Below are 134,720 nucleotides of genomic sequence, written 5' to 3' on the forward strand. Positions count from 1 at the left end.
TCAGACATTTTATGCTGCAACAATCCCAAAAAACTAATCCTACAAAATCCTGAAGGGGCTGATTCTCTCAATATTTTAGAGACAAATCATGTTTTCAGTGTAGCTCAAGTCTTATTCATGGCTCCCCTGTAGTTTTACACCCTGTGTATACACACTTATGAATCTGCTTTTCTGCAAGCTGATTTTGTTTTCCTAGGATGGCAAAGACATGACGTAGTTGTATAGATTTTAATGAGCGTATGGAGGAAGGAAATCTTCACTTAAACTGTCTAATGATGTTGTTTTCTCGTTGGATTGACCTGTTACGAGGCACCGAGGGCATAATTAATTGATAAATTGAATTAATTTTACATGTTAATCAAAAACGAATGCGTTAAAATTTGACAGCTGCAGCAGGGATTGATCTGTGAGCTATAAACTACAGTTTTAATCATTATTTTAAATAAATATATTTTCAAATCCAACTTTTACTTCCATAAAAGCTATAACAATAATAAATACAACATAAGATCGCAGCACTTACTCAAAAAGGAAAACAAAACATTCAAAACAAGAATGTTCTTCCTGTTTTAACAAATATTAATCTATTCATCATTTAATATATTAATTGCAATACATCCAAAATAACAAATATTTCTACACATCCTGAATTTAATTAATGATGGCACTTTCAAAAACACGCTGTTTAGCTTTTAATATCCAAGTTATTCTCTCTAATAACATTTGTTTTATCATTTATAAATTATTAATGGTTTATGTGACGTGGTTGTCTTTTATTAGTTATTTATAAATGATCTCCAGTGTTTAGCCAGTAAAAAGTTGATATCTTTAAACATTTGCTGTTAGTCTGGGAGTTTAAAAAATAAATGTCATGCTAACTGGTGCGAGCATTTAAATAATTCAAAAGAGCTGCAGAGGTATCAGACGGTTGTCTTACACACAGAGAGGAGACACACTGGTGACACATGGAGTCAATATGGAGTCCAACACAAGAAAACACGTCAATAAATTCAATATATTTTCAATAATCAGTGAGCTCACTCTATATATTAACTGTCCAAAGGAATATATAATTATATTTATCCTTCCGCAGAGTATATTAAACTCCAATAAGTTATTTTAACTGCCACTTAAAATTGCTAAAGCTACTTGATCAAGGATGTTTTTTAACTTATAAGTTAGTTTGACTTAAAATCTTCTTTGTCAACAGTCTCAACACTTTTTTCTTTCAGTTCAATGAATGTATCTGGCTTTTAACAGAATGTAATCTCTGGTAAATAAATCATGTAATCTTGTTTTTCTTGGATGCTGCAGTACATTTATTTATGTGTAATGTCGTATACAATGAACGTCTTTCAGAGAGATTAATCACAAGGTGTGTACGACACACCCCACCTATTATCCTTCCCTCTGCCACTCCACACTGTCTTTCAGAGGCTGCAGCCGGCTGTTTTAATCCTACATGACCTAACACATCCATTGGTACCAAGCATATCGTGCTAGCATGTCGGGAAGGAGGTTAAATAACACTCCAAAGTTAGGCTAAATGTTGGCGATGGAAAAACATGGCATGTCCAAAAAGGGATCCCTTGACCTTTGACCTCAAGATATCTGAATGAAAATGGGCTCTATGGGAACCCAGGAGTCTCCCCTTTACAGACATGCCCACTTTATGTTAATCTCATGCAGTTTTAATGTTAAAATGTTATTTTCATGTAGTGTATTTGAATATTTCTGCATACTGGGGTCCATAAACAGTGTTGGAATTACATAAATTGGGATTAACTGGAAACCTGAGACACATACTGCATAAATCAGTGCCCCCCTCCCCCCGTCAAAAATACATTTATAAAATAAAAGCTCAGTTTATTATTGTTACAGGTGATATTTTATATAAAAAAAGGTATCTGTACCTGTTTTTAGTCAGGCATTACATCCCAGAAACTGCACACAGACACGCAGACAAATAAAATGAGAATGCAGTCATTTGTTTTATTAAAAATGAAGATTATTAGTACAACCACACATGGTGGGTTGTACCCAGAAACACGGGTAGTATAAATACTGTGGGATTACACAGTAGGAAGGGACACGTTGTACTGTGAGTATTTAGTCTCCAGGTTGCCCTTCGAACTCTCCTCACAGCAGCACTGACCTGTTAGTGAGCAGTGTTATCAGAACATTACAGCTCCATTCAAACACAATGTTGGTTCATATACAGTTATTCACATTAAATATGTACATTTGGAAAGAAAATACAGTCAATGCACAAAAAAACATTCATGAATTTAACATTAGAGTCCTCATTCATGACTGCACTGAAAGCTGGAAATACAAGACGTTTTACTTAAGACTCAAATAAAACCAGAGTAAAGAGACAATAAAACAAGATCTAAAATGAAACGCCTGAGGCCAATTACAGCATTATTGTAATTCTGTAGATTAAATATGATTGTTATGATCTGCTTCAAATGTTTACATGTTTAAGTTATCACACTGAGTAATCCAACTCTGTGACATCATGTTTTATGGTCGGTGTGGACATTTTTATGTGCTGTATCCTTTAAGATACACAAGTAAAACTGAGAACTGTGTCACATAGCGACAGCTCTCTTCCCAACAGCAGCAACTTTAAGTACAAGACTATAAAATAATACCAAGTACGCCACATATTTTCATATAAAAGAAAATCAAGAATCCTGTCGGTGTATTCCTTCGATCTGTAAAAGTCTTTTTCCAAACAAATTAGGACAAAAATGAGTAATACAATGAGGTAATCTTCCATATTTAACCTCACAGATACCAACATTTGGTAAACTCTCATCCGTTTGTTCCCAGAACAAAAACCACTTCAGAGATCCGTCTGACGTCCATCCCGAGCTGCAGTCGCTCTGTTGGCTCAGGAGGACTCCTGCTCTCCGTCTCTCTTCCACACTATCACCATGTTCTTGTCACTGAGGGCCACCAGGAAGTGGAGCTCCGGGTCCATTGCTACACTGTTGATGGAGGGGCCCTCTACCTGCCCGAGGCCCTTCCTCTCCGGTGTCGGCCACTCCAACACCTGCCCAAACAAAGACAACAAAAACATATGAGGAGGGGCTTCAGTCGACGGCTTTAAAAGGTTAGTCCCTCAGAATGAGTCCTTAAGGGACCCTTTTTCTGTCATTGAGTAAATTAACTGACATATTTTATGGACATTTCATATTATACTCAATCAAAACAATAAAAGTACAGAGCAACTGATAAAACGAACGATTTGGTGGAATTTTGAACTGATCATTTCCTGATATGTCAGTATGTGTGTCATGTGCTGCTGTCAGGATATAGAGAAAGTTACAGTAGACTGTACTTAGATCTACATCTGTAAACTGTGACAGATGTTTACAACAGAGAGTTTGGGTAGTAATCTTCCTCTTCCAAATCAACAGAACAAAACATTCAACCCTTCATTTTCCTGTACGATATTGTATGAAAGCACAGTTGTACAGGAACAGCTCATTACCTCAGTGGGCTGTATGGGTTTCCCAGTCTGAAGGCTGTTCTTCTGCAGGCTGCTGATGTGGTACGTCCACAGCCGGCCTTTGTCGTCTCCACACACTATGTAGGCTCGGCCTAAAGAGAGAGGGATGAACACACAGAGTTCAGCATCAACCTGAGTGTGAAAGTGGGGGCTCTCCTCAATAAATAACATATTTTGGTGAGTTTTCTAATTGAAAATATGTAAACACAAGGATGTAAAGCCATCTTTCTCTCTTTTATACAGATGGTTTGATGTTTCCAGAACTTGCTGTTATTACTAACCGACAGTGTACGCTGCCCAAACCTTTGTTTATGCCACAAGGATGTTTTATTTTAGTTTAATTTATGAAATAAAACTAACTATGCATGAATGTTTGCAGAAAATATTCTGTTTTATTTCATACCCCTGATTTTTTCCAATTAAACAAAACAGCAGAATGTATTATGTTATGTGAAGGGGTGCAAACTTTAAATACTGTCCGTGGTTCAGACGGGCCCTGAGTATACAGTATACTGGGCTCCAGCCTCAAACTGAGGCACTGGAAGAGCAAATAAACTGGAGCTTGAACTCCCTCTAGTGACAGCTTATGGCAGCATTTACAGACAATTTTTGAGTAATACACACTTTATCTGGAGCAAAACTCAGAGTAAACACTTTCCAATAAATTAAATTTGCCTTCCCAACAAGAAGTTACAGTATATAACGTTGATAAAAATGAAAACACAATCAAATGCACCATGGTAAAAACAAAAGTGGCAGGTTCTCAGGTTTGATGGAAGATCATTGGATAACAATAAATACAGCTCTACTGATTAGATTAGAAGACTTGGACTAACCGGGACAGGTGTTGAGAGCCAGGTAAGGAATCTCTGTGTTGGTCCACTGCAGCTCAGCCAGAACCACAGCACACACTTCCCTGTTCTTCTTGTCGGGCCGCTGAGCCTTGGTCCTGCTCCAGCTCCACAGGTAAATGGCCCCGTGCATGTAGCTCTTGGAGGCTAGAGGGCCACAATGACACATTAGTGCAAAAGCTAAATTAGAGACACGTTTAATTTAAATTAAAAGGACCTTAAAGCGTCTTGAATTTAGTTTAATGTCAATTTTACATTGAAATGAAGCAAACCCAGCTGGAAGAACTTCACTAATTCTGACTGAATAGACCTAAAATGTAATGTAATGAAACATCACCATGGTTAGACACACTAATGTACAGACAGGGACTCACATTAAACTCCATTATATCGCCATCAAGTGGCCTGTTAAGGCGACTACATTTATACTGAGGACTCAATTTACATATTTAGTGTTAGATTAAACACAACAGGCTCACTTATGTTCTCAGCTTCCCATAAACTGGATTATTGTTGATTTAAACACTACCCACACAATAACAGCTGTTCAGCAGCACTTTGATTGGATTATTGACAACAAAGTGCCATCTGTGATCATTATTGTACCATTATATATTCATCCTCTGAGCGCCGTGGACAGCTGTACCAAATTTCATGGCAATCCATTTAATAGTTGTTGAGACATTTAATCCATTTTAAAACAAATATGGTGGCACTAGAGGAGTGACCAGTCTGGAGCTCAGGGCGGGGTATTGTTCTACTGGTATTACTGTAAGAGCTTCACTTACCCACTATGTCATCTGTCAGAAAACTCAGCCCATCAATGGTGTGGTAGTCGTGGTCTTTGTCCTCTTTCTTATATATGGGGAAAGTTATCTCCATTTCCTTTGACCTGCGGAGAGAAAAACACAACAAATGCTACTGGCTGGTCCACATGTAGGATTTTATACACAACGTTTTCTGATTAACACTCCAAAATATATGCAGAGTGTCAATGAAACACCAGATTATGTTGAAAATAAAGCATCTTTCTAGGAATATACTGGAATTAAAGCATATTCCGAACCCTTGAAAACATGAAAAACTGACACATGCACACACGCTGCGGTCTCCTTTACCTCTTTGTGGTGGTGTTGGTGCCGAGTTGTGTGTTGAAGCAGTGCAGGCCGTCCTCACAGGCGGTCAGTAGGTGTGAGTTGGGGGAAGTGGGGGGGAGGCAGATGTGCAGAGGGGTGGCGCTGATCTCCAACACCAGCAGCTGACTGGAGGGACAGAAAGAGGGCAGAAATATTCTCAACATCTGCTGGACTACGTCACATACGGTCTCATGATGCTGTAACAAAATACTAAAGACCAAGTTATGTTAAAAGGAGACAATGCTCAATGTGTGTCTCAGAAGAGGTTTTCTAAAGACTGTTTCGAGGTATAAAAAGCAGAAATACTCACACGACTTTGTAGTTGTACTGGCTGTCCACTCCGCCGATGTCCCACATCACGATCTTGTTATCGTAAGAGCCCGCTGCAAGAGAAAAGCTGAACTGGTGAGAAACTAAACACTGAAGAGAATCAGGTTTTTAACATGACGTGTCTAAAATCCTCAACGTGTGAGGTTATCATACAGCAGTGGTTGCAAAAAAACATGACAATAAAGACAGTCTGGGGAGTTGTATTTTGATTCTGTCGAGTTTGAATGAAGTGTGTTTTAAGATCGCTTAACAAGGTCTTACTTTGGTATAAGAGAGAAACTTTAATTTAGAAGGTGTACCTTCCTTTCTTCCTTCCTCACATTTGGTTTATTGTCTTTATTAAAGCTCTTAGAGCTTGTTGCACTGATCACACATCTCCCAGCTCAAACTACTGGGCCGGTGAACTTCCAAATAAGTTGAAGCTAAAAACTGTAGCTCACTTACAACCTAACTGATCTCTTGTATCTTGAAATGGGAGGCTGTCAAACAATCAGAACTCATAACGTTCGGTAGTTTATCTGTAAGAAGTAACCAGGACTCACTGAAGAGGAAGTTGCCCCGGTGGTGGTTGAAGCGGAGGACAGACAGCGACTTGCGGCTGGCTCTGAACTCCCCGTAGGCCACGTTGTTTCTGGGGTGGATGAGTTTGACCAACCCTCTCTTCCCGCCAGCTGCCAGGATGCTGCAGTGTTGAGCCGAGGCATTGCCCCCCCTGGACATCAGCACCGTGGACCAGGCCAGGGAGAAGAACTCCTGTTGGGAGGAACAGAAACATTAAACACCATCTTTAATCTTTATATTGGAGTGTGCTAATGTCTGCAGAATTCATACTAACTGCTGTCAGCATTAAATATACAAACATTTATATATATTATACATACGTTTCCTTGTAATTATACATTCTTTAATGTTGACATTTTGTAATTTTTTTTGTCCTTCCTCTCTGGTAAATATAAGTCGTTTCCATAGCAGCAGCGTTAAGATTGTGTAAACACAAGCACAGGAAGGAAATAAAATGAAATCTATAGCAATGTTTTCTGTGTATGTAAATACAAAAGTCAGAGAATAAATGGAGCGAACCTCTCCGGGAACTTTGTACTTCTTCATCACAATCCCAGTTTCACAGTCAATCACACAGAGCGAGTCTCCGCCACACGTAGCAACCAAACGGCTTCCTCCACCAGCGCCTGTCAATGCAGGAAAAGAGAGTTTATTTCTATTTGTCTCTGATAAACACAGATATAAGGAAGCTTTTAAAATACAAATACAAATGTATGCCCTGATACAGTTGAGAGAAGTGTATTTCTAAGTGTGTTGAGTAGTACCAGTGGAGTCGGGCATTGGCTGGAAAGCACAGGCCCACAGCTGGGTGGAGAAGTCCTCCGAGCTGTCCTGTTTGCTGTGGCACTGGAGGACGTGGAGGGGCTTCAGATGCACCGGCTGCTGGAGGGAGGGGACGTTAGCAAGTGTAATGTTTCAACATGTTCAACATCTTCCTTAGCATGCTATTATTAGCCACCAGGTAGAGTATTTAATATCTGTATTTCTGTTACCTGTGTCTGGCTGCAGATCTTTAATGTGGGCAGCGTGTCTGCATCCCTCTGCAGCTCCTTTCTGCTCACACCTTCCTTCTGTTTAATCTGAGCCCCATCCTCTTTGGTTTGTCTCACTTTAGAGCCTCTCTTGGGCGTCTCTGCCCTCGTCTGGGCTCTGGTGGGGGTAGAGGGAGGCTGAGCGGCCTTGCGGGGGCTCATCCTGATGCTCTGCATTAGCGGCTGAGGTTTGAAGCGGAGGCTGGCCTTGCGGGGACTGTCTCCGACTGGGGACGCTGGGAGATCTGCGCACAACTTCTTGCGAGGCGTCAGGTTTATGCTGGAGTCCGTTACCGGTGTCGTTTGTTTCCTCTTGGTCGGCGTTGAGACTTCCTGAAGAAAGCAAACGCACAGAATGAGGTTTAAAAAGGGCAATGTAAGATAGTGATAATGTGAAGAGGTAACAATGACAGTGTCTGTGTACAGCATCCTTCAAACACTTACACAGTTGTCTTTAGTGTCAGTCGGCTCCTCGCTCTGTGGTTCTTCCTTTGGCTCTGTCAGAGAGCGCAGATACTCCTTAGCCATAATCTCCACCTGAGAAGGAGACACAGTTACTGAAACTGACAGGAGGGGAAACAAAACGAAGAAAGAGCTCAAGTTGTCCCGAACATCCAGAACTCACCTTCCATTTGGTGAAGTCGCTGACCGACGCGGGTCCAAATTTAACCTGTTGACGGGTAGCGTTGACAAAGTCTGTCTTCAAGGTGGAGAGTTTCTCCGGCGTGATTGGATCCGGGAGACTGAAGCTCTTCTCCCAAACTGCAATTATCTAAAATAACCAACAGACAGTTTGTAAACAGCTTTAATAATAAAACGGCTCCGTAATGCCACCAAATATTCCACTTTCAAACAATACAGACACTGCAGACATCATTCTTAGCATATGACATGACTTAAAATCACAAAATAAAGCAAAGTAAGTCCTCAGTTTCATACCCTGGTCCTCAGGTTCTCAGTGTAGACGTAGCGCAGGTGGTTGGCAGTAGTAGTGATATCTTTACCGTTGTAAATCCTCAGGTTGGGCAACAGCGTCATCAGTTTATAATTATCACTCACCTGAGGAAGAAAAGCAACGTTACAATCCAGTCTGGGACCCAGTGAGGCGTCCTTTTATTCTGAAAGGATCAGATCCTGGATTTTGACCATTCTAGTCCTAACCCGGCCTAAAATGCTGCAGTATTCTTTTACATGACTCTAAAAAGCAACTCTCTGCTAATAATAATAAAATACATATGAATGCAAAAGAGGTACTTTGAGTTCTTAAGAGCAAGAATTAAGTCAGACCCCCCCCAAGTGAAGCTTTGCTGACCCCCCCAGGTTGGGAACCACTGGTCTACACCCACTTATCTTGTGCTAGAGGTCTGGGGCTGAAACCTACCCCAGTTCACATGAGGTGAAAGGTGGTGGAAACTCCCTGGACAGTCGATCACAGAGCTTACAATAGACAACCATTCACACTCGCATTCACACCTACAAGCGTCCAGCTCACATAATCTGCATGTCCTCGAACTGAAACCCACACAGACACAGTGAGAATGTCCTCACATAGAAAAGGCCTACAGGAACTGGTTGCTGTGAGGCCACATTGCTGAACACAAACCAGAATGAATGTACCAAAAATAAACACAAAGCCACAAGCCGTGTCCTCACAGTGATATAAAGGTTGTCCTCTATCTTGAGCTCCTCCAGACCTCCCAGGGACTCCAGAGTGGTAACATCCTCCATCTGGTTGTCGCTGAGGTCCAGGTAGCGAAGCGCAGGCAGCTCCAGGTTCTTGGGCAACTCCTGCAGTCTGTTCCCAGACAGATCCCACCTCTCCAGGGACTGGAGACGGGACAGCAGCCTGGCCGGCAAGTCCTGAACCTTCAGCGCCAGCTTAGACAGACTGAATATCAGAGAGTAAGAAGTGAGTGTTTGCACAAAGGAGCAACGCAACAAACACATAAACACAATGGTAAGGAGAATAGAGGCAGACTTACTTTAGGGTCTTGATTTGCTCCAGTTTGTTGGTTTTTGGAGAACCTTTCTCCAGTAAGAGTTTCTCTGTTATTTTCTCCATTGTTTACCTGAAGAAAGGACCACAAAAAAAGAAATAAGATACCAGAGAATCAACTGTAGAGCATGAATGGAGTTTATAGAGTTAACTATTTCTGTCCCCTCTCTGTTCAAAGATTTAAGTGTTGGGGTGTGCTCAGCTGCACCAGTAATACCGGGTTGATACTGACCACACCCTGAATACTCTTCACACCTTTTATAACTGCTACAGTAACTGAGATGTATTTGACCCCCAGTGGCCCTCTGCAGTACCCGTCTGAGAAACAGCAGCACATGAGGTGTGACAATACACATTGTTGTCAGCGGATTGTTAGCTTGCAAACTGCAGATTTCGAAATATTTACGAGTAAATTGTCTCTTAAACTGTTTTACATGCATTGAAAAGCATTAAACACAATTGTGTAGCCCCAAAAAAATACTCATAATGTGATAGTACACTGCAGCAGATGTTATTTAAACAGTGGATCTAGGTTTAGGTTTGGTCTCTTTGTTCCAGTGGATTCAGTTTGCAGTCACCCTACCAGCACATGGAGATGCCTTTGACTCTTATTTGTTCTCTCACACTCAATCACAACAGTTACAGGCTGGAGTCCAACGGAAAACTGTATTACAGGATAGTGTAATATTCTGACAATAACTCCTTTTCTAACGCTGAACTTAACTCAGGTTGGTACGGCCCACTATCCTGTGGGATCTGTCTATTGTTAGTGGTAGTTTGTAGGTCACTGTAACAATAAATACAGCCACACAAAGATCTGCAATCCTATTTAAGAGCCATCTAATCACACATATTTGGATAAAATCATAATTTCTACCTTTTCAAATGAACTGAGAGTGAGTTTTCCACAAGCACCTTCCTGGTTTATATATTGTTATTGTTGTATTATGGCCTTTCCTTCCAATCTCCTACTTCTATAAAGATATAACGGGTATAATAAAGTGGCACTTTGCATGAGAGCCTCTGCTTTGTCGTTCTTTGTTGTGTGAACTTTTATTTTACTGTTTAAGACACATTCACAGCGACTGTATATCAGAAAGTTACACAGAGAAGAGACAATAACGAAGGTTTCTGTAGCTTTAATACCTCTTATATAACATTAGCTCTCAGAAACAGTGTCTAACCTTTAAAATCTGTTGTTTATGTTACATTATGATATATTTATTGAGGGATTTAATCTTTTCTCGACATGTTTTTATTAACAACAACAAGAGGTTAGCTCGCCACGTTGGAGGCAGTTCTCAGTATCTGTTTGTTATTAACGTTAACAGACAGTAAAATACTTATTCTTAACCTTTAACCGCACACTACAATCCTTTATCTTCCATAATAAAACGTTACCTTTGTGGTTATTTGTGGTTATTTGTGGTTATTTGTGGATAAAGTTACTCACCGACGCTTCAGCAGCTTCTCAACAAACCGAGCTTTCCCGGGGAAAACGCTGCGTACATCCGGTGGGCGTGGTTTAGAGCTTCTTCTGGTGAACCAGCGCTTGTAGTTGCATTAGCGCCACCTGCTGGACTGGAGGGGTGCAGCGGTACTGCAGGGGAAAGTAAACAAAGAAAATAACTTAATTATCTCCTTTATATTTATTTATTCATGTTATTTTTAAATAATTAATTAAAAGATAATTTACTTTCCAAATAGATTCTCCAATGTAATATTGTGTCCCTCATCACATGTTCATATTGATCCTTTCTTGATCATATCTGCTGCAGTCTGTTAATACATGTTTTTATTATTGTTTATAATAACTATCATTATCACAATGAGTCTATTAGTGAATGATTTAATCCTGTATGTCCTATTCTCAGACAGACTGTCTCTTCCTTTGGGTTCCCGCCCTGTAATCCACCAATATCTACATGTTTTTTATTCGCTGAAAGTCCCAGTATTCCTGCGTATATGATCCTTTATAATAGTTTTAACTTCTGCTTATATATACTGTCTATGGGCTTTACTTAATGGTACTTGTATGTCAATTTCAAGAGGTTTTTTTTAAGCCTGCAAGGTAAAATGTAAAAATCTCTAGTGAGGGGAATATGCCAAAATATACCACCAAACATATATTTTCTGATGTTTAATACAGTGATATAAAATGTGGCGTTTCATATCGAATAAAGTATTAAAGCAGCATTGTGAAAATAGTTAAACTGTATACAACAAAATGAGGGCATTCATCCATTTCTTGTATATTTTACTGGCTACAGATACTTTGTTTATACCAGGTTAATACCAGCAGTGGAACAAGTATTCAGATCATTACTTAAGTTAAAGTAGCAGTGGGAAAATATTCTGTCCTGAATTCAAAATTTAAAAAGTCAAAGAAATGGTGTAATATATATATATATACATACATACAACAGTATTAGATTAGTGGAAATATAGTCATAGACATTTCGCTTTTAATATACAGTAAAGGTCTAACATCAATAATTTTATTTTATTTAAACATAAATATAGTGGTGTTGAAATATTTGGTGTTGGTTAATAATAATGTTTTGTTTGTTAATAACAAACATTTTTGTGGTTAAAAGGTTAAACAGACATAAAATAAACAATCAATAATTTGTTTATTTTATGTCTGTTAAATTGTTGATTGTTTATTTCATGTCTTGTTGATTGTTTATTTCATGTCTGTTAAATTGTTGATTGTTTATTTTATGTCTTAAATTGTTGATTGTTTATTTTATGTCTGTTAAATTGTTGATTGTTTATTTCATGTCTGTTAAATTGTTGATTGTTTATTTTATGTCTGTTAAATTGTTGATTGTTTATTTTATGTCTGTTAAATTGTTGATTGTTTATTTCATGTCTGTTAAATTGTTGATTGTTTATTTTATGCCTTGTTGATTATTATATCTTTTATATCGCTTATTGGATATGTCTGTGTGTTGTTACTGTGTGTAATGCTGCTGCCACACTGCGATTTCCCAGCTTGGGATCAATAAAGAATGTCTATCGATCTATATGGTTCCTCCAGTGTTCCGGTAGGTGGCGCTGTTGATCTGCTCTAACAGGTAAACCTACAACACATAAAGAAGAAGAAGAAGAAGAAGAAGGAGCCAGAATGGCGCCCGGTGTTTCTCCCTGCGCCTGTAAAGGCGTCCGGCGGTGTCTCGTATGTGAGAAGTTAAAGAGGAAAGAACATTTGGAGGCGAATGAACCGAAGGTAACACATATATGTATATTAATATTAATATATATTAAAAAAACTGCACTTTAAATCGCTTTTAATGGCTAATAGCGCCGTTAATAAACAGCTACGGGTGCCCTCACAGGACAATCCATCCTCTGTCAGACAGTATTTTATGTTTTTACGGTGTAATATCTTTTATATTGATACACGATACATTGCTGTGCTGTCTGATATTAAAGGAACATTTCTATTATTGAGTAAACTGACAAAGGAGCGTATTTTATAGATATTATAATCAATACAGCAGCCAATAAAGTGTACAGTGAAGATCAATAGTGCAGGAAGGGTGTGTAATCATTATTATTTCCTGTGAATGTTGTCTTTATCATGTATTATTTCTAACAATCATACATACAACAGGCTTCTTATCTGACAAATTCACTGTTTTCTTCTGCGTACTTTTCTAATGTAACTGTAGTTTCTTTAAATCTAAACTTTGAAAATAACATTTTTATTTAGTTTTCCTCACAGGAATGAAAGAAATGCTGACATATAGACCTGCTGTGTATGTTTATTAGATTGTCTTACACCCATTAAATTAAACACCCTAAAAACACCCTCTTGGATGTAATTTTTGGTAGATAAAACATTAGAAAGTCCCTTTCCACTGGATAAAACGTAGTGAAATGTCCTTTAGGGGTGCTAATCCGAACCCCGACTGAGCAGACCACCACAGTACCCAGCTGAAGTCCACATGTGGGAGAATATGTGTCCACTAGAGAGGATCTGTGTTTGTGTATGTCTGTATTCTGAACACTAATCTCTGTTTGATATTGAACTTCAGAAAATGACAATATCATGACTGCCATTGTCCCCGTATTATTATTATTATTATTATTATTATTATTGTCTTTTCTGTGCGTGCAGATTGTGCATCGTTTCCTCTACGACCCTGAGACGGGGCTCGCCGTTTGCAAAGATGCCGCCGCTGCATCCTTCCCCTCTTTCCCCTTTCCTGGTGTCTTCCTGCGGGACGACTTCGTATCAGAAGAGGAGGAGGAAATGCTGATAAGCGCGATGGACCAGGATGTGTGGAACGAGTCCCAGTCTGGTCGAAGGAAACAGGTGATGAGGAACACGTGGCGTTTGCTCTGTATTACAAATTCCAGGCTGACACTTTTCTTCCCACTTAGAAGAGAACATGAGAACAAGGTTCCAATAGTACCTGTGCTCACTAGCTGCCAGATGGAAGCAAAACAACATTTGATTTCAGTGCAACTTGTTGAGCAAGATTGTCTGCAATCTGTGTGTTGGATCTGTTATTAGTTTCTCTGATGATTAAGATAAACTAATGATCAGTATCTGTATCGACCCTGAAGAAAACTACGACGGAGTATTAGGGCCGTGCTAAGAGAACATTTTTTATTTTCTTGGAAATTACGAGAATAAAGTCATAATGTTACGAGAATAACGTATTGATAATTTCGTCGTTAAACAGTTTTGCTGGCTGAGCCAACAGGCTGACAGTTCTCATAAAATTACTACTTTATTCCCGTAATGTTACCATTTGTTTTTTTCATAATCCTTGCTTTATAGTTTAGAGTAGTTTGATGCTACTTGCTGCACTTTATCTTTCTTATATTTCTGATGAAATAAAACAAAAGTCTTTCCTCGTGTTGTTGCAGGACTTTGGCCCAAAAGTTAACTTCAAGAAAAGGAAGGTGCGTGTCGGCGGGTTCAGTGGGCTTCCCGCTTTGAGCCGTGAACTGGTGCTCCGAATGCAGCGAGAGCCGAGTCTATCGGGCTTTCAGCCCGTGGAGCAGTGCAACCTGGACTACCACCCTCAGCGAGGCTCCGCCATCGATCCGCACCTAGACGACTCCTGGCTGTGGGGGGAACGCCTGGTCACCGTCAACATGTTATCCAGCACCACGCTCACCATGTCCCTCGAACAGGGCCTGCCAGAGCTGGGACTGGCAGAGGAGGTCCACGTGGCTGTGCGTCTTCCTCGCAGGTCTTTAGTCGTGTTGTACGGCGAGGCGCGGCACAGGTGGAAGCACGCCATTCGTAGGGAGGATGTTCAGGAGCGCAGGGTTTGCAGCACCTACAGAGAGCTGTCTGCGGAGTTCCTCCCCGGAGGGCAGCAGGCGGAGCTGGGAGCTCAGCTGGTGAACATTGCTTTGAGCTTCCAGGGAACGCCGATATAAGCTGATATGACGATGCAGAGGAAGGCTGCGCTGCCAGAGGACCTTTACAGTTTGGCTAAGAGGAAGAAGGCCACAATTCTTTGGCTGCACATGGCGTAGCCTTTGAAATAAAACAGCCTTGGTGTCCTTTAGTGACGGATCTTAAATAATGGACTCACCTTTGGTCCTGTGGCTGTTAAAGGACCTGCAAGCTTTGTTGTGAATAATGTGAGGAGACTCAGTGCAGTTGTACAACAGATTGGTAAAATATGTTGGAAAATAAATATATTTTTTAATATATTAAACTCCAGATCTATGTTTTTATATGTATTTTGTTGAGTTACATCATCCCAAATCTTTCCAGCAACGTTGAAACCCGGAGAAACCTTTTATTTTATTCAGGTCAATGATGAGTTTTCCTACTTGCCTCAAGTTACCAGGTGAACACGCAGTGCCAGTACCCTGATTCAGCACAACCCTAACACACAGAGACGCAGTTACACAGGCCTCTCCAGTGTTTCTGTATGCAGTCCAAAAACTGAGCTTTCTAGGGGGGCTTCTGGCTTTTTATTGTATCCCCCTCCAAGAAAATACTGAAGTCCATACCTTGATTAACTCAGTGGTAGGTACACCCATGCTCAACAGAAGTCACATTGTTTCTCCAGTAGCTTGTTTACTTATTACAAACCTGTTGTACTGGCTTTGGCCCATAATACCTGTACATTTATGTTGCACCCTCTCCAGGTTTCCTCCCAGGGTCACAATTTTCCCATTTTCCTTTTGATAATCACAACCTGTTTCTGGCACTGTGCTGTAAAAGTCTGACAACAAAAGTACAACTACACCAAATGTCACATTCTGGCATGAACGCAATGCAGAAGAAAGTTAAAAGAAAGAAATACTCCAGCAAATTTCAGGCAAAAGGTTGGCATCCTAACTTCCACACAAGCGGTAAACACTGAGGCCCATACGTTGGTGACCTCAGTCGTGGTACCCAATAAGAAAAAAGAGAAAATCAAAAGTTTATTTTATTTCAGGCGCTGTGAACTGAAGGAGGAGGTTGGTGAATATAACTGAACTTTAATATTACTGCTTCCATGAACATGATGGAATCAGCAATGGTTGTTGTTGAACAAGGATTTATTATATAGGATAGAGAGAGGAGACGACCAGCAGTAAAGGGCCGGACTCGAACTCCCATGATCCTATGCTACTTTACAACTTCATCTTTTGTTATTGTTTTGATGTGAGCGACTCCCCTAGTGGCAGAAATTCCATACTGTGTTTAAATTGCTGTTTAATTGTGTCGTTCATGATACTGTCACTAGGTGGCGCCAACTTAACCTTCAAATCTTAAACTGCAAGGCTCCTACTACATCCTCTACAAACACATAATGAGATGACAGAAACAAATAAATTATATCAATTATAATTATGTAGAGTATATAAAAACTGAAAATCCAGGATTGTTTTTGAATGTCTTAACTGGTTTTATTTCATTATTAACGGTTGCTCGCCCGTCTGAAGCCTCATTTGTCGAGTGCCTCAGATACAGGGGCAAGAAGGAGGCCCGAAGACTCAAGACCAGCTGTCTTTAGAAGCTGTATTTTTCCCGCCATCTTGTTATAAAAAATAAAAATATTTTCCGCTTCACACACTTTGCCTCATGTGCATTTCCTGCAGTTGTTTTTAGAGCTGGGGTGATTTTATTCCACCGTGCTCGGCTGTAACGTGAAGACACGGCCACAGATGAGCACTGCTGGCTTCCAGCTGATCTGAGGGAAGCATCATTGTAAGGAAGCAGCTGTTAATGTTAAAGGTCATCGTCCTCCCGCTGTGCTGCTGCAGCTCACACACTGTCACACACTGTCACACACACACCTTTAAAGGACCATAACAGTGTGTTTTTGTTCCATTATTTAGCTCTTTTATCATGAATAATGTATATTTTCAGCTCTCAATTATGTGATTTTTAAAGTGGTGTTTCAGATCTGTGTCCCTACCTCCCGGGCTGCCATTGCTTTTCATTCACCACACTGTTCAAACACAACCATATTCATACCTACAGGCTGGTTTATGCAGCCCACAAAAAAAATATGTGCTCAGATGAACCAACTGTCAACAGGATTCATTTTCAGCTGAGTTGAACTCCTTGTATTCAGATCCTTAGAAATATTACACACTAGACCTTTAAAGTATAAAAAGTTCCCTAAACAGTGAAGAAATGTAAACTACATTTTTAAGTAAATTGTCTAATAGAACAATGGCCAAGCATCAAGGACAAAAAAACACCGAATTTGTGCCAAAAGAAGCCTGTTAAGTTTGTATTAGTGCTTAAAATTATTACAAAATCCATAATACAGACAGGAAATTGTTTAAAAAGTTCCCTGAACAGGAAATAATCTGCTCAAAATCCATCCAAATCTCTGGTTTTACACAAACGTCTTGCAGTTACTGAGTTCACTGTTTGGGAGTATTGTACAGTTTTAAATATAATATGAAACATCCATAAAATGTGGAGACAATCAGGAGTTGTCAGTTCATTAAATGATAGAAAAAGGGCCCCTGTAGGAACCCACAACCTGGGGGTCGCCAAAGCTTCACAAGGGGGTTGTGAGACCTTCTTTATTTTAAGGAGTTGTAAGAAGCATTTTTGTTAATTTCTTGAAGAACACTAAACTAAATTGTTTGCTTAAAATACATTTAATTGTATAAAAAAGTGCATTTTTCTGATCAATATTTTACAGGAAATCATTTAATTGCTCATTTTGCACAAACAATAAAATTAATTGTAGTATAGTTTAGTTTTTAGTTAAGGAATTATTATTTTTTATATATATATAAATATATATATTACTGGACCTTTATTTTGAAGGCTGCAACCGGATATCCGTGTGTCCTCTCGCTGGTGCACAACCTGTCTGTTGATCGCTCGTTTGCGGCTCATTAACAGCCAGAGTTACATTATGAGCCGGGTTTGATTCCTCAGGAGGACGTTGTGGGGCTGTCGTGTTGTATTTATTTAATTTTTTAAACTTGCCACGCAGAGATACAGCTGTGTTTCTGCCTCCGACACAACGACAATGTCCTGAGCGACGGAATTAAAACCCGAGAAGAAGAAGAAGAAGAAGAAGGCTTTTCCAAATGTAGCTTGTTAGCTCCGTTAGCTCCCCCCAGCTCCTGAACGGGCTCTGCATGGCGAACTAGCGCCGGTGTGTGAGTACAGAGAGGGCTACAGCGAAAACAACCGCTTCTTGTTGTTGTTGGCGGGCGGCGAAACGTGTGGAGATTAATCCCCCGGTTGTCAACCTCAGCTCCGGGGCTAACCCCCCGGTCGCCGACCGAATTTATGGCCGGAAATCCGAGGAGGGGCGCCGGGCTCATCGGCTTGTGGAAGGACGCCTTTCAGCCGAGCCAGCAGCCTCCGCAGCCTCACCAACCTGCTGTGGTCGATAAGAAAATGGTGGAGAAGTGCTGGAAACTCATGGATAAGGTATTTGTTTGTGTGTTTTTTAACAGCTTTAAAGACAATAAAAAGGAACTGAAAATATGCCACTTATGTCCGTTTATCACTGGTTTCACATCACAAAGCATACTCACTGCCACTTCCCTCTTTTTTCCCTTTATGGTTGTATATTACATAAAGTTTTTATATGAAGTTATACTCCAAAGCTGAGAAATTAACTTCTCCAAATGTACCACACACTGACATATTTGTTATAAACCAACAACTTGTGTGTGTGTGTGTGTGTGTGTGTGGCGATACGACACATATCACGATATCAGGATATCGCGATACTGTCAGCCGGGCGATATATTGCAATTTAATGAAAACAAGTCACATTTTTAGGAGCTAACTTATAAAGAACACATAAAATCTGAGTTTAAAGTAGTTTAACGTGCAACATCACAGCCCTCAGGTTACGTTTATAACGCGGTAGGGCGTTTAAAAACAAGTGTTATTGAGAATCAACACAATATCACAACATAAAATATGATTTTCTTACACCTCTACTTTATATTAAATCATTAGTTTGCGTCTACAAGCTACCAGCCTGATCTACCTGATAACCCACCCTGTTATATACACACACACACGTGAAACTGGTTTCCTCTCATTGAATAAATATTAGTTCTACTAAACCCAGTAGGATTATATTTAATCTCAGAGATCCATGCAGAAAATCGCTGTTGAGTTGTGGCGCTGTCGTCGGTGTCTGCGTGAGAAAAACTGACCTCCCAAAAGCTCTCTGGTGCATCATCTAATTAGGACAATTTAAAAAGCAAATCAGGTCGCAGTGAAGGTAATCTGTTGTTGGAAACACCTCAAGAGGCCGATGGATGTCCCCGGGATTATGTTTGGTATTAGATCAAAAGAAATGTGTGTGTGTGTTGTATGGAAACAGGCTTTTATATATATATATATATATATATATATATATATAGATTGATTGCTGGCTGTCGCTCTACTTTATCTTAACCGAGGTAGATGAAAGAGAGGAATGAAGAGACAAAGAGTTCAGAAGAGATGAATTCATGAAGGGCTGGAGTGAAAGTAGCAACAGATATCAGATAAGACAGAGTTTAATGTAGCGGTGCGTGCTTGTGCAGCGTGCTGTGCAAACTTGTTTACACCTGCAGTTTGATGTGTCTTTATGTGACTGATCTGCTTTGTTGTTGCAGGTTTTTAAAACTTTAAACCCAGGTGACACTTTATGGCCCTGCAATGTATTTTTATTGGTTATACTGAAAGCAAAAAAGTAAGAAAATGTGTTATTTTGGTAGATTTTTGTTAGGAATTTGGTCTTAACAGTTTAATTACTGTAAGTTTTGCATACCTTTACTAAATTGTTGCACATTTGTATCAGAAGTAGTCTCATTATTATCCTTCCTGCCATATCTTCCAGCTCGGTAGTGCACAATACATTTGTTATAAAGTGTCCTGTTGTAAAGCACAGCAAACATTAACAAGGACAACTTGTTGCTCTCACAGTTTATGTATTACCACCTACTGAACATTTCTGTAAACACCACTCACTTTCATCCTTCCTGTTTTTTGCCCGCCGAAACAAATTCCCCCCCCAAAAATAGTTTTCAAAGAAGCAGCCAAAGTCGGTGTTTGCACTCTTCATTCAACGGAACCACGCATGTTAAGTTGTTGGTGTTTGCAGACTTCTCTTACTCCGACTACTGAAGCTTCATTAACTTCAGATCAACTTTGGAAAGAGGGGCGCATTAGGAGGGGGTCTCGTAACAAGCCATTTATGGGCAGCAGGAATGTTTCCAGCAAGCAAACACTCAGGGCTTTAAATCACAGGCTTAAAATATATTTATTGAATAGCAAATAGTCAAATAAAAGTTACTAAAAATATCAGGAAAACGTCTCTCTGGTGTTCTCAAATCGTCTAAATCTCTGGTTGAAGGGTGAAAATATACAACTGTGATTAAACAGTGACATTAATCTCGAGTAAGAGTTTGCAAGCGCACACAGCCAGAAGATGAACCCTGACAGTGACTACGTTTACACGCACAAAGTATTCCAGACTGTGCTCGACAATATTCCTACTCAGCAGTTTACCTGACAAATGGCTGTCCTGTTTATATGCTGCTCTGCATACTCTGATAAACCTAACTGTTAATGACGTACTGTCAGTTTAAAACTGCCGTCGTGTTGCTCCCGTGGTAAAAGTTTTGCCTCTTTGTGTCAAAAGAAAAGGGATTTTTTTTTTCAAAGTTTGACAGTGCCTCCCTCTTTTATTTGTTCCTGAAAAGGTCGATTTAGCAATATTTGCACATATCCAAAAACCTGTTGATGTCCAAGTCTTTCTTAATGTTTAAAAGCAGTTACATTTCTCCTTTTCACCACAAATGTGAGCTAATCTTTCGTGCGTGTGTCTCCACTCCGGCCCTTGCAAACTGTTGGCTGGTTGGTTTGTTTGCAACGCACAGAGCTGAACGTAAAACAGGCAATCTGCTGTAAAAGCCCAAATGAGATGCATATTCGTCCAAAGAAGGCTCCTAAAACCTGGAAAATATCAACGTATCCCACATCTCTTGATCAGAAAATGTTAGATTAGGAATATCCAAACTGAATATGCCGTTTACGTGACCCTTATCAAATGTCACTGACTTCTGAAATGTTATTGTAGCAGCTCGTTTTTGTTTGGACAGCCAGCATTTACTTGTATTTTGGGATGATGGTGACAAATCTCTCATATGTTTCCCCTATGCAGGTGGTGCGTTTGTGCCAGAACCCCAAGGTGGCATTGAAGAACAGTCCTCCCTACATCCTGGACCTGCTGCCGGACACCTACCAGCACCTGCGCACCATCCTGTCCCGATACGAGGGCAAGATAGAGATCCTTGGGGAGAACGAGTATTTTCGCGTGGTCATGGAGAACCTGACCAACAAGACCAAGCAGACCATGAGCCTCTTTAAGGAGGCCAAGGAGAGGATGTACGAGGAGAACTCCCAGCCCAGGTAGGCTTATACCCTATTGTCTCATAATTCCTCATGGTGGAAGGAGACTAGAAGAGCATCAGAAAGGAGTTGAGAAGCAGGGAAGGTGTTTGGGTAACTGAAGATCAGGCTTATCATTGTTTGAGTTGGCTCCACAGCCACGAAAAAGGAGCCCTGAAGATCACGATTGTGTTAAGCGACCTAATTGGCACGAGCTGCTGCAGACAGAAGCTACCTCTGTGTTATAAGCAGCACGGTCTCAAAGTTAATTCACTACGGATTACGTGGCTTTACGGTACAGGATCGCGCTTAGTATTGGTTGGTTTAGAAAAGGTGCTGTCATCTAAAAGTGGAAAGCTTTGTACACATCAGGGTGAATTTTTAAGGCTTTAAAAACAGGCTTTTTATCAATTGATTGGATTAACGAGGTTAATGTTACTTTAGTAAAGTCGCATTCAGTCTCACTTTTAAATGTGTTTTTGGGAAAAATGTGTATAGATTATAAAACATTAGTTATTTCTTTATTTATTTTCCAGAGACAATGCAACAAGAAGTACATTACAAGAGTGACAGAGATTTGTAAAAACAGTGAGATTATATAAAGGCAGGGCCAGAGGTGACGTGGTAAGATTAGCCATGTTTTTAGGTTTATTTTAGGTAATTAGTGCACTCTCTTAAGTTCAGTAATGAGTGGCTCCAACTGAGAACACTTGCTACGTCTGTATTGTACCACACAGTCCCCCTCTGGGAGCTGCGCTTGTTGCCCTATCCTTCTGCTTTATGAACCAGCTCAGTGGGGGAGGGACAAGGCCACGTAACACTTTTTGTTGCCACGTATGGGCGTTAAATAGCATTCTTAAAACATCTTAAACTGGATCTTAAACTGTTGAAACCTGCAGAAACCCTCACACACACACACACAGTCTGTTGTATTTATGAGGAAGAAGCACAAACTGAATTAGATATAAAGTGAGTCCTCCGTCCTTTTTTGCTTTGTCTTATTTCTATAAGACTGTCAGAAACAGAACTTAAAAACATCTAAAAGTAGCTCGTTATATTGCAGTAGCCTCATTTTTGAACAGCTATTATTCCACTCTGTCAACATTAAGCTGGCAGTGACCTATTGACATAATTACAGTGCGTGTACGGGCTTTAAACAGGTCGGCTAACCTCTATCTAAAGAAAGACACTGCTGCTGCTCTGTCTTAGCAACCTGGTACGGACGTGCAGTGTTGTAGAAAGACTTTCCGTCACTGTGATGAAATGCAATCTGTGACATTTGGTGAACGTAGGACAGCTCTCCGAACTGAAGTCAAATCACCCGAATGATAGAGGCGTGATTAAACTGTCACATTAACTTCCTCTTTCTCAGAAAACCCCTTACTAAGCAAAAGCTCCTTCCTCTGATTCTATCAAGCATTTCCTCACAGCTCCTCTGCATCAACAACTGTTGTGAGCGACATTCAATGTATCAGTCACCAGGGCTTTACTAAGCTTCAGTCTGAACCATCGAAGTTGCATTCATAGTCAGACCTCAGGGTGTTTCTGTAAAGCTCATTGTACCATGTTTCCTCTGCATGCTTATGAGTTTAATGATGATTAAAAGTATTGTAGTTTATAGTTAAGATTTTTAAAAACTGGCTTTGGTAAAGGACTTACGGTATTTTCAAACTAGAAAACAGTGGGGAACCTTAGCTGGAAAACAGGGGTTCAATCAGCATGTAAGGGAATGTAGAAGTCTTAAATCAACCAGCTACAAACGTTGTGTCCAACCAACAGCCCCAAACCCAAACATACCCAGTTTACACTGCTATAGTCTGATAATATCCCTCACTAACTGACCTGTGTTTGTATCGTTTCTCTCTCCTCTTTTCGCTTACTTAGGCGAAACCTCACCAAGCTGTCGCTGATCTTCAGTCACATGCTAGCAGAGCTAAAAGCCATCTTCCCAAATGGCTTATTTCAGGGCGACAACTTCAGGATCACCAAAGCTGACGCTGCCGAATTTTGGAGAAGGTCATTTGGGGACAAGTGAGTTTTTACTTAATCAAATATTGAAAAAAGAAATCTATTTAAATTCAGGCATTGGCTCTCTAAACTTGCAAATGTTGAAGTTTACTTAGAACTTGTTTTGCAAGTTTTTACATTCAGCTGCACATTTGTTTGATTTTACCCTATTTTTTTGCCTCAGTTTTAGCCTTTCTTTCACACTCATTCTGTCTGGTAGTTGCAGTCTGAGCTTTAGATTTTGAGCACAATGTGTGGTTTTCAAACTGTGATAAATGTTTCCTCTTAAACCTTTAACTCCCCCCCCCCCTGTACTGTAGGACCATAGTGCCATGGAGGACGTTTCGTCAGGCTCTCCACGAGTTTCACCCCATCAGCTCGGGCTTGGAGGCCATGGCCCTCAAGTCCACCATCGACCTCACCTGCAACGACTACATCTCTGTCTTTGAGTTTGACATCTTCACTCGGCTCTTCCAGGTAACAGCAGAGCACTCTGGGCGATGTCGCGGTATCCACTGATCCACGTAGCGTTTTAGTGACGGGCAGTAACATTTAGAAGCTTTCAGTCAGCGAGTTCACAGGATCAAACATTATGCTGTATGGAGGGGAAAAACATTTTCAATTTTAGCTGAGTGCACAGCTGGCATGTTTCAGCCTCGGTCACCACTTTCTGAGTGAGTCTGCAGTGTCGATGCAGAAGTAGACAAGACGGACTCTAAATGGAAACTGGAACTGACGAAATTCTGGACTTCAGGTTTTAAGGCTGCTGTACTGTAGACATTTGGTCTCTTGTTGATTATCTCATCGCTACTAAATATGGGCCCTCTTATGATATATAACTAATGGGCCCTCTTCCTCAGTTTCATTCCTCTCTCCAGCTAATAGGACTGCTAACCAGTAAGTGAGTTTTCACAAAAAGCAGGTGAGCCGCTGGTGGACGAGGCTTGTTGTTAAAGACGTAGACTATCAAAAAGATCGAAACCAACATGACGTTAGCACCACTGCTGTTCACTCTTGCTTTACCCGGTCAGTCCTTGCAAAATATCCACCGTGTAGTGTACACGTCAGAGAAAGTCTCTCTCTCTCCGTGTTTCTCTGCAGAACATGTGAGATTGTCCACTGGGCCGTACAGGAGGGGTAGAGCGAAGCAAGGTTGTCCACTAGTCTATCGATTGCAGATATTTTGCAGACTGACTGTGAGTGAGAGAGGCTTTGCTGAAGCAACGGAAAAACAAAAAAAAAGAAAAGGTTTAAAAATATTTTAGGTTCAGTGTGAAACTGTGGCGTAATGGGAAATGTGGTGAATCGCATCCTGTCTGCATATCCTACAATCAGATGTAGGAAATAAGGCTCAAAGCCAAAAACAATTTATATCTGTAGCTTGAACACTAATTTGTTGTATGTGTGTGTGTGTGTGTGTGTGTGTGTGTGTGTGTGTGTGTGTGTGTGTGTGTGTGTGTGTGTGTGTGTGTGTGTGTGTGTGTGGTGTAGCCATGGTCGTCTCTTTTAAGGAACTGGAACAGTCTGGCGGTCACACACCCCGGTTACATGGCCTTCCTAACCTACGACGAGGTCAAGGCTCGGCTGCACAGGTTCATCCACAAACCCGGCAGGTGAGACACAGACGAGCTCTTCTCATGCTGCGTTGAACGTACTGCTGCAGTCCAACGCTTTTACAAGCGAGTCCGGTTGGTTGACATTGTCGTCTTCCTCACAGCTACATCTTCAGGCTGAGCTGCACTCGGCTGGGCCAGTGGGCAATCGGCTACGTGACGGCCGATGGGAACATCCTGCAGACCATCCCACATAACAAACCACTCTTCCAAGCCCTCATTGATGGATACAGAGAGGGATTGTGAGTCCAACACAGTGTCAATGCTCCAATTTATACATCTTAAGGGACATTATGTCGTAGTTTATGCATAAACTAACATATCACTGCCTGTGTGGCTCTACAGCTTCACCCCACTGTAATCTCCACTATACCAAAGATCAGAACACACTCTTAAAATGATAAATTCACTTGATGAACTAGATGTTGCACCAGATTAAAACAATGGGTGCTGCCAGTGACTTTACCTAGCAGATAATCATAAAACACACTTCAAACTGGACTGAAACAAGATAAAACTCAAACCAAACCATCTTTCTAACAATCACTAATGCTGCTTTGGTTGAAATAAACCCTTAATTGACCGAGCTAGTTGAGAAAATAACCACAAAATGGCCTGTTGTGGCTGCCATGGGACAGGAGGAGAAAATATGTCTACTAGATGTTGTTGTTTCTGCAACTGACAGGCTCATATTGTTATTCAAGTGTTTGACAGCATTATGGAAAGGATCCCAACTGAGACAGACCTTCAGTTTAACCAAAAACAGCTGAAATATTTCTATCCACCAGACTCCAGAGACAAAAACGGTAATTTTACCTTGCATATCATCGTAACTTCATTCAAAGTGGACAGAAACAAAATAAAACTCACCAAAACTGTCCATGTTAGTCTTTCCAACAATCAACATTGGTTTGAGGGAATTAAACCCTTAATTTACCGACATAGCTGGAAAAAAAAAGCTAAAGGCTTTGGTGCATTCTGTAGAGTCGCATACATCACTGGTGTGTATTTTAACAAGTCAGCACATAGTGCTTGAATGAGTAAAATAACATTTCTTGTATGTGTTGCAGCATGCAAGGAATATCTTTTAAAGTATCAAACATTCCTCCACTGTGGCCCTGAAAAAGCCAAAAAGACTGTCGTAATCTTCTGAGCAGAAGGTTATATTTGATCACTTCATTATTTGGAACTCTGTCACCATTCCAGCAATAAATTACTAAATATACAGTATTGTGACATAAAAATAAGGAACATGAGAGGAACTACAGCTTAAATAAACATCATCATTCAGCTGAGGCTGTAAAGCTGCTGGAGTCTATGTTCAGAAAAAATGATTACAAACTCTGCAATTTCCTTCAAGTCTACGAAGCATTTAAGTATCTTTTAACTCATTGTTTAGGTTTTATTGTAGTTAATTCACTTTCTATAATACTGACTGACCTGTGTGTGTGTGTGTGTGTGTGTGTTTCTGTGTGTGTGTGTGTTTATGTATGCGGCGGTCCTCTAGCTATCTGTTCCCAGATGGACGCACACAGAATCCAGACTTAACAGGGCTGTGTGAACCTTCCCCACAGGACCACATCAAAGTCACTCAGGTTTGTTATCCATCTGCAAACCAGTCGACCCTCTTCTACTAACAATATAGACCACTGTAGTGGTTGATCGATGGTAGACACAGATGCATATTAGACCTTTATTACAAGATAATGAACGAATCTGTGTCTCCTCTTCCTCCTTTACCCCTGCAGGAGCAGTACGAGCTGTACTGTGAGATGGGCTCCACTTTCCAGCTTTGCAAGATCTGTGCGGAGAACGACAAGGATGTGAAGATCGAGCCTTGCAGGCACCTGATGTGCACTTCCTGTCTGACTGCCTGGCAGGTGAGGCACACTATAAAGTTTTATTATGTTGTTTTTGAGCAGGACTGTAAATCCTGACAGGTCAGAAGGGAAGTGCATCTTTATTTTGCCTACTGCTGTGCATTTAAAACAAGCTTGTGGATTCAGTGTTACTGTTAAATTTCAGACTAAAATACTCCCTTTTGATGACCATTCATTCTCAAATAGAGTGACGTGTTATAATTCCTCATATTTTAGTTGGAGGTTTAAATTTGTTGATCTGATCTTATTGAAATTTGCTGTTGAAACTTTACCGATTTTCAATCAGCTTTGTATCATAGTGGACAATGTGGGTAGTGAATGCACATGAACAATGTTTACCTTCCCTTCATGCTGCCTGCACCCAGAGCTCCCGGCTCACTTACTGGCAAAGGCCCGACAGACGTCACGAAACACGTCGCATCTACCGGACTGTTGCCTCTCTCGATCTCTGAAGGCAGCATATAAAAAAAAATTGCAGAAGTGGTTAGAACAACAGATTTCATTGACCCAATAATTCATATCAGTACATCAGTGTGACTCTTGATACGTGGTTCCTTGAAAGTTTGTGAATTTGAGGGGAAACATCAAGGTCTAGTTTTTGTCTGGGCTGTGTTAGAGAAGGCCTGAGACAACATAGTGGCGTGAACACAATTCAAGCCCCTCTCTTTTTTAGTTGTTGTCTGTGAGCTTCTGTAAAGCCTGGGGGTTTACAAGACACCAAACATACAGTAGCATTACAGATTATAGATTAATTATTCTGCCGGCTCTCCCAAGTTTGGCACAAAAGGTTTTCTACAAGAAAAGATCACTTCTTGAAGCACAATTCAAGTTTTTCATAAATGATCCACCAAAAGAAATCACCATAAATGGAGGACATGTTGCCAAAAAGTACATCCCAATGTCCTCGTAGACAGGACAGCAAAACAAAAAGTGAGCCTCACTCTGTTTCACCTCGATCACACAACAAATAAAGCCTGTCGTCCTCTGAAGGGACAATAAACCTGCCGCTCTCTAGGGCTCATGGTTCCTGAACAGGATCTGAACAAGTTGCTAATTTTGGTTTACACCATATATCAACATCATCATATTCCCAGTAATTAACCTTGAGCTGCGTTGGGTCCTTGAGTTTGAGGGAATTGGGCGTGTAAAAGTCCTTCAAATGAATTAGATGTTTAAGAAGAAGCTGTAGTAATCCTCTGAGCTCTGAATTTCACAGACACAAAGTTTTCTCACTTACTGAGTCATTAAAAAAAAATGTACGTCACCATTTTTAAGCTCAGCTTCAACGTAAATCTGCTGTTAATGAAATTCAGTGGTCAGTATTCCCATCAGTTCTCAACTACATTACCATTTTTTAGACTTGGATTATGGATTTTGCCTTTGAACAAAATCAATTTAGGTATGAAAAATATGGAAGAAGTTCAGGAATGTAAAGATTCTTCACTTGCTTTCATCATTGCCTCAGCCCGTCTAGCTGATTCTTACTGCTGGTTTGCAAGTTCCCCGTGTCATCCTTTGAGTCCTCCCTCTGTTAGGGAGACAAGAGTGTCTCATATCTGACGATGGCCTTCAAACTTTAAACTTTGCTTCCTGTGTGCGTCAGGAGTCGGAGGGTCAGGGCTGCCCGTTCTGCCGCTGTGAGATTAAAGGCACAGAGCCCATCGTAGTGGACCCCTTCCACCCGAAGGCCGGCGGGGCTTCCTTTGCCGGTTTCCAGGGTGCCAGCAGAGCGGAAGCTGCCGGCAATGACGAGGAAGAGGATGATCGCCTGGAGGACCAGCACCTTGTCATGAGCAGGCTGGCCTGCTCCAAGGTAATAACATTAAATAATAATGAAAGGACTGTTGTAGAACTTTATCCATTGTGTTAGTTTAGTGCCATTAAACAATGTGTGTGTGTGTTTGTGTGTAGGTTGAGCGCCCACCATCTCCAGTGTCTCAGCTGCCTCCGGTGCCCCCCCGACTGGACCTCCTGCAGCAGAGACCCTCCAGCTCCCACAGTGCACAGGGACAGGGAGCCACAGCCAAGGTGTGTGTGTGTGTGTGTGTGTGTGTGTGTGTGTGTGTGTGTGTGTGTGTGTGTGTGTGTGTGTGTGTGTGTGTGTGTGTGTGTGTGTGTGTGTGTGTGTGTGTGTGTGTGTGTGTGTGTGTGTGTGTGTGTGTGTGTACGCAGACCCCCTGGTTGTGTATTAGAATTACGTAGAAGATAAATTCACATTTATTCAAGTATGTCTTAAAATTGTACATGCATTTCAGGAGTTATTGGTCTGTATAATGGATGTAAAAACGAGATTCCAGTGGAAGAAAATCCCGTCCTCATTCTGTGCAACAGCGATTTAAAGTTCAAATGAAGCGAATATAAGTCATGAGCTTCAGCTGTCTGAATTTAACAAGCAACAGTCTTCTTATTGTAGTTTTAATGCCTCTGCACTGGTGACAGATGTGACTGAAGGCATTATGTTTTCATGTTGTCTGTCCATCTGTGCTAACCCTCTGAAATATCTCAAGAATGCCTCGAGGGAATTTCTTTAAAGTTTTTGGACTCAAGGATGAACTGATTTGATTATTTGGCAGTTTGGTAAACATTTTTGACTCTAACTCAAGAATTCATACCCTAATGATGACAACATTTCCCATAAATGTCTAAATAGGATAACATTACTTTACATCCAAAAGGGCAACTTCACGATCAGGATTTTGGCTTCCCACGATTAAATAAACGTGATCGTCTACAATTTTGATGTTTTAAAATAGGTGCTTGGCTCATAGTAAATATCAAATTTTGCGCTGCTGACACACCCTGAATACTTAAATTCCTGGAAGTCCCTGCTAACAGAAACCAAACATTTCCTAGTGCCGCAGCTTCACATTAAAAGCATTTCACTGGTAAAAACCACAAGTTGACCTTTATCTTCAAGTAAGCTCGTCACAGGAAGTGCAAAGTATTTGTCAGTTGGCTTGAAACTGGCCACTATCGCAATCGTGATCATCATTTTGGACGTAGTGCGGCATTAATAGACACACAGCAGTAGCTGGTTTTGCTTACATTGAGCTTCAAGTGCTCTCTAAAAATAGCCTCTAAAAGACAGCATGTTTCTCTGGGAATGGAATAAAAAAAGACGGATGAAAAAGAACTTAATACCTTTTTTATTAAATTCCTTCAAAGTATTCCCTACATATATTAGTCTGGACCGGCGTGGATGTAAACCGGAACCGTGAGACGGTAATTCTAGTTTTAGTGGAAAATTCCCTCTTTGTGTTCCCCTCTGCTGCAGCTCATCAAGGAAACACTGCCCAGGGAAAAAAAGGGGGGATTTGGTTTTTAAAAAGATTCACCATTTCCTACTAGCCTTAAAGCTATCACACACTATTTGAAATATTAATTTGACTGTCAGACAACTCATGCAAGCACGCATTACTTTGGAAGTCAGGTTCCTGCCAACCGTATGAATGCCTGACTGTTCACAGTGATAATTTGTGTGCATGCAGCAGAGACAGTTAGGGTCAAACGCACTCAGCAAACCGCTAATCGTCTTCAGATCTCTGCTGGTTCATAACACCACCATCTCCTCCCGCCTCCTTCCCCCCAGACTCACAGAGACAAGCCTCTACCTCTGCCTCCAGCCCTGCGAGAGCTGCCCCCTCCTCCCCCTCCAGATCGCCCCTCCCTGGTCGTCCAGGACTCCAGACTCCAGAGGAGACCCCTGCCCTCCACCCCCGACCAGCCCGCCTGGGCTTCCAACTACATGGTCCCGCGTCCGGTCTCCAAAGCCTTGACATCCGTGTCCTCCTGCCCTCAGAGCAACGGAACCAGCGGAGAGGGAAGCAAACCCACGGCAGCTACTAACGCCGTTTACTGCCTGGCTGCGAGGTACGGACACACCGTGAGAATTCAAGTTATCATTACTAGGGTTGGTCCAAGGTCCAAACTTCTCTCACTGCCACTTACATATTGTAAATTGTATGTCATTCACAAATCTTCACAGGCATACTAATCTAATAATAAGTGTCCCCCTAAAGCTGTTATCACCGCGATAACACCCTGTTATCTCCAGCAACAACTTGTCCAACTAGATAATTCATTACCTGAAGTAGTTGATGCTTGACTCAATGTTTCGTTTTACACGGAAGGTTTAACTTCAGTGCTGGCTGCAGGGACTTTGTTTTCAGGCTATTACACGTGGTAATGTGACAGTCTTCAGCTTTTAGAGATGTTTTGTATTTGACCAGGTGATAGACGTGTTGCCCTGGACAGTTTTGTGATTTCTCTCTATACTATACTGTACTCTCTCACCCACATGTGTTCTCAGGTACTGAAATGTGGCACCGACTTATTTGAGTTTGGTACCCAACTCTAGTCATAACAGAATCTAGACTTTGGTTTATAGATGTCGGGCAATATAATTTAGAGAGGGAGGTTGAGCTGGATGGCTTAAACCAGATTGAATTTAGAGATTGGGTCAAGCACATTCTTGTTTTCCAATCCCTCCATACTTTATTCAGTATCTATCTATCTTGTGGAATATCTTGTATTACACCAAAGAAAAGTCGTGTACTTTATTCTTGGCAGATGAACCTTGAGATTTTTTTTTTGTCCCACTCCACAAAGACTTCAGACTTTGATACCATTACAACAGAGAGGTAAAATGAACATAACTCATTCTCTACGATTCACACTGCGCTTCGACTAGCTCTGGGTTAAATGTTTGTTTACTTTAGCCCTCTATCACACTGGCAGGATAAAACCCACAAAGTCCCAAGCAAACCCTGGGCTGAAGTCGGGGTCAGATTGTGCCAATGTGAAAGCTTTCTTATCCTGATAAAGTTCTTAGACCACTTTTATCCCCCCAGTGCAGTAAAAAAGTTCTATAGAGATTAAAGAAAAATATAATATTACTTTGGGAACAGTTGAGTAAGTACAATATATGTATTCCTGAGGTCAAGAATGAACCTCCACACTCAAATTTACTGCATGTTTTTATCATTTTAGAGAACCTCATTTATAAACCACAAAAGGACAACATTGAGACAATCCCATCATGCTTTGTGTTTTGTTTTTTTGTATGTGGTCAGATCTCTGCCACCGCCCGCGGTGCCGAGCGGGGAGAGGCCGTCGTCTGACGGTGAGGAGAACGAGTACATGAGTCCCACCTCTCTTCCAGCCTCTGGTGCCCCCTGGGTCATAACGGGCTCCTTGGTGCCCCCACCACCAGTCCAGGCGAACCACCACGACAACGACATCGGGTAAACAGGACAACAATACGTAACACTTATTTCCTCCTTTCGCTGCCTGCTTTTTGGATGATGAAGTTGGTCTCAGTGTAGCTGTATGAATGCTGTATATCTGAAATGTACTTGTTTGTAAAATACAGCAGAAATGCAAAGAAGGTTCCAGGTTGTGGGAGCTTCATGTGTGTGTTTAAGGGTAACTTTCAACCCTGTTTTCCCATGTTTCTGTGTTTAATGGGGACAACAATCTTTGAAATTGGTCCAGTATTTTATTTCAGTATTTTTGTGAGGGAAACTTGAAATGTAAACCTTGTCAATGTACGTCCACTAACTGTGTTGGATTTTGCCACTGACAGGCTCCAAAAGACCAGAGAGAGAGATCTTTTTGTTTAACCAGAAACAGCCATTTGAATTGCTCTGTTCAAAGCCACATGACTCTATTAACAATAACATTCATTTTACTTGGCATTGTAAAACCGTCTTGGTTTGATCAAAATAAACTCTTAATTAGTTAGATGTGAAAAAATCGGGAGAAGAGCGAGCGAGAGGGATGTGAGGCATCAGAGAGGCAGCGGGAACAAAACGTTGAGTAGAGCCAGAGTTTGAATGAAGTGTTACAAAGATCTCTCGCTCAATACTGGACCTTTTAACAATGGTTGTCCCTCTTAGTTAACTTAGGGTCCAGGTTGTTGAAGTTATTCACCTATTTTCACATGTTTTTGTATCTAAGTTCATGCAGTTGAAAAGGGCGATAAGGTAACAAGTTTGGAACAAACAAACAAATATTCTGGCATGGACAGTGCATCACTTTAATATATTAGCTAGAGTCAACTTACGTTGAGTTGTAGAGGGAAAACAACTGAAAGTGAAGACCATTGAAATGTCGACTAAATGTAAAATTCAGAGCTCGACTCTTAGAAAAAGTCAGGAGCAGTTATAGTTGTGGCCACCGGAGGGCTCTAGAGCCTAAGGTTTGTTTTGTGTCTCATTCCTAAACCCACAAACACCTCCCTTTCATTATCTGCTGGTTTTCACCTCCTTGGGTAAATAATTTAAAAAGAAAATGAAGCAAATGTTTGACAAGAAGTGTCTCTCAGCTTGTTGCTTCAATGAAATGATGACAGAGTCATTAAATGCAGGACTATAATCCACAGACCGAAGGGAGAACCAACAGAAAGACGACAGAAGCAGCACTATTAATATCGTAGTGTCATTAGTGATGTTCCTGAGGCAGACTTCAAGTTGTGTCATCAGAAGATGTTAGAAGATATTATGTCATGCAGGAAAGGGTTTTATTCAATGTACTAAATATGTACTGAAATGTATCCCAGATTATAGAATGTAATTTCTCATATATTGGTAATATTGTGCTAAAAATGGTTTGTTTGCTTTATTTTGGTCGCGTTTTAATCTTAATTTCAGCAACTGAAAATCCACAGATTCATTTGGGGTAAAATTACTTTAAGAGTGTTAGATTTTGTGCAAATATCAGGCATAAACAGGGTTCCCATGTGCTCGCTGGAAAACCTGGAGAATGCAAGTCATGGAAACACCTGGAAATTGATCAAAATGACCAAATATCCTGGAAATAATCTTTTTTTTTGGGAAATTTTAATCGTATTTGAGCCCAGATCGTCTACGTAAACCTGGGTGCTTATTTGGTTTGCAACTCGACTCTTTGTAGGCTGAGCTTTGATACTAAAAAGCGGGTTTAGCAGACGTGGAGTGGATCAGACTTGTAGTTTCTGTCTTGTGGTTTTGGTGTCGAGCCATCGATGTTAGAGTTTGAGGAAAACTGAAGTAAGATCAGAGTTAAATGTGTCCATACGAGGCCTACCGGTGAATTATGACTGTTTGTGAACGACTACTGGAAAAGTTTTTCTTAAAAAGAGGAACCCTGATAAAGAATGAGATTGTTTCTTTCTCTTTGTCCCAGCAGTGAGGTGGGTGACAGTGACTCTGAGGACCCCCAAGTCTACGAGTCCATGTGTAACATCCAAGCCCAGGCTGGTTCCTCCGAGACAGCACAGGCCTCTGACCTGGGTAACACTCACACCTAATTATCTTTGTATTCCTGCAGCAGTATAACGCTGCTGCTGAGCCCCCCCCCCCCAATGTGGTGTTTGTTTTTCAGACCACCCTCAACATTCAGCTGTGGTTTCCCAGGACATGAAGGAGGACACCAGCGAGGAGGATGTTTACGAGTACGACTGTCCCAGACCTGTCGTCCCTCCCGCCCCCACCAGAAGAGCCCTGTCGGATATCGGCGGTCCCTCAGCTGCCTTCAGCACTCTCAGCATTGACAGCGCGGTAGAAGCCAGTATGTATCTCTACTAGGCTCCTAAATTATGGGGGTTTTTTTTTACCTGGTGGATGCATAAAACCTGTCCAGACCCCCATTATATATGATGTTAAGTCAAGGTAGCGGTAGACTGGTTGGATTTTTCTGTGAGAATAATTCATGCTCCTATAAACGCTTCTAGATTTAAACTGGACAGTATGTATGTTTTCATTCCTGACATTTCACCAGGGTTTACAGTATAGTACGGTATTTGGGTCCTTCATACACGGGACATCCTGCACAAAGCTGCCATTTTAAAGTAGCCAAGCAACTATCGACAGCAACCGCACATTTTTGTTTTGTTATTCTCTGACCATGATTTTTAAAAATGGCAGCCCTGGTTAAACTCCGAAGTGCAGACGCAGCAAGAACACCGTCCCTTAAATATACTCTGTTATAAGAGTAGCAGCTCCTGTTTGTGTGCACATTGAGTTTGTGGTGGAGCGAGAGAGAGGGAGGGAAGGGAAGTTGTCAATCTGGTAGTAAATGTACAGTTTGTATAGTTGGAGCCAACGGAGAGAGAAGTACCTCGTGTTTGCCCCTCTGCGTTCCCTCTGGTGCATGAATCCAACTTTTACTGATTGTCTTCTAACCTGTGTGTTTCCAGGTATGTTTGCAGCAGGCGGCGAACCCGAGCGTCCCCCTAAACCCCTCCCACGCCGAGCCAACTCCGACCGGCGCCCTCGGCCTGCAAACCGTGAATTTCCCACTCCATTGCCGGACCTCCCTGGTCCCTCCTCTGCCTCCTCGTCGCCTCCACCACCTCCTCCTCCGGCGGCGGCAGGCCCTGGAAGCCTGGCCCTAAACGGGGAGATCGAATGCCTGATGTCCCAAGGCTACTCCATCCAGGACATCCAGAAAGCCCTGATGATCGCCCAGAACAACCTGGAGACGGCCAAGAACATCCTGCGCGAGTTCGTCTCCATCCCCTCCACGGCACACATCGCCACATAGTCACTCCAGGCAACGCCCACCCCTTCCCACCCCACAACCACCATCCTCTCAGTCTTGTCTCCGTCTCCACTCTGTGCCATTATCATGGATCGCATTTACCAAGCACTTTTCCTGCAGAGCCACAAGTACTTGCCAAAAGGCTTTACTCTGAGGAGTGATGCTGCGTTCACGTCGTATCGGAAGATGGCGGCTGCATCGTCTGCAACTTGTAGTCACTGAAATATCATCCAAAGTCAAACTGCAACAGGTATTACTTGTTTTTCTAAGTGAAATATATTATTTTGATTATGTTGGACTACGCCGATGCCAAGTCGTTGATATTGAAGCCTCAAAACCGCTTGTTTACTCGTAAGTCCAGATGGAGCACGAAGCTCCTGAGAGCGGACGTATCCATCGGTAGTCCGGTATGACCTGAACGCAGCATACACGGAGAACCGAAGCCTTTAAATGTGAGCTCTCTGTAGCCAAGCTTTGACCCTGTTGTACTTTTGCTGAGGTCCACTCGTACCGTGGCAGTGTTTCCCCCCCCTCAGTCAGAGTACATTTCTCTCATTAAGCTAAGTGTGTTGAAGCTACAGTGACTCTGATCAGTAGAGGGAACCCTGCGGAGTTTCTGCTTTTCCACTCGGCGTCCCGCTGCTGGCAGCCGTTCCAGTTTGGTGGCTTTTTCTTGGCAAAACATTGTGGCGTACGAAAAAAACATGTAGCGACGACGAGCTCTTCGGTCAGAAAAATGTAGTGATTTAACTCCGTGGTGTGTGTGTGTGTGTGTGTGTGTGTGCTCACGCTGATGAATGTTAAGTCGCAGTGCAGTATCGCAGGGCTTCACGTCGTACGCGTCACCGTGGCTCGCTCTGTTGTCGATGGTATTTGACAAGTCGAACTCCACATTTTCCTCTCAGCTCCCGGTTCAATGATGGTTCTATTAACGAAAATAACAAGTTTAATGTTTAAGTACTCATTTAAAAAAAAAAAAAAAGGTGTTGTGCTGTGTGTAGTACTAACAAATGGCTGAATCTTTTCAGAAGTTTATTTTTGTCATTTCATTCCATGATTGCCTGCCGCTGTTTCAGGTGGTCTGACACTGAAGGCTGGTTTATTTACTCTAAAGCTTCTCTGTAGTTTATAGGACTTTTACATGTGCTGGTATTTTAGCTCAGTGACACATTTGCACCCAGAACAGCTTCACTGAGGTCAGATTGAAGGGATTTACACTGAGCTCTAATGCAAAACACTGAAGGTTGTCATGTGGACTCAGGTACTCAGTGGGTTGAATGTAATGAAAGCACACACAGAGGATGACAGAACGTCGGCAGTGTTGTGGACGAGCTCAAACTCACGACTCATTCTTACAGAAACATTCCAACGATCTTATTTTTTTTATTTTTATTCTCGCCTTCCCTGCATTATATTTACATACACTCACTGTTTTTAAAGATTAAAGGTCAGTTCTGCCTCCCCCAGACGCAGTCACTTCCTCCTGTTTCACTCTGTGCCAGTGTATCCACAGTCCTGGATCTGGTCTGGATCTCGTGCAGCTCAGACGTTTCAGTCACTCAGCGGTTCATGAGATTTGTTGCAGGATGAATGTTGATAATTCACCGGCTAGTAGGCGTCCTGATCAGATATTGGAGCTGGAATGACGAATCGATAAAGCTGGGCACACGCTGTACGATTTGAGCCAGTTTCTGATCCGATTTCTGAGCCGCACAACTCTTTTGAGTCTAGTCCGAGTCATTTGCTATGAAGGGGGGGGAGTGAGGACTGATCAGCTGCTCCCAAACACACGTCTGATGTTCGGATGAATTTCTGATGAGTCCAAAATTTTGGTGGGATGATGTCCCCAAAGTTCCCCCAAAGTTCCCCCAAAGTCTGTGCCTTTATTCCCCTCGCTGCCCAGAGTGGCTATCAGAGCGTCTGAATGTGACACAGTGGACGTAAAACACGGAGGCTGGTCGAGCGGTGGCAGCAGCACACCTCCCCCTCCTCGATGTTTCCTCCCGTCACGACTGACGTGAACAGGAACGTCCTCTTTCTTTAGGAGTTTCAACAACGGGCACACAGGACGGCACAGGTGACGAAGGCTGCACTCTCTACCTGCCCTCAGAGCTTTCAAACAGAGCTTTATTGACGGTTGTGAACCGTGGAGCTCTGGCTCGCAGACAGTTGAGTTGAACAGTAGGAGTACAGTGTGTGCCCGGCTTTAGTTGAACAGAAAATGAATCTATTTATTTTTAGAATCGTTTAAGTCAACATAACATTTTTGTAGTTCCAGCGTCTCCATTGTGTGGATTTGCTGATTTGTTTTTGTCTCATTTGATAGCAAATCAGTAATTTTGGGTGATCGGACAAACCCGGCGTTTATTTATATACACATACACACAAGTTTGGGACATTATATAGACCAAAAGATGAATTGAGAAAATGAACTGAATAATCTTAAAGACCTGTAAGATATAAATGAGATTGTTTTTATCATATTACTGAAACATCTCAACAATTATAACGTGGATGAACTTGAATTTTGGTGCAGATGTTTTGACTCTTCAGCTCCAGCTGTGCTTTGTGTTGAGGGCTATTTAGCAAATGTTAGCATGTGAAATGTAAAAAGCTCAGCGTTGGCATTGTGAGCATGTTAGCATGCGGGCTCTTGTAAAGTCATATATTAATGAACCGAGTGGCTCAAATGTCAGAGTTTGTGATCAGTCTGAGGCCTGGGGACGTTCACATCCTTTCTACCAACAAAACCTCCAAATTCACACGCAAACAGTCGTCTGAAGTTGTGGATTTCACTCAGGTTTTTTTCTTATTTCTCTCCAGTGGACCAATAACGAGCAGCTGTCACTCCCGTTCTTTGATGCTATATCACTCCATCAGTGGCCACATGAGGGTCCTGCATATTAACCCGACCACAGGATCATTTAGAGCTAAAGATGAAAAGCTGGCTGACTCATCAAAGCCGGGAGTCTTGACTCGAGTCCAGGACTACAGGAGCGCAGAATACAAATCCGCTGCGAGAGGGCTGTTCCATATTAATGCACACATTTAGGAACACTGCCAGAAACAAGACAGGGCTGAGTGTCTCATCCCCACTGTCACATACGGAGAGGAAAACACGTCTGAACAGTGCAATTTCTCCTTTTTTTTTCTCCAGAATAGATCCTCAAATGTCACTTTTGATTTCCGCGGTGAAACACGTAAATGTGCCTTCTGTCCATCCCACCCTGCAGACGAAACCAAAACCGCTCCTCCGTGTTTCAGTGAAATGGGAATGTGCACAGTGTCTGACTCAGATATTCACTTCCAGTCAGCGTATGTCGAGAGTTTGGAGGTGGTTCTCCACATGGGGGCCATTAGATATGCAGACAGCGTCACAGGAGGTAGTTAAAGCTTGTGTTTAAGGTTTGAACACATTAACTGGTTATGAAACAGTCTGAATTTAATACTGATTGCTCTGTATGACGCTGTTCGCCTGTACGCTGCATTCACCACAGTAAAACATAAACTAGGTACTATTTACACATTTTACTGTATAACATTTCATTGTTTTTTTATTTAGTGAATGCAGTGTGCATCCGTACTGAAGTATTCCTGTGTTGCAGAGCTCTGACATGCTAACACTTTAGCTTCTTTTACTTTGTATGGAAACCAGATGTAGTGATAAAAACCTTCCCACAGTTGATATTCGTGTACAGAGTGCTGCAGGGATTATAAGTTAGCATCGTTCCTGGTTCCTCTTTCATTCTGTACTGTAAATACTTCACTAACGTTGGGCTATAAACAAACTGCACCACCACTGAAGTTTAAACTTGTAATTAAAATCCACAAGTTGTAAAGTTTGAGTTAGCCTAGTTTGTGTGCCCGACAACCTCTGTGTCTCATTTAGCGTCTTTTTAGCAACCGCCTTTAAGACACGTGAAAGCTTCTAAATTTACTGACTTTATTTTATGTCTTAGTACAAAATGTGAAAATGTCTGAAGCTTATGTTAACCACAGAACTTATTTAAACCAAATACCTCACTGACTTTGAGGTGAAGCTAAAATGCTAACTCATGTCCAGGTTTTAAGACTTTTTCTTTTTTCCTAAAATTAAGTCTGAAACAAGTCTCCATGTGTGTAAACTCATCCTCCAAGCTCTTGACAACGGACGTAATGGAAGTGTAATGTGGTTCAAACCGGAAGGAAACACTGTACATTGACCTAAATTGTCCTCGTGTAGATTGATCATCAATCAGAGAATGTGTCGCCGATCCCTCGACTAACTCCTGACCGTGAAAGTGCCGCTGTGTGAGGAAGGATTACGCTCGAGGTCGTTGAATCACTGCCACTGTCTCTCTCTCTCACACACACACACACACACACACACACACACACACACACACACACACACACACACACACACACACACAGAGAGTTGGTTCAGACCCACCGGTTCATGGTGTGTGTGGCGTAATCATGGTTACTAGCCTTTTTCACAACAAGAACTTGCCTACTAAAAAAAAACAAAACAAAAAAACAAGTTGTCATTGCTTTGTTGTTGCTTGTGTAAATATGATTTTATTTATTGTCTTTTTAATATCCTCAGCATTCGTTTTGTTGCCATGTTTTCATGCCTAAGCCATTAAGATTTTTAATTAAACAGTATTTTCTTTAACATCTGATCTGTGTGGTTTGTCCGTTCTGACTTTAAAGCTGTTAAATAACATTACGGGGGGAATCTTTTAGAGTGTAAGTCAACTGCTCTTATTGCCTCACAATAAAATCCTTGTTATTTTGTCAACAGTTTGTCTGCAGAAGTCTCAACTTATGTGTATTTTAGCAGGAATTATTAGTTATTAGTGCCTAAAGCAGAAAAGTAAAGACAGTACAGGATGTCCAACACTAAGTCTTTATAATAATTAACTCTGCATTCACTGATTTTGACCTCTTAAGTTGATTTCAAGTGACATTTTACACGTTTAAAGTCAGTTTACAGATCTTTCAGAGTTCTTCTGCTTCTGTGAAAAAGCCTTTTTGTGGCTCCAGGCGTCGGGTGAAAGCTGATGTGGTTGCCTCAAGTGATGTCACTTGAGTCGGCGTCAGTTGCAGCTGAAGACAACAGTTTGAAAATAAAAAATAGAAATCTGGGAGGTGTGCAGTCAGAAAGAACTCTGGAGCCACTAGGAACATAATGCACGATTCTATGACCAAACTGTCTGCAGTTGAGTTGCATTGTGGGTAATGTAGGCGGCAGGTTTTTAACAAGGAAGAATTGTAACACTGAGGTCATGAGTGAAATATTACTACAGGCCCAAGGGTGTTCGGTCTGTGTACTTTGCAGCCAACTGATTTTTACTTTGAAATGAGAAAATCAAAAAATGAGGGTTTATTTATTGAAAATTAAAACAAAGTTAAAAACTAAAACTTTTGTTCCCCTTATTTATAGATTAGGTTGTTTTCCCGCAAAGTACACTGACCATGTGGACTCAAAATATTTAAGTGTGCCATGAATTAATTAACCATTAACACTGTTCATCCCCAGCAAACCTGTGGGTTCACCCAAAACAATGTACAGTATAGATAAGTTACTTGGTACCTCTTCTATTGGCTTCTGATTCTGTGTTAAAGGTGAAGCGAGGGACAGCTACACCGCTAGATGCCACTAAATCCTGCACACTGCACCTTTAATAGACTTCTTATTGAGTGTTTTCTTCTCATCGTTCGATCAGATCTTTGGTTGTTTAGACTTTAAAGAGTTGAACGCAACCTATATTCACAGAACCTCTGATGAACAGTCAGTTTATATCGATACACCGGGACCCCCAGGTGGAGAACCATTATCCATCAGCATGTCATTTCTCTCTTTGGGGCAAATGCAGATTAAAAGGAGATCAGAAAGATGCTGTTTTCACTTTGACTTTTGAAGAGTTCCTTTTCACTTTTCTCCCTTTTATGTTGTCGTCACCTGGAGTTTTACACTTTGCACTGAATAAAACAGAGAATGGCTGGTTTGTTTTAAAGCAGGGCAGCTGTGAGGAGCCTGAATTCGTTGCAGATGTGAGCTGTGTTTTTGGGTCCTTCCAGACTCCAGATAGAAACCTGAGCTACTGTTGGAGTCGTTTCCAGCTCGCGCTGACAGCGGTTTGGAGGCAGCGCCGCTTCCTGTCTCCTCGCTGTGGGACTGAACTCGCTGCCGTTCTGGTTCGCGTTGAGCCCTGGGGCCAAAGAAAAAGCCCCAAAAGTGATCTCATTCCAACACCAAGTGCTCTTTCGTATCTACGGAAGCACATTTGTGACAGAATAATTTTAGTAATTCAGAAAAGAACATGAACAGTATAAATATCTTTAATTTGATGAAGAACTTTCTAAATGTTTTTGATGTGGACAGAAAATAATGTCCTTGATTTATAAGTCGAATCTGTTAGATCTGATTGTTTGGTACGGCAACCTAAATATAAAAAAGGATAAAAACCACCTGAACCTGAAGGTCCCACAGACTCTCCTGATGTCTGTCTTTGACCAGCAGGTTCTCCACAAGGTCACATCTGTACAGGACTGTATAAAGAACCTCCTGCACCTCGAGTCTGGAACTCTTTCCTCAGGCTGTAGACTTAGAGAACCTCGGCTGAAGAGCAATAACTCTGCTTTATTTGCACACGTTTTAGCATCTTGCACATTCATTGTTTTGCATTGATGTTGTTGGATTACGGTTTACTGTAAATTATATGTACAGGAATCATTTGTTTTTTATGTCTGTGCCTCTGACTGCAAATCAAGTTTCAAAATCAATAAAAATGACTGAACCTGATGATGAAGAACTCAAAATATTGACTCAACAATAATGAGAAACTCAATATATCCCATCACATTGGCAGTAATGTGCTTCCATACAAACCTCTGCAGGAATAATAAAAACAACCAGTCTCTTTAAATGAAACGTTTTTTATTTGGCATTATTTTCTTGCAAAAAATATAAAAAAAAACGCAAGCATCAAGAATCACATGTACAGTACTTAATTTACACACATTTAGAAAAAGAAAGAACTTGTTTGCAATGTTTCAAACTTGTTTTCTCACCGGTGAAACAATAAAAACAGAATATTTTAAAGTTGTGTGGAACTGAAACCAGAGACGGTCGGTGTTATGGCTTTATGCGGCTTCTCTAAAACCACAATGAAAGCGTCGCACACGAGGACACTTCTTGCCTGAGGACGTCCTGAACCTGGATTTATTTTATTTTTTTAAAACAACTTTATCACCTCAATGGAAAACAGAAAACATCTCACTACTTCTAATATTTTTTTAATGCTGCAAGTCATCTGGGCAACGTAGCGCAACAAAACAAATCTTTTCACAATAACCTAACCAATGATCAGTAACATCGTATTCACAACACGGGCCTTTACAAGCAGTGCTCCAGTGTTGCTGCATGTTAATAGTTACTAGAAATCAGCTGCAGTTTGTCCCCCCCCATCCATCATCATCACATTCAAACGTCCACTTGTTGCACAACAAGAGCCAGAAGTTCGTTCAGAAACACTTACAGCTCGTCTGAAGGCATTTCAAGAATCTCCAAAAACCCTTTTCCTCATCTGGATTTTAAAAAAAGGGGCTTTTAACCATTTTTTCTTTAAGAAAGTGTCCAGAAATGACATCGCCCTTATTGTTTTGTACAAGAAATATAAAAACTTGTGTATGAAAATAGAAAAACACGAATCTTACGTAGATATATCTTTTAATTGTGTTGTTTTGGAACATTTTCTTTTTGCTGTTCTTGTTTTGTTGTCATTTTCTGAGGTTTATGTTTGGTTATGTTTTTGCCTTTTCTTCCGTCATTGATTAATGTGATTTGTTGTTTTTGTGTGGAAGAGTAAGAGTGGTGAACCTAACGGGATGCTGCCGTCTTTGTTCGGATTCGGGAATGTTACAATTTTATGTTGAGTTTGTTTTTGTTCCATAAATATTTTCATACACGATTAAGAGAACAGGCTGGTTTGTCATTTGCTGCTCCTGTACAGACGGTAGATTGTTGAAACGCCTTCGAAACAGTGAGTCCTGGTTTCTTTGCTCTGCCGTGTGAATGTGGTGATAATGAGAAACTGGGGGAGCTGCAGATAGAAATGAAGTGTATTTCTACCTTCCACAGCCACTGCTTTACATTCATTTAAAAGAAAAAAACAACGTTGAAACTCGAGACTTGCTGGAGTTCAGATCCATCACAGAGCAGACCTTTCTCATCAACCTGCAGTAAAAACTGCATCACCACCGAGTGATAGAACTCAATGTTCCCTGTGACGGATTATCTGATAAAAAGTGTGTAAGCGTCTGCCAGTTGACTCTCACACTGCACAGACACAAACAGAAACTCAGACAGTAAGCAGAGAAAGTAAAACGCTGCAGCTCGCAGTACAGTGTGTGTTTTATCTGCAGCAAACACGTCACAAACACTCACAAACACTGGAAACACTTCTTCAGGCCCGACTAGCTCGCAGTGGAAACCAAGAACAAACACACCGAGCAAACCCAAAAGAAAAAGAAATTCAGTGTATGATGCATTCTCAAAAAACAGGCACAGCAGATCACTAACCTTTGACCTTTTCACCTTCAGTAACAGTCCAAGGCCACCACTAGCAGGTCTGTACACTACAATGTATTTACAAACAGTACAAGGGTTTGACAGCAGTTTGCCAGAGAAGGCTGCCAGTGTGCGTGCTGATTATCCGGCGTTTCAAGCCACATTAGACACTGAATTCTGGAGGAAACGCCCTTTTTTTGGGGTCAGTTTTAATATGAATCCTGACAAACGTTGGCTGTGAAACCGGAGCGAACACACTGACGAGCCTCCTCTCAGTGGGACTGAAGAGCGTTTGGTCTCTGAAAAACTCACCTGGACCCATGAACGTGCCAAAATATCTTAAATAACAAAATATATATAATATATACACTTTTATTTTAAAAAACAAAAAGGTGATGACGCACCTGAGACACCATCACACGCGCACACACACACACACACACACACACACACACTGAACGACAGCCGAGCATACAAAAACAAAATGAAACTGAACGAGGAAGCAAACATCCAAAGGAAAAAACACATCTGTACAAACATACCTGTGTGTGTGTGTGTGTGTGTGTGTGTGTGTGTGTGGTGTGTGTGTGTGTGTGTGTGTGTGTGTTCCTGTGTAAATCTACTGAATACTGCCGAGAATGAAAGCCTGATTTGGGGGGGGTCCGGACTGTGAGGTGGTTTCACACACACACGCACACACGCGCGCTGACTGCTGGCTTCGTGTGTCCTGCCTCCTGCTGCACAACGTCACTCCTGGACCATCGGGGACTTTACTGGAGGGACAGAGGAGGACAAACATCAGCGTCACACACAAACAACAACGACAACAACAACGACAACAACAACGACAACAACAACAACTTGTGATTTTAGCAACGGAAAACAAGACAAATGTAATTTCCGGTCTTATTTTTGTAGTTGTAGTTGCCACGTTAGTTTGATGAGATCTGGAAACGGCAGCAAAAAACGGTCAAAAAGGTTCCCAACCTGGGGGTCGGGACCCCCACTAGGGGTCGCCAAAGCTTCATGAAGGGTTGTGAGGCCTTCTGGATATCAAGGTGTGCTGGAAAACTTTAAAAAATCTACACAGCAGGTCTATATCTCAGCACTTCATTCACTTCTGTGAAGAAACGTTGTCTAATAGAACAATGGTCAAGCATCAGGGACAAGAAAACACTGAATTTGTCCAAAAAGAAGTCTATTAAGTCTGTATGAGTGTTAAAAATAGATAGAAATACATAATACAGACAGAGAATTATAAAAAGTTCCCGGGGGCTGTGGCTGGGCAGCAGGTCGTTCCTCATCGGAAGGTTGTGGGTTCGATCCCCGCTCCTGGTGCCACATGTCGTATCCTTGGCAAGATACTGAACCCCGATTGCTCCCATTCCTGCATCGGTGTGTGAGTGTGTATGAATGTTGTTTCTGTTCGATGGACTTTGCCATCACTGAGTGAATGTGTGTGAAAGGGTGAATGTGGCACGTGTAAAGCGCTTTGAGTGGTCGGAAGACTAGAAAGGCGCTATACAAGTACGGTCCATTTAAACAGGAAATAATCTGCTCAGAATTCATCCAAATCTCCAAATATGGATCTATGTCCTTTTCACAGACACACAAACTAATGCCTCTCCAGGAAGGAAATGGGATTTAAAGGTGTTTCAAAGAAAACAACCCAATAGACAAAATAGGGTGCAGGCATGCAGGCAGCGTTTGTACAGGTGGCACTAAGATCTGCTCTGATGCAACATAGAGGAAACTTATTCTTTAATATTCACTCAAACGAGCTTCAAAAAGCTTAGAATCACTTTCAGTTAAAAACAGAAAGACTCAATGGGAAGTGTTTCTGGGTGACAGTATCTGATCGAGGTCTGCGCTAAGCTGAGGAAGGACCAGAATGACCCGGGCACGAAGTTCCCCGCCTCTCTTATGAACTAAAGAACGGGCGTCGCCACAACCTGATTGGCCGAGAGGAGAAACGCACCAAGCTGCTCTCAATTACTGATCGGGAGTCAGCGCTCGCAGCCTCCGCAAACAGGTGATCTGAATGATCCTCCAATCAACTCAGAGGAAGTCTGACATTCAGATCAAATAAACTGGGAAAACAGTGCAGTAAGTTCTCAACTTAGGCGTCTAAAACAACTTTATTCCATCAAAATGATTAAAAAAAGAGGCTAAAATAACGTCTGTGTTTATAGAAGCAACAAGCAGACAATGGCTCCTTTCATGCCGCTGTGACAGCTCATTTAAAATCCCACATTAAAGCACAGAGATAAAACATCTGAACTCCTGTCCGTCTGTATCACGTCCAGGCGTCCACGTATCATCAGAATGTGTTTCTGCACCCTCGCAGCTGGCCTATGTTTATTTATAACCAATAAATAATTGATGCAAAAGCTGCTGCTATCAACCAAAAATACACACTTCCAAAATTTTACCCGGCCTCTGAGGGGGGATGTTGACCACGTACGTGAGCCAACTCCTTGAGTTCCTGACAAGCATCTGTGAAAAACTGTTTTTATGGGTTTTTTCTCTCGCACCACCGTCAGGATAAACTTTACATTTCAGCTCCACAAACGTAACAGGATCAAACTGGAGTCTTACATTGTGAAATAATGACGTTCATCCAGCAGTTACCTGCTCATTGGGGCCCTTTTTGTCTCCGTTGACGGCCTTTAGGAGGACGGCTTCCTCATTCTTTGTGTTGGTCTTCATCTCCACGACAATGTCATCTTTGGTGGTCTTCTCTTTGGTACTGACGACAGAAACAAGAGTCGGCGTTGGTGTTTTTGCTCATTGTGACGGAGTATGTGGAAATGATTCATAGCCCCTAACATCTGTACAACCTGAGCTTAAATGTTATATAAGTCAATAAACCATAATAATTCAAAACATTTATTTAATTTGAGTCAGAAATAAAAAAATACAAAAGATTGCAACTTCATCTAAGAGGTATAAGTCTAGAGTTACATCCCTAACTTCTTTAAAGGATAATATATTCTATATTTTTATAAGTATCAACAAATCCCATGAAAAAACCTAAAACTGTGCCATTCAAATCTTTAAAGACGTACTCCTCCATAAAATGATGCTTTTTGAGCTGTAAACTGAATTATATGACGACACTATGATGAAACACATCAGTGCTGCTGTTAAAATTGAACATTTTTACCAAAGTTATGAGTTTTAGTGGGTTGAAAATGTCTCAACGTGCCCTCTACTGTTTAAAATAACCCAAAAAATGAGTTAATGCCCTGTAATGAGAGGAGGGCAGCCCACCTGCCCCAGCCTCCGCTCTGAGTGGAGAGAGAGTTAGCCTCTCTGAGCCTCTAGCTCAGCTACAACACACAGAAACATTTACAAACAACATGAATGTGCTTCTAGTGACTCAAAGCTAAAAGCTCCAGCTGACAGCAGCTGCTCATTAGCTCTGTTAGCTCTGACTACCAGCTCGCTGTTTCTGCTACGCCGCTGTGGTCAGTGTTGTTGTTGTGTTGTTCTGTGGACAGATTTCACAGAGACTGAGGTACTCACATCTCCTGTTTCCCTGAGCGTCCACAGGGGATCTTCCCCTTCTTATGCAGGAAGTAGAGAACACTGCCGAGGATGGCCAGCAGCAGCAGACACAGTATGATCACCACTATGATCACCCCGCTGCCCTCGGCTACACACACACACACACACACACACACAGACAGGGAGACCAATCACATGTTAGTGTTAAACGTACAGCAGTGGTGTTCAGTGTGTGGGGGCCATGTTGGCTCCACTGTACGAAGATTCACGCCAAGACGAGATTAAACTTACAGCTATTTGCAAAATGCCGGTCTGGAACCTTCTGAAAACCTTCCAGTTTAAATCCTCAATGTATATAAAGATGGAGGACGTAACAGCTCTCAAAGAGTGAAGCAAAAACATCTCTATCGCCACCCTGGTGGCTGACTGCGGTATAGCTCATAAAGCAAACTAAATAAAATGTCAAATAAAATGTTTCCCAAAGATTGTTTCTGCCATTTTAAGTGGTTCCGCTGTACGTTCAAGTGTTTTCTGATTAGTTTGTGTGGTTTTTTAGAAGATAGAGATTCATACCAGAAAGTCTGCGTTACAAACTGGGGGTGTGAAGTTTGAAAGACCTGGAGGTCCAACAAGAAGATGCTATCAGTTGCATTATGGGAAGTGTAGTGTATCCAGTGTTTTTGGATCCCTTCTGCAGACTGAAAAACCTCCTTATCTTTGCCTCTGCTGCTTCAACTGCTTCTAATCTGTGTGCTGCAAGCTCTCCAACTTTATGAAAATGAACAAATACGTACAAACTGCATTATTTCAACTCTTTTAAGTGGCTTATTTAACAAAGTCCATTTCCTCATGCATAATAATAAATAATAATTAGCTGAGCGTGAAATGATGTCCTTTATATTTCAGTGTCATTAAAGTTGGAGGACTGCAGGAAAATGTCATTTACTTTGTGCAGCATCTGTGACTCTTAACTGGCTTTATTTACATTAAATTATCCATCCTGAATGAAAAGAGCTTTTTTTCTTTCTTGGCTGCACTTTAACTTTACAGTTTGTTGGTTCAGTTTATTTTAAGAGGCGAGCAGGGAAACAGTATTAACAGTAGCTTCACTAAATTCATCATTTCGAGAACATTTAATATTCTTATAATGAGTGTATCTGGTTTAGTTCAATTTGAACTTTTTTTAATTCTAATTTCACTAAAATATTCCTGTAGTAACTTTTTTTTGTGGTTCATACCTAGCAAATATCCAACTTTATTTTATTATTAAATCCAGTGTATCGTACAGTCACAGTCATATTTATGTAGAAGTTTATCCTCCTAGATCAGTTTTTTTGCCATTTTACTGAAAAATTAAGTAGTTTTTGGTCATTTTTCTCACACTGATGTAAGTTAAAGTGATTTTTCTTTTGGTTTTTGTTTGGTTTTAATTCATTATTAAAGTTATAAAAAGGTGTTTCATGTCATGATGAGTCAACCAGGTGTAATGGCGGGACTTTGATATCTCAGTGAGACATCCATCTTTTGTATGACATAAAATTGCTATTTTTTGGGGGGATTTTCTTTGCTTCTCCTGAATTGAATTATCCAGATCAGCCTTTCTGAATAATGCTGAACCCACGAAAAAAGGAGAAAACAAACTGAGACGCCGTCGTTCATTTTACGGCTCAGAATGTCATAAAACCGTGATGTAATTCATTTTTAAAGAACATCTTCCACTCCCTTTCTTTTTGTTGAGTGTGTGCAGAAAGCTTCTACTCTGAGGGGCTGTTCCAGTGTTTAATAACCTCAGTAAACAATTAGGACGGCGACCAAATATTTACTTCCTGGGAGCCGCTCTTGCGCTACGCTGGATGATTTTTGACATAGTTTCTTTTTTGTTATGGTTGTTTTTTTAATGGTTGTGGGTGCTCTTTATGTGCCCGCTGTACTCCCCACAGGCTAGTGAAGATTTTAATGGTATGAAGTGACTGCTCAGATAAAATTGCCCCATAATAATTTCACCAGGTATGTAACAATCCACTATAAAACACAAGACTGTCTGGAAACGGCAGTAAAACGCAATTTTCTTCCTTATTTATGTTTGTTTAAAAGATTCTGGGATGTACAAATAATGTTTTTACCCGCTGCAGCATTTGGTCCAAGTACCACTGTAACTGTTGGCGTGCTTGAATTTGCTGCTGTTATGATTTTTCTCTCAGTATCAAACAGAATATTTAATGTGCCCTCAGGCCATCCCAAAGATCTGCCAGCGAACTAAAGACAGTACTGGTATAGAAAATCATAAATAATGTATATAATCCTCCAACCCTTCGTTGTCACAGACATGAACTAAAGCGTGAAGAGACAGAGGAGAAAGAGGCGCCTTTAATAAAAAATAAAGAGGGCGACGATCTTACCAGGAGAGAAGGGAGCAGTTGAGGTGACCATGGGAACTGTGAACAAGTAGAACAACACTTAGAGCGAGCCCCGACACACACACACACACACACACTTCACATAATACATTTAATTCCTGTGGAGGTGTGAGAGGAACAGAGCTGACTGTATGTGTTTACAATACTGGCTTCATTCAGCAGCAGTTCCCAACCTGCAGGTTAAAACCTGCAATCTGTGACGTCACCCATCGGTTTGTGGAGAACCATTTTGAATCCTCAACAGTTTTGGGGGTGACGTATTGCGAGTTGAGCTGCTCTCAGTTTCGACTAGAAGGAAACAATGGCGGCTCGCCTGCTCACACAGGATCTGGTATTCCAGATAAACATTAAAATGTGTTTGTGAACAGATTTGAGGAGAGAAACGGTCAACAACACAATCTGGATCCATATCTGATCAGCACTGTTTGACAGTTTGATCTGAGTTTGGTTGAGCTGGACGGACTCACTGAGAATGAGCTGTCAATCACAAGGTAGCCCCGCCCTAAAGCATACCCTGCTTTATGGTCTGTTTTACTCTAAATGGGACCATCAGTTACTAAATGAACATCATGCTGTATGGAAGAAGACTGAAACTAGAGACTGAGACCAGAAACTCATCAGGAAACTGTTTACTGAGCTCATCAAGGAAGTGAGAAGTCGACTCATTTCTCCATAAGACTGAATGGTATCTGTGTTTTATTGCAACCAATGGAGCTGCCCCCTGCTGGCCGTTTCATAGACTGCAGGTTTAAGCCACTTCCACGTTCTGTCCATTATATAAACTGTCAGTGGTGCAAACAGATCTGCAAATTAAACATTTAAAAGTGTAGTTTGATCACAGAAACAATGCAGCAACTTTCCTTTAGGATCATTAATAAACTCAGCAGAGCCCGCAGCACAAACACAGCTTGATAGTCCGCCATTGTTGTTGTTGTTCTTCTGGTCATACATTGGCTATTTGGCTAAAAACATACTAGTAATGCGTGAAGTGTTGCTGTGTCTAAGGCTGTTAGTGATTTGCGGTGGCTCAATCGAGGTAGTATCGCCCTTTTTGTTGTTTTATGCTAATTACTCAGCTGCTGCTTGTACTAATCACCTGCACCCTCCCTCCTCCTGCCTCCTGGGTCTGTGATACAATTAAATAAAGTTGCCAGTTTTTTAACATATTCACATATTGACTTAAATAGGAAAATTTTAACATATCGCCCCCAACCCTAACGGTTGAAAAACTAAAATTAGGAATATTAAACAAAACACTTCAGACATCTTGTGAGCAAATGGGAATAAATGAGAGCGCCAACTTAAAGTCTGTTCATTCTGTGCTTCAGAATATATAAAATAGGACATTAACTGTGAGAAGCGGAGGCCAGCAAACCCTCACGCTCATGATTTGCATTCATTAAAGGCTTCAAAAGCAAACTAAGTTTTGAACTCCCTCACTGGGGTGAGCAGAGAGAAACTCTTCCTCCTTCACATCGACTCGCTGCAGCTCCATCAAGGAACCAGAAGCCAATATTGTGTGAGCTCTGAGGCACTTTCTGTGACAGTCCTGTCATGTTGGAGTAAAGATTGGGATTAAAAGGACTAAATGATGAAAAAAAATAATAATCCCCCCCCCACTGGTGAGTGCCTTTTAATTGTCCAGACTTGCTCTGTGTAAATGCAAGAGTTAGCACATATTTCATAAGATTAAAAAGAATGGCTAATGACAGTTTCAGAGCCTGACTCCCTCTCCGTCCTCTGAACATACAGCCTGATCCACTCATACAGATCTTCCAGTGTAAGTGGGAGAGAGAGGGAGAGAGAGGGAGAGAGGGAGAGAGAGACTCTTACTGGCTTTGATGCTGAAAGCCTTCACTTCGGTGCCCATGTCATTGGAGGCGTTGCACAGGGCGCTGATGTCCGAGGTGACTTTCACCGACACCACGCTGTGAGCGATGTGCCTGTTTGCCTGGTTCACCACCTCGTGCCAGTTCTGTGGAGACAAACACAGCTGGTTGATGAGAACAGCAGTACACACTTTATTATATTTATATATATGAGGTTTAACACATTAATATAGCAGCAAACAGCTATGTAAAGATATAGTGGAGTTGTGGTGTCGCAGTGACTGAAACTGCTGCTTTTATCATCTCTGTCGGTGAATTAAGGATTTATTTCCACCAAACCAGAGTTGGTGATTGCTGGAAAGACTAACAAAGACGCCTTTAGTGAGTTTTATTTAGTTTCTGTTCACTTTGAATGACGTAACGCTTATATACGAGCTGTTTTTCTCTATGGAGTCTGGTGGAGAGTGATTACATTGCTGCTTCTGGTTAAACTAAAGGTCTATCTAATTAAGTAAGTATTACTTTAATAATTAAGTAATTTCCCCCTGGGATTATTAAAGTATTTCTGATTCTGATTCTGATTTTCATATCTCTGAAGGGATCCTTTCCATAATGCTGTCAGACACTGACAATAACAACCTGAGCCTTTCAGTGGCAAACATTAAGCTCTTTTAATGGACATACACATTGGACGTGTGTCCCCGAGGATTAGCTAACGTTATGCTGCAGTCGTTGCAGCTTGCGTCACATATATTTTCTAATATATAACTCAGTGAGTTAAGGCTTTATATTGACCAAACTGGAGTTGCTGAAAAGACTAACAACAACATTTTGGTGAGTTTTATAATCTGCTCGGTAAAATGACTGGTTTTGTCTCTGGAGTCTGGTGGGCTGCAGCGTCCATTGTTTCAGTCTGAGATGCTGGTTCTCCACAAACACTATAATCTCAGATGTAGTAGGTGAAAGTAAACCTGCTGCCATTACTGCAGCGCGGTGGTATCTCACCTGTCAACCTGCACAACAACACAGTAATACACAGTAATGTATGTGAAGGATTTTACTTTTCCAGGAGTTCTTGTTGAAACGATTCCTGGCTGAAGCTCTACTTGGCTGGTTTTTACTGTTTCAAATGTTTTTTACAGAATGATGTGTTTTCTGTGAATACGATACAAAGATGATGCGTGTTTGTTCTTTTATAATAACCCCCAGGAGCCAAGGTTCATTTCGCTTATTAATATAAAGCTGCCAGGAACCCAAAATACAAGAAAAATGAACCTATAAAAACTGCTCTTTAGTGATAATCACCAAAAATATGATATAATACAGCAATTAAACGTAAGAAATAAAACTTAAATTGTCCTGTTTCATTGTCTTTTGTCTTGAAATAATAAAAAAAGAAAGAAAACTATAGCTACAATCAACCCATCAACTGTTACTACAAACCAAACCAGCGTCTACAGTACATGAACACAAACATCCACCACGGTGCAGCGAGCTCATACCTGGCTGCCGATGATGTTCCAGTTGATGACGGGCAGCGGTTGGCCCTGAGCCTCACAGCTCAGGTTCACCATCCTGCCTGCTGCCTCCTCCAGCTGCACCTCCTGCTCCTCGCCCACCAGCTGGGCACCACCTCACACACACCAACACACACACACACACACACACACACACACACACACACACACAAATGATCAAATTACTGTAAGTAATATCTGTAAGTGTGAGAGGACAAAGATGGGAAAGTTGGATTGTTTACATTACACCTGTAAGAGCATATTTGTATTTTATCTTGTATTTTGTGACATGTATGTTTATTTATTTTGTCCTTCGGTTCCAGATGTTTCACATTAAAAGCCTCCAAGAGGACAATCCTCCTCTTTCCTTGTAGTTTTTCCTTCAATAAAAACTATAATAGCTAAAGTGTTCAGTCTTAAAGCTTCTGTCTTTAACATCGTCACATTGTGCGCTCTCAAACTCAATACTTCTTTCAATTATTACTGTTTATGAACTTATATAAGCTTTTAGCTTTGGTTGTCAGCTAAAAGATACTCCAAGAAATGGTGTCAAAATAAGCAAAAATATGGGCGCCCAGTTAGCTCAGTGGGTAGAGCTGGCGACCCATGTACCGAAGTCCTTGCAGCGGCCCAGGGTTTGAATCTGACCTGCAGCCCTTTGCTGCATGTTGTCCCCTCTCTCTACTCCCCTTTCCTGTCTATCTTCAGCTGTATCTATCAAATAAAGGCAATAAAAGGCCAAAAAAAAACTAAAAAAAAATGAAATAGGCAAAAATACCAGTTCTTTGAAGACTTTAAAGGGGAAAAAGCAGCACAATCGTGATGCAATTCATGAAATTCAAATTACACCTGACTGACGCTCACTGGAGTCTAAATTCATAACCCAGAAAAGGCCTGACATCTTTAAACCAGTAAGAATAAAAACCAGTGCGAGGACGATGACTGACCTTGGACGATGATGTGAACGGAGCCGCTGGTGTGAAGGGCCGGCAGGGAGGGAACGGTCACCTCACATGCGTACTCTCCTGTTGTTGCATAGGTGGCGTCCCTCAGGTGCAACGTGTTCCCCGAACCCACCTGCTGCCCATCCTATACACACACACACACACACACACACACACACACAATAAGCACATATGCATATAATCAGAAAACAGGGGCTGAAGGCAGCTGAGATGCTGTATGAGTTTGTGGTAACTACTGGCACTACTGGATGGATTCCCATGGATGTTTGTGCAGATATCAGTGTAGAGGATGAATTGTTGTAACCTTGATGATCTCCTCAGTTATAAATCCGTCCCATTTTGCAATTTCACATGAGTTGAAAATATTGAACTCTGTGTGAAAGATGTGAGCATGTCGCCAGGTTTCTGCAGTGTGTGTGTGTGTGTGTGTGTGTGTGTGTGAGGGAGCAGAGAGACAGAGCTGCTGCTGGCCCACAGACAGTTGCTTGAACCCGGGGAACTCAGCAGGAGAGAGTCACAGTCACACCAGATTCTGCTCTGACCTGGAGACGTTTACAGGGGTTAGTTTTTAAACTTTTGGGATTAAAAAGTGGATTTTATCTGTCGTCTCAACCTGTCTGCTTAGAGCTACGGAGCTGCCACCCCAACTTCTAGCTGCCTGTGTGCACCCAGAGCTCTATGATACTACTTCATATTTATACAGAGACTGGACAGCAATGAGGAAGTTGGACCACCTGGTAAGAGCTGAAAATATGTGTCTGTTACTTGATAACTAAGTTAGCACAGCCCTGATTGATCCAAACTCCATTCAGAAAACATTTTTACAGTTGTTTGCGCACCGTCTTGCACACAGACCCGACAAAAGACTTTTTACAAACTGGCTATCATGATGTCGTTATTTCGGCGCCCTTTTGATCCGTTTATTGACAATGAATCACATAAAAATCTCTTTAAAAGGCAAAATATTTGCTTTGTTTGGTGGGAACACACCATTTGTCTTGTTTCAAACTAAATGAGCAAATTCTGCAGCTGTTATTGCTGTTACATATCCCCTGCATACATTGCTCACTGTAATGTTAACTCTAATATATTCATATTGTGAGTGCTTGAATGGCTGTATTGATTCACAGAAATGAGTTTCAGCTTGTTGCTCTTTTCTGAACAACATAATCTAATCTACAATCTGTACCACTACCGTGTGCGTACCTTGTACCAGACGGTGGAGGTTTTCAGGGAGGACAGAGCGTTGCAGGTCGCAATCAGATCTTCTCCTTTGAGCATGACTTCTGAGTCTTTGGGTACCACGACCGCTGGGTCCAAGTCTGAACGCAACAAACAGAACAAGACACAGGAAACACACGGTTGGGTGGATTGAATTCATGTTGTCTCTAATGTCTGTTTCAGATATATACGTTGTACATGTGTGTGTATGTGTGTTCCTCACAGTGCACGGTGAGCTGCATTTCTCCTTTGACGTCGGCGTAGTCGTCGGTGTCCAGAGGGCGACACTGGTAGATGCCGCTGTCTTTCCGCGACACCGGTGAGAGGAACAACACATCGCCGCGGCTCTCCAAGTCCTCGTCCGGGTCCTGCAACAAAACACTCTCACTTACTGAATCCATGTCGTGATCATGTGAACGTAATGACAGAAACTAGATGTTAGACGTGCAACAAAAAATTTAATTAGTCCTGCGAGGGAGGCAGCTGCAGACTTTAGATGAATTCCTTTAGTTTATTATAGAGTGTGTTGGAAGAAAACATGTGATTAATAAAACAAGCCCACTGGTGCATCGTGTAATCTTTGGAGTCCTCTCTGGCACCCAAAGCAGGATATTTATCCCGTTTGATCTCTCTCAGTTTTCACTTTCAACTCTGCTCATAAAAATGATGACATCTGACATTTATTATCGGAGGTGGATGCAGGTTCTGAACATTTCACCGACCAGTTTTCACTCCTTAGCTCTTTGGCTACAAATAACAGCCACAATTTACACTGGAGTCCATTAGGGCGAGCAACACGAGTGGTTGAGACGCAGGCAGAATTTAAACACATCCAAATGTTTAACCGCAATATCCAAAACCCACTTTCTCCTAAGTAACAACATTTTTCTTTGATTTTCATGTCAGTCGGTTCATCCATTTCACCGTCTCTGGGTCCAGAGTGAAGGATCTTGGCAGCTACTGAATGGATTGCTATGAAACTGGCTGCAGTCATGAATCATCTGCAGAGGATGAATTATAGAACCGACTTAAGAGTAGAGACAGACCTTGTGTCTGGTTAAAGCTATAATATGTAACAGTTCTACATTAAAATGTCTAAAAACAATAGAGCTATTTTATAGCATACATTGACTGTTTATCCAGTCTGAAGCCACATGTTTACCATCCACTGTTTAGATCTTGGTGCTTTTTAACAGCAGCTCGGCTCGCAGCCCCTCCGGGACGTCCTTCGTCTGTCACAGTGTGGGAAAAGCAGTGATTTTTAAGGTGGAATCTTAATTCTCATCCCTTTGTCCCTTGTTTGGCTTCACTTTCTATCTTTCTTTCAGTTCTGATTGTCTGCCCCGCCCTGATTATGTTCACCTGCCCCTCGTTATCCTTCCCCTCCTGTATTTAGTCTTTGTGCTCAATTCATATTAAAATCACTGCTCTCATCTTGCTGCCTGCTGCTGTCCTTTGCGTTTGGGTCCGATCCTGAGTTTGCACTGTTGCGCCAGGAGGAGGAGGAGGAGACCTCTGTGGATAATCCGGATCCCAGGAGAAACCTCCTGAAGGAATCCTAACCAGGAGAAGTTCACCCAACAACTCTCATGATCCCACGCTGCTTCACCACCTCATCAAACTTCATCTTTTGTTATTGTTTTGATGTGAGAGCCCCCCTAGTGGCGGACATACTGTACCTTTAAAGCAGTGTTTAGTGGAGTCTAGGGAATGCGATATGACCAAATATATATCGTGTGACGACAGGAAAACTGTGTTTATTTTATTGCATCACAAATTATAATCTTTACAGCAATATTTTTTGTCATTTGGTTCGTTTTTTGTCCGGCAGAGATGCAGGCTTGTATGAAGTCAAAACAAACAAACATGGAGGAGAGTCAATGTGACACTTTGTTAGTTTACTGGTTAACAAGCAATGTTGTAAACTTATAAACATTCCTTGCATCACTGCTATATTTTTAGTTTTTAGATACATGTGTAAGTTTGTAAATGCTATTTTTATTTGACTCTTTGCTGTGGTTGTAATACTTCCAAATATTTATTGTAAAAACTATAAAATATGAAGTAAATTATCTCATCATATCACAAGAGAATGGCCCAAAGTATTAAAATACAACAAAACAAACATCATAAAGTCACGGCGACAACAACCGCTGACCAAACGTCCCCGACCGCCTCGTTAGCAGGCGTTAAAGCGGCAGTCAGCTGAGTCTTTGCATTGTCTGCACATACAATGGATGAGTGTCTGACATGGGAACGAGCCCTGTCAGTGTGGCCTCCGGTCTCAGACCCCGGCCTGGATCTGTAGGGTCAGGGCCCACAGAGCCTTCACAGACCCTGCACACTCATGTCTACATGGGGCCCTGTGAGCTCTGCATATCAAAAACATTCCCTGCGTGTCTCCTGCGTGTCACCCATTCTCTCTCTCGGGGACTTTTAGGGTGAGAAAATACCGTCCATTCTTACTTGTTCTCTGTTGAAAACGAAGGGCGACGGGGGGTTGCCGTCACCCTGGCAACGCAGCTCCACAGTGTCCCCCTCTTTGACCAAGCCCTGGGGCGACTCCTTCCACAGCTCCACCATGGTGGTGGGGTCTGGACACACACACACACACACACACACACACACAGAATCAAATTAAGCAGGCTTATTCAGCTAAAGTCACTTCACAAGTCCATTTCCATAACGCTGACAGCACAGACTGCGTTTGGCTCCGACTGCCACAGTATCACTGCAACACTGACTCACAACAATAAACCAACAGACACATCGGGGGTCTGCTGAATCTGAAATAATATAGCATTAGATACAATAACGTTTAAAGGACTATTCCAGCAGTTTAGAGAAGAATGGTCTGAATTAAAGCAGCTGAGGCTGCAGTAATGTTCTCATATTGTATGATATGGGTTTATCAGTGGCTGATGCTGATTTATATATAATGCAAATATCAAGAAGAAGGTTAACTTTATTCATTTATTAATTCTTTTTTTTATTTTGTTGGAAGTTTTATTGCATTTTATAACCAGCAACAAACAGAAACAAAAGTACAAGACAAAAACAATAAAAACGAACAACAGACACTAACATAGGAAAGCAGATCTTTGGTTACAATAATAAATAAATAACATAATTACAGAGCTACAAAACCATCGTACTCTTTTCAAGTTCGGTCCCTCCGGACACATATCCACTAAAGCTGTCCCATTACTCCTGAACTCTCTCATTTCCCAGCATCCTTTCACAAGCAGCATTTGTTCCAACATCTTAGAATCAGTCGAGCGAACATTGTTCAAACTCAACTGTGGTTCTGTAGTTTTATCCCAGAGGAGACACAACCTTGAAGATCTGGGAAGGTTAACCATTCACCCACCTACTCCAGAACATTCCCCCTTAAAGGAAAACCCACAGGGCATTCCCACAATGCAATGCATGTACGTACCATGTTCTGTTTTACACTTCTGAGATTTGCTTTTGTGTTTATGAGGATTTATTTTTTAAGTTTGTGTTCATTTCATCAACATGTTGTTTTAGATGGAGTTTATATTGATTAATGAAACAGAAAAATACATTGACAACTGACTGGTGTTTAAGGGAGAGCGGGGTACAGTATGTCATTCAACTGCATTATTCTTTAGATTATAACATACAGTAGTTCCTAACAGATAAATAAAGTTATTTTGATGTGATTAGATTGATTTTGAAAAATGGCTGATAAACAGTTCACTCCAGTAAGCGTGATTTGATCTGTTTTAAAGGAGAACTGGTGGTTAAAAATCTAAATGGCAGAAACTCTGAGGGGCTTTTATATCTTTACCCAAACTGATGAGATACAAACATCAAACCTACACGAAGTATAAAAAGAGGCTCAACTCACAGTGAACGGTGACGTTGATGCTGTTGGACTCGACCGTCCTGATGGCCGCCGGGACAAAGAAGCTGACCTCACAGAAGAAATGGGCGTCCTTGTCCTCCTTCGCCACCTTGTACTCCAGCGTGCTCTGGACGGAGTAGAAGTCCCTGAAGTCCCGGGTCACCAGGGTCAGCACGTTTACATCTGGAGTACAAAACCAGACAGTACAGACGTGTAACAGTGGACCACAACAGCCAATCGAGATTAAAGCTGGTTTCAGGACCCCAGATACGCAACGGGAGGTAAACGTAATGTTTACAATCCTGGCCAGTCTCCTGCGTGGTCCCTAAGTGCTCGAGTCCCTCCCCACTTAGAGAGCACTTACTCCTAATATACTCTTCCTCTCTCTGTATATAAAAATATTCTCAATATTATCTATTTCCAGAAAAAATGAATGAAGAATGAAGCCTGGTTACTGAAAAGCTGCCACACCCATTTAATTATGCATAACTTTAAGCCTTAATATAATTTAAAGATGCGAGTTGTATAAAAATCCACCCTCCGTACAGTCGTCATGAACGGGGAAATTAGCTCTGTTGTTTGTACCAGACTGTAAACATGTTTATTTGGGCATTTTAATATGGAGATTGACTCCCTGCTGGAGCCAGCCTCTAGTGGCTGTTAGAGGAACTGCAGCCACAGAGGTTGCTGCTTGATATCGACGTAATACAGCATGTGGAAAACAAACAGCGTTACACTCTGACAACCGGGCACCACCAACCCATAGATGGCGCCACTGGGACAGGGCAATTCCTTGCTACTGTTAGATTTCCCAGTTCCAGTGTGAGATTTGTTGCAGACCCTCTGAGACAATGACCAGGTTTGCACTTACGTCCTGGGGAAGACATCAGCGGCATGCCGTTCCTGTACCAGGTGATGTTGGGTTTAGGGAAGCCGTTCCGAGCCTCACACGACGCAACCTGGATGGAGAGTCACATCAACAAATCTGTTTTATCTCAGTCGATTGGGACAAAAACTGCAGACAGAGAGAGATTTAAGGAACTCTCTGCTGGTCATTCTGTCTTGGTTGATCTCTCAGTATGTGAGATTAAGTCGACCCACCTTAGACGGCACCTCATTGGTCACAGATATTCCAGTAAAGACTCCCTCGATGACTGGAGCCTCTGGAGGAGCTGAATGAGGAAAAAAATCACTTTGGTGAAACAAAGATAAATCTTAAAGGCTTGTAGTCTTCCATATGAAAGCTGATTTTTCTGCCACTGGAAGGTGTTTTCTGGGCTCCCTTACCAAACACTCTGAGGTGGGTCTTCCCCTCAGCGTTCCCGGCAGCCATGCCGTTGACCTGGCAGAAGAATTCCTTCTCGTCTGACAGCTTGACATCTTGGATGGTGAGCTGGGTTCCCTGCTGGTCCGAAGTCACCTCGATGCGTCCACTGTAGTTGGTGTTGTTGTCCACCATCTGCTGGCTGTCGTCACCGTAGAAGATCCGCATCCGTGAGTTGTCCCCCGCAGCTCTCTGCAGGAGGACACGCGGTCAGGAAACACCTCACCTTTGACTCAACTCAGACAGTTTGGGTTTAACAGTATGGTGGAGGCCTCGTGGGTTTATACCGTAACTGTCCTGAAACTGAGGACGAAACTACGACACAGACGATCTCAAGTCTTTGTTCTGTCTTTCATGCAGCCTGGTTATTCATAATGTATGTTGTTCTGTGAGGTTTAATGAATGGAGTCTGGTGCCATATAAACAGAAAATGACCTTACTCTTGTACGCCAGACAATCTGAGTTGTTAGCCGACATATTTTAGTGTTTAATTTCATTTTCTTACATAAAATTACTTTGTAACATGCTGTTTAAACAATAATAATAATATATAATTCTACTAATAACTGCAAAAAAGTAACAGGAACATATTGGTTATCATTTATTGATTTATTCTACTATTTCTTATTGTCCTTGAACCCTGAAAAACTATAATGCAGGAAATAAACTGATTTATTCTGTCACTAATACAGCAATTTATTAAGAATTCAGCTCCCAACATTATCAGTACTCATTATTACTATTTATTCATATACTGTAATATAACTATTCCCTTATTTCTATCCTCTATATATTGTCATATATTGTCAGTCCTTCCAGAAAAAAATTGTGATTGTCGCGGGCAAAAATCCTTGATTATGCGGCACGTTTTCTTAAAAAATGCGATGGAATATGCGGGATATTTATGCAATTTGATGTGATGAATGAATTTTCGATGATGTTCACGGCGCGTAATTACGTCACTTCATAACGTTCCCATGGCAACAGGGGAAAATGGCTGCTCTTGTGTGAAGTAAACGCAACATTTTTCAACTTTCTGCTAAGATATATGTGACTTTTTTGCAACGAAAATGCGGGGATTATGAAATCATGCAAACCCCGCGTATTTTGTGCGAAAATCGGCAATTTATGCGGCGAAAGTGCGGCTTATTTGAAATAATGCACACCCCGCATAAATATGTGGACTTTGGCTGATTATGCATTGAATTATGCAATCGTATATCGCGTTTTTCTGGAGGGACTGTATTGTATTATAATGTACATTATTTCTTATATTTTCTACCTATATTGTCGTTAGATTCTGTCAAATAAAGCCTATTTTAAACATTATTATTATTATTACTATTATTTATATTTCTTGAGTTGATGCAACTCTAACACAACACATCCCCCCCCGGGGATCAGTAAAGTATGAGTAAGTTATTCTGACGCTACAACTAGAAACTGAGCTCAGGCCTCCTATGATTCAAATGGTTCATGGTGTACGTGTGCGGTTGGATAGCTCCAGACAGGCAGTGTCGAGTCTTTCGCCGCGGGTCCGGCAGTACTCACCACAAACCACTGGATTATGACAATGCTGGGCTCGTTGTCGGCGTTAGTGAAGCTGTACTGGCAGGGGATCTGAGCCGAGTCACCCAGGTACACCTCAACGCTCTCATGCATAGTCAGCTCCACCTTGGCCCACGCTGAAAAACACACAAGACATGCACATAAATCGACTCCCCGGCGGTAATGGAGTCCCATTTTATTCATGAACCATTCAGAAGCCATAAAAACAGTAAACTCCCTGTCGGCGTGTTCTTCCTTACCTACGTCTAATTCTAAGTTTCAACCCCTCAACCCCTTAATTCAGTTCGATACCGCATTGTGTTTGGCAGATGCCGGGCCAACCTGGAGCCAGTCTGCCATGTTAGCAGAACAAAGAAGAAAAGGCTTCTTGTACCACATGGCATCATTTTCATCTCCCTTCTGCCTGGCTGACTGTAACCACAAAACCACATCTTGGCCAGAGAATCAGTTCCCTAGGCATCATCGGGGGAATGCAGGCACGGGAAGGCTAGCCAGTTTGACACTGGGGTTGTTGATTCAGAGAGCCAAGTGCTTTTTCAGCCATGTTGGACTTGGCTGCCGTTACAGAGAGGCCCGCTCAGACAGTGACAAAAGAAAAACAAGATGGCACAAAAAGTCTATTTTATTCTGTTTAATCTGGTTTTGGAGTTGTTACGCAAAGACGGTGAAGGATCCTTCCCCGCCCCCTTCCTCTCACCCCCCGCCCGACACTGTCAGGTGTCACTGTGCGGCGTTCAGTGGATTTACTCTGTCATGTGTTGTCATTGCCACTTTTCATTTTCCCCATTTGTCTGCAGGAGCTCAGACTGTTGCCTCCTCATCACTGAGGATGAGGAGTTCTTCTTAAAAAAAGGTCAATGACCTCTGAGTCAGGATCAAAATCTATCATCTCTTCTTTGTTTTCTATAATCATGTATTATTATGTCTTCATTCAAAGAGAGACGTTTCTAGATTTGTATTTAACAAACACAATATAGGATCATCCTATCCTTCACGACCGACACATCATATAGTATAATACATAAAGTTTACAGTATAAAGTATAAATGCAAACATAAACCATCATAAAATGTAAATACTTAAGTATTTCTTGATATTGTCTGGTGTTTCTGCTTCTGTTGCATCTATTTTGATCCTTTTATCTTAAGGGACCTTTTTCTATCCTTCAGTAAACTGACCCAGTGACATATTTTATGGATATTTCATTTTATATTAAAAAATGAACAAGGAACCCAAACAGTTAACTCAGTAACTGCAGGAAGTTTGTGCAAAACGAGTGATTTTGATGAATTTTTAGCAGATCATTTCCTGTTTAGGGAACTTTTTATATAATTTTCTGTTTGTATTATGTATTTTTTTTAAATCATTTTTAACACTCATACAGACTTAATGGGATTCTTTATTTTAAAAAATCTATGTTTTTCTCTCCCTGACACTTTGACCATTGTTCTATTAGACAATATAGGTTATAGGGATATAGGTCTACTGTGAATGATTTTTAAGTTTTCTAGCACGCCTTACAATCATTAAGGTCTAACTGGCAGGGGTCCCGACCCCCAGGTTGGGAACCACTGAACTCTATAGAATAGGGATGTAACGATAAACTCAACTAACAATTCAACACAATTTACAATACTGAGCTCAGGATATGATTCTGAAGACAAATCATGACTGAAAAAGACAAAAGATTCCTTTATTTCTCAGACAGAAATCTACAACATAAATTTCCTGAATCAAATTATCAAACTTAGTTCTTTGCGGCTTGATACCACGATTAATTTATCATGAATCATCACATATTTGTACTGCGATTCAACCGTCTCGTGATATATTTTTACATTCCTACAACAGATAACAGAACACTATAGAAAATAAAAGAAAACATAGCAGCAACAATAAGATTTATTGTCTCCATGAAGAGCTGTGTTGTTGTTTCCTGATGTTATTATTGCAGCTTGTGTTGGACATCCCAACAATTACGCCTCGTCTGCAGAGTCCTGTATGTGTTTTCAGCGTTGGTTGAAACAGACCAAGCATGAAAAGAGCTTTAAGAGTCCAGTTGCCACCCTGCTGCCCCCATTCATCCGTCTGCCCCCCCCCCCCCCACACACACACACACCGTCCCCTCCCCAACTCGGCACCAATCATTTTCACAACTCATTTTTTTTCTTTCTCCTCCCTCCTCCGCCCGGGCCCACGAGCAGCCAACCATTTCTCCCAAGACAACGGGCACGCCATTGTTCCCCCACCTGGGTGGACTAGATCCCCCCCCCACTCACTCACACACACACACACACACACATTCACACACCCACCACTCAGCCTTCTCCATCCCCAAAACTAAAGGTTACAAACAGTTCATCGCGTACTGAAGTTGCTGTTTACTGTGGCTCAGATGAGACGGCTTTTAGAGACAAGAAGCAGATTATGGAGCACAAATATGTCACAGAAGTCAGTGTAAAAAATGTTGTGTCTCTTTGGGGCCGTGCTGCTAACTTTTCAGCTAATCCGATTAGCACTGGGGGGTTGCCGGGGATTTGGCTTCCAAAGCCAACCTGGGACCGGTCTTATCTGTTCCTGTTGTGACTTTATGCTGCACGGACTAAAGCACATACACACATGACCCATGATCTATGGACCCTGACAACCAGAACTGCTGCCTGTCTGTGTGTGTGCATACATTTGTGGCTGTCTGCTGTCTGTGTCTGGATGATACAGAGCTAATTCATTCAGAAAAAAACCCCACAACACCAACACTCCAGGATATTTGGATGTGTTGACAGGATCAGGCCTGTGACCGGACAACAAGACCCCAAATGACTGGCCTGTGATGGACAACAGACGGGGGGGCAGGGAGGGAGTCTTTCCAAGTTCAACCACAAACACAATTACATTAAAAACAGCTGATTAACTCCACTAAAGGTAGATTTGTACAGAAAATACTGCACCAGATGAAATTAAAAAGTGCCTTTTTAACTCAATTAGTTTGTGTATTTATATTAAAATCCTATTTTCTTCCTGTAAAACAAGGTTTGTTTCACTGATCATTGTACAAAAACACAAGTTTATCAGTGATTTTAATAAAAATCCCCTCTCCTTGTCTTCACTGAACAGGAAATTAGCTCTGTTGTTTGTACCAGACTGAAACACAAGTTTATTAGTGCATTTTAATATGGAGATTGACTCCCCTGGGGCCCCACCCTAGTGGGTGTTAGAGGAACTTTTCTAAAACAAATTAAATCCAAACTTATCCGAAAAATTAATATTTGAACAAACACCAGCGTGATAAGAACGACTTAAAATGACAGAAACTATCTTTGGGGAAATTTAATTGATGTGTATTTTGATTTTTGTCCCATCTGCTAACGTGGAGGCAGTCGGGGCATTATGACCTATACTGCAGTCAGCCACCAGGGGGCGACTGCAGTATGCAGGCTTCACTTTTGGAGAGGTGATTTACAGAGTTTCCTGATGGACTTGTAGGACGTTAGATGCCGTTAACTAGTTAGTTCGTACAGCTAATGTTAGCTGATTCATCTCCAGGGTGCCAGGACTCAAACCCGGCAAAAACAACACTTTATTCCCTGTCGTCAAACTGTCCTCCTTTGACATAGGATGCTATATTCTGTCCCGGTATGACGTAGTCCCTCCCTACCTGCCTGTTTTTGCAGGAACTACGTAAAAATGCAGAAACAAATGGCACTGAACATCCCGCTTCATGTGGATTTTAATGGATTCACTCCTTCTCTCATTCACTTTCCTCCTTAGTTCCATGTAAAGAAACATGAGGAAAGACTTAAAATTAAGACCACATTTCCCATAAATACCAACGTGCTACTTGCGCAAAAATAGCAGAGGCTCTACTTTTTCTGTGCAATAAAACAGTCTCCCCTTCATGGTATAGAGTGGATTCAGCTGATTCACCTCGGGGGTGAGCTCATTCGTCTACAGTGATTACTGTGAGGTCTTAAAATTAATTTGGTAATTATCTAGGCTGTTATGTAGCACTTTTAACCCCTGTAAAACATTTATAGAGAAGGCGGAGCACGTTAGAGGGGAATTAAAGGCATTAAGGGAGACGACAAACTACTTTTCTGTCCATCCATTCAAGGCAAATAGAGACAGACTCACACAATACTCTCACAACACAAATGAGACCATAACAGGCATAATGAGGGGGATACTAGTTCCAGGACAGCCTCTGCATACAGTCGCTCATTATGCGTCTAACACAAAGACAATGCCCTCGGACGCTAACTCAAGTGGTCGCCATTATTGCCTTTCCCATTCGATTAAGGCTCGTCAGCTTAGGCCTCCAGTAGATCTGCGGCTCCGCCACTGATAAGAGACCAAATCACCTCTGACACAACAAACCAGCCTCATTTGCTCACCCTAATCCCTCACATGCCTGGTCAGCCATGAAATGAGACTAAACGCTTCTGAGAACATAAGAACGTCCAGTAATAAATGATCTATAAACCCTGATGTCTGCTGGACGCGTCCGGCTGATTGTTGGGGGAGATGAGGAGGAAAATATTTTAATTTGATGTAGTAGATGAGAGCAGCCAGAAGCCACTTTGGGGTGAAACAAGCTTTGTAAAAGTTGCTGTGTCACATTTTTCACATCAAACAACAAGGAAAAAAAACAGTTTTTAACTTTCCTAACTAACGAAGGACAGTAAAAGAAAATATCTGTGTCTTTAAGCAATCCACAGAGGGGTTACAAATGGTTAACTGAGAGCCCCGGACAGGTAGTATGTGTCTGTCTGTGGAAAACACTTCATTACAGGTTAGTTAATGCTGTTACTGAGTGAATGACATGTGTGCAGATTGTGTCTGTAGATTGAAGAGAATCAGAAAAGAGTCTCAGTGATGGTGGAAATAAAGGTTTTACTATGAAGAAATAAGATTCTATCTTAAAACAGCTGTTTTTTGAATGGAGTTTGGTTTGACAGTGCAGGGCAGAGGGTGTTTTAACCTTAATATTTCACATAAACTGAGCTGACCTACCTAATAATGAACCTTATGAACTGTATAAAGTAAAACGCAGGAAGTGGAGATAAAACCCACATGTTTTCTTCTGCTGTCGGCTCGTATTAAAAGGTCGATTAATGAACACAAACGGCGGTTCTGCTTCGCCACAGCGATGGAATTAGTTTACAGTAACGTCACGCTGAATTCAATAAGGTAGCTGTATTTGTCAGGACACTCATCAGTAACTATTTCTTTATTTTTTTCTATATAACAACGCCAATCGTTGATCCTAATAGCTAGAAAGCAATACAGGCTGCTCTCCTCTAAAGCTGTAGCCATAGAACAAGTGACTTCTGGGGTTTGAATATTAAAATATAAGAAGCAGATAGCATTATATTCTGCATATGTAATGTCAGACAAACTTTTTGGGAAAGAAAATTCACTTTTTTTGAAGCTACTTATGAGGAAACGAAGGGCAGATCAGCGTTTCACACTTTTTCAGGACTCCCTGAATACAAGTTGTGTGCAGACACTGAGGATCCCTCAGAGAGCGAAGGGTGTAAAAAGCTAGCATGTAAGTGTGGATGACAGCGAAGAGGATTTCTCAATACGTAAACCCCGGTGTGGTGTCGAACACCTGGGGGACACTGTGTACTGCCTGACATCAAAGAGCACGCACACACACACACACACACACACACCGAAAGCATACAGCCCTACAGTGGAGACGAGAGCTCCTTGTCCTATACTGATGCGGCCGTGCTTTCAGAAGCAGCATCTGGCACAAATCTCCCAGCAGCCAGTTCCCTGGGTGACAGTCAGCGGCAGTGAAGGGTCCAGGCTTTATTCTTTCACATAGAGAGATAAGGAAGTGCTGCAAATCTCCTCAAAGGCACCCCTTTATGCATCAGTGATCCCCCCCTCCTTCCTTTCATGCAGCAGAGCACACACAGCTCCGGCTCGGGTTGGACTCGCTCAGGTTAAGACTTTCAGAAAAGGTATGAGGGGATGATAAACGCCGCTTTGTGCCAACTTTGTTGCAATGAATACTTTATTTTTTCTTTTTTTTTGGCACTTAATTTCCTGACTCAGTGCAACGTTGGTACTCATTTGGTCTGATTAATCTTGACTTCTGTGGCTCCGTAGATTTACCCTCTTTTTGCAAATGTACTGTGATTTGTGAGGTTTTAGCTGGAGAGCGCATCCACACACAGCCTCAATCCAGATGATTCAGATAGGCCTGCTCGTTGATCACTGTTTCCAATGAAGAAACAATAGACCAATCAGAGCTTTGTTGGCAGGATGATGAATCTGGATGTCATCTCCCTACATTGCTGGCAAGCTTCATACATGAAAATTAAGACAGAAAAATGGCCACAAGTGCAGATGAGATCGATCCAGCTGACAGAAATAATATTATTTTGAACAGATCAAACTGTAAAGTCTTTTTTTGGGGCTATAATTATAAAACTGACTTTGTCATATTCTTGTATTGTTGAGAAAAACATGAAGTTGTTGTGGCCTAGTGGAGGGACAGAGCAGTGATTCTCAACTTTTACACTCACTGTTAACGTTATCCATCATCCATCGTATCGATCAGTCGAGTAAGTTATTTATTCTGTGTTCTGAACAACGAGACTGTGATGTTTACACTGTGTTGAAATAAATGTTCAGTCTCTTTGCTGGTTGTTCTCACACATTCAGAATCATTACAGCTTTTTTCTGTTAGCGTTTAACAGGCGGCTGTTAAAATATATATATTTCTTTAATTAAATTAATATCATAAAACAGACTAACTTCTACTCAGTGAAATAATAATAAAATCAAAACTTTCTGTCTTACTTTTATAGAGTAGAGTTTACATATTTGTATTAAGTGTGTCAACAAAATGAAATCTCTGTTTCTGGATTTAAACTCATTTATTAAGAGATCTGTTGAGACTGTCCTGGCATCTTAACTTGCAAACTGACTTTCAAATACATGTTCTCATGCTGGGAGTGTTTCTCAGCTTGTTTTATGGGTTTCACTACATCTTCCAACCTCTAACAAACGGCCTGCCAACACTGGCTTTTCAAGAATTCATAATCATTCCCGCTGGTTAGCAACTTCTTCAGCAGCTACATTAATTTTTCATCATCACACCCGATGGGTGAGACTTCATTAAAGGAGTAACACGCATGTTTTATTTATGCTTGTATCTGATGTTCAGCAGTGAGTGTGGCTTGTTCCTCTACATCCACTACCCATCAATAGACCCCCTCCAGAGCTGCTGGTCTCTGGCATGCAGGTTGCTCCGCAGCCACAGGATGGCTAATTAAAGGTCAACAGGCTAAACACTGTATCTACATCAAGGGGGGGTCTCCTTTAGCTATCAGCAGAACAAAAACAAATTGGGAGAATAAGCCCACGGTGACTCGTTTTCCTTAAAAACTCATTTAGCAGTCGCTTAAAACTCGACCCTGCAGCTAAAAACATGCAAATATAACATAAATTTATCATCTAGTCGCTCCTCTTTCCAAAAAAACAGACCCAATCCAACTGAAACAGCCGTGTATTAATCATTCTCTAGCACCTGGATACAGGAACACTATCACTGAAGCCAATGTTGGAACAGGGAACAAGATCAACTGCACAATCCAGGAATACCTCCGACCACAATGTAATTCTGTTTGGTTTCCATTTCAAACATAAATATCAATTCAAGGATACATGATTGGATTTCCTTCCCCCCCTAAATGGATTGGTATGTTTGGATGAAAAACAAACCGCAAGTATGGAGCCCGTCCAGACCTATCACGAAAATGCAGGCATTAAAACAATCAAGTATTTGAAGCTTTTGGAGACCATTTCCATCGGTTAACCTAACAGTCGGCAGCATGTCAACTGATCCAACAGACAAAATGACATTTGGAGGCGGAGAGAATCTGGAAACCCCGGCGATTCCTCGTCCCTCTCATATTAAAGTGTGTGAAAGACGAGACATTAAGGTACAGACGGGCCAGGTACGAGGCTTCAGCTGTTATTCTAACACTATAAATAGGAGACCTTTTTTCCAATCAAACCTCTGACGACAGCACGCCGACTTGCGGCTGGACTTCAACAAAGGGCCCTTCTTATCCCAGCCCCTGTGGTCATCATCACAGTGCTGCGTATCCTTGAAAGCTACAAACTGAGGTGCCAACTAAATCAGCTTTCCCTCAGCCATCCAGCAGAAAGAGGGCTGGGCTGAGGTAATCACTTCCATTTCAATCTCCAGAAACCTGGAGCTCTGCTAACTTTAAAAAAAAAAAGTGTCTGTTATAAGAGCCTCAAACATATTCAGTGCTATTTCTTTGGCATGTTTGTCTTAATTTGATGTTTGAGTTTAGATACAGATATAAAATATGCAGAGAGTTAGGGCTATTTTAGCATATAACCATCAAACCGGCATGATGTACTTGTATTTGCAGGTTTTCTGATCAATGAATTTTGTCATTTGATGTTGCTGGTTTAACAATCTGCTTCCAAGGAACGAGTAAGAGGAAAGGCAGCTACAGGGCCTGAATATTTTCACATCTAACTGTGGATTAACGGTGTATTTCGGCTAGTCTGACCACAGGGAATACAGTACCGGGGCGATGTACAGTGGCTCCGACCAGGACTCTGACTGTGGGGACTACAAAAGGCGCGGTGGGGACAGGCTTGGGACAGGAGAGGAGTCAAGCGTGAGAGGAGCAAGAGGGAGGTCGGGCATCAGAGAGGCAGTAGAGCCTTTGAAGTGAGTCTTACGATGACTTAAGAAAGCAATTAGGCTAGTCTTTGGTTAAAGAGAGAAACTTGAATTCAGAGGGTGCACCGTTGATTTTTTCTGTTCAATAAAGTAAAATAGATGTTAGAATATTTCTTTTCTTCACATTTTGTGAGTTTATTTTGTTTAGTAAGGTTAAGAGAGCTTGTGGCACATAGCGAACGCAGAAGTGCTGCAGAAAGGTAGAAGGAAGGCAGTAATGGTCTCACCTTACTCAGGTCAGTCGTGTCAGGGAGAAGAAAACAATGAATTTGTTAAAAAAAAGGGAAGCCTATTAAGTCTGTATAATTGTTAAAAATGATTAAAAAATACATTATACAGACAGAGAATTGTATAAAAAGTTCCCTGAACAGGAAATAATCTGCTCAAAATTCATCCAAATCACTGGTTTTACACAAACTTCCTGCAGTTACTGAGTTCACTGTTTGAATATACTATGAAATATCCATAAACTACAGAGACTGCAATGGCGTCTAATTGCCAAAGTCTTTGTTTGTTTTAATTTTCATAAAACTGGTGTAACAGAAACGGGAAAGTCTCTGAAAACAACAGGACGGGTGATTAATTCCTCTGGTATTCAAACCCGACCGCATAATTATAATTTATGCAAACAGGCTGATGTTCTCTGATACAGCCTCACATTGTGCTTGATGAGTCGGCTGCGTTTTTTTACAAACAAATCTTAAACAATTAGCTTTAACTGTGATTGCGAGCTCCGCCTCTATCGCGCACACACACACACACACACACACACACACACACACTGAGAGAAATCAAACACTTCTGCTGTGAACGTGAGTCCGTCTGTGTGCATTCATATTTGTTTGAACTTTTTTTTTTCGTTGTTTTGTGGCTCTGTGTCTGTTTGTATCCGACTGTATTAGCATTCAGGCTGCGCCCGTCCTACAACAAAGGCCTGTTTGTGTGCACTCCCTCTCTCTCCTTTTATCCCGTCTACCAGACATGAGGCGAGCTGTCGGGCGAGCGTGCCACACCTAATTCACCGGGATCAAAATGGCGAACCCCAGAACAACCCCCCCCCCACCCACCCACCCACTCCGAAACACACACACAAATCCCCCGCTGAGAACCTTAATGCTCTCAAAGAGAATATCAGAGTGATCACAGGTGCACTGCTGCGTTAATGAGGAGGAGAGGCTACTCCCTGTGCCCAGGCCGGTCCTACTAAACCCCCCCGCCTCCATCACACACACACACACACACACACACACACACACACACACACACACACACACACACACACACACATTACTGGTTCAAAAGCAGTGCTGTTTGGACTGTATTAAATAATAATCTCAATTCTGATTCCCCGCATCTGAAACCCTGCAGTCCGATAACCGCGCCTGCGACGATTCCAGGTGTGAAAAACGAGCTCTGATTCGCTCTGCGCGTCCACATTCCTGTTCCTACAACAGATGCGTTTAACATCTGACCTGCGATCGTCTCGGCTGTGATAAGCAGCGATGAGAGACGCGAGTGCCTTTCAGAAGAAAAGAGCTTCTGATCAGATCAGATACAGGTAGATGTAGCGGTTATTCCCCCAGGCAGTCCCGGCTAAAGAGGACCGAATGAACAACAAAACACTTTACTAAAGACGTTTTCTGCTTTTCTTTTTCTTGTATCAAGCTCTCAGTAAATGTTTGCAAAGGTGCTTTCACACATCAGATTGACTAAATGTTGATTGTTACACCCTAGTAAGGTTGCAACCAGAGCTTAATCCCGCCCGCATCCGCAAACATGCCGACCATTCATGCCTGTCGCTGTCTGCTTCTGTCCCGCAGGTGAAAAGATGTGTCTGAAAAACAACTGAGAAATGTCTCCAAGTGTCAGATTTGCCTTGTTTTGCTTTTGTTTTGTCAAATTTAATCTCTTTAATCTTATTTTTTTTAAACTTATTCGTCCATCTCCATCCTTCTGGTGGGTGCAAGCTACATCCCAGGACCCAGTTTCAGTGCTGCAACTAACAATTATTTTCATTATGTTTTCATGTACAATCACCAGGAAAGAAGAGAAATCGTTGGGGTTTTTTGCCTTAGGATGAAACCACCGTGTTTAGGGTTACATAAAACAGAGAAAATCCAGAAACACTCATTTAAAAAGCAGAAACCAAAATATTTTTGCCTTTTTTGCTTAAAAAAATGACTTTTTATTATAAAATAGTTGCAGATTCATTTTCTGTTGACCAACTTATTAAATAATTGACTAATAGTTTCAGCTCTAGTGATGAATTTGGAAGATTTATTACATTGGGTGGTTAGTAATTTGGTTACTTGACTAATTAACACATTCAATCTTAAGCGAAGATACCTGAACATGTGGTTATACAGTAAAATATCAACACACTGACAGTGTATTAGCACAGTTAATGCCAGAGTCCTGTCTAAAAACACCATATTTTAACTTTACTTTCATGCTTTCGTCGTATTTGCCGCAGTGTTTGAGCAGACGTGCAGATGTTCTGCTGATATGAGGGTCTGTATAAATGTATGTGTGGGTCTGTGAACGTTCTCCTGCACTGTGATCTTATCGACCAGAATCCCTTCAGACTGCGCTCTCCTTCTCCAGCTGCGGCAGATTCACAGGAAACAAAAGCAGATTTAAACACCAGATTACTCTGATGTCAGTGTTTTGGCTGGTTAATCAGTGAATCATTTGTTTGCTGAGCTGTGTAGACGGCTGGATGAAGGACAATTGGGAGGCAGGTTAAGGGGAGTGCAGCCCCAGACAGTGGCAGGCAGGGTGGAGGAGGGTGGGAGGGAGGGAGGGACAACTCGTGGAGGAAACAAAAGCACATGTGGGCTTTTGAGCTTGAGGAGATTTTTACAACTCTGGGAAGTTATTGCAGTGTTGTATCCCGTCCACAGGAAAACAGCAGAAATAAATGCGCTCCAGCACAGTGAGGAGGACTTTTCTGCACGAAGTGATTATTTTGATACTTGATTAAGTAAAAATGTTAGTTTCCAGCTTCTTAGATGTGAGGATTTTCTGCTTTTTGTAGTCAAATATGATTGTAAATAAAGAATATTTGGGGTTTTTAACTGTTGGTTGGACAAAAGAAGCAGCTGATGAGCATTTTTCACAACTTTTTGACACTGAATTAAACACAGATCCTCCTTAAAATCAATAAATACACTTGTAACTAACCAACCTCAGATCAAACTAGCCAGTGCTGATCAAATACGAAGCCCTGCGTCACTGCGCTGGCGATTTCTCATGTTTCAAACATATTTTAGTGAACTGTTTAGCTGTAATACGAGATCGTGTGTGACCAGCAGCTCAACTCCACTGGCTCATAACACCAAACTCGAGGCTTCAAAACAGGGACTCCACAAACCAATGGGTGATGTCACAATAGGTTGACACCACCCTACTGCTGGGTCAATTAAATAAATGGCTAAAAATGTGCAAAAAACCCACAAAAATGGCTAAAAATGCCAAAAAATGACTAAAAATTGCTGAAAATGGAAAAAAACTGCTAAAAATTGCAAACATTTGCTAAAAATGGCTGATAAAGTCTGACCCCAGAGACAGAAAGCTGCATTTACTCTGAACATTACCATTCTTATAAGTGAGGACAACATGTGCAGTAACCTGGCTCGCTGTGTGTGCATGTAAACACAGTCTGCGTGGAGTCAAAGGTTCAAAACAAGCTCACCTTCAGCTAAAAACTCGTGTATTTTCACAACAAACTCGCTCCCCGTATTTCACGTCAAAACACGGCGGGAAGCACTTAAACGCCATCTCCTTCTTTAAAACCCCGTCGGGAGTCACATGCCAGCCGGTCGGTCGGACACAATGTCAAACACAATGATATATCTGTGCTCAGAACTCATAACCAGTCGCATTGTTTGATATGAGAGCTCGACTTTATCTCGGATCTCTCAGACTGGGAGACTCCAGTTCTCAGGGGGGACAGCAGACAATATCAGCCACTTGTTTTATTCGCTCGGCCCCGCGCGGCGTGCCAAGACCTTGAGCCAGAGCTGCGGTTATGACTGGATTCCCAGTCGTCGGGTGGCACTGTGTCCTGCTGGGGCGAGTGGGAGGTGGTGGTGGTGGGGGGGGTTTCAGGTTGACACAAGCAGCTGTGAACAATAGAAACGTCGCCCCCCCCATTCCCATGCTGTGGAGGATGGGGGTGCGAGCCGGGGAGGGGAGCGCTTCCAACGACACCTGTGGGCAGCCCATTTGTCAAGTGATTTGTGGGAAGGAGTGCAGGAGAGGAGAGGAAGGAGGGCAAATAGGGGTGTGTGGAGGAGGTGGAGGGGGTAAGTTAGAAGGGGTATTATCACAGGACCACACACAATGAAATGTCATGTTGATTTCCCTCTCACACACACCTGTGCATCTATAAAGAAAATCTTCCTCTAATCTTCTCCCGGCTCACGCTACGTTCAAGTGCTGCCAGAAAACGTCGTTTTTATTCACTTTACTGGTCGAGAAAATCTGGTTATCGTTGTTTTAACTTACTGTTTGAGCATTAACAGCTAAATAACAGCGTCTTTCTCTGGATGTCACAGTATTCAAAGATCTTAGAAACAACAATAATAATTTATATTATTATGTATTATTATATCATGAAATTAAGACTGATAAATTATCGATTGATACTTTCCTGTACTTGGATATGCTACGTGCTAGGCTAGTCTTACATAGGCTATAGTCACATCTTAAGTTAGTTAACTAGTCTTCATCAATCATTAGCTAGATAGTTAGGTGGCTGGTTAGCTAGTGCTTTGCTACAGAGTAAAACACTAACTAACCAGCCGGCTGGTCTACATGAATCTTTAAGTAGCTAGTTACATCTGATAGCTAATGTAAAGAATCCATACGCACAACCGACTCGTTAGATAACCCAAATTAATGCTGAAACATGTATAAATTAACCTCCACAGACAGCACCCGGGGAAAATCCTCGGCTCAGAGCGCTCCTCTTTGATTAGGCAGTTGATCTTTTAACAGCGTCCAATATCAGGGCCGAGGGAGTAGGGGGAGGATTTGATATTTAAGCATCTCTTTATCCTCTCCCTTTTGAAATGTCAAGTTCAAAAGATCCAGACCAGCGGCCTTGATCTGTGAGCTAAGACGACCTAGAGAATTACTCCTAACCGCCATCACACGGCAGAGACGATCGCGGCTCTGTGGCGAGCTGCGAGACGGTACACATGGAGTGTTATTAACTCTGATTATATTAAAGCCTGTAAACTTTTTTTGATGTTTGTTCCTCGTGCTCCGATCTCTTTAAATCGGATCAGAGCTGATGTTTTTCTCTGTAGTGAAATGCTCATTGTGCGTTTGAGCCTCTTCTAATTGAATAAAGGTTATTCAATTAGGACACTTTCCCAAGCACTCGCTCACATCCCACCGAGTCCCTGCAAGTTTCTGTGATTTAAAGACAAATATGAAAACGTTTCGGTGTCTGTAAACGAAGAGAAGTGATGGATTTGCTGCTCAGTAATTGTGAGAGCGCTGCCAGTGTCAGTGTATGAAGCACTGCCAGTTCATTTAGAGCCAAACAGAGCCTGATGTCCTGTTGAGCAGCAGCCAAAGCAGACCGAAAATAACACTGATATGCCAAAGATAGAGCATATTACACCTAAGAACCTCATCACAGGGCTTTTAAAAGCTGTGGCAACACCACATTTTAGCATTTATAAGCATTTGTAAACCCAAAAAGTATGGAAAGATTCCGAATTCAGTTTAATTTGATATATAACAGATAGAAAAAGGGGGAAATCCTATTAGTGGTTTTTAAACTGGGGTCCGGGGACCAAATGTTGGTCGTTTTTTGGGGGCTTTTTTTGCCTTTATTGGATAGGACAGCTGTAGCTATAGGAATTGTTGTGTTTTTGTCACTTTATAATGAGTTCTTACAGCAGCTCAGAACAGACAAACACTGGATCTGAATAGGGACATTGGTCCTTAAAAAATGTTTTATATCCGCATACAAATCCAGGATTTCACAGGCGTTTTTTGGGATATTGTTGCAACCACAAATGCCTGATTTCACAGCAGATTTACTATAAAACCGTGATGCACGTTGATGGTTTTAGGCATTTTTTTAGAAGTGTTTGGACGGAGTAAATGTGAAACTTTCACATTGCACGTCTGAATTGAATTTGTGTTAAATGCAACTTCCTGGACGAACGGTATCATAGTAGGAGTAATGTTTATATCATGTTTCTAAGTGTTGCTATGTAATTTCTGCTTTTAGGAGTGTATTTAATTTACCCGAGGCAGAAAAACGATTCAGCTCGGTCGGACACGTACGCGGCCGATCAGCTGACATTTGGATGATGAGGTGATCAAATGCTCGAACCAAATGCTTGTGGCAGATTGAGTCCACTGAAGGATGGCAGCTGCCCACACGGGGAAACCACCAGAGGATGAACAGGGAGGCAATAAAACTCTGAAAATGCTGAATAAGAGCAGAATAAAGTTCTAAAGTAGGTTAAAGTTAATTTTTTGGTATCCTCAGAGTTTCCTCGAAACACGTCAGCCCCTTTGACAGCATGACTGCCTCCTGTTAAAGGGACACTCTGCTGATTTTACACATGAGGGTCAGTTTTCTCACTGTGCTCGGTCTGTGGAAAACCTTCTATAATGTTTTCTGTGGCTTCTGGAGGAGCTGAGAAAAACCTGGACAAAGTCACTGAGGTTATTTCAACTAGAGCTCGGAGACTCCGGAGGGGAGAGAGAGGCATTATGGGAGGCGTTGGATCCAGAGTCCCTGAACTTCATGAAAGTGTGGTGCTAAATTACTGCAGATTTAAGGATTTCTTATTGTCAACAAAATATCTTTCAGTGCAACTCAAATACAGACAGCTTACTGCCCCAAATTACAGAAACACTGGGGAACTGTCATATATTTTGAGTGAGCTGGATCCTGTAGTGCTTCTCCAGGAAAAACATATTACTTCAATGGATTTCCTGTAAGTCCACAATCTGTGGTTGGTTGTCTAAAACTCTCTGAGACTGTGAACTTTAACAAAAATGTGGAAAAACCCTTTCTTGAGTGTGTAAATGTGAACGTATGAAGTAGGCTATATGAGATGCTACAGTATGGTGGTTGCTGTTGTGATAAATTACTTAAAATAATGTTCAATATGTGACAAATACGTCTGCTGAGAATGATGATTTGTTTTTTTGTATTTAATGTTAGTTTAATGTTTAATTAAATGCCGTTGTTTCGCCAAACCGGGGGTTGGGGTTCGCTGACCGCCGTCTACCATAGACTCTAGATAAGCGCCTCCTACAGCTCCACTTCAAAATACCCAAACTATCCTTTTTATGTACTGGAACATGAGCACTGTGGTCTACTTTGAGGATCACACGGGCCAGCCTTCACTCCCCACGTGCATCAATGAGCCTTGGCCCACCCATGACTCCTGTCTCCGGTTCTTTTCCTTCCTTGGACCACCTTTGATAGGTACTGACCTCTGCAGACCGGGAACACCCCACGAGAGCTGCAGGTTTTGAGATGCTCTGACCCAGTCGTCACATCACAATGTGGCTCCTTGTCAAAGTCGTTCAGATCCTCACGCTGCACATTTTTCCTGCTTCTAACACCTCAGCTATGAGGATAAAATGTTTATTTCCTGCCTAATATATCATATATACTGCCATATATATCGGTTTACACTGTGCTAATACTGAAAATACTCATTAAAGCACCAAATGTGTAATGTTTTACTGAGAAAATTTAACTTTTCTTATGATTTACATGTTCTGCAGTAACAGGTGAACGGTGAACGGGGGGGGATGTCTTTTCATGAGATTTACAGACAATAACAAACATACACGAACATCGCCTGCCTTAACCTCTGAGTACGCAGGGCCTGAGAACTTTAAGCTCTCTTCTCCACAACTAATCTGTAGGATTTATGAAGGAGGCGACATATCGTCATTTGAAACCTGATTTTGTTCTTTTCGCCGCCGGTCTAATCTCTCCTTCACTCTCCTCCAGCTGCAGGGTGAGAATGAGCGATCTGCCCCTTAACGTGGCGCTCCAACTCTCGTCAGAATTAATGTACACCAGGCGCTATCTGCCATCGTTTGCAGACTGCTGGCAGAAGGCGGCGGGGAGGTGAAGGCAGGAGATGTATGTCGTTGTCATAATATCTTTGCCGCTGGGTAACAAGCGCCGCGCGGTCGTTAGGAATCACTGATCTAAATGACAATCCCAGCAGGCGGCGGGATATAAAGAATTGATGGTCAGAATTGGCTCTTAAACCGCACTCACTCTACAGCCGTCTAACAGTATCACATGTCTGACGTGTTTCTCACTCCTCCACTGTTATTTCCCTCGTGTTTTGCACCCTACGTGTGTTTTTTCAGGCCTGTCGATATCAGTGTTCCCGGTCTCTGCTGGGCAGCAGATGCCAAGCTAGCTGGAGGTGGAGGAAGCCCATGGCGTCATGACTTCTCCGTCCCTGCGGGGGGTTTTTGCAGAGTCAGAGATCTGTTCGCCGGGGGCTGCTGCCCGTCAACGTGTGTTTTTGGACGCGGTTTCCTCAAAAAAGACATTTCATTTACCTCATCTTTCCGACTTAATGTGTGCAGCGAGCTTATATAAAGTGTAACGGAGAGACAGGACGAAGCAGCAGACGACTGCGCAGCACTTCAGGAGACATCACTTATTAAATGGGCCTCTGGATGGGGTCTGTTATATCAATATGACTGCATATTAGATAAGTGTGACATATGCTGCAATTTAAACAAGAGGCTAATCCTTCCTCCATTGGGGTCCTAAAGCTGAACAAACACTCTTTATGTAGCTTCTTACTGGCATCTCTGAGACAGCTCGTATGTTAGTCCAGGACGGGAGTTCCCACTCTTTTTAAGAAATCATTTTCCAGGACTTTTTCCTGACACTACAGGACAGCACTTGCTCACAGACGCTCATATAATTTACCTAGTAGCCCGGGTATTGACTCATTTAATCCCAGTTTTATTCCTCCCTGTTTGATGATGCAAGGTGGCTCAGGTCCATGGTGGGAAAACAGACTACACTGACTGCAGTTTACACCTTTGTTTTCCTCTAATTCTACCATTCATTTGGCCACAGTCCATAAGTAGCCCATTAAAAGAGGATGTAGAACGTTGTTTGCTTGTTTGCCATCACTGTTTAAGTATTTATCAACCAAAACAACAAATGAAGTTGCGTTCGAGGGCTCCGGAAATTAACAGTTAAAGCTTTGAAGCGTCACACCGTGCAGATTATCCTACCAACAGTCAAGTTTTACATAGCCGATCTTTTCTCAGACATCATAGATTATTTCCCAGATATTTGGTCAGTTTTTATCACTTTCTAGGTGCTGCCAGACTTTGTGCTGCAAATAAAAACATAAAACATAAAAAAAAGATAACAAAATGTGTATTTCCTGCTAATAACCTGAAAATGTAAACTTCCTGTAACAAAGTCACATTGTCAGACCAAAAAAACTAACAACATCTCACTCGATATGGAGCTTCCTCAGCGTTACAATAGCACACTCTGCCTCTGCCACCATTCTCAGTCACTTATCCAGGTCAGGGTCACCCGCCCAGACGGCAGCCTCCTCCAGGTCCTGCAGCCTCCGTTGGGGGCGCGCGGGGGGGGGGTAACTCTGCCAGATGCCAGCCCGAGCCACCTCGAATGACTCCTCTCAACGTGGAGAGTCTGCAGTCTGGCACCAGGCTCTGATGATGTCAGAGGAAACTACGGTGGCTAAGATAAGATTCATGTTCTCGTCTCCACCTCGAGGGACGCTGCGAGGTTCTGCTGCTGTCACAGCTGAGAGGTGCATTCGGGCAGAGCCACGAACGACTCCCCAGAACACAAAGACCATTATGGAGTCAAAGAAACAGCATCGAGTCCTTCTACCGCTCCAGAAGGGAAAGTGTTCCTATCAACAATCACAGCACAGTTCAATGTATGGACAGACAGACAGCACAGATAGGCCGCAGCAGTTAAACCCAAATGTGCTGGGGGGTTTTTATTTTGGTCACGTACCATTCTGCCTGTAATAACTCATCCATTTTAATTTGTTTGGAGCGTAAAGCGGGCGGCTGCCAGCGAGCGAGATAATCCAGCACAGTACGCATAATGTCTTCATTTGGTTTTGATTCAAGTTTTTTTTTTTTCCCCAGCTTCAAATTCCTCCCAACCGTTGATTTCATGTTTTAAATTGTCAGCAGAAGAACTTCCAGATACGTCTGACACTTTGTTTTTGTTTGTTTTTTTAAGAATTACAGAAAACTAGCTTAAAATAAATCCAATTACAAGCAGGAAATTAACAACCGCCAAGCGCCAAACGTGGGCAAAGCGCGTAATATCCTGAGATAGAGTCTCTGCCGCATTCTGGTGTCATTGTCAGGCTTCTTTATTTCTACTTTGACATTAGCTTTAATGCTAAACTATCACTCACTGCTGCTCCATGGGCCGTGCAACCAGGAGGTGGACTGCAGTAGAGAGGGAGAGGTGGAGAGAGGGAGAGGTGGAGAGAGGGAGAGGTGGAGAGAGGTTAAGGTGATTACAGCAACTGATTTATTTACTAAACCTTCACATTTGTTAGATCCTGAGATCCAGTAGAAGTAGTTCAAAGACTTCTTGAGTTGTATTCAGGCTTAAATTGATTGAATGTTGGTTAAAATCATTTTGCTCTCTTTGTTTGTATTCAGTATTATTTTTTTACTTTTGCACACACTGCTATGTATTACGTTTTATCTGTGTTATGTTTCTAATCTCTTTGATAGCATCTGTGTTGGTGTATTTCCTTTAATCTTATTCTTTACTTTCTACTGTTTTCTGTGTATGTGCAACAAATTACACCAATAAAGTTATTATTATTGTTGTTGTTGTTGTTGTTGTTGTTACTGGTGACTTTGATACTGAACTCTTTATCGCACATCAACCAGGAAGCCCACAGCCTTTATCTTTATCATCCTGAACCGAGGCCACATTCAGAGTCTTTAATCCAGTTTTTAAAGTGCATTGGATGGTGTCAGTCTGGAGCCTTGACACGTCTTTATTCTAAAATTGCAGTTGTAGAAGAAGCCCCCATGGGGCGGATTCCAGACCCTAAACTCGAGCTGCAGAGGTAGATCACATTACAGCTTTCATCAGACACATCTTCAAAAGACACTGACAGCGTCTGGCAGACGCTAAATTGCCCCCGAAAGTCAACTCTGCACCGAGACTCCTTAATAAATCCTGTCTGCGACTCGGACATCACCCTTCACTGTCTGATTCTTATCTGTGAACAAAGCCTGTTATCACGTCCCGCGCCAGGATCTGTGACAGTTCACAACAAAGCCCGCCGTGAAGCCACCGTGCAAAAACTCTTGTTATTACGCGACCATACTACGCCCAGAAAAAGCTCATCTTACTCCATCTGCACGCTGTGGAATCCGACGTTCACAGTTCGAGAGAGACACACATACGTTTGATCTTTTCATTCAGATTCAGCTCACTTCAAAACTGCCAGGCATCTGTTGAAAAGTCCTCCCACACGTCTACTCTCTGACTTCTGGTAGGTGAATGGAGGCCAATGAATGCATCCAGACTGTATAAATACGAGGTTCTCATTCTTATTTATAACGTACAGTATGTTTTGACCAAACATCGAGTCGATCTGTCACGAGTTTGATGCCGAGCGCAGTAAGAAGCAGGGCTGGGTTGAGCTACTGGCTGCATCCGGATAGATCAGGGTTACTATTTGAGTTGACAGATTCAGATTGAAGTCAAATGGTTAGAGACTATTTTAAGTAGTAAAGGTTCTTGTGTGATATACATACAACATTGGATGAACAAAATCGAGTTGTTACTTTGATTGTTTTGTTGTGTTTTTCTTTAGGACGTATAGAAAGAGAAGGCTTATATGAGGATACTCAGTGTGCTGTTAGGCTCATGCAAAATTACCGTTAGATGCCAATAAATCCTCTTATTTTCAGGTGATTAAACACTAATGAAAACATACCTGTGAATATTATTTTCAATTTCTGCCAAATGAACTGCCTGAATGTTACACATTGGACCTTTAATTTACACACTTACAATTTAAAATACTTGATATACCAAGTATAAGTAAAATTAAGTAATCATAAAAAACACTATTTTCAGCTTCTGAAATGTGAATAGTTTCTTTGTCTTCTATGATTATAAACTCAATATGTTTGGGACTCCTCGGGTTCGGTAAAATTGTGATTTCTTTACTTCTTACAGACCAAACGATGTATCAGTGAATCCCAAAAAGAATCTGCTGATGAATCTACAGTTAAAAATATGAATATATTTGTAATCCTACTTGTGTTACAGTGATGCAGAGAAACAGAGCGAGTGGAAATATTCGAGACGAATTCCTCCGTCCGATCAACAGTTGCTGCTGGTTTTCTGCCTCGCTTGCTTCTCCTGAGGGACACTTAAACAAAGAGATGAGCCCTCTGGGGGGGATCTGCCAAACAAATGCCTCGCAACCACTAACTGAACAACAGAAAGAGACAGAAATAATTAGGCCTACACTCTGAATCAGCTAAAGGGGGGAGAGTCCCACACAAAGCATGAAATGTGAGTTAAATCTGGCCCTCTACCATCGCGCTGATGGTTGAGCCTCCGGCGGTTGGGAGAACATTTACAGACACCGACACTCTGTAATCCCGCTCTGTGCCTAATGTCATCCACAGACATCGCCTCCACTCCCTCACACAAACTTGAGGGTGTTAACAGAAGGAGTCAGAAACCTATAGCTGCTCGCTGGCTTTATTCTAATGAACAGACTAATCAGGAAAAAAAAAAAAAACACTGCCAGATGTATGCCAGATCCGAGGCATGGCACAGCCCATTAGCGCCAGAGCGCAAACGCCATGAAAGTCGCACTCGTTAGCCCCGGAAGGTCGTCATGAATATTCACGCGCACATGTACACGCCGAACGAAGAGATGTCTTTTCCCCATCAAAGTCAGCCTGAATTTAAAGCCGACTTCATTTTAATTCGACAACAGATGTGAACGCAAGTTGACGTGACAGGAAACTCACTGGCACGGTGCCAAAATATTGTGAGCTACTGGATGAGCGTGAAGAAAATGGATTAATTATTTGTCTAATAATGTGATACGCTAAAGGCATCTTTACTTATCTGAAGTAAGGATGACAAATGTGGTTCTCAGATGTATCTTAAATGTAAAATATGGAATTTCTGCTGCTACTGGGGCTCTCACATCTAAACAATAACAAAAGATGAAGTTTGACGAGGTGGTGACGCAGTGTGGGATCATGGGAGTTGTTGTCTTCACCAGGAGTTAGGATTCCTTCAGTGTTCACCGTTCAGGAGGTTTCTACCGGGAGCCCAATTATCCACAGAACAAACCACTAAACACACTGAATAAAGCAGTTCCACCTTAACAATCACTGCTTCTCCCACGCTGTTGGACAGACAAAGGACGAGCTGCTGCTAACGTTAGCTCAGCTTGTTTCTCTGATAACTTAAGATCCAGACGTCCAATGACTAAAATCCTTCATCCGGTTCAAATCTAGAGTTAAAAAGCACCAAGATCTAAACAGTGGATGGTAAACATGGCTTTAAAGGACCAGTGTGCAGGATTTAGTGGCATCTAGCTAAACTACAGTGTTTGCTTTGTCCGTTCTGGGCTACTGTAGAAACATGGTGGTCTCCGTAGAAGAGGACCCGCTCTCTCTATAGATAGAAACAACTCATTCTTAGTTTCAGGTGATTATACTATCAGTTATTTCCTGGAACAGAAGGATCATGCACTGCTAATGGGGCTGGTTACCATTTTATTATTATTATTTTATTTTGTTGTGGTTTTCTTTTCTTTTTCTCCCCTTCTGTATACAAGGTAAATTATGCTCTAACATACATTGCATCATTTTTTACATGTCTTTTCATTTTGTTTATCTTGTTTTTGTTTGTTTTTCTACTCTTAACTACTGTAACTGTTTGTCTGTTACTGTTATTTCCCTCATTGTGTTTCAAAAAAATAATAAAATAAACTCTTATATTTGTGCTAAAATGTGAAACAGCAAATTCAAATTGTTCTGAAAGTGGCGTCCCCACTCCTGTCTCAAGTGTCTTTGGTTGAAAACAATGTGGACTTATTTTTGTTGGCTGTCGAAATAAATCAAATCTCAAAGCTCTTCCATGTCTGGAAAAATACAGACGTTACCTGTTGTGTTTACTCTTCTGTTCTGTTTCGTCATCGGATATCACGCTGCAACTTTATCCTGGCGATGAACTATATGTCTTTGCGGCTGACGCTGACACATCGGTTGGGTTTTGGAAGCTTTGACATAAACGCTGAGAGCAAAAGAAATCAGAGGACGTGACATTCCTCCGGACAATGACGTGGTCTTAGAGGGAAGCCTCGAGCAAATACCGGAGACAAGTCGGTGGCATGTGCATTGTTCCCAAAGAGACACATTTCTCGTATCCATTACCAGACGACTGACTTAAAGTTACAAGTGAGACGTCCAAGCAGTGACATAGTGCTGTGGTCACATTTCATACACACCTCAACGCCTGAGGATTTAAAGGGGGAACCTGTGTTTACCACCCACCAGGAGGTTATAGGAGTTCAATATGACCCTGAGGTCTCGATATTACAGGAAATGTTATGTTTGGTTGACAAACAATATAAATAAATGTCAAAAACGTTTGAATATTATTTAAATTTCTATATAATCCAGCTCCATTTGGACCTTTTGTGTATTAAAGATATTGGCTGATATTATGTGTCAGCCAATAAGTAACAAGAAACTGCAGTAGAAATATAAATGTACAGTAACAATGTCATCATTTTAGTTAATTACTGTTTTTTTACTCGTATCACAGTTAGTGATCCCTCTCTCCAAAACCGCCAGACTTCTTTGATAAAACTGTCATCTTTTGATTGTTTGACTCTTTCTTAACTGATGATATTTGCTCTGACAATTCTCTGATCTTGTTTATACCGCCATTACTGCAGTGTCAAGACCCCAGGCACTGATGAAGGTACCGTATATGGATGACGATCTTAGCGTTATTCAGATTTTACATATTACATAGACATTAGTGTCGTTGTAATATTACTAATACTAACTAGCTTAATCAATCAGTAGTTGCATTTCGTCATCACAGAACAGTTCTATCTATTAAAGATTTTTCGTAGGCATTCAGGTGAACATCTTGGTCCTCTGCACCCCGAGGGAACAGCAGACTGAAACAGCAGATGAAAAACAAACATGTAGAGAAGTTTGAAGGAGCTAGACGCGGTTACCATTGTCAATTTAAACAATCTTGGTCCTTTAAAATCAAATCCAATCAGGGATCAATCATAAAAATACAGATTAAAACAAATATGCAGCCGGTTTGAAGGAGCCACCGTCTTTTCAAACTTTCATTTCCAATTTTTTTCAACATTACATCTCACAAAATGTGCAAATGTGTATTTCACTGCAATGATCTGGGTTGCATCAGCTTTTATAATGCCAGGTAGACAGAAAAACACCTTTTTAGAGCCAAAAAATAAACTGTTCTGAAATGTGTTTGGCATCAGGATCTCTTGTGCTTGCTGGTTTGGACACGAGAGCCTTCCAGTTAGCGAAGACAGGCCCTCCAGTGTGGGTGGTGTGTCATATAGTGCCAGCATTAATCAGAGCTGAATGAGCTTAAATGTTACACAAATATTCAAGACCATTTGAATATTAAACAGAGTAAAGACGGTGAGCTCTTGTATCACACAGTGAATCCCACCCTTTATCTGAGTACAGATCCTTCCTGTGTGCTGCTGCTGTGTCAGTCCGAACTGTTGACAACAAGAGCAAAGTAAATATTCCCAGGCTCCATCCACTGCGCTCAGAAAGAGAAAAAAAGGGGGCATGAGAGAGGTGTGTGAGGAGGAGACGCAGGATGGGAGGTTGGTGGGGGAGGGAGGGTGTGACACGGCTCAGAAACGGCGGGAATGAGGCGAAGACCATTGTGGTGTTCGATTTCTCTGTAACGCGAGCCCCTGCTTGTTGCCCCCCACAGCAGAATGTGCCTTGTCCGATGGATTGGGCGTCAGGTGTGTGCAGCTGCTGGTTAAGCTCTGTTTGCAGACCAAAGAGGGAGAAAGAAAAAAAAAAAGGAGGAAGGAAAAGCTTCTCAATGAAGGCGATACTGGAGGGTTTTTTTTGGTTTTTTTCTCTCCCTCTGGTACTGATGGGACCGCTGCCAGGACCTGGATTGTGGCCCATGAGAGTGCCATGTGTCCCACAGATGGGCCTTCTAAATATGAAGGGACGACGCGTACAGATGGCCAATTTTGCTGTGCAGAGTTTCAACACAAATCTGCCAAAGACTGAAATACTACTTCTTATAAAACAAAGGAAACAGCACAGTCTTATTCCACATACACACGTACACATCACTAAAAATATATGCCTGATCTCGCTGTAGTATATTTATGGAAGCAGGACAAAAAGACACTCGACTTAATGATCATTTGGCCATCAGATTGCTTCATTTACTTTACGCTGTCGAATCATATCAGGATATTAAAGCTCTAATATGTAAAGTTTCTGCAATAAAATGTCTATAAACTCTGGCTCTATGTTCTATATGTAGTTGAGTTCTTACTTTATCTCAAAATGTTTCCAACAACGTTCAAACTCAGAGAAATCTGTCATTTTATTCAGGTAACGCTGCGTTTCACCGGTCGCCTGGCGTCATATCCCCTTTGTGCCTGCGTCAGCGTTGTGGTTGTCTGCCAGAAGCTGTCATACATTGACTGTTTATCCAGTTTGAAGCCACATTGTTACCATCCACTGTTTAGATCTTGGTGCTTTTTAACTCTAGATTTGAACCGGATGAAGGATTTTAGTCATCGGACGTCTGGATCTTAAGTTATCAGAGAAACAAGCTGAGCTAACGTTAGCAGCAGCTCGGCTCGCAGCCCCTCCGGGACGTCCTTTGTCTGTCCAACAGCGTGGGAGAAGCAGTGATTTTTAAGGTGGAACTGCTTTATTCAGTGTTTTTAGTGGTTTGTTTTGGAGAGGAGGAGACCTCTGTGGGTAACTGGGCCCCCAGGAGAAACCTCCTGAACCATGAACACTGAAGGAATCCCAACAGGGAGAAGCTGACTGCAATGACTCCCATGATCCTACGCTGCTTCACAACGTCATCAAACTTCGCAGTAGTGGCAGAAATGACATACTGTACGTTTAAGGTCCACCATCACAAGCTGCGACCTTTAAGCACAGACAGATATTACGGCGTTAACGTGGTTGTGTAGCTGAAACCACATTCATCACACTGCTCTTACAATACTGTATACAAATAATCAATCCGGTGCAAGCAGTGCAGCCAAATCCAATATTTGAGATTCAAAGAGGCTTTTAAGAAATAACCCTCTCAGCACTCTCCCAGCACGACAGGGAAAAACTGTGATGTGGAAGCCTGCAGCACTTTCAACACTTTAAAAAAACAAATACAGAAATAAAGTCAGTGTGAGGCTGAAGACACTGTTTCTGATACTACACTTTAGCACTAGTTTTGGAGAGTTCTTCAGCACCAGAAAGGTAGTCAATACATGAGAAACTCCCTCCCAGAAGGCCCAGGGATCAAACTACAGAGGCAGCTGTTGGATATAAAATCCCACTCAAACATCAACCGATCCACCGACTGCAGAGATACAGCAGACACGCAAGACGAGGCTCTTGAAAAAATCCTTCAGTTTTTAGGCTTAAGGGTGGATGTCAGCTCTGCTCCTGCCAGCTCAACAGCTCCGGCTTTGATTTTTCTAAAACACATCTTGGATGTTCAAAGCATGTGCAGGCTTTAAACAAAACCACAAACACCACCTAAAAAACCCCGCTGTGCTTTTTAAGAAGAGGTAAATGGAAACAAAATTATAATTTTTTGTCAGTTTTAGTCAATTTGAAGCAGCTCAGCAGAAAGATTTCACAGATTTAAGGCGGCAATCTTTAACTTTTACTTAGAAATCAATGCATGCTTTGAATCCCGCCTCTGTTTTATAGCAAAAGAAGATAAATTGTGTTGTTGCACCCTTCAATACACTCTGTCTCTGTCTCTGTTTTGTAGGAAACACAATGCCGCTCGATATCAACAGAACAGGGGAACATTCAGACTGAACAGATCTGCAAAATGCTTAATTTGTTTTCCAACAATATCCACTGCTGCAACTAAGGCATGAGGAACATTTTAATGAGGCAAATCAAAGCATTGTGGTAAGGTCAGAGCCGGAGTCAGAAACCTAAGAGGACATAAGAGACATTTTTGGCCCCAAAATAAATCTGCCCTGAGCCGCAAAACATATCTGTAAGCCAACTTTTGGGATTAAAAAGTGGATTTATCTTCACTTCTCAACTAGTCTGCTGAGAGCTACAGAGGTGCAACCTCCACTTGTAGCTGTCTGTGTGCAGCCAGACAGAATATTTTATATACATACAGAGAGCGGACGGGAAAGAAGACTGCTTGGAGACATGGAAGAGAGGAAGTTGGAGTACCTGGTAAGATCTTAAAATATGTGTCTGTTGCTTTATTTCTAGCTATCGGTTTTACTTTTACTATGAACTAAGTTTGCATAGCCCTCCTCGATCCAAACTCCATTCAGTAAACAAGCATTTTTAAAGTTATTTGCTCGTCGTCTTGCGCACAGACCCGACAAAGCATGAATTCAGACGTTTTAAAAATCGGCATCATGATGTAGTTATTTCGGCATCATTTTCATCTGTTTTTACATCCCAAATTTTTGTCACAGTTACAGGAAGCCACTGGAGAGGGCTAAAGAGCTGCATGTGGCAGCAGAGCCGCAGGCTGCTTACACCTGGGTTAGAGCAGATGTTTCCAGTAGGCCTATAGCTCAGCATTTGGTTCATTTCTGTGAAGAAAAGTAAATATAACTAATCTAATTGAACAATGGCCAAGCTCCAGGTACAATAAAAAACACGGAATTTTTCAATAAAAGAAGCCTGTGAATTGTTAAAAATTATAATAAAAATACATAATACAGGCAGATAATTGTATAAAATGTTCCCTAAACAGAAAATAATCTGCTCAAAATCCATCCAAACCATGGGGTCCATTATGGAAAAGATTGGGTTACCACTGTGTTAGAGGAAGATGGTGGTCTTGGTTGAACAAATCAACACTGAAACAATGACTTTTTTTTTTTTACATTTAACACATAAAAACCATCTTTCTTTCACTTTAACCAAGCGTGCGTGTGTAGCTGACACCGATGAATGCATGCCGACAAAAGCTCCCAAGCTTGAATAATCAGTAAAAGGAAAGAGTGATTTAAAGTATCCGACTGTTTACTGCACTGACATACATGTTAGTTGAATTAGCTTACAATATGCCCACCACTATATAGCGAGGCAGCGTTCATTATAATACCACAGGGATCAAACAGCGCACTCTCTTTAATGAAAACAATGAGCCAATACATTAGATTATGTGGCTGTCAGGGCGGCTATCACTCAGGCAAATGCACTAATCCCACATGAACAACTGCAGCCAACAGCTGCACACTTCCTGCTACATTCAGACGAGCCCGGCAGCAGAGCGGAGGCATTTCTCAGAGACGGATGAAGAAGAGGTCAGGGAGACCAGCCGTTATTTACACAAGGAGTCTGACTCACTGGGATACCTTATGACTCATGTTTGGATACTTCACTACTTTACTACTACTCTACGTTATCTTATCAGGTTAAGAGTGAATGATTAAGGAGGTCTTAACACACTAACATTGAACACTTTTCTAACATTTAATAAACCGTTAAAAAACCCATATTTTTATGGATATTTCATATTATATTAAAAACTGTACAATGAACCCAAACAGTGAACTGGAATTTACTTTTCTTCACAGAAATGAACGAAATTGCTGAGATATCGGCCTAACTTTATTTATTTTTTACGCTTTCTTACACGCATTAAAATCAAGGAGGTCTCGCGACCCCCTCATGAAGCTTTGGCGACCCCTAGTGGGCATCCCCACCCCCAGGTTCCTATATATAATACAAATATAAGTAGAGTTGCAACAATAAGTCAGTTAGCTGTCAACTATTACATCAATCGTCAACTATTTTAATATTCAAATAATCGTTTTGAGTCATTTTTTAAGGAAAAAAGGTTAAAATTCTCTGATTTCAGCCTCTCAAATGTGAATATTTTCTTGTTTCTTTAATCCTCTGTGACAGTAAACTGAATATCTTTTGGTTAATCAATGATGAGATTGTAGTCCCTAGTGGAGGAAGTCCAACATAATCAGATCAAAGAATGAGTTAATGAGACAAAGAATCAGATTAAACATTCATAGATCGATAGTTAAATATAATCTATGTTGGTCACAACCCTAAAAGTATTGTGGTTCATACGCAGCAAAGTTAATTCATCACATTGAAATAAGGGTAGTTTCCTATTTACGCTGTCTGACCTTGTGGTCAAAAACAATTTGAATATCTCAATCATTAAAGTGGCAGTTTGAGTAATTGAATTGAATTTTTCATTTTTAATTTAATCAGAATAATAAATCTACCGTCTACATATAAATCACAACCAATAATGAACTGAATTACTTTTGTGTTGAAAAGCGTCACACAAACTGTGTAAAACTAAAACATTACGTTTAATATAATATAGTGTAAAAGACATACCTATGAATATTAAATTACATTTCTAAATGTTATATATATGTTTATTTTAGTTCCTTATGTATTGGTACTGTCTTATAATATGAATCATTGAACGGATCCCGTGTTTAATTCTTGTTTAATTCTGTTGTGTTTCATCTTGTATGATACATTTATTGTCGCCTGCATTAATAATATTATAAAAATATTTATTAACTAACTACTGCAGCATAGCTCAGTTAATGTTTACATCTGTCCGTCTGCTACTAAATCCTCCGTTCTACTAACCAAGACAATAAGTGTAGCTAACAGGTAGAAACTCTACTCGTTGCTGCCCTCCGGTGGTCGGGTGTATTAATAACTAGATTAATTTGTCCCACAGTGACACTAAAATAATATAACTGATCAACTGTTTGCAATAATAAGAGAAAGGAAGTAGATAAAAATGACTTTACTTAGTAACTAATTACTTTTATATACAGTAAACATCAGGAAATCAACAATTCCTGATGATACAAATTCATCACGATAAACTTATCGAGTGTTTTAATCGCGATAATATCAGATTCATTCCATCCGTACAATCAATTAAACTAAATATGCATTGAATCATTTGGGTGAGATACATAAATAACCCTAATTTACTGTCATCCCATCATTCTGGGCTTTTATCTAGTTGATAAAAAGGCGCCTGTCTTCCATTTTTTAGATTTTACACAACAAAATAAATCCTACTTTAAGGACTCTCTGAGCCTTGAAATGCATTCAAGGATGAAAATATTCCACAATGGCGTGAACTAAGTAATCCGGTTCTTTGTGTCTACTTTCTGTTTGTAAATGTCATCGTAAAAATAATTAAATAAAAGCTCTGCCGCTGCTCTGATTTACTGCACGAGGACCACTCGCTCCTTCCTGTAACACAACATGAGCATCATACTGATGAACGCTGAAATCAATAAGAGGTTGCATCAACTGAGCTACATGTTTTAGGTTTATTTCCACGTAGGAGAAATGCTTTTAGCCACAAATTGTATTGGAGTAAGTGCCTTTTCGTTGGGGGGGGCCATTAGGGGAGGAGGTCAGTTTTAGGTTTAGAAGCTCTTTAGAGGCACGGGGGTCTCCACTGCTAACCAACAACCTAATCCAAAAACAGACAGCTTTACTGTGTCTCCAGAGGAGGTAGAGGGGAGATGAGGATTAAAAGGCGGTAACCCAATTAAGACAAGGCTGATGGGAGTAAAAAAACAGGGATTTATGGGGAAAAAAGAGGTTTAAGGTCAAGACAGAGTGAGTGTTGTCCTGTTGTGAGATGCTACATGGAGATGGAGGATGGTTTACATTTAATTCCGCACAGTAAAGCTTGCTTGAGTTCGGTAATCCAGCAGTGAACATGATGTCCGCCTTAAAGGTCGAGTGTGTAAGTTTCAGGGAGGATCTAGTGGTAGACATGTAATATAATATCCACAGGTGTGTTTTCATTAGCGTATAATCACCTGAAAACGAGACTTGTTAGCATCGTCTGGGGATTTCTTTCTCCAGGATAGCGAAGTCATGACCCGTCCTTCTCTGACTCCATACAACAGCTCTCAATCATCACGTGAAACTCCTCTTTTTATATATCTTCACACAGCTAATCTGCTAACATGGAGGCAGCAGCTTTTATGACCTATGACCACCAGGGGGCGATAGAGTTGTTTCGGCTTTACTTTTGTTTAACTGTCATGTCGTCCATCTTTATATGTGTCGATGGCTTGCATACACTTATTAAAAAATAACAACATACAGTGCACATCTATTCCTTAACGCACATATATCGGATCGGTACTTGGTACTTCGCATTGCACCAGTTGGACTCCTTCAAACGGTTGAATGGACGATGAGAAAAGGTCAATACTGTCTGATAGAAAGCACTGATACACGTAGTCTTACTGTATATTTGCATTACCACACCTCGCTGCCGACAGCCTTTTCCCTCCTTTAATCAAACATTAACTGTTAAACAGCAGATCGTTTTCTAAAGAAATCTATGAATTGTTTTGCTCGATAAAGTGTCAGGAAATAGTTCCCAGACTCCAAGGCGACATCTTCACATGTGTTATTTAGTCCAAACAGATTAACATATTCTGTTAAAAGAGATATAAAACGGAGAAAATCAGCAATTCATCATGTTGTCAAGCTGGAACCAGTTGACCTAAATGACAAATTACATGTTTTTTCTTTAAAAAATGACTAAAAACGATAAATTAATTAGTTGTTTGGCTCATAAAATGTCAGAAATTATCTTGTTTTGTCCACAACCCAAAAGATATTCAGTTTACTATCATAGACCAGTTAAGGGAAACCTTTTCTATCATTTATCAAACTGACTAAGTGACATATTTTATGTAAATTTCATATTATATTAAAAACTGTACCATAAAACCCAAGAACAAGACAAAAAAACAAGAAGGCCTTGCGACCCCCTGTGAAGCTTTGGCACCCTCTAGTGGGGGTCCCGGCCCCCAGGTTGGGAACTACTGTCATAGAGGACTAAAGAAACCAGAAAATACTCAAATCACAGATTTTTGACATTTTATTCTTTTTTGTGAATCAATCAATTAATTAAGTAATCGTTGCACATTTTCTCTCTTCTACATCACTCTAAAGTGAATATTTTTGGATTTCGGTCTCTAGTTCTGACAAAACAACACATTTGAGGACTTGACCTTGACCATTTCTTCACTATTACTCCATTAATCCAAACAGTAATATCCAGATTAGTTAAAAATGAGAATAATAGTTAGTTGCAGTCCAAACTAAATATCTCTACATACAATTCCTGACCATTAAAACTCCTTAAAACACACCACAATGCGAATATAGGCTGGTTCTCACAACGACAGGAGCAAACACACACACACACACACACACACACACACACATTGTCCAGTATCCCACTGTAAAGCCATCCTCCTCCATCACAATGCTTTTATTTCCCACTTTAAAAAACATCACCGAGACTCAAACACTGAACCATGTCCTGCTCTTTGGACTCAGTTCGGTCCTGCGGTCTAACCGCTGTGGTTGCTCAGATGTTTACAGCAGTCTTATTAAACCTTTAATAACTTATCCAGACAATTTAAGACACAACCCTTTAAAAAAAACACACACACTCACACACATGCCCCATGCGTGCTCGGACACAGCCTACAGCGCCGGTACGCGTCGGTACGTTAATTGGACCGTCAATTAGCCTACGCAGTAATTAATTACACCTTTAATGTTTTAACGACGACTCTCGACTGAAAACAACCAAAAAAAAAACAGGAGCAGAGATGCTTTAAAAAAGTGTCACTAAATCAACAAGAGGTTTAAGTTACATTACCGAAGCAAAAACACACTTTTATTCGAGGGAATTGTGCTTAAATGAAGTAAAACCCTCCGTTAGTGTGAGAGAGGTTCGGTTGGAGCATCCGAAGCAGAGCACACACGCCTTGTATCCTCATTCAAACTCCACTGGCTCCTGTCCTCCTTCATTAAACTGCTTTTAAATGAGAGAAATGTGCGTGTTAACTTCCACTCACCGCTCCAGCTGAGGACGCACACCTGAAGGAACAGCGGTACAAATGTTCTGAGGAGGAAAGCCATGTCTTCTGGCTGCTGCTGCTGCTTGTCGTATCCAGTCCGAAATAATGTGAACTGAAGTGGTGTGTCGACGAGAAGTTAGCCCGCAGCCCGGAGGAGACTGAGGAGGAGGAGGAGGAGGGAGGGAGGGAGGAAGGAGGGAGGAGGGAGCTCAATTAAAGTCTCAGGCTGGCGGGTCCTCCTCCTCCCATTGTGGGGCTTTTGTGTGTGTGTGTGTGTGTGTGTGTGTGTGTGTGGTAGAAGCAGCTTATCAGTGTTTTCCTCTGCTACCAACTACGTCCTCTCCTAATTCACACAGGGACTATTTCTTGGTAGAAAGTCCTCAAGGTCACGATAATAAGCCTTTACCTTATCACGCCTGCACACCTTTTAGCCCCAATCACATGGCCTGTTGGCTCAATTCAGCTTAACGGAGCACTTTATTTACATTTCCATAGTGGTTGATGGTAATAATGCATTAACGCATCGGCCTGAATTTAATTTGGAAGAATTGAAACTTTCATGCAGTGAGGGGAACGGAGGTTGTGACCCCATGTGTAAAAGAAAAAGACAAGAAAAGGCAGAATGTGCCCTCCAGATGCCCCTATTGTAGATAAAACATGATAGCGGCACATTGAGGGGGCATAATGTGCAAGAAAACCTAATAAAGTGCCCTCTAGGGTTCCTGTCCAGTGGATAAAACATGATAAAGTGCTCCCTGCATTGCTTTTCAGTGGAGAAAACCTGGTGAAGTTCCCTACAGAGGGCCTTTCCAGTGGAGAAAATGTGATAAATGCTGCCTTCAAATGGAGCTCATGAGTTCCCGGTTATGACAGGGGAAGTTGTGTGCACACAATACGGTTGGCGTTCAGGTAAGAAAGCTAGCGAGCGGGTAATGTAGTGCAGGAAATACAAAGGAAGAGACAACTCAACGTTTTCATCATCTCTGAAAACGCCAGCAAACGTTCCACTTACGAGGTTGTGGATACCACAAGAGCGGAGCGTTAACATGGACTAACAACGTCTTCTGAAGGCAGCAACAACAGCATGCAGCTGTATTTACTCAACTACATTAAAGGCATAGTTTGACTATCTTGAGAAATCTTTGCTGATTCCAACTAACTCAGGCAGTAAGCATAGCTCAGCAAACTGTTAACTACTAAACACATGTTGACGATTGATTGATTGATTGATTGATTGTTAACTGTGATAGTAACTGAGGAGTCTCCTCTACACCACGTGCAGTATATCTGTGTGTGTGTATATCCCTTCTTGGTCTCAGCTCTGGTAGTTATCAGCTGCGTTCCTCCAGCTGGTTGCTTTTTAATGCACCCTGAGTTATGACAGATGTGGGCGGTGTAAGGGGAGTCAGGGCAAGCTTGGCTCCTCTTAATAAGACATGAGCTCCCCTAAAAGCACCATTTGTCAAATTCTGGGGAGTCTCTGACAGTACTCTTACTAAAATACAGATACTATGTGCTTTATCCTCATGGACCGGGTGTTAAATTAGGCCCATTATTGATGTATGTGTGTCATTAACTGATAGTTAAATAGCAGATGTGCTGACATAAAGCAAGTAGGACCAAAAGCTTTGGTGTAGTCCGCAGACCGGATGTGGGTAAGACTGCATTTTCTTACTAATTTAGACACTTTTATATCCATTGATGAATTAAAGGGCATCAAAAACAATGTGGCGACGGAGGAATGTGGTTGTTTTCTTGAGACGACTTTGTTTTTTAGAACGTTTTTAATGTTTTTGTTGTGGATTTTTGTACTTTGTGTTGTTGTTGTGCTTTTGTGCAGCTGCTACCATAACCAGGTCTCTCGTAAAGGAGATTTTACATTTCATTCACATCTCAACTGGCCTTCCTGGTAAAATAAAGGTGAAATTAAAAACACTTTATTGTTTTTGTGATAGAAACACCATTAACCTAATTAGCTACATGCTCATACAGTCAGCTTGCAGCTCGTGGTGTTTTATGACATTTGCTCAAACCTGAACCCAAAACTGAATTTATCCACAAAAGTTATGAGTTCTGGGACAAGATGATTATTAGTTCTACATGTTTCAACTCCTTTATGACTTATTTAGTGACTTGTGATCACTTTTTACAGCTCTGGTTAGTCAGGCACCTGCTTAAGGAGCTGCTGCTGCTCTATATCACCAGTTGGTCTCTAATCCTCTGACTGAGAGACGTTTGGTTGTACCTCCCCGCCCTCAGGCTTAAAACTAAAGGAGACTGTGCCTTTGAAGTTGTGGAGGCTCTCTCTCCCTTCAGACTGCTGTGGGCCAGTTTAAAAAGCAGCTCAACACTCACTTATATACAACATTGGATAAACTTTACTTGATTATAAAGAAAAGTTACTAGCGACAATGGAATGATTATTTGTTTATCTTTAGTTTTTATTAAGTTTTAACTCAAAAATTAATTGTTGAAGCACCTCACTTGTTGGTTAGTGAACTTACACACAGTATTTTACGTACAGGCGACATAATTCCAGTTTGTTCCAGTGAATCATTTTCTTTAAGTTAATCCCATTATAAAAAATATAAGCATTATATTGCTGCTGTTTATTTCAGTTTATTTATCATCATAAAGCCCAATTATGCATCTAAATAATCCTTAATGACCCCCCAAAGTGTAAAGATTTGATGTTTCAACATTAGTGGTAGAAGATGCATTTAATTGACTTTATTCAGATTAATTCTTTTCACACATTTTAAATAAGTTTGGAGAAACGCTGCATATGAGAATAACTTCAATTAACTGACTGGAATTAGTCCAATTAACCTACTTTAGCCAAGTTACCGTAACAATAAATACTTGTAGTTACTACTACTCAAATCAAATATCTTTTATATCTTTAATAAACTTGTAAAAGGTTTAAGGCGATCAGTTTCCTCCATCACTTAAGTAACTCTTAACTGTTTTACAGTGTAAAAGAAAAAAATAGTGTTTATAAAGAAAAGACAACAACTTCTGATCATCCAGCAGTAATAAACACCTCAGCAACCCTATAAAGGTTAGTGTTTCTACATCCAGCTGTTTTCTAGCTCGCCCACACATTTTCTACAGGAAATACATGGCCTAATTAATATTCTTCTAATTAAAAATCAACCTGGATTATGTTGGAATAAATAGGAATAAATTAGGACTAAAGCTGCACACAATGCGGCGTTCAGAGTGAGGAGGTAGGAGGTTGGATTTACTGGACTTCCTCCAGTAAAGTGAGCTGACTTCTGGTGTTTCCATCACCGACTGTAGAGTCACCTTGACGAACAGCTGCAGCAGAAAAAGCTTCCTGGACTCACTCGGTCACCCAGCTGTCCGGTCGCCGTCACACACACACACACACACACACACACACGTACAGCTGTGGAAGCAGGACAGGTATTAGACATGGAGACGGAAACATTGTGGTTACAGGACAGTTGTAGAGTCCTGTAGGTTCACCAGGAAGTGCTTCTGAACATGATATAGCAGGGACAATGGGAGTGTGGTGATGGTGGGCAGCTGTGGCTCAGGAGGTAGAGAGCGTTATCCATTAATCAGAAGGTTGGCGGTTCAATCCCCGCCTCCCCCCCACCCCCAGCGGCATGTCGATACATCCTTGAGAAAGAGACTGAACCCCAGATTGCTGAATGAGCTTCTGTTTGTGATGGACTTCAGCATCACTGTATGGATGTGAGACTATTTAAGATGTATTTTAACCCGGTGGTTTCTAGAGTTATTTCACTACCAATACTAGAATCAGAAAATTCTCCAACAAAAGTGGCTAAAATTGGCGAGTATGTGTGTATCTGTGCACCAATCTACTCCCATTAAGGAAGAAATACATCGACCAGAGTTTAATTAAGCATTTATGTAACAGTTCAGGCTAATGGATCGTATCTTGGAGTGTGTCCTGACTGTCAGGGTAGCACGAGTGGGGCACTGACTTATGGAGAGGGTAACATTGACTACGGACCTCAGTATGCAGAAATATTCAAATATACATACAGGAAAATAACATATAAAACACACTGCATGTTATTTTGTATCGTGGGTACCCATAGAGCCCATTTTCATTCACATATCTTGAGGTCAGAGGTCAAGGGACCCCTTTGAAAAAAAAGATTTTTTTTTTAAAATAGCCTAACATTGGAGCGTTACTTAACCTCCTTCCCGGGAAGCCAGCATGAATATTGTATTGGCACACAAGCAACCTGTCTTTGTTTCTAATCACAGGTAACCCTTTACGTGGTCTTCTCATAGCTTTTAATTTGTGAGGTGTTTCTGAGGCCTGAGGGAGGAGAAAGCACCTGTATGAACTCAACAATAAAACCTCATATGAGCTTAGAAAACGTAGACGGCGGCAGCAGCAGCCGTGTGTAAAAGTGTATCTTACACCTCGTATCAGGGAATATTTGGTTTGGATTTCAGCCAAATTCTCACTCCACTCCGGAGGAAACCATCTCTCACATGAAATCTATCTACCTTTTACTCATGAGACCTGATTCTAACCAGACGTCTCCTCAAAATGTTGGCCCACACACTCTCTCTACTGGCTCTTTCCACCTCAGCACGCCCTTGTGAGAAGGGTCTGATTAACTAAATCTGGGACCAATTAAGATTTATATATATTTATATTAAGATTTTATACACTTTCACTATGAAAAGTTGTAATTTAAGCCATGAATGATCTTTTTTCACACACAAAAACTGGATTTCTTTCTTTTTTATTTCCATTTTCTCTCTGATTGCTCATTTTGGATGCAGAAACAGCCACAAAACAGCTGTTTTCATCAACCTGTACTGACGTTCATTTGACTTTTTCAGGGGCAGATTGACAAAAATGTTCATGGGGTGTCAGAAAGAGTCACATGTATCAATATTTGCTTGAAAAAAGACCCTAAATTAGGATATTTGAACTCAAAAGCATTACATTATGGTGGCATATCAGTATAGAAACATCTAAAAGAGGCATTAGATATCAATAAATTGATTTATTTCCAGCAGCATAACAATGTTTTATTACATTATTTTTAAAATGAATCTAAATAAATGTGTTAAATTTGATCTGGATGGTTAAAACTCACACAGGACTTCCAGTTAAAGAACAATAAAGAATAAGTTAACTTACATAACGAACTTAAGTTAAATATTCATGTATATCAGGTATGTAAAGTAACTTACAATCTTTTCCTAATTCCAACAAAGTAGTTTTTATGCTTAAAACATAACACAAACTGCGACTGTTTCATGAATGCAGGCTTTATTTTGAAAGTATAATCTTTAATTTAACAGTTTAATCTATAAAATAAACATTAATGTCTGTGTATTTTAACTTTTTATGTGAAAAAAAGAGAGATTTTCTTCAAATAAGCAGTAATTTCACGATTATTTACACTTATAGATTTTTAGGCTATTTTTTTGTAATTTTATCAACATGTCTTTAAGTTTTATGTATTTAAAACAACAGAAAACAACAAAATCATGCTGTTTGTTGTTGTCCTTCATGATGACAAGCAAGTGACATGATTTGAGTTAAAATAACTTAAAGGTTAAAGGTCAGGTAAACTTGTTGGTAGAAGGCTTTTGGGAACAATCGTGGTTAAAGAGACTGTTTGTTGACAGTTGGTGGGAAACAGGAAATAAAACCTCCATTACATCGACATAGTAGATCCATACGAGCTATCAGCGATGTGTCTGCACCCATTTCGCCCTGCAGTTGGGCGGGCGGGGGGGCTTCCCAATCATTTCAGGCATGTGCTGCATCCGTGACAGATGGTTACAGCCTCGTCTATTCTTCATCATCTTCTTCACCTGCCGTAGGAGGGGAACTTACGAGAGCATAACATGCCTGAGATTCATGATCACACCCCCCAGACTCAGAGCAGACGCCCTGACGAACTATGGCCTCTCATAACTTTTTGCCAGGAAGTCAATCTGTTCTTGAAACTCATCCTCCAATTCATATCTCTTGCCCTCCAGTATCATTATTATTAGTATTATTATTACATTTATACAGAGTTAAAGGTTGGAAGCATCAGTATATAAGTGTAAAATTAATGTTAATTAATAAATATTACACATATTATAACTAAATTATGCAGAAGAATTAAACATACAATGTCTAACAAACATCCAGTTCAAATGAAGATTAAAAAAGTGTATACAAATGTGGCTAATAGATTGAGGATAAAGCTGACAGGTGTCTGGACGTGAACATTGTCGGAAACATTGGGGATAATGTTGTTGCTGGTCACTGACGTAAATACTCCTCACACAGTTTTGAGAATGCGACATGTAGCATGAATGTAGCACTCAGGGCAGTACAAAAAAAAAAAAAATCTATATTTGTCTCTTTAATTCTTGGCTCACAGACATTGAGGGGGCCACACAAATATCACTGAAACGACGTCTGTTTTCTCCGAGAGTGGAAAGAAAGTCAGGAGCTGGTGAGAAAAAGACTTTGAAGTGGGCAGAAATCCCAAACCCCCGTATGAAATCCTCCCTTTCTCCCCCTGTAATGGAGAGGAAAGTCTCCCCCTCTGCCAAATCTCTCCTCTACTGTATTTTTAAATCAGATGTGCCTCTTTGTTATGAGCCTCCCCCTCAACCTCTCCTGTCCTCTTTATTCTGCTATGTGGCTTGAAGACACAAGGGAGAGAGAGAGAGGGTGTGGGAGGGGAGATAATGGCGTCCAACTGAAGATGTAATGGTTAAAATACACACACGTTGTTATACATGAACTCAAAAAAGAGAAAGAAGAATAAAATGATTAAAAAGAAAAACAATAAATATATTTTTTTTACTTGACTTTCTGACATCGGAGAGTTTAACGGCCGAGGTGTTTGTTGGACCAGACAATATTTTTTATATTAATTTGATTCAGTTTCACACAAATCACTGATAAAGTTGTGTTTTTGTACAGTAATCAATGAGGTGCTGTTAACTAGCTAGCTAACGAATTAATCTCCGCTCTAATCTAAAAGTCTAAAATATAAAAGTTGAAGATTGACTGACGGGTGAATTTCATGATATCACATTTTGTACTACAGGAAGACAAAACAAAAACAATCTGATATAAAATTACAAAGAAAGAAAAGTTTTTCTAAAATATTTTGTCACACATTGTTAAATAAAAGGTACAATATAACCGAGGATGTGATCTTAAAGGGTTAAAATTACAGTTTTAATTTCACCTGGACTTTTTAAAAGCAAGACAGTTCAAAGATAAATTAAAACAACACTCTTAAAAGTTAAAAACAATAGTTAAATAGAGCATAATAATCTAAATCCCTAGTTTTATAGTCAGAATGTGGCTCAAATATCAAAGTAAAAGCACCTTTGTTTATTAGTTTTAACGTTGTAAAGTTATTTTTAATTTCTGAGTGTGCTATAAGTTCTTTATAGGCCAAAACATTTCAAAGCAATAAGCAATAAAAACCAGAATAAAGTAAATTAAAAGTGAGACACTACAGACTACTGGAAAGAAAATGCAAAATACACATTTAGGCGTTTATTTACACTTAAAAACATGTGAGACGTTGAACCTGATACTGGTTGGACGTTATTCAGTTACTGTGGGAGGATTTAATCTGCTTTATGCAAAAAAAAAAACAGTCAAGAGTCAAAGTTTGGGAAAATACCGCGGGCATGTGTAGCGTTGGGATGTACAAAGAGACGACATATTCAAAACAGCCCATCAGACTGTCCAAAATAGAGAATGAAATCAGTAACATTGGTTGCAATAGCACACAGATACCATTCAGTCTTATGGGGAAATGAGCCAACTTCTAACTTGATTTAAAAGTCAATATATTGAGATAATATGTCAATATTTTGAGATATTAAGTCATTAATTTGAGATATAGTTCATTATTTTGAGATAATATGTAATTATTTTGAGATAACAGGTCAATATTTTGAGATATTACGTCATTATTTTGAGATATAGGTAATTGTTTTGAGATAATAAGTCAATATTTTTAGATAATAAGTCAATATTTTTATATATTAAGTCATTAATTTCAGATAATATGTCAATATTTTGAGATAATAAGTCAATATTTTTAGATATTAAGTCATTAATTTGAGATAATATGTCAATATTTTGAGATAATAAGTCAATATTTTTAGAGAATATGTCAATATTTTGAGATATTAAGTCAATATTTTGAGATAATTACTCGATAGAAATACTACATCCATTTTTTTGGTCATCACATTGGCAGAAATGAGCTTCCATACTGTTTGCTCCAGTTGGAGAAGTTTAAGCTTCAGCAGGAGTGGTAGTGACCTTGGAAAGCAACAATCCCAGTGCATGCTGGTTATTGTAGTTTTTCTACATTTTTGAGCAAAAGGGAATACCACAGCCTTTTTTCTCTGTTTTCTCTGGTTATATAACATCAATTTCAGAAGTATTTCTACTTCACAGGCAGCCCGGTTTCATGAAAAGACCATTCAGTCTTATAGGGAAATGAGCCAACTTCTAACTTGATTTATTCCCTCAGTAAACAGTTTCCTGATGAGTTTATGGTCTCAGTCTCTAGTTTCAAGTCTTCTTCCACACAGCATGATGTTCATTTAGTAAATGATGGTCCCATTTAGAGTAAAACAGACCATAAAGCAGGGTATGTTTTAGTGAGTCTGTCCAGCTAAACGCACCAAACTGTCAAACTAGGCAATGCTGATCAGATATGAATCAACATATTTTAGTGAACTATTAACGCCAAAACTTCGGGACTCCACAAACCGATAGGTTCCCCTCAAAAGGGTTTATCCATAAAGGAACTTGTGGGTGATCAATTGAAATTAATGGCAGTAGATATCCTCACTTATAGTTCCTTGTATGGATTGAACTGCAGACACTGGATCCTACATTTCCCATGATTCAATCTGATATCTGTAGTTTCAGTGGTTCAATTCAAAGCAGGGATGAAATGAAACTCTATTGTAGGGCCAACAGAGAAGCAATCATCCACCGGCGTGAAAAAAAATAAAAATCTTTGAAGGAGTGAGTACATTGAACTCATCATCTTCATCATCTTCATCATCCGTGTCTCTGTGCGCCCACACACTAGCTGCCTCGCTCTCACAGATTGGGGGGCAGAGTGTTTCACCACAGGGGTGCCAGACGGAGTCAAGGACCAGTGGTTTGAACAGACTCCTGTCAGAGGAGAAGGGGCCGGGAATATTTAAGAGAAGGGACGCCATTCACCAAAAAATAAAATGCCAGGGGGGCAATTTGAGATTTTAACAACCTGTTTATGTTGGGGAGGAAAAAGAGATCCTAGTGTTCGAGAAAATTACAGCAATCACGCTAACGAGCCTCCTAATGGGAACTGGGGAGAGTTTGCTCTGCCAGGAACGACATCATTGGACGAATTCTGTTTTTACTGCTTAAAGTTCAGACTGGAAATAGATTAACACACACAAAAAAAGAAGAAGAGAAGAGTCTAATTTGAGTCCCGAGCTTTGGTTTTCAATGTGTTTTTAATTTCTTCTAATTATCTGCGATTAGTAAGAATGAAAGCGAAGCAGTGGCTTAATGATGTCTTATTTCTAGCTTCTGTATATTGTATTATAATATACATACTATATATATACTCATCTCTCAAAAGCATTTCATTCTTCTCATTGAGAAAATAAGTCATAATTTCAAGATAATAAGTCAATATTTTGAGATAATAAGTAATATTTTTGAGATAATAAGTAATTATTTTAAGATAATACGTCAATATTTTGAGATACAAAGCCTTTATTTTGAGATAATAAGTAATATTTTGAGATAACAAGTCATTATTTTTGAGAAAATAAGTCATAATTTCGAGATATTAATATATATTATAAATATTGAGAATATTTCTCATTATTTTAAGATAATAAGTCAATATTTTGAGATACAAAGACTTTATTTTGAGATAAGTAATATTTTGTGATAATAAGTAATATTTTGAGATAATAAGTCATAATTTGAGATAATAAGTCATTATTTTGAGATAAGTAATATTTTGAGATACTAAGTCAACATATTGAGAACATTTCTCATTATAATGACTTACTAGATACATTCTTTTGTCATCACATTGGCAGAAATGAGCTTCCATACTGTTTGCTCCAGTTGGGGAAGTTGAAGCTTCAGCAGGAGTGGGAGTGACCTTTTGTTCTAGTTGTTGTAGGTTTTTCTACATTTTGGGGCAAAAGGGAACACCACAGTCCTTTTTCTCTGTTTTCTCTGGTTATGTAACATCAATTTCAGTAATATTTCTACTTCACAGACAGCCCAAATTTATTAAAAGACCATCTTTATATCATTTAAATAGTCCTTTAAAACTCCAGAGTGTAACATTGAGGAGGATTGGCTGGCAGAAATGGAATATAATAGTCATAGGTATGTTTTCATTAGTGTATAATCACATGAAAATAAGAATTACTGTGTTTTTATTACCTTCTACAGAGGCCACCATGTTTCTACCAAACACTGGCCTTAAGGGAGCTGGATCATTAGTGGTGAGTCAGTCTTTCTCCCAGTTCGTCCCAGTGGCCAGTTGCAAAAACATCTGTATTTCCCCCTTAAAGACCTTCGTTAATGGTTGACGGGACAATAGAAATCCTCCATGTCCCGCAGCAGCATAAAGAGATGATAAGGCCAGCATAATATTAACAAACATCACGGAGAAGGCAGTGTGAAGAGTCTAGACGTGCACTTGCTGCATCCTTATCACGCTCACAGCAGCACGAACGGGACAATTGAAACCTTTTGATTAGACTCTTTATCAAGTTCTGCTGAGGCCACCTTTCCTGGTTGTGCAAGCAAAGCGTTCGACACAGTGAATCACCGAGGAAGACTTTAAAAGTTTGTCCAGAGAGAGAGAGAGAGAGTCGTAGAGAACGGTGATAAAACCTGCCTGCCTGAGCCTTTAATTCTACATTATATTACCATGTTTACTGCTGTGGTGATTATAGCTGCGAGTAAAGAGGCTGTGATGTGCTGGCCTCTGAATTAACCCTCCATATACGGAAAGCTGCTGGTTTCACCTCGTAAAGTCACGTTTATTCTATTTTACATTTAAAGAACATGTTGTAAGAAGTATTTATATTTTTATCGCACCTAAATATTACACACATGGTTCTTTAAGGTAAAAAGTAATATAATACTGTCCACGTATAATATTTGTTTACAGGCAAAGCACTGACTGATGTTTATTTTAGTCTTATTAGTTGATTTTTATATAGTTTAAGATGTTAATTCTGTCTCTTTTTGTTTCTAGTGCTGCGTCTGGTAGTGGCCTCCAGTCCCGGTGTGGTTTGCAGTACTGGGAGTTCACTCGCTTTTCATGGTGGTATGCTTTGTGGTAGCATGATTTTATTAGTGTGGTGATTTCTTTGAATTGTTTTGTTTGGTTTTTTTTTGCATTTATCTCAGGTTTAATACTCCCTAATTAGTGTTAGTAACTGTGGTACTGTCTGTCCTCTCCTTCTATTTTACATCCTTAGAGAGTTTTAATAAAGGCTCTTGTAAATAGCCAAAACAGGAGTTAATTATACAGAAGTAAAGCGAGCGTACGGTCAGAATGGAGAAATACAAAAAAGAAAACCATGTCTTCACTTCCTGTTAGCAGCGGTGAAATGTGCTGGAGGCTTACAGGAACAACAATCATTAGATAAACTACCCAGAATTTCTAAATTACATTACAGCTGGATCGTTGTGTGTGTTGTGTGCGTGTGTGTGTGTGTGTGTGTGTGTGTGTGTAGGCAGTGGGCGTAAATGGGTTATGGGACCTCTGGATGTATTTTTTTGGGAGGGGGGGAAGGGGTAACTGATTGCACCTCCTGCCATTGCTCAGCTCCTCTGACAGGGTTTGCCCTGAAGGGGACTGTCGCGTTACCATTGACCCCTCCACAAAGATTGTTGCCATGGCCACAAGATGCCTTAATGAACTAATGAATCACTCTGGCACACCTCAGCTCAGACACATCAGTGTCTCGTTGAGGGCACGGAAGAGGGGGGGGCAGGACTTCCATATATAGACGTAATGCAAGGGACCCAGGTGGCCAATTGTTCCCAAATGTAGTGAATCGAAATTTGGTCAGGGCAGCTCTTAATCACCAGCAGACAGCACACTTCACATTCATCCTTCTCTGATTACATTAACAAGACGTCAAGGACTGCGCCATCTATTTCATACTCACACAATGGAGAGACTGTAACCACTTTGGTGTGTTTTGTGCCGCGGTATTTGGAAATTATTCCTCGACTTGTAAGATATTTAACCTCCATAAATAATTCAGTCCGGCATCAATAATCACATTCCACCTTTATGGAGAGTTAATTTTAGGAAATGTCTTGCTTTCTTTCTGTGAGTGAGATGAGAATATTTATACCGCTTTCTTCTTTGTGCTGGAGTCAGGATGTGGTTAGCCTAGCTTAGCATAATGACTGGAAGCAGAGGGAAACAGCTAGCCTGGTTCTGTTCAAAATTTAAAAGAAATGCCGACCTACACATCCGAAGCTCACCTACTGTATCTGTTTTTGTGGATCCGTTCACAAACAGAAATGTAAAACTGTCCCCATCGGTCACACCTTTAATTATGCATAACTTTAATACTTAATATGATTTAAATCTGTAAATGATATAAATATTCACCCCCATACAGTTGTGATGAACGAGGAAATTAGCTATAATTGCTGGAAAGTTGGAAAGTTGGAAAGTAAAGTTGGGCATTTTAATATGGGGCCTTATGGAGATCGCAGGGCCTGGTTATCAAACTGAGGTTTGCAGGTTTGGTGCAGATTAATTCATAAAGAATGGAGCGTTGGTCCACACCAGGTACACCGTTGTGTCTGTAGAGAGGTATATACACCGAGACCTGTGCTCGCCTACCAAATCTGGCCACCCAAACGAGAGCTAGAGAGGCAAGAAATAGTCACAAACTGTAATTTTCAAATTTGTGTTTGATCTGGAGGCAGTCAGTACAGGTAAAATAAGCAGAGCCCTTGAAGCTGAATTGCTTCGGGGGGCTCCTGAGGGACCGCTTTGACGTACAAGATGAGGTCACGACCGATGGTATAGCTGAGTTAGCACCAGAGCTAGCAAGCTTCTACACTGGCTCTGATTACCTTCTCTCCTGGGAACCAGGGAAAATACGTGTATCATAGTAAAAAATAACAACAATATCAGATTTTTCTCTCCTCTTTCCATAATAAATACGGCTGCTCCTATGTTGTCCATTTTGAAAAGGAAGAAAGAGGAAGTTCCCAGCATCCCATCCTATCAAGTGATCACCAGAAACATGAAAGACAGATCACCAAATGTCCACTACAGAGGACACAAGGCTGGGTCTCAGGAGGATAGTAGAAATTAGAGCTGGGAAATCTGACGGTTTTAGATCGAGATTGTGATCTAAGGCATCAAATACCTCTCAGGCAGATTGAGATCCAATCACAACGCGGCCAGAGTTGAGATAACGAGGCTATTTTTCCACATAGCATAAGATACAGATCACGTTAATACCCATAAAGTTTAACCTCAAGATAACGCTGCAGACCAAACAATGCAACTGCACAGGCTGCAGAGCTGGATGTTCATTCTCAGTGGGTTCAGTTCTACCTTCTTATTAAATTAACGCCTTCAGTTAGTACAGTACATTGAAAACATCCCATCAACCCTGAGGATTCTTGCTGAGTTTTATAAATATGAAGGGCGTGTCGCACCCACGGCCGACTCCCCCTTCAACACCTGATAGTTCAGATCTTTCTGAACATTTCTCTTTAACAATAAACAGAGCAGCTTTAATGATGAGTGTTTACATGTGTGCGGTAATCCTTGTGAAATTTAATTCCCCCCCAAAAATTTAAAAAATAAACAGCATTTGAATTGAAGAGCTGGAGCCTTCAGGCAGCTCTGATAAGGCAGCTTTAACCTCCTCCTCTCCTCCCTCCTTCCCTCCCTCCTCCGCAGCCCTTTCAGCTGTTTACGGCAAAGAAATAAGAGCCCGACTGCTTTTTTTCTGAGGCGTTTTCACAAGCTGTAAAAAAAAACCTGCACTTAAAATTAGAATTTACAAAATGTAAGCAACGTCTTCAGTGGACCTGCTGACAGACCTTTTAACATCTACTGTGAGATACTGTTTCTTGTTTACGGTACAGAGGGTCAAGACTGGCCCCCTTGAAACTGAGCTCCCCACTGTAAGTTGACTGACAACTCCAAGTGCAGGCGCTAACACTATTAACCTGAAACCATTCAATCATCCAATCACATAAAAAAGTCAAGCGTGTAGTATTCCCAAAGGTGTTAACTGCTCGCAGTGTTCACGGTCGATTTCAGCACAAGTGCAGATAAAAACTGTAAGTTTGTAGGTTTTTTTCATTGATCATCGAGCATCTTCCTGCTGCAGGCAAACTCTCTTTACCCTCTGAGTGGGTTAGCTTTTTATTCCTTGACATTTATTACAACTGAATCGCCATTGTTTTCTGCTGCTTTATTGTTCAGTTCAGTGTTGCAGAGCTATTTTGTTACCCCGCCTGTGAACCGCAGACAGATGTGACACAGCAGTGGATCTAATGGTCGCATTGTCCAGTGTGGTTTTTATTGTGTGACGTGTTTAGCAGCTGCCAGCTTTATGTGTTTGCACTATTTTGGGGTTGGTTTGGTGCTTTTAGGGCTTTACCCAACTCAGGATTTGGCTTGTATGGAAGCCGATTTCCACCAATGTGATGACATTTTAAGACACTTTCTCAGAATATCGAGTTAGTATTGAGAAGGTTTGTCATCATTTTGAGATGCTAAGTCAAAATATTGAGAAAGTTTCTCATTATAATCACTTACAGAATCCTTTTTTCCCGTCACATTGGCGGAAATGTGCTTGCATAGATTGCCGCCACACTGAACTCTTATAACAGCAGTTCCTGCGGTGGAAATGCGGCTACACGAGTCTCATGTTTTAGCCTGCCTCACACTGAGATCTGTGATGTGACAACAGCAGCCAAAGAAACTGTCGACTCGGGGGTCTTTCCCGACTGAGGATTCGAATCATTGACTTTCCGTGAGCAGCCCTGAATGGCAAGGAGGTTATATTTCCGGTCTGTCAGCAGGAATACGTAAAAACTACGGGCTCAGTTTTCATGAAACTTGGTGAAAGCATCGACCAACGAAGAACGCGTAAAATCTTCGAGCGGATCTGAATCAAGGTACTCTTGCGAGGCAGCTTATAATTGTTTGCCTTGGAGTTTTGTTGAAATTTTAGTGTCCACTTTGTGTATATCATCATCCAGAGAACTTAATTTGAGGTGATTTGTTTTAGTTTCCGTACCTTAATCGTTGTTTATGTCCCTCAACAATATCGTACTTGTGCCATGCTCAGGTATTGTAGAAAGTTAACTCTGAATATCTCATGTAATCTCGTTCAGTACTGATGTTTTATGTCTTGCAAAAGGCTCGTAAAAGGCTTGTACCTTAGAGCAAACTCAGCAAACATTGACCAAATTTGCTGTGGTAATCATATTTCCCCAAAGAATAAACCCTGATGTTTGTGGCGAGCTGCTGGCCTTCCCCCGTCCTGTCCTCAGGACAAAGAACCCACTTGCACAAGAAATATCACATTTTAATGGGCCATGAGATTTATCTACTGACCACATTAATGTTCCCCAGAGGAAGAGCCATTACCGTGTCGGACACTCTGTGATCTTTCCAGTGATCTCAACCTAAAATACCGATTATAATAGAATTAAAATGCTCCATATGCAAACCTTAATCAGAAGAAACAGGCCCTGAGTTGCAGAGTTTAACCCTTTTTTAAACCATCAGTCCATCGTCACCAACTTTCAGCATTCATCAGTTCATTAAATGTGTGTGAGGCCACTGGGGGGGGTTATATGTGTTATATAAAGTTATGTTTTGTTTAGTTTTAGGTTTTTATGTTCTGTTTTCTCCGTTTTCCGCTTCATCTGCAGAGTGAACGCAGGTCTGAGCTCTGCAATCATTCATGTATTTAGAGCCCGTGCTACAGATGTGTGCGCGCACTCACTGCAGCTTTGTTTTATTTGCTTGTTTACACCTCGGCTCAATGCGGGGGCCGCAATGATGGTTTCAAAGGGAGGCGGTAACCAGGGGAAACAGTGGAAATAGCGCTGACCAACAATGGCTGCAGTGAAAGTAACAATGACAGCTGAGGAAAATGGAGGCTTTAGAAGCTCTCTTTTTTCCTCCATTTCTGTGCTGAAAAGAGGGAAACAAAGGCAATAAACCGGACACTGGAAAGAAAAAGCTTTTCAACAAGGCAACACAAGCAGTGATGGGATATTTTAAACCTGTCACAGTGGGTGGGGGGGGTTGTGTCCTCGGTACCTGCTTGAATTAGTTACTGCAACAAGTATATGAGCCAAACCACAGATATTTAAATGAGCGGGACAGCCTCACCGTGACCCTTTAAAGTCGTGTCCTCTGTGTTGTTTTCTGGGAGTTTAGGGGTTTAACACGAATTAAAAGATTCTTTCTGACTTCTTAAAACTTCTACAAACAAATAAATATCTTCTGTCTTCAGGCAAAAGACTTAATTAAATTTTAATAAGCCCAATTCAGACGCTGTCCATCATGAGGACAATTAAATGTACAGACAGGCTCGGGGAGTAACAGATTTCATGTAAAGGAGTTACGTAATCTTCGTGAGTCTTACAACACCGCTCTTATCTTGAGTGAAGCCACAGCTAATTGTACGGGTCAAATTCAGTATCACAGCCTCTAGTGAGAACCATTATTTTGTTTTTAAAGCGGAAAAGAGGAACAACGTCACAGTACAGCGAATATATACAACACTGGCTGAATTTGCTCCATGAAAAGGAAGTTTTTCTTTATAAATCCACATCAGACGACACAGTTTTGACTCTAAAAATATTGGTTTAATCCAACAGTTACAGAAAGTAATCAGGTTACTATAACATTGTGATACTTGTATTAGGTTTAGGTTACATTTTTCTATCAGAATCTATTTTTAAAGTAACCCAGTGTACAGAATATGTAATTGAACAGTTAAATGAATAAATACAATGAAAGAAACACTGTTTATATGTTTATTTTCTTGTTTTCTGAACATCCCAGCAACAATAGTTTGACACTACAAATACGTACATTACACAGACACACACACTTATACACTCATATAATATACACTACTCACAAAAAGTTAGGGATATTCGGCTTTCGGAGGAAATTTCAGAATGTGCATAAAATGCACTATAACCTTTCCAGGTGATCTTAATTTGACCTTCTACTTAAATGCCCTACTTTCATGATATAATATCACTGTAGCATCAACTTTTTACATTTTCCATAAATTTCCCCCCGAAAGTGGAATATCCCTAACTTTTTGTGAGTAGTGTATATATATATATATATAATAAAACAACGTACTTCCAGGAAAAGCTTACAATTACATCTTTCATTGTATTAATGTAAGGCTCCCACAGCTGAGCAAAGTATTTCTGTTAACCTAAAAAAATAAGTAAAAATATAAAACAGAGAATTGCATAAACAAATGCTCAAAATTCATCCAAATCTCTCGTTTTACACAAACTATCTGCAGTTATTGTGTTCAATATTCACAGTTTATCAGCTGTTCTGTACTGTTATTGTTATACACTGAATATAATTAGGAATGCACGATAGTTTTTGGGACAGATAATGGGGAATTTATATTATCATAAATTAACTGGATTATTAAATGACAGCTGATAAATTATCGGTTGATATTGATAGTAATTTATTTTGATCTCTTATAAAATATGATTGATAGCCTTTATGTCCTGTGAGTATGTTTGTGATGTTTTTTAATGAAACTTTAGGTCTTGAACTTATTTTTAAAATACAGAAATATGAAATTATTGGTTATATTATCGGTATCGGTCATGAGAATCGTATCGGCTGAAAAAACTCCATATCGTACATCCCTAAATATACAATGAAACATCCATAAAATGTGTAATTTAGTGAAGAGTCTGCAGTTTAGTAAATGATAGAAAAGGTGTCCCCTGAAAGAAAAGGAACCACAGCTCTACACGTAAAACCAGGTTGTCACAACAAGTTCAGGCAAAATCTCCTTTTGGAAATAAACGTAATATTTAAGAAAAGTGAGCACACACACACACACACACACACACACACACACACACACACACACACAGACAAGAAAAAGTCAATTACAACACTTGATCCCAAAGTGACAGCTTTAGAGCTACAGTGACAATGGAAGCGTTTCCTCCTGTGAATCGCTGTGTACGTACGCGTCGAGTGAAAGCGCTGCACGCTGCCTGCGCACCGCGGGAGGCTGTGGGGGGGTTTATTCTGCACGGTGCAGGGCTGATTGTATTCAATCAGACGGGGGTACAAAATGTGTTGTGATTAATTTTCTTTTGGCTCTGACCAAATTGGCCATCTGGTTTACAAGAACACGCAGTGTGTGTGGGAGTGGGCCCATTGACCCACTTCATTGTTCCTTCTTTGGCCCCTCAGGGCCCGAATATTTCCCTACATGTGGGTCAAGGACTCTGTGGGACGCAGTTGTGTGTGATTGTGTATGTAAATGTGTATATATGGAAGTGCAGTGTGTTTTTAAATTGTCTACATTTGCTGTCAGATGTTGATTTATCTTTGTTTTTATGGCTGAAATGAATTTGTCCTTTGCGTGATTTAGAAAATGTGTCGGATGATTTATGGTCACAGCGAAGAGGAAGTAAAAACTGCATCATGATCTTCACATCATCACAGATCTCCGTGCACGAAATTCACACATCCATCAAACATTTTACAGTCTGAAACCTTTTTTAAAATAGAATATGACCGCCTAGATGTGTGTCTTTCAGTATACTTATGTACACACACATTCATAATCCCATATCTCTCTCCAGTTTTACCTTTAGGTGCATTTTCATATCCTTTCAAACACACTCAGATGTTCATTTAAACGAAACAGCCCAATAAAAATACTCTTCATTCTCTCCCTTTTAAAACCCATATACCTCTGCCTGTCCCAGACCTTGCACAGTTGCTTTTTACTTCTGTTGGGGTAGTTTAGTAAACCCTCAGACACACAGAACCTCTCTTAATCCTTTGGATAATGTCCAACACGCTCTGTCGTCCAGGTACTTTAAAGCTTTTCTCTTTTCTCCGAGAGAAATCGCTCAACCAACATTTGGGGAAATAAACTTATTTTCCTGCTTTCTCTTTCCCCGGAGAGTCCAACAACCAGCGCTGCTAAAAGCTCACTGATTAACATGTTTTATCTCCTTTATTTATGTACACAAACTGACATGTGAAAAATGTGTGGTTTTATGGAGAGTTATGTTGCTGTGTGCAGCATCCTGGAGTGTTTTAGTCACAGTGAGGTTGCCAGGTTTGGTAGGCAAATATATTCACATAGCACATTTCATACCCAAAGGAAAAGTACAAAAAACTAACCACAAACAATCTTTGTGCCTCTACAGAAAACCAAAACCTGTTTTCTTTTGGTTTACACCAATCGTTCCTTCATGGCCATCGCTGGGAAATTGGGCGTAATGTTTGATTCAAATCTCAACTTTAAGTTCTAGAGAACTGTCACGCTTCCTGTAGATAAAAACTATCTCCAGAATCAGATCGACATTGTCCTGCAGTGATGTGGAAGAGGTTGTAGAGGTGTGTGGTTCACTCAAACAGTGAACTAACTGCAGGAAGTTGGTGTAAAACGAGTGTCTGGATGAATTTTGAGCAGATTATTTCCTGTTTGGTGAACTTTTTATACAATTCTCTGTCTGTATTATGTATTTTTTATCATTTTTAACCATCATACAGACTTAACAGACTTCTTTATTGACAGATTGAGTGTTTTCTTCTCCCTGAAGCTTGGTCATTGTTCTATTTGACACTTTACATTTACTTTTCTTCACAGAAATTAACTAAATGCTGAGATAAAAGCCTACAGTGTATATTATTTAAGTTTTCTGACACGCCTTAAAATCAAGAAGGCCTCGCGACCCCCTCATTAAGCTTTGGCGACCCCTAGTGGGGGTCGAGGGTCCAGTTTAATCGATGCTTTATAGCAGTCTTAAATGTCTATTTTATCAAGTTGTAACCTCCAATCTCCAATGTGCTATAAATTAAGTTATTATTAGAGTTATTATAGTACAGTAGTAGTACTCTGTGCATGTTTATTTACTGTGACAGTTTGATTTTGTGTGTGTCGTTTCTCGCGGTCTAAGGTGTGATATAAATATAAATAATACACAAAAATAAAGAAATATAACAATCACAGACATTCATACACACTACAAATTATAAAAAGCCAGGATAACGGGAGTGTGTATGTGAGTGGAAACATTTAAAGTTGTTTAAGAAGTCGGGTCAGTCCGGTTTAATTTGTGTTTAAATCAAACTGGACACAAGGATGCACACAAATCAAAGTGTACACCTTTCATAAAATATATATTTAAGCCAACAAGAGCAACACAAAATCCAAAGTTATATATTAAATCATTTTTGACTAAATAACCGTAGATATGTTGGGTTTTAGTGTGCCTCTCCTGTTATAGGCTTCAACAGAACTGGCACCAAACAGCATTAAATCGTGTGTGTTAAACTGCCTCTGGACACAAAAACACTTTCACATTATCAACTTAAAAGGTGACAATAATGTCAGTTTGTTTCCGCTCCTCCCCGGTGGGCCAAAACACAGGTGTAAAGTGAAATAAAAGCGGGACTTCCAAAGGTTTGGATGAATCCGAGCAGGTGTGAACATGCCCCAAAGCCCCCTCACCGTGTAACTGAAGCAATATGCGCTTCAATCGTCCACCGGCTGTGCTGCCGTCTCTCTGTGGACGAGAGCGGGAGCATTACATACAGCCAATCAGCGGAGAGGAGCTGAAATACATTTAATTTAAGTAAATGATGAAACAAAATAAGGGTCCTCGTTATAGGAAGCTCTTGCAGCTATGAGATTCAGATCTTCCCCCTCCCCGTTTCCTCATTAGGAAATTAACTCCCACGACAGCAACTGCTTCACCTCTTGAAATATGAACAGCCAAATTAAATATGCATATTTAATAAGAGGGGAAACATGATTACATCCACTTGTTAAATGAGAGAATGAGGAATGAAATCTGAGAAAGAGTAGAGGAGAGAGATCTTCTTCTTCTTCTTCTTTATGGCCTGCAGAGTGTGAAAGAAAAAAGGGAATTCATCTTTATTTTAACGCAGCTCTTTGGGAGTAACCCTAGCAGGACTCCCCCCCACTCTGTAGAGCTGATTCTGGTGCTTTCTGGGGGTTTGGACTGCGGGTTCCTATAGCAACCACAAAAAGCAGAGACAGTTAAGGCTTGCTCGCCATCCGCCTTAACATTTTTACCTCTTCTGAAGCATCAAACAGCATTTCGGAGCAGACAGTGAGAGCTGCCAAGTGTCTTCTTCTTGCTCAGAGTATTTCTCTGTCGGACCGGAGAGCCGAAAACAAGAACATAGGACGTATTTATGATTTAATGGATTGAATGCAGCATCGTTTGTGGCCCGTTTTGCTACCGTACTCCATCAGAGAGGAGGTCAAGTTAGATGATCTCAATGGATTTTTCTTTTCTCTTTATGTGGTAAACCACTGAGATCGTCATCTCATTTTCCAAAGGGTACATACGTGTATAAAAATATAAAATAAACACTTAATAATAGTAATATAGTACAATAATAAGTCCTGTAATAATACACACAATAATCAGGGTTCTAATTAATTTATGAATTAACTGGAACTATAGAGTATTAAGCTTTGAGGCACACTTTAAAGTACATATGGAGGTATGTTGTTTACCATGTTTCCAATCTTAGTTTAGTGTGTTAGCATTAACTAACTGGCAAAGTAGAGCTGAGGCTGATGGGAATGTGATTAGTTTTGCAGGTATGTGGTTATAAACTATTTGTTTTTTTAACCTGATGATGGCGCTAGATAAGTGGGGAAACATCAGGTGCCGGTTGGTGCTTTATATTTCTACAGTAGCCAGGTAGGGACAAACCAAACACCTGCTCTACATAGAGGCTTTTTGTGTGTTTCGTGGCCACCGTAGTTTCTCCTTTGCACGAAGTTGGAGGCGGAGGGTGAAGCGAGAGAGTTACAGATGCTACTAAATCCATCACGCTGAACATTTAAAGCAGAATCAAGGAACTTTCATTTTGTGCTGACTGTGGCGCCCCCTGTGGACAAGAGTGTTTCTACCGCCTCGTTTCATTGATTTCAAGGGGAATCTGACTGAATCTGAAGGGGGCAGGCATTGAGAATAAGTATATAGAAATCAGACAATCTTCTTGCTTTTAGAGATCAGGCATCAGTATTAAATTAAGTTTCATAACCAGGTAAAACTCATATGATAAAAGCAAGCGTTCAGGATCCAGGACAATAAAACTATAAAAACCTGTAAATAATGAGTGAATTTGTTATTTGTGTTGATAATAATTTGCATTATGTAGTTTATTTTAGCTTTCTAATAAACTATTTGAAGCAGAAAGTCGGATTTGGGTGGGGCTCGGGGGTTCACACAGATGCCTGATTTTCCGGGCCCGATAAAAACCGCCAACACAAATCCAAACATTTCAGATTGCCCGTAAGCTTTCCAATCAACCACCGCCATGTTTCCACTCCTCGGACCAGCCTCTTTCTTCAGAATCACCTCCCTCTATCAGGAGCTGCTTCCTCTCCTCGGCCTCTCCTTTAATCAGTCTGTCCCAGATGGAAGCTCATCAGAGCTGCCCTCCTCTTTCATACTCGCTCTCTGAGAGAAAGCTTGTGTGTTTTAGACCAACTCAACCCTCCCCGCCCTCCCCGCTGCTGCTGCTACTAGAGTCGTTCCCAGCGCAGGCAGAGAAGGTGAGCACAGATAAGAGGTCTTTATCTGGTCCCATAGGGAGGCGGGTTAAGTTTAAGGTGAAGGTTTGACATGGCAGCCCGTCTGCTTTGCTCTGGATGCTCTCCTCCCTCCTCTCTCCACCTCCTGATGCGAGGCTCAGGCTCTCAGTCCCCGATCCCCATGTCCTTGGGCTCATTCTTGATGGGCCCCCACTGCTCCGGCTTTAATGAGAAAGATGAAAGAGGTGCAGGCTGGGAGAATACCCAGCCCTCCTCCTTCCCTTCCCTCCTTACCACCCCATTCACTTTGCTCCTCGTCCCGTTTGTTCAGCCCCAGCCTCGCTCCCTCTGGCCCTCCAGCGCTAACTCATCCAAGACTTTTTGCTGTGGTGGTGGGTGGGGGGGGGGGAGTTCTACTGTAATAAATTGGGAGCGAGGGTGGTTTCCATTTTAAATTTTTCAGGTATTATTCCCTCTGATCTTATGTGCAAATTTCTCTCCATCCTTTATTTCTTTGTGCTCTGGCTCTGTGCCTCTACTGTACTGTAGGTATGTTTAAATCATAAACCCCCAAAAAATGCAGCTTTACTGAAATATTTCATTCTTCTTTTTCTTAAAGTTGTGTTTTAATGTTCATGAAGTTGTGCCTCGCCTATAAATATGTCTGCATGTGATTACAAGACACCACAGGTTAATTAAACAGCTCAACTAGGCCTCTTTTAAAGTCAATTCAACTTATATTTCAGGTTCTCTCTCGGCTGTTTCATTTAAAGTACAACTACTAATAATCATGAGCATTATATTCTGGATTTAAGGTCATAAAGCTCTAAATAAAGACTAAAAAGGTAGGTTCTTCTTTTACTCTGCATGCACATCACAACGTTTTAACCACAGTTTCATATGGTCCTCTTTAAGGACAGAATAGACAGGAAGACAGCCGACACTGAGAGCTCCCAGTGAACAGAGTCAGCTAGTGGATCCACTACAGCTGCTGGACTGGGGGGACGTAACACACATTCAGCACTACTGGCTACAGCAACAGTTCCCTCCCTAACTGCCTGTTCTTACAGCAAATATGAGGAATCCAACAGCTCTCTGGTTTCTGTTTCACCTGCACTTTAAGATATTTTTGGGGCTTTTCATGCCTTTATTTTGATAGGACAGCTGAAGACAGGAAAGGGGGGGGGATACATGCAGCAAAGGGCAGCAGGTTGGGCCACTACAGTGAGGACTGTACCTACATGGGGGGCGGACACTACCAGGTGAGCTACCGTGTAATATATCATATTTCTTAAATGGAGTTTGGTGCAGGGGCCTTTTATTTGAACAAATAGGCTGTACACACCACAACAGGACCACAGCACGTCCTGAACCTACCAGGACTCTCCATCGGGCTCTCCAGGGATCCAGGTGCCGGTTCACTCGGCTGTGGTTTCACCCATTCATGCGTGCCACTAATTAGCCTTACCCAGTCCAAGTCCAATAAACAGTGTTGGAATTGTATAAACTGGGAATGACTGGGAAGCTGAGACACATAGAAAATGCCATCCCCGCATAAGTCAGCGCCCTACTTATGGAAAAACCCCTGGGGCTGCTGGGTAGGGGAGGCTATGCCCCTCCCTGATGTTGCTTATGGATGTGTTATCTAATACAGGTGCGCTTACATCCTATTTTTTTTTATTCTATCTGACTAGCAGTAATTCCTTCAACAGAGGGTCCAGACTAACATTAAGAAAGGTCCTGACTGGAGACGTGGGAGTCCAGACTTCCCACTGAGACCAGATAATTGTCTCGTTCAGGCTGCAGCGACGAGTCTGAATCATTCTCTGATTAATAACATTCACTCATGACCTTGATTAACAATTTAGCTCAACAGTTTAACACCTCCTGATCACTCGGGGTCCAGCAGACAGATGGCGGACTGCGAACACCTTTAAGATCTATCTGGGAGTCCCAAAATCCCTGTAAAAATAATATTTAAAATAAAGAAAAATTTCATGATGTTTGTCCAAAAATAAAGAAAAGATTCAAAGTTTTGATGGATGAAATTTACTCAGTGTATTTCCACATAGAGGAAGACCCGGAGTGTGTCCATTGTCAGCTATTACTATTCAATGCTGCCACCTTGTGGTTATGTGATGAAATACAGCAACACATGAAATTAACCTGGATCAAGGACTGTAGATATTTCATTTATATTGGATGTGTGTTAAAGAGGAATCTGTGAACAGCCAGTATGAACAGGAGGAATTATTACAGGCAGAAAAACCTGTTTCAAAGTTCATTTTAACACCTGTTGTTTGTGTAGCTTGAAATTGCTTTTAAATGAACACTACACGCCACATTCCCACAGTGATGGCAAAGGCTCAGCACAAACAGAAACTAACTCATTCATACACTGATGCACATCTGGAGCAATGTGGGGTTCAGTATGTACAAAACCAAGCGGCGTTCGGTTTGGAGTGTTTTATTAAGCACTTTTTAAAGGCTAAAATACATAAAAAGCTGCTGAGTAACAAACTAAAGATTTTTCTAAATAAATATGACGCTTTATTCAGTAACGAATCCTTGAAACAACCTCACAGTGTCACTGAGCGAGACCTGCTGAGTACCCGGTTGTCTGACGGGTCAGTGAACTACCCGTACAATGTGCTCTGACCACGACAAATATGAAACTGAAAGGACACTGATAGTAATAGCAGAACATTTAAAATGGTCCACAAGGACAACAATCATAACGTTGGAGGATATTTTGGTGATTGTCTTCGTTAGCGCGGCTCATTAGAGGTTTTTGGACTTGTCCTGGTTGTTCATGTATTTCTGGTAAACCACTCCCAGTGTGGTGAAGAAGTTTCCCATGAAGAGCACCATGTAAGAGCAGCCGCACATCACAACCTAGACCGCAACACAAACAAACAAACAAACAAACAAATGTTATTCTCAGTGGTTATTAAACTTACTTTTACATTTTTTATTTAACTTATTAGAATATAATTATTTAAAGAATTGTGCATAACTGATATTGTTTAAATTAAGATTTAAAAAAACAATCTCAAGGCCCCCTGCAGTACTCCAAAGCACCACTAGGGGTACACATACGCCCATTTAATAAACAATAATTACTTTAACCGTATTTTAAAATGTGCATAAATAAATCCAAAGATAAAGAATGATTCATATTCATCACCTTCAAAATAAAAGTTTTTGTCTTTGCCTTTCTAACCCTTCATGGTTACATACTGTACCCCTATTTAACAATGTATGCCACAAAAATGACCCAAAAAAAATCAGTTTCTTTGTATTTTTAATAATTTTATTCAAAATTCAATCATTTTTTACTTCCTGTAACACAAAATGTGAAGTGTGCTTACGTAAACATTAACTAATTTCTGGCAAATTGGTTCAGTCAGGTGAGAGGTTTAGATTATCAGGACCAGCAGTAGGGGGTCACAAGAGCTTTAAGGGGGGTAGCGAGCCCTTCTTGGTTTTAAGGGGTGTACGAAAACTTTAAAAATACACACTGTAGAAACTGAAGAAAACTAAATGAAATTGGTATTTTCTAAAGTTTAGATTATTAATTAAATTCTAAACTTTGAAGATCCTGGATTAGAAAAGTTAAAACAACCAGAGCTGATTGAACAATGAGCAGAAAACACTGAATCTGTCAATAAAAGAAGCTTATTTAATGTTTACAAGTGTTAAAAAAGAAGAAAATACACAATACAGACAGAGAATTGTATAAAATGTCCCTAAAAATATCAGTAAAACTCATCTCTGATCAACATTCACAGGAAATAATCTGCTCAAAATTCATCCAAATCGCTCGTTTTACACAAACTTCCTGCAGCTAGTGAGTTCACTGTTTGGGTTCATTGTACAGTTTATTAGTTCCTTTAAGGAAAAGCCAAACATTACATTAAAAACTGCTAACAAACTAAACTCTGGGTATCACACGAACATAAAAAAAATCTGTGCTGAGTACAAACCTGCCACTCTTTACACTCCGGGAGCTGAAACATCTTGAACAGTGTTATGCTGTTATAGAGCTGCCAGAACTGTGAAGAGGAGCGACAGTCAACAGTTAACAATGACCTACAAAGAGTATATTTATATATATTCAGTATGATTTTCAGTATTTCATAATCTTTAAAATAGGCAATGATGAATCTCTGTGTAAATGGAGTAAATGAGCACTGTAAGGAGAGAAGCTACTCACATGACCAAAGAATAAGAAAGGAAGGAGGAAGGTCAGGCCTCTCCACATCCAGGACTGGAAACCCTCTGAACACCAGGAGAGGAGAGTTAACTTAATCTATCATTATCATTGTATTAAATCATTTATATACCTCCTGCAAGAGCTACACTTTATTCAAGAGTAACACAGTATTGAATGAATGTTCATATTTCAGTTCCCTCTGGTGGACAAACTGTGTAACGGCCTCACTCTTTCTAAATGTCCTCAAACATATCTGTGGACATTTAATGCACCTATCCTGTTAGTGTGACCCTGTCTGACCGACAGCAGCTCCACTCACCGACTGTGAGGTCCATGTTGTGTCTTTCTCCCAGCGCTCGCAGTCGGTACAAACAGCCGCTCTGGTAGTAGTACTGGAGGAACTGGACGAAGCCTACTTTGCAAATACAGAACCAAAAATAAACCACAGAAGTATATGTAAGTATATCAGTTATACAGTTATACAGCGTGCTGTGTGCTGTTTGCCGACTGTGTACACTGAAACTGAAACTACACACTAACTTTAACCAGGTTTGATTGTAAGTTATTGTCTCCGTTTAGACCTTTATATCCACCAAGTTGACTGATTCTGGTCTGGTATTGTGACATAAAACAGGTTTCTCAGTTGCAAAATCCAAAGAGCAACACTGGGGGGGGCAGCTTACGATTAGCCGTTAACAGTCCCTCCAGGATTTCACTCTTTTGGGGGATTGTTGCAGCCTGAAATTCCTGATGAAACTGCAGCTTTTCTTTGCAGTTTTTGCAAGTTAAAAAAAAGTAAAAAAGTGCAACAATACTTTGTTTTAGGGAGGAGAAGTCAGTGAGTGACGTCGTTGTAAATTAGGAATAAACCTTCAAACAGCATTCGATTAAACCAAGTATTACAACAAAAACCTAACAGAGACAAAACGAAACAACAAAACTAGACTTAGGTAGAGTTGCAAAACATTATTATAAAATTAAGTTATGAAGGTGTTGTTATGGACATAACACGTACCAGACATTGTTCCAGTCGAAGGGAACTTTAAACATGAAAGATTTCTGACCTATTGAATCAGAGACTGCAGGAATTATTCTTTTTTTTTGCTATAGGCGTATCTCCTCAATATTGCCCGACATGTTGCTCCGCTCCAGTCTTAAAACTCCTGCAAACAACAAGTCGGCCTGGCTCTGCATCAGCGTGGTCTCTGGTGATTTGTTAGTGAAAATCGATTCCTCCTCCCTCACACAGCAATCAGTTAAAATGGAGGCGATGTCAGACTGAAGATGCAAATGGAGTGTAACGACTCCAGGTTGTCTGTTATCAGGCAGAGTAGGTTCATATATATATATATAAATATATAAATATATTCAAATAAGATCAGTTAGTTTGCAAATATGAAACTGGCAGTAGCTTTCTTGTCTTTGTCCCACAGTGTTCAGTTCTTCATATGAGGGCTCAAGCACATCTACAGAGCACAGAAATAAATATTCTAACTGTAACCAGGAAGGGAAACAGCGTTACACCGGTACCATCAGCCCTGCACTGGCTACCAAATCTAATACCAATCTGTTGTATAGTCGCAACTAATGTCTTTATATTGTCATATCCTGTGATGAGGAGTCAGTAAAGTATTCTAAATAGAGTATATTTGTATTATATGTGACCCAGCTTTGAATCTCTCTTACTTTGGTATTGACAGTATGTCAGAAACTGGTTCCTGAACATCTGGTAGAGAGCGCCTTCAGGCCTGTGAACAAACACAACATCTGGTTAGTGGAGGGCAAACGTTGGACAACAGTGACATCTGGACAATATACGGCTGTACTGTACAAGTTATGGTTAGGGCTGACCCAAAAGCTCAAAATCAGTATTTAAATCAATCCAACTTTATTTGTACAGAAGCTTTTATAAAGTTTAGTGCAGCTCGAAGACAATAATAATGGAGTAAAAGGTATATTTAAAAACAGAATACAAAGATAAAAATGACAATAAAATACAATATAATCGATTATACAGGTTTAACTATAGTATTTATTAAAGGTTATGCTAAAAACTAAATAAATATAAATCAATAAAGCAGGCAGAAATAACAAACCAGTCTGAACCTGATCCCACATAGAGAGACACTGTGGATATTTTACAAGCCCGGACTCGGTAGGATGACGACTGCAGCTGGAATGTGTCCAAAGTGAGTGTGAAGACTTTCTGTGATAAACTACATTTGGATGGAAGTGTGCAGAAACTTTCACTTTCAGCTCAGAAAAGCTCAGACTTGGTAAAAAACGTCCATAACGAGTCGGTTTCGATCGTTTCAACGGCTCACCAGCTGCGAAAAAACCCTAAAAAATGTTGTTCGGGACAGCTCTGGGTATTTTGAAAGTGTAAACTCACCAAGTGAGCATAACTCCAGACAGGAAGGTCGACACGTAGTGATGGAAAACCCACCAACCTTTGATCCTGAAACAACACGGAGGACAGTGAGGGACACAGGATTGAACGTGGTCCCGCTTATACAAGCTGTTTCTTTCCAACATATACATCTGTTATCTTATCTGTTATTAGATGCACATGTTACTTGCAGTGATTTATGGATTCGGCTCACTACGCGGCCCTGAGGAAGCCGTTTACTGCGTGTGAGCAGTTTATCTGTCACAATAAACAATAAACAATATATAAGCTGCAGACCTTGAGCCGTTGCTGATGAGGATGCTCTCCCGGATGGTGAGTGTGCAGTAGTACCACACCAACAGGAAGTTGAACAGGGCATCTAAGGCTCTGGAAAAACAAACAACAACACGTTACTCCACAAACAAATTCACACATATAAAATAATTCATTCACTGTCAGTCTACACTGCATCTGATTGGCTACGTTTAACCAAATATAACCAAATTTAATCTAAAGAAAGTTGATATCAGTTAGACTCTAGTCTCAGGTAGAGCTCTGATTCTCTGCCTCCACTGGGACTGTGAGCACGACGCTAGTTTTTGTTATTTATTTAGTTTTATTCTCTACTTACTTTACATTATTTGTGTGCTTTGTGTCCAGTTGGCACATATGTATCACAAAACTCAAAGAAAATGGATTTGTGGTTGAAAATGTAGCAGCAATACAGCTGAAAACACGGAGAAAGAAGTAAAAACGGAAGTTAAAACAACACTGTCGGTATCAGAAAGAATGTGTTTGAATGAAATTTTACCTCAAAGAGCCGCAAATATCCCAAAACATTCAGCTTTTACAGGTACAACGCTTTTGTTTTTGCACTGGTTCGTGGGTACTTGTGCACTAAAGCACCAAATTTGTGTGCATGAATCCAGAAAAAGAAGCTAAACTGTGAATAATCTCACCTGTAGCTGAACAGAAAGCGACACGTGAAGGCGAACACGAAGAGGATGACCGTGAGGACCAGTTTGAACTTCTCGTATTCGTCTTTGTAGGCGAACCTGTTGATTAAAACGCCGTTAGTGTGACGCCGTGACGAGCGACCTGTGTTTGGTTGGAAGGAAACGAGACTCACTTTGACTGTTTGTTGAGGAGCGTTACGTTGACGTTTCCTAACACGAGAGTGAGGTACAACCTAAACAGGAAGAGTCCGTCGGTCACAATGCGAACATCAGAATGTTTTAAAGATTTAAAATCAGACAAGCTGTTATATGTTCCTCGAACATGCTGACAGGTTACTAAGAATCAGACCCGTTCTTCTTTGGCAGGAAAGCTTCCATCTCACAGAACGCATTCGCTCTGTCTTTCATGGAGTCCTCGATTTCGGCGATGGCATCCATTTCCTCTGGACTTAATTTGGGAGTCGGGGGGTTTTCTTTGCATCTAAAGATGAAGAAAAACACGAGTTATATTAACTCAGTACAAATAAAACCCACACAATTAAATCAGTGTCACTTAAAATGACTAAAGCTACTTGATAAAGGATGTTTGTCTTATAAAACTGAGTTAGCGTTACTTAAAATGTTCGATGTAATCCATTTTTTGTGCTTTCACAGACTTGCATACACAGTCGCTAACAAGATTTGTTGTTGTTGTCAGTTCTACAGTCTCCAGCACTGTGGCCTCTGTGGCTGCCCAAGAGCAGTGGCGCTCAACCTGGGGGTCAGGGACCCTCGCTAGGGGTCGCAAAAGCTTCCCCCAGGGGGGTCGGGAGGCCTTCTTGATTTAAAGGAGTGTAAGAAAACTTTAAAAAATATGCACAGTATAGACCTATATTTCAGCATTTTGTTCATTTATGTGAAGAAAGCTACGTTAAATAGTTGTTTTCTTGAAGCGTATATAGTTTAGGGAGCATGTATGATTGTTAATAATAAAAAAATACACAATACAAAGAGAGAATTGTACAAAAAGTTCCTAAAAAATATCAGAAAAACTCATCTCTGATCAATATTCACAGGAAATAACAGAATTCATCCAAAATCTTCCTGCAGTTTGTCAGTTGTTCTCTACTGCTGTTAGAGATTGAATATATTTTGAAATATCCATAAAATATGTAAATTAGTCAGTCACTGATCAATACTCACTCCTTCAGAGACACAGTGAGCTCTTTCAGCTTCTTCCTCTGACGTGATATTGCGCCGGAGCAGCTGTCTTGCAGTTTGGTCACTTCCTCAAGTTTCTGTTTATATAGACGATGGGTGTCCTGGAGGTGGAAAACAAGAATAAATACACATATATACACATACATAATACCTTTAAATGTTTATTTTTTAACAAATGTGAAAGGTAGAGAGGACACGAAACAGATGCACCATCATTAGACTTCAGTTTTATTGCTATTGTTCCTGATAATAATAAGTCCCTGTATGTTGATTACGTAGATATATGAGAGACGTGACTGCTCTTGTATACTTAGAGACATGAGCTCATTGTTTTCCCCCGAGCATGTGACCTCCGATGACAGTTTCTCAACAGTGCTGCACAGTTAGCTGTGTTGTAATCGTCGATCATACTTCACTCTTTTTTTTCTCCTTCTATCGTCTCATGTTACTAACTTCCTTCAAAACAAATCCATTGATGAAGCTTGTTCAGAAAACAGGTGTTGGTTTTAATTAAAATATCCATCTGGAATGGACAGTGACATTAGCAAACCGTGGTTACCATGGTTACTGCCACAACTCATCTCACTGTCAGTGGCAAAAGCATTTGTTTTGTTTTTCTCTGTCTCGAGCTTTACTCTGATTTGGACTCAGTCTTGACTCGATCTAACAAGTCCTGGTCTTAGACTCGACCGATATGGGGGTCGGGACCCCCACTAGGGGTCGCCAAAGCTTGAAGAGGGGTTGAGATGCTTTCTTGATTTTAAAAGGTGTGAGAAAACTATACACGGTAGGTCTAAATCTTAGCATCTGGTTTACTTCTGTGAAAAGTGTCTAATAGAACAATGGCCAAGTGTCAGAGACAAAAAAAATAGTGACTTTGTTAAAAAAGAACCGTATTAAGTCTGTATGATTGTTAAAAATGATCAAAACAACATAATACAGACAGAAATGTGTATAAAAAGTTCCCTAAACAGGAAATAATCTGCTCATTATTCATCCAAATTACTTGTTTTACACAAACTTCCTGCAGTTACTGAGTTCACTGTTATAATAATAATAATAATAATAATTATTATTATTATTATTATTATTATATTAAATATAATATTAAATAATATAAAATATGTCACTGAGTCAGTTTAATAAATGATAGAAAAGGGGTCTCTTAAAGAAAAAGGTTGGGAACCAGAGGCCCGGACTACAGCACCTGTGAGTGATTAAACTTATAATAACTTTCTTCTTTTATAGAGTTTCTACATGTGTACGCTGGTATTTATGGCAGGAATTTCTCTGTTTTAGCTCCTAAAAAGTTTTAAAATGTGTGTGAAATTTTACTAATACCTACTGGCCTTTCAAATGAATGCAAAACCCATGAATGTTAAGTCAGTTAGTGTCATAATAACATCATTATTGCAGACAGACTGGCTCTGGTCCATTACTGCATGAGTCATAATAACCTAATGATATAATATATAACAGTATAATAATAATAATAATAGTCACAGGGGACATTTTATCTGTGTATGTACATTTAGTTTTTGATATTGGTACATTTTCCTGATTTTACTGAAGCTTTTACTTTAATAAAGTATATTTTTTTATGTGTTATTAGTACTTTTACTTAAGTAAAGTATCCGATTACTTCCTCTATTACTGTATTTAATCTAAATTAATGTCTATCGAAAAGAAAACCCGCCAAAATCCCGGTGTAAACATGTCCCACATGTTAAATCTCGATTTATGGATTAAGATATTAAACGCCGCATTGAACCAGCGGTGCTTCCTGTAAACAGCGCCGTGCGGGGACAACAAGACAACAGTTCCGGTGGCAGTTGTTCATCTGTAATCTCTAACTTTTTCTTTTTATCTTGTTTTTTTTTTTTTTTTTAATCTTTCTAAAGATATGTGAGGGCGGCTCCCACCCTCGGCAGTGTGCACAACCCACCCCGGGGTCTGGTAGCTCCCCCCGGGGCAGGGCACACCTCCGTAGGTAACGTTACCGGAGACAGGAAGTTAAACTGACCTGAATCTGTTGGTAGTTCTTCTCTAAATCTTCCCATTCTCGGAAACATTCACCCAAACCCGTCGGACTGAACAACATTTTCTACTCTTGCATCAGGAAAAGATCTCGGAGTTGAGTAATATTGAAGCTCCGCTGTGCAACAGTTGGACGGCCCTGACAGCGACTTCCTGCCGCTGCCTTCAAAATAAAAGCCTAAAAGAGTCCCCAGCTCTGGATGAGAGGTCTGAAACTCCCCAATAATCCCCTGATAATGTCTTTATAGCTTAAATATACATATATAATGTATAATATATACTTATAATATATAATTAATGGTTTTCTTTAAATATATAATACATAATATACACTTATAATATATAATTAATGGTTTTCTTTAAATATATAATACATAATATACACTTATAATATATAATTAATGGTTTTCTTTAAATATATAATACATAATATAGACATATAATATATCTATTTGTTACTGTTGTTTCTCTGATATAACAGTTGCCAAAGCTTCATTCATTTATTATTGTAAACTACAATGAAATTCAAGCTGTAGTTCAGTATGTGCTACTCTTATAAACTAACAATACATAAACAAATAATATATGCTGTAAGTTTGATTAAGTAAAGTAAAATTAAATTACCTGTAGACAAATTCCCCATTTTTCCATACTTACATTAATTTTGAATTACTTTACCCTGAATAATTGCCTAATTATTGCCAAATGTCACATTTCCTTTCTAGAAAAGTTTCTGGAAAATCACAACTGACAGCTAAAGACATTTTAACCATCACAACTTTCCGTGCTTTTATTTTGAAGGCCACGTAAAACGTCCGGTTTTATGCGTTCTCCGGGTTTATCCAATCAGATGTCCCCTCGGTGACGTATAACATTTTGGTTCCTCCTTTCAGCCAATCAGCGCCGGGAACACTTGTTGGGCTTTTACTATTACACCCTGAGTTCCGCCTGTCAGGCAGCTCTACCATACAGCTCTTTAACAGGATTAAACCATATAACTATAAAATAATGGGCTGCTGACTATTAATATTATCTTTTAATATAAATAAATCTTTTTAAATTCCACATATTGTTTGGTTTTTTCTCTGCTCTGCTGAAAGGTAAGTTTCAGGGCAATAAGTCTGCCTGTGATTGGCATGTGGCCTGTATTTTTAGAGCTGATGTTATGTAACTCTAAAAACTACTGTAGACATATTGTTGGCAGCTCTGGCAGAGCCATAAACAACTTGAATAATCAAACAGAAAAAGTACAAAAGTGTCCCACAACACAAGTTAAAGACAAAAAAACCTCACTAGGTGTCACTGTCCACTTTATTCCTTATACAAAACATCCATGAAGAGTCATTTGAAATAAAGAAAATATGTCTCTCTCTTTATTGTTTAAATATGAATTATTTGTAGCTGTTGGTTGTTAAAAACGAGGCCCAGAGATATCGGTCACTTTTGTTCCCGCGGTGTGAAGCTCCCAGTCGGACAGCTGCTGTAGGAACCCTGTGTTCGGCCTAACGTTGGGTTTACATTTGAGCATGTACTTCCAGGCATCCTGTAAAAAAGTACAACAGACAGCATTATGTACTGAAAATCTTATGATTTAATAAATATTTATTTGCTTTGTAGCTGAGATTCAGATGCTAAGATAACGCTGTCATCTCTGTATGCTCGCAGTAAATCTTAAAAATAGTTGATTTTACACTTTAAAACTGATAAAATACAGTCCTACACCCTCTAAAGCTTACTTATTAGCACGTCGTAATCTGTTTGTTTTAATTCTTAAACAAACAGAAATCTAAAATAATGACTGGTTGCATGTCCGAGGCTTTAAAACCTAATTTTCTGGCTCTTATTCTGACTGTTTGACTTCGACTGAAACCGGACTGAATGATCCAGACTCGCCTCCAGCGTGTATTTGAGGTGATGCATGAGGAAAGCGACGGTTACGGCGCTGCAGCGGCTCCTGGCCCGTCTGGAAACTATCAGGACACGAGAGCCCATGTTGATGTGAGAACCTGAAGAACATAAAAAACATTTCATCATTAAAACCTTTGTTCATAAAACCCCAAAATATGACCTCGACCTTTGAGATATTGACAGAAGTTGACAAAAGAATTAGCGCACACCAACACAAAGTCTTAAACTTGTATTATTTATAATGACCAGCAGGGGGCAAGTCTAATAGTATTGAGTCTTATGGAGAAATTACCCAACTTCTAACTTGATTTATAAGCTCAGTAAACAGTTTCTTAATAAGTTTATGGTCTCAATCTCTAGATTCAAGTCTGCTTCCACACAGCATGATGTTCATTTAGTAACTGATGGTCCCAGTAAGAGTAAAACAGACCATAAAGCAGGGTATGTGTCAGTGAGTCTGTCCAGCTAAATGCACCAAACTCAGATCAAACTGTCAAAACTAGGCAGTGCTGATCAGATATGGATCAATATTCTGTTACTGCGTTGACTATTTCTCACCTAAAATCTGTTCAAAACATATTTTAGTGAACTATTATAGACAAAACTGTCATAGCGGCGACCATAACGCCGAAACGTCTTACCAATAAAACTACAAATCCTTTCAAAACTAGAATATAAATCAGACGCCGCTGAGTCGGCCACCGGGATGTTGAGGACGGTCTGGTTCCCCTTTATGGATCTCGATCTGAAAAGGATTAAAAAGAAACATCCCTGATTGACGTGTTGACATTGAGACTTTTCTCTCTAATGATATTTCAGATATTTAGTCCGACTTTACTCGGCGGTGTCGCTCAATGAGATGCTGACGACGGCGCTGATTTTCAGGTCTCTGAGGATGCTGGAGTCCAAGCCCTGGTTCTGGTCCCCCATATACAGCAGCCCTGCTATGATCTCCACCGGATACGTCTTCAGGTTCTCCAGCTCCTGAGATCGTCCAGAAATATATATTAAATTGTGTTTATCAGCAGCAATTTGAGACTTTTGAGGGGAAAAAATGCAAATATGTAGTGAGAATTGATTATTAACCAGATAAAAAGGACAAATTTATATTTTAAATACATGGAAATATTAATAAAATGAAAAAAAAGGAAAATAACGTGAAAAATCTGTAACTGTAAATAATTAAAAAAATGACTGCTTATTTTAAGAACATTTTAATCTTTTCACATACATTTTGGGGTTTTTTGCAGATATGTTTATTTAATAGATTAAATTGTTAAATTTATGTTTAATACTGTTAATTTATTTCTAAAATTATATAAAATGACAAATTAACAGTACAAAAAAGTATTGTTATATATTTTACATAAATTAGTATTATTTCATATTTGTTCTGTAATCTTACAATCTTGTTTGTTGTTCATGTTTCTACATTCAAAAATCTTGTTTTGTTTAATAAAATCTGATGTATTTTCTCAATTTCAATACTTTTATTTTAATTATTACAATTTATTGACTTTATATAACCTTTAAGCTCAGACCATACAGATTTTAAAGATGATCATTTCAAGATTCTCAAAGAAATTACATTAATATGAGCAAAAAATATGAATGTAGGCACTTTAACAGCTGCATTATTTAACATTTATTTACAGGAAGTGGCTGCACTCTCATCCATAAACTTCTGTACAATCTGCAATCCAAGAGAATAACTTTGCATAAACGCTGCATTTGTGCGGCTTATAATGTTGTTGATCGTTTTTTACGAAGTTGGTTGAACACAGAAACAAAACAGTGAAATAAATCCAACTATTTACATAATTTACCAGCATTTGGCTCCTTTGCACCCTGGTATTGAAACAAATTGCTTTAGACAAAGAAATGATGGTTCTTGTATTTGGTATCTTGCTCATGGATGTTAAATGGGTTATTATAATGAGCTTCAACACCACCAAGCAACAGTGTATGAAACACTCTGTCCAGGCGTCTCACCGTGATGGTGTAGAGGATTTTCTCCGTCCTTAAGAAAGGGTACAGAGCCGAGAACCTCTGAAAGCCTCCTCTCACCATGTGGACTGGATATTGGCTGGCTTTAGCGAGGGCCTGGGCGCATTCAGCCGCTCTGCCTGCAACCAGAAACCCAACTGATAGACGTCAGTGTGCAGACATTAGTGGAGCCTAAAGGGATGTTTTCCTCTGCCAGAGCACAATGTTGAGTTCAAGGTTTTACAATGACTATAAAAAGTATTCACCCCCCCTTGGATGTTTCACCCTTTTGTTTCTTTTATACATGAAATCATGGTCAATATAATTTGGCTTTTTTGACAAGAATTTGCAAAAAAAACCCTCTTTAATATCAAAGTGAAGACACATATTGGTTTATTTCAATGCATATATATGATAGAATAATGAGAAGAAAGCACTGAATTTGTCAAAAAATAAGCCTATTAAGTCTGTGTGACTGTTATAAAGGAAGAAAATACACAATACAGAGAGAATTGTATAAAAATATCAGGAAAACTCATCTCTGGTCAATATTCACAAGAAATAATCTGCTCAAAATTCCTCCAATCGTTTGTTTTACGCAGTTTTCCTGCTGTATTTTTGTTCAATATTTGGGTTCATTTACAGTTTATCAGTTGTACAATTAATCAATGAAAGAAAAAGGGTCCTCAGCCTTACCTTCCTCCTCCAGAGTGCTCGTGTTGCTGTCGTAGACGACCACATGCTGCATGCTGTCCACCTCCACAGCGTCCGGCAGGAGGAAGCTGCCCTCTGAGTCCTGGAAAGAGTCGCCCAGAAAGTATGTGTGAGTGTGTGAGTGACGCACAAAATAATCCCAGAAACCCTGAGAGAGAGAAAGTAAACCTCTCTCCGTTGTAGTGGACCAATGATGTCCGTACCGTTTTGATATTTTGGGCCGTTGTGATGTGACTTATTCTGTAATCTTGGGTTTCACGAGCATCTAGAAAAGAGACACACAGTACACAGAGACACACAATATGTCATATCTGCAGCTACAGGGGGCGTCTCTCACGTCAAAACAATAACAAAAGAGGAAGTTTGATGACGTGGTGCGGTGGTGTGGGATCATGGGAGTTGTCTTAGGATCCCTTCAGTGTTCATCGTTCAGGGGGCTGCGAGCCGAGCTGCTGTTAGCTCAGCTTGTTTCTCTGATAACTTAAGATCCAGACGTCCGATGACTAAAATCCTTCATCCGGTTCAAATCTAGAGTTAAAAAGCACCAAGATCTAAACAGTGGATGGTAAACATGTGGCTTCAGACTGGATCAACAGTCAATGTATGACGCCATCGACAGGCGACCGGTGAAACAGATTTCTCTGAGTTTGAACATTGTTGGAAACATTTAGGATAATGTAATTAATGTTAGATGTTGTAAGTTAACTATCCCATCTCTTACCAATCAAACAGAGGAAGTTGATCTCTGCCAGCCTCGACACACGGCTGCTCTGGTTGAGGAGGTTAAAGAGCTCAAATGGCTCAAACATCACGATTTCAGCCATCGCAGGAACAATTAAAAGAGTCTAGATGAACATTATAAAAAGCTTAACCTGTAAAGAAAAACACAACACCTACAAAAGAGCACCATGTCTATCTGGGTTGTTGTCATTGAGGTGTTTGTATGGGTTCTGTTGCTAAGCAACTCACCGGCTTCCCTCATTGGTGGTTGGTGACGATTTGGAGCCTTAAAGTGACAGCGACCCATTTCTGAGCCATGTGTCCTTATTTATCTGTTTCATCTTACTTATCATATTTATGATTGTTTGATTTATTAAAACCTGACAACGTCTTAATAAAATAAGTGAGTTAATATAAATTAATCACTCATTCACATTAATTAAACTCTGTATTTTAATTACAGGTGATTTAATTCCAGTTTGACTAATTTCCTTGAAGTTGACTATAAATAATGTGTAAACATTATAAAGCTGTATAGCATGTTTTTATTTTAGTTTATTAATCAACACAAGCCCAAATATGCATCCAGATCATTAACAATAATTAAAAGCATTAAAAACATTTAAAATTTTTTTAGTAAACTGTTTCTATCATACATCAGCTGTTTAGACAGGTAAAGTAATAATTT

At 40.6% G+C, this 134,720-nt stretch overlaps 6 protein-coding genes and 1 long non-coding RNA gene across 13 annotated transcripts; 3 read left to right on the forward strand and 4 right to left on the reverse strand.

Annotated features, from left to right (window-relative positions):
* Positions 1–1,967: 1,967 nt before the first annotated feature.
* On the reverse strand, positions 1,968–11,025 carry lrwd1 (leucine-rich repeats and WD repeat domain containing 1). 2 transcript variants are annotated; one of them, XM_051402297.1, is made up of 16 exons: positions 10,879–11,025; positions 9,412–9,498; positions 9,083–9,317; positions 8,369–8,488; positions 8,055–8,201; positions 7,874–7,966; positions 7,391–7,762; positions 7,163–7,277; positions 6,918–7,024; positions 6,380–6,590; positions 5,818–5,890; positions 5,490–5,633; positions 5,160–5,263; positions 4,357–4,518; positions 3,503–3,612; positions 1,968–3,061 (listed from the first exon to the last, which is right to left on the reverse strand). In XM_051402297.1, the coding sequence occupies exons 2-16, from the start codon at positions 9,489–9,491 to the stop codon at positions 2,900–2,902; spliced, it is 2,235 nt and encodes a 744-aa protein (XP_051258257.1). In that variant the 5' UTR covers positions 9,492–9,498; positions 10,879–11,025; the 3' UTR covers positions 1,968–2,899. The 2 variants fall into 2 exon arrangements, with proteins under 2 accessions (XP_051258257.1, XP_051258256.1); XM_051402296.1 differs by having other exon boundaries at positions 7,163–7,280.
* On the forward strand, positions 2,973–6,920 carry LOC127364639 (uncharacterized). Its single transcript, XR_007885047.1, has 2 exons — positions 2,973–3,121; positions 6,509–6,920. It is a non-coding gene; the product is annotated as an uncharacterized LOC127364639 (long non-coding RNA).
* A 1,491-nt stretch (positions 11,026–12,516) lies between the features above and the next one.
* On the forward strand, positions 12,517–16,467 carry alkbh4 (alkB homolog 4, lysine demthylase). Its single transcript, XM_051402305.1, has 3 exons — positions 12,517–12,657; positions 13,552–13,749; positions 14,310–16,467. The coding sequence occupies exons 1-3, from the start codon at positions 12,556–12,558 to the stop codon at positions 14,829–14,831; spliced, it is 822 nt and encodes a 273-aa protein (XP_051258265.1). The 5' UTR covers positions 12,517–12,555; the 3' UTR covers positions 14,832–16,467.
* A 1,255-nt stretch (positions 16,468–17,722) lies between these two features.
* Positions 17,723–39,947, forward strand: LOC127364632 (E3 ubiquitin-protein ligase CBL). Of its 2 annotated transcripts, none has more exons than XM_051402294.1 (15): positions 17,723–18,303; positions 21,044–21,291; positions 23,155–23,301; positions 23,598–23,754; positions 24,769–24,890; positions 24,995–25,132; positions 26,398–26,485; positions 26,639–26,770; positions 28,374–28,583; positions 28,682–28,798; positions 30,360–30,640; positions 31,843–32,013; positions 33,935–34,041; positions 34,133–34,318; positions 34,947–39,947. In XM_051402294.1, the coding sequence occupies exons 1-15, from the start codon at positions 18,160–18,162 to the stop codon at positions 35,291–35,293; spliced, it is 2,595 nt and encodes an 864-aa protein (XP_051258254.1). In that variant the 5' UTR covers positions 17,723–18,159; the 3' UTR covers positions 35,294–39,947. The 2 variants fall into 2 exon arrangements, with proteins under 2 accessions (XP_051258254.1, XP_051258255.1); XM_051402295.1 differs by having other exon boundaries at positions 33,938–34,041.
* Positions 39,948–42,198: 2,251 nt separating this feature from the next.
* mcama (melanoma cell adhesion molecule a) lies at positions 42,199–95,184 on the reverse strand. 2 transcript variants are annotated; one of them, XM_051402298.1, is made up of 16 exons: positions 95,026–95,184; positions 62,053–62,186; positions 60,465–60,693; positions 60,279–60,349; positions 60,049–60,136; positions 59,181–59,360; positions 57,773–57,900; positions 55,530–55,674; positions 55,292–55,407; positions 54,068–54,209; positions 53,106–53,236; positions 51,608–51,749; positions 49,757–49,792; positions 47,376–47,505; positions 46,446–46,596; positions 42,199–44,620 (listed from the first exon to the last, which is right to left on the reverse strand). In XM_051402298.1, exons 1-15 carry the CDS (start codon positions 95,087–95,089, stop codon positions 46,464–46,466), a joined length of 1,869 nt encoding a protein of 622 aa, XP_051258258.1. In that variant the 5' UTR covers positions 95,090–95,184; the 3' UTR covers positions 42,199–44,620; positions 46,446–46,463. The 2 variants fall into 2 exon arrangements, with proteins under 2 accessions (XP_051258258.1, XP_051258259.1); XM_051402299.1 differs by having other exon boundaries at positions 46,479–46,596; positions 95,026–95,183.
* A 25,173-nt stretch (positions 95,185–120,357) lies between these two features.
* On the reverse strand, positions 120,358–128,862 carry tmem120aa (transmembrane protein 120Aa). 3 transcript variants are annotated; one of them, XM_051401884.1, is made up of 12 exons: positions 128,691–128,862; positions 126,650–126,768; positions 125,817–125,948; positions 125,641–125,700; positions 125,471–125,566; positions 124,809–124,898; positions 124,515–124,580; positions 123,809–123,870; positions 122,442–122,534; positions 122,123–122,187; positions 121,893–121,961; positions 120,358–120,801 (listed from the first exon to the last, which is right to left on the reverse strand). In XM_051401884.1, exons 1-12 carry the CDS (start codon positions 128,766–128,768, stop codon positions 120,688–120,690), a joined length of 1,044 nt encoding a protein of 347 aa, XP_051257844.1. In that variant the 5' UTR covers positions 128,769–128,862; the 3' UTR covers positions 120,358–120,687. The 3 variants fall into 3 exon arrangements, with proteins under 3 accessions (XP_051257844.1, XP_051257843.1, XP_051257847.1); XM_051401883.1 differs by having other exon boundaries at positions 122,442–122,537; XM_051401887.1 differs by lacking the exons at positions 120,358–120,801; positions 121,893–121,961 and adding an exon at positions 121,966–121,998 and having other exon boundaries at positions 122,442–122,537.
* Positions 128,863–130,048: 1,186 nt separating this feature from the next.
* On the reverse strand, positions 130,049–134,273 carry styxl1 (serine/threonine/tyrosine interacting-like 1). Of its 2 annotated transcripts, none has more exons than XM_051401888.1 (8): positions 134,034–134,273; positions 133,516–133,577; positions 133,295–133,394; positions 132,605–132,756; positions 131,451–131,596; positions 131,254–131,357; positions 130,598–130,710; positions 130,049–130,247 (listed from the first exon to the last, which is right to left on the reverse strand). In XM_051401888.1, exons 1-8 carry the CDS (start codon positions 134,134–134,136, stop codon positions 130,116–130,118), a joined length of 912 nt encoding a protein of 303 aa, XP_051257848.1. In that variant the 5' UTR covers positions 134,137–134,273; the 3' UTR covers positions 130,049–130,115. The 2 variants fall into 2 exon arrangements, with proteins under 2 accessions (XP_051257848.1, XP_051257849.1); XM_051401889.1 differs by having other exon boundaries at positions 132,605–132,738; positions 134,034–134,271.
* Positions 134,274–134,720: the final 447 nt, after the last annotated feature.

Source organism: Dicentrarchus labrax, unplaced genomic scaffold, assembly GCF_905237075.1.
Source record: "Dicentrarchus labrax unplaced genomic scaffold, dlabrax2021, whole genome shotgun sequence".
NCBI lineage: Eukaryota > Metazoa > Chordata > Actinopteri > Moronidae > Dicentrarchus > Dicentrarchus labrax.

What these genes read in the sequence shown, in the direction of transcription:
- lrwd1 (XM_051402296.1), bottom strand. Translation starts at nt 9,491, where the DNA reads ATGGAGAAAATAACAGAGAAACTCTTACTGGAGAAAGGTTCTCCAAAA. An exon ending in AGGACAACCTTTATATCACT is followed by an intron (nt 8,489 to 9,082) that starts GTGAGGACACGG and finishes TTTCTTCCTCAG; the next exon opens with GTGAGTGATAATTATAAACT. An exon ending in AACCCATACAGCCCACTGAG is followed by an intron (nt 3,062 to 3,502) that starts GTAATGAGCTGT and finishes TTGTTTGGGCAG; the next exon opens with GTGTTGGAGTGGCCGACACC.
- alkbh4 (XM_051402305.1), top strand. Translation starts at nt 12,556, where the DNA reads ATGGCGCCCGGTGTTTCTCCCTGCGCCTGTAAAGGCGTCCGGCGGTGT. An exon ending in TGGAGGCGAATGAACCGAAG is followed by an intron (nt 12,658 to 13,551) that starts GTAACACATATA and finishes CTGTGCGTGCAG; the next exon opens with ATTGTGCATCGTTTCCTCTA. An exon ending in AGTCTGGTCGAAGGAAACAG is followed by an intron (nt 13,750 to 14,309) that starts GTGATGAGGAAC and finishes GTGTTGTTGCAG; the next exon opens with GACTTTGGCCCAAAAGTTAA.
- LOC127364632 (XM_051402294.1), top strand. Translation starts at nt 18,160, where the DNA reads ATGGCCGGAAATCCGAGGAGGGGCGCCGGGCTCATCGGCTTGTGGAAG. An exon ending in GAGGAGAACTCCCAGCCCAG is followed by an intron (nt 21,292 to 23,154) that starts GTAGGCTTATAC and finishes TCGCTTACTTAG; the next exon opens with GCGAAACCTCACCAAGCTGT. An exon ending in CACCACGACAACGACATCGG is followed by an intron (nt 32,014 to 33,934) that starts GTAAACAGGACA and finishes TCTTTGTCCCAG; the next exon opens with CAGTGAGGTGGGTGACAGTG.
- mcama (XM_051402298.1), bottom strand. Translation starts at nt 95,089, where the DNA reads ATGGCTTTCCTCCTCAGAACATTTGTACCGCTGTTCCTTCAGGTGTGC. An exon ending in AATGCAGCTCACCGTGCACT is followed by an intron (nt 55,408 to 55,529) that starts GTGAGGAACACA and finishes TGTTGCGTTCAG; the next exon opens with ACTTGGACCCAGCGGTCGTG. An exon ending in GGCTTTCAGCATCAAAGCCA is followed by an intron (nt 49,793 to 51,607) that starts GTAAGAGTCTCT and finishes ACTTGTTCACAG; the next exon opens with TTCCCATGGTCACCTCAACT.
- tmem120aa (XM_051401883.1), bottom strand. Translation starts at nt 128,768, where the DNA reads ATGTTGTTCAGTCCGACGGGTTTGGGTGAATGTTTCCGAGAATGGGAA. An exon ending in CGCTTTCTGTTCAGCTACAG is followed by an intron (nt 124,899 to 125,470) that starts GTGAGATTATTC and finishes TTGTTTTTCCAG; the next exon opens with AGCCTTAGATGCCCTGTTCA. An exon ending in TCTGGAGTTATGCTCACTTG is followed by an intron (nt 123,871 to 124,514) that starts GTGAGTTTACAC and finishes GTTTGTTCACAG; the next exon opens with GCCTGAAGGCGCTCTCTACC.
- styxl1 (XM_051401888.1), bottom strand. Translation starts at nt 134,136, where the DNA reads ATGGCTGAAATCGTGATGTTTGAGCCATTTGAGCTCTTTAACCTCCTC. An exon ending in CAACTTCCTCTGTTTGATTG is followed by an intron (nt 133,578 to 134,033) that starts GTAAGAGATGGG and finishes TCTCTTTTCTAG; the next exon opens with ATGCTCGTGAAACCCAAGAT. An exon ending in TCATTGAGCGACACCGCCGA is followed by an intron (nt 131,358 to 131,450) that starts GTAAAGTCGGAC and finishes AATCCTTTTCAG; the next exon opens with ATCGAGATCCATAAAGGGGA.